The sequence below is a fragment of a genome, unplaced genomic scaffold (genome assembly GCF_019419815.1).
Source record: "Pyrus x bretschneideri cultivar Hongxiangsu unplaced genomic scaffold, Pyrus_bretschneideri_v1 Contig1, whole genome shotgun sequence".
NCBI lineage: Eukaryota > Viridiplantae > Streptophyta > Magnoliopsida > Rosales > Rosaceae > Pyrus > Pyrus x bretschneideri.
In genome coordinates this window covers 17,009,905-17,141,436 of record NW_025999390.1, presented here as the reverse complement: position 1 = coordinate 17,141,436, position 131,532 = coordinate 17,009,905, and the positions used below count along the sequence as shown (strand labels likewise).

The 131,532-nt window shown below is 37.4% G+C and overlaps 13 protein-coding genes, 2 long non-coding RNA genes and 1 pseudogene across 19 annotated transcripts; 11 read left to right on the top strand and 5 right to left on the bottom strand.

Annotated features, from left to right (window-relative positions):
• Nucleotides 1-4,892: 4,892 nt before the first annotated feature.
• Nucleotides 4,893-10,266, top strand: LOC103963188 (serine/threonine-protein kinase STY13-like). Its single transcript, XM_048589512.1, has 6 exons — nucleotides 4,893-5,531; nucleotides 7,731-7,863; nucleotides 8,373-8,568; nucleotides 8,888-9,009; nucleotides 9,146-9,301; nucleotides 9,616-10,266. The coding sequence occupies exons 1-6, from the start codon at nucleotides 5,287-5,289 to the stop codon at nucleotides 9,943-9,945; spliced, it is 1,182 nt and encodes a 393-aa protein (XP_048445469.1). The 5' UTR covers nucleotides 4,893-5,286; the 3' UTR covers nucleotides 9,946-10,266.
• Nucleotides 10,267-16,566: 6,300 nt separating this feature from the next.
• Nucleotides 16,567-20,489, top strand: LOC103963183 (G-box-binding factor 1). Of its 3 annotated transcripts, XM_009375960.3 has the most exons (12): nucleotides 16,567-16,851; nucleotides 17,356-17,495; nucleotides 17,581-17,628; nucleotides 17,742-17,831; nucleotides 17,959-18,048; nucleotides 18,168-18,343; nucleotides 18,476-18,533; nucleotides 18,759-18,807; nucleotides 18,886-19,079; nucleotides 19,511-19,588; nucleotides 19,761-19,886; nucleotides 20,087-20,489. In XM_009375960.3, exons 2-12 carry the CDS (start codon nucleotides 17,436-17,438, stop codon nucleotides 20,165-20,167), a joined length of 1,050 nt encoding a protein of 349 aa, XP_009374235.1. In that variant the 5' UTR covers nucleotides 16,567-16,851; nucleotides 17,356-17,435; the 3' UTR covers nucleotides 20,168-20,489. The 3 variants fall into 3 exon arrangements, with proteins under 3 accessions (XP_009374235.1, XP_018506909.1, XP_018506911.1); XM_018651393.2 differs by lacking the exon at nucleotides 16,567-16,851 and having other exon boundaries at nucleotides 16,888-17,495; XM_018651395.2 differs by lacking the exon at nucleotides 16,567-16,851 and having other exon boundaries at nucleotides 17,447-17,495; nucleotides 17,581-17,660.
• A 1,657-nt stretch (nucleotides 20,490-22,146) lies between these two features.
• LOC103963184 (scarecrow-like protein 15) lies at nucleotides 22,147-24,435 on the bottom strand. The gene is given in 3 exon segments (XM_048589496.1): nucleotides 22,147-22,666; nucleotides 22,669-23,944; nucleotides 23,947-24,435. Coding segments are annotated over 3 exon segments (1,641 nt in total). The 5' UTR covers nucleotides 24,133-24,435; the 3' UTR covers nucleotides 22,147-22,487.
• A 13,581-nt stretch (nucleotides 24,436-38,016) lies between these two features.
• LOC103963189 (vicilin-like seed storage protein At2g18540) lies at nucleotides 38,017-41,815 on the top strand. The gene is given in 5 exon segments (XM_009375964.3): nucleotides 38,017-38,308; nucleotides 38,927-39,105; nucleotides 39,224-39,304; nucleotides 39,425-39,721; nucleotides 39,810-41,815. Coding segments are annotated over 5 exon segments (1,893 nt in total). The 3' UTR covers nucleotides 40,854-41,815.
• On the bottom strand, nucleotides 41,807-43,653 carry LOC125476476 (probable protein phosphatase 2C 80). The gene is made up of 3 exons (XM_048582677.1): nucleotides 43,647-43,653; nucleotides 42,978-43,164; nucleotides 41,807-42,651 (listed from the first exon to the last, which is right to left on the bottom strand). Exons 1-3 carry the CDS (start codon nucleotides 43,651-43,653, stop codon nucleotides 42,294-42,296), a joined length of 552 nt encoding a protein of 183 aa, XP_048438634.1. The 3' UTR covers nucleotides 41,807-42,293.
• A 6,610-nt stretch (nucleotides 43,654-50,263) lies between these two features.
• Nucleotides 50,264-53,658, bottom strand: LOC125479737 (zinc finger protein GAI-ASSOCIATED FACTOR 1-like). Its single transcript, XM_048589488.1, has 4 exons — nucleotides 52,938-53,658; nucleotides 52,432-52,828; nucleotides 52,041-52,321; nucleotides 50,264-51,568 (listed from the first exon to the last, which is right to left on the bottom strand). The coding sequence occupies exons 1-4, from the start codon at nucleotides 53,059-53,061 to the stop codon at nucleotides 50,784-50,786; spliced, it is 1,587 nt and encodes a 528-aa protein (XP_048445445.1). The 5' UTR covers nucleotides 53,062-53,658; the 3' UTR covers nucleotides 50,264-50,783.
• Nucleotides 53,659-62,975: 9,317 nt separating this feature from the next.
• LOC125472223 lies at nucleotides 62,976-63,661 on the top strand. Of its 2 annotated transcripts, none has more exons than XR_007254179.1 (2): nucleotides 62,976-63,214; nucleotides 63,316-63,661. It is a non-coding gene; the product is annotated as an uncharacterized LOC125472223 (long non-coding RNA). The 2 variants fall into 2 exon arrangements; XR_007254181.1 differs by having other exon boundaries at nucleotides 63,124-63,214; nucleotides 63,343-63,661.
• A 2,331-nt stretch (nucleotides 63,662-65,992) lies between these two features.
• Nucleotides 65,993-66,675, bottom strand: LOC125479736 (annotated as a pseudogene).
• Nucleotides 66,676-66,678: 3 nt separating this feature from the next.
• LOC125476442 (DNA-directed RNA polymerase III subunit RPC5-like) lies at nucleotides 66,679-73,434 on the top strand. The gene is made up of 12 exons (XM_048582632.1): nucleotides 66,679-67,359; nucleotides 67,448-67,624; nucleotides 67,749-67,817; nucleotides 68,874-69,101; nucleotides 69,218-69,265; nucleotides 70,427-70,533; nucleotides 70,633-70,686; nucleotides 71,003-71,054; nucleotides 71,237-71,881; nucleotides 72,209-72,315; nucleotides 72,527-72,647; nucleotides 73,040-73,434. The coding sequence occupies exons 1-12, from the start codon at nucleotides 66,994-66,996 to the stop codon at nucleotides 73,133-73,135; spliced, it is 2,070 nt and encodes a 689-aa protein (XP_048438589.1). The 5' UTR covers nucleotides 66,679-66,993; the 3' UTR covers nucleotides 73,136-73,434.
• A 3,315-nt stretch (nucleotides 73,435-76,749) lies between these two features.
• LOC103960802 (splicing factor U2af large subunit B) lies at nucleotides 76,750-82,432 on the top strand. The gene is given in 15 exon segments (XM_048589465.1): nucleotides 76,750-77,024; nucleotides 77,835-78,172; nucleotides 78,414-78,533; nucleotides 79,107-79,180; nucleotides 79,820-79,839; nucleotides 79,841-79,891; nucleotides 80,237-80,284; nucleotides 80,390-80,449; nucleotides 80,582-80,642; nucleotides 80,731-80,843; nucleotides 80,975-81,379; nucleotides 81,381-81,422; nucleotides 81,566-81,707; nucleotides 81,962-82,029; nucleotides 82,132-82,432. Coding segments are annotated over 15 exon segments (1,815 nt in total). The 5' UTR covers nucleotides 76,750-76,889; the 3' UTR covers nucleotides 82,270-82,432.
• A 446-nt stretch (nucleotides 82,433-82,878) lies between these two features.
• LOC103960803 (pentatricopeptide repeat-containing protein At4g36680, mitochondrial) lies at nucleotides 82,879-84,134 on the top strand. The gene has a single exon (XM_009373291.3). It carries the CDS (start codon nucleotides 82,879-82,881, stop codon nucleotides 84,094-84,096), a length of 1,218 nt encoding a protein of 405 aa, XP_009371566.2. The 3' UTR covers nucleotides 84,097-84,134.
• A 30-nt stretch (nucleotides 84,135-84,164) lies between these two features.
• Nucleotides 84,165-87,153, top strand: LOC125479735. 2 transcript variants are annotated; one of them, XR_007260213.1, is made up of 4 exons: nucleotides 84,165-85,573; nucleotides 85,758-85,886; nucleotides 85,980-86,051; nucleotides 86,610-87,153. It is a non-coding gene; the product is annotated as an uncharacterized LOC125479735 (long non-coding RNA). The 2 variants fall into 2 exon arrangements; XR_007260211.1 differs by having other exon boundaries at nucleotides 84,165-85,886.
• Nucleotides 87,154-91,213: 4,060 nt separating this feature from the next.
• Nucleotides 91,214-92,358, bottom strand: LOC103960804 (transcription repressor OFP7-like). The gene has a single exon (XM_009373292.2). It carries the CDS (start codon nucleotides 92,272-92,274, stop codon nucleotides 91,273-91,275), a length of 1,002 nt encoding a protein of 333 aa, XP_009371567.2. The 5' UTR covers nucleotides 92,275-92,358; the 3' UTR covers nucleotides 91,214-91,272.
• Nucleotides 92,359-104,955: 12,597 nt separating this feature from the next.
• On the top strand, nucleotides 104,956-107,018 carry LOC103960805 (probable polyol transporter 6). Its single transcript, XM_009373293.3, has 2 exons — nucleotides 104,956-105,367; nucleotides 105,553-107,018. The coding sequence occupies exons 1-2, from the start codon at nucleotides 105,232-105,234 to the stop codon at nucleotides 106,929-106,931; spliced, it is 1,515 nt and encodes a 504-aa protein (XP_009371568.2). The 5' UTR covers nucleotides 104,956-105,231; the 3' UTR covers nucleotides 106,932-107,018.
• A 2,264-nt stretch (nucleotides 107,019-109,282) lies between these two features.
• On the top strand, nucleotides 109,283-111,371 carry LOC103960862. Its single transcript, XM_009373357.3, has 3 exons — nucleotides 109,283-109,646; nucleotides 109,969-110,310; nucleotides 110,779-111,371. The coding sequence occupies exons 1-3, from the start codon at nucleotides 109,359-109,361 to the stop codon at nucleotides 111,259-111,261; spliced, it is 1,113 nt and encodes a 370-aa protein (XP_009371632.1). The 5' UTR covers nucleotides 109,283-109,358; the 3' UTR covers nucleotides 111,262-111,371.
• Nucleotides 111,372-117,065: 5,694 nt separating this feature from the next.
• On the top strand, nucleotides 117,066-118,120 carry LOC125479731. Its single transcript, XM_048589459.1, has 3 exons — nucleotides 117,066-117,313; nucleotides 117,619-117,681; nucleotides 117,788-118,120. The coding sequence occupies exons 1-3, from the start codon at nucleotides 117,188-117,190 to the stop codon at nucleotides 117,923-117,925; spliced, it is 327 nt and encodes a 108-aa protein (XP_048445416.1). The 5' UTR covers nucleotides 117,066-117,187; the 3' UTR covers nucleotides 117,926-118,120.
• Nucleotides 118,121-131,532: the final 13,412 nt, after the last annotated feature.

Sequence of the window (131,532 nt, the reverse complement as noted above, 5' to 3'; positions counted from 1 at the left end):
AATCGCTCTGCAGAAACAATCGAAAGCTGATCGAGATCACGGGGTACGTTTTTTAAAAATAATTTCCGGTTTGTTGCTTTTCTTAAATAATTTAGTTGATGCATTTGAGGGCTTGGAATTCTGCCTTCACGTTGATTTATCAATGTCTTCTGATCGTGTTGCTGCCGATGCTGCTGAACTACTCTTGCGCCTTTAAATTTTTGGATTCAGCCAACTATCTTGTAGTGATCAGCTACAGAAGATGGAAGAAGTGCTCAATAAACTAGTTTATCAAGGTGTTCCAGTGCTCGAGCTACTCCCCGAAGAAAGCGAGGAGGACTTGAGAGTTAGATCATTTACAGAGCTATTCAAGAAACTTCCCTTCCATGAGCATGATCTTTTCCTTTCCAAAGTTGTAAAGAAATTCAAGCGCGAAAGGCAATTTGGTGAGCTGATTTCTTGGTCCTGTACTCAACTAGATTCCAATGAACAACACGAAGTGATTGGTAAAATTGTTAACGTCACAGCTGATTATGACGAAACCAATGATGAAGATGCCATAGTCGATCGGAAGCTTTTCACAGCTGTCGAGAGATTATACCGACTATGTTCATAAGGTTCTTGCCCCCTGCATGGAAGAACATAGAAAGAAACGAAAAGATAAACAGAAGATAGCCGAAGAGAAAACTAGTTAGGATTGGCAATCCCATTTTGCTGAGTTTTACTTGGGTTTCTCAATTGTTTGGTTCAAGGGACAAAGCGTGGATAATCAGAGATGGTTGATAGAACATCCAAACTCTAGTAGATCAGTTAAAGGAACTGTTAGTAGAATAATTGATCAGATACTCCGCGGCGATAGTGAGGAGGATTTCAGACTCAGAAAATTCTCAGAGCTTCTGTGTACTAAAGCACTTCCCTTTGGTATTCAAGCGCGTTTGGTTGACACTGTCGAAAAGGAACTGCATGAACGAACATCTCTTCCTTGTGGGACAAACCTTAGAACAGAAGTTTCTGGCCATGCTGCTAGTGAACTAATATCTCATCTCTTAACTTTTGGATTTAACCTACCATCCGCCACTGATCAACAACAGAAAATTGAAGAAATCTCCCGTAAAGCTGGTGGAAAGGTTGAGATTATCGAAAGACTTGCGGAAGAAAGTGAGAAGGATTTCAGAATTAGAACGTTCACAAGCCAAGTTCACAAAGTTACGTTCTTTACTCTAGCTGATTTGCTCTTCGAAGTTTCAAACAAATATTTCTGTGAAAGAAAGTTGCATGACTTGACTCTTTTGTTCGAGCAACTAGGCTCCAACGATCGGAAAAATCTGATAGAACAACTGTTTGATTGGTTAATGGAAACTTACTATTCAAGCAAATATATCAAAGGTGTCATAATGGAGAAATTCTCCAACGGAAGTGAGGAGGATTTCAGACTCAGAAGATTTATAAAGTTCTGTATTACGCATCCTTCCCTTTGGGATCGCAACGAAGTTGCGAAGTGGGATCTCACAAGTATGCTGCAAACATCCTGTAATAGAGAGAGGAAGCAAATAAAACATGACGGTATGTCAGTATCACACAATAATTTCTCCTCACGATATGCTGAATTTTACCTTGGTTTGTCGATTATTTGGTTCAAGACACGGTGCATCAACGAACAAAGAAACCCCATTCAAGTACTTCTCGGAGAAGCTGAAGAAGGTGACACAATACAGAAACTTCGCGGTGAGAATGAGGAGGATTTCAGACTCCGAAGATTCATCAAGTCGTTTAAACAACTTCACGTCAGCTCCCAAGAGTATATCGTTAAATATATTCTGAAAACGTTACTGGATAATATCCTTGAATATTGCAAATTCGTTCCAAGTGCTGAGGCGGCATACAAGTCTACCTACCTGGTTTGAAGAAGCTCTTCCCTTTGTTCATGAATTCATGAAGGTCAAAACTCCAAATCTATGGGGAGGAGGAGGAGGAGCAACCGCTCAAGGAGGCGGAGCAACCGCAATTACACAAGGAAGTCAGGGGACAAGTCAACAGTCGGGTCGATGATTTGCAACAATGCACGAGTAAAGAAATCTTCAAACCATAGAACTACATAAAAATTAAGGCAAACTTTACTACTGCACCAAATTCCAACACATGCAGTTGCTTCAAGCTGATTTTACAATTTACATGTACCTTGGCTTTGTATCTGTTTACTGCTCTAATGAAATTAGTTTCACTATAAAAATGGTTCCTCCTTAGCAAAGTCCTAATTGCTTAATTAATGTTTTTATTAATATGATTAAAAAAAATCTTAGTAAAGCTTGCAGTATAACCCCAGTATATTACCTCTTTTCTTCACTCACATCGAACCCTTCCTCCTTGTCCTAAACATGGATTTATGAGGTACTACTAGGCCCAAACCCCATTACCAACTAATTAATTATAGGGTAAATTACACTTTCATACTTCATGTTTGGGGTCTATTTCAATTCCTTACAACATCTTTAAAACATTTCACTTTCATACCTTAAGTACTATTTTATTTCAAAATAATACCTCCGTTACATTTTCCATCCATTGATCTGTTAAATGCTGACGTGGTTGCCACATATATGCCACGTGGCTGCCAAATGTCTGCCACGTGGCAAATAATTTTTTTTAAAATTTTTGTTAAAAAACCTGAATTTTCTCAAAAAAAGAAAAAGAAAAAAAATAAATAAATGAAACCCACTTACCCCCCCCCCCCAAGCGACCCACATCCCTATCCCTAACCCAAAACCCAAAAAACCTGCTGCAACAAGAAGAAGAAGAAGAAGAGGGAGGAAGAAGAAGGGAAAAAAAAAAAAAAAAACTTGCAGTAGCAGCAACAGGAGGAAGAAGAAGAAGGAAAAAAAAAAACCCCAAACCCAGTTCGTCCCCGCTCTCCCCCCGCCCCCCTCCCCTCCAGCCGCCCTCGACGCCGTGCGACCTTCCTCCCTTCCTCGCCCCCCTCGGGTCAGGATCTTGTGATTTTCAGTATGGGTGGGTTTTGAAAATACTTTAAGTTTGAGACGATTTTTGGACTGGTTTTGTGGTAGATCCACCTAATCTTGGGTGGAATTTTTGTGGGTGATGGGGGATGGGAGAAAGGGGTGGCTCGGGTGGGACGAACTGGGGCTTTTTTTTTTTTTTTTTCTTCCTCCTCCTCTTCTTCTTCTTCTTCTTGCAGGTTTTTGGGTTCTGGGTTAGGGTCGTTGGGGAAGGGGGCGGGGGAAGGCACTGGTTTCAATTTTTTTTACTTTTTTTGAGAAAATTCAAGTTTAAAAAAAAAATTGTAATATTTTATTTGCCACGTGATAGACATTTGGCAACCATGTGTCGTATATTTGGCAGCCACATTAGCATTTAACAGATCAATGGATGAAAATGTAACGGAGATATTATTTTGAAATAAAATAGTAATTAAGTATGAAAGTGAAATGTTTTAAAGATGTTGTAAAGAATTGAAATAGACTCCAAATCTGAGGTATGAAACTGTAATTTACCCTTAATTATACAACACTTGCTACTTAAAGCAAAAATATAATAGGTAAGACCTGATACAAGTAATAATGTCATCGAGTTGCAACTCCAAAGACCCAAATTAGACAGCAAAAGTTATTGAAGAGAGTCATGTTAGCAACAGTCTCGTGTAGTCATGTGTGAGTGCGTGACGAAATGTCAACTACAAATGTGCTTACATGATTCAATAGTTGGCAGTTAGCACCGAAGCTTAATGAACCACTAAAGTAAGCATGTTTTAATTGCGTCATGCAAAAATTACGCGTCCACACAAGACTAACACTAGCAGTATACTGTCACCAGTCACACCATGTTTTATTTACAAGAAAAACAAAGAAGAACAATTTACCTACAGACTTAATTTGATCTTATCCGTACATCCAAATGTAGGTGGAATCATACCATGCAGTGGTTAAACTAATCAATATGTATTACTGTGTAAACATATCACCAACTGCACAAAATTTAAAAGAAAGGTAAATTGGCAGCTATATCATCCCATATTATTATTTTGAGTAATGAGTAACATCCAATTTCCTCTCATAGATACCAGCCACGACATGGCCCAACATGCTTCCCATTACATTATTGTTCATCTCAAATTGATTAATTTGGAACGAAAATTTAATGTCTTTTTCACAATATTCAGTCATTCACACAAATTTCTTTAGAAAAAATGCGACCTACTTTAGCAACAACGTAAGCTACATATGTTTTATTTTTTATTTTGGTTTCCTGCTAAACATTATAATGTTGACCTATACTGCCTTGGTTAGTAAATTAGTTATTTGAAAATAGAACTTATTTCTGTACCAAACATACAAGATCTGTTCTCGAAACATCCAACCATTCACAAACAACGTACTTGTGGAAAAAAAATTAGTATGACACCAGGGCGCATACATTTTCGTTCACATACTACGTATATTTGATTCAAAATTGGTATAATAACCAGCATATACATAATTTTCATTAACGTACGACATATTTGTGACCCAAAATTAGAATACTAATTAGCATATGCAAAGCTGTCATTCAAGTACGACGTATGTATGAACTAGTATTAGTATACTAATCAGCGCATACTAACTTTCATTCACGATCGACGTACGTATGAACCAAAATTAATATAATAATTGACAAGTACAATGCTTTCATTAATATAAACCATGTGTACAAACTATAACTAATAACAAATCGCACATACAAAACTTTTATTAACGTTCGTGGTACATACAATCATCAATTAGAATAATCACAGCACATACAAAGCTTTCGTTCACGTACAACGTACCCAAAAACCAAAATGGTATGCCAGTATATAATTATTTCTGAAATTTACATTATGGCAGGCGCACACCCCTAAACTTCCATTTTTCCTCGAAATTTCCATGAGTAAAACACCGGCCCCAAGTCTTATCCAACGAAACCGAAAACAGAAAGAAACGGGGCTGGACCCACAAAAAATCGCCTCCTTGTCGACGCGGCAACCTGAAACCCAACCCCACGCGACGGCCCCGCAGCGAATCGAAGCTCCCGAAATTTAATTATTTAATTTTTTTTCCCAAAAATGCGGGAGAGGTTTGCTAAGTTTTCCCTCGCATTTCTCGCACAGCATTTAAATTGACACATAATTTTTCCATTTATATGATTTTCGGGTGTTAATTTTTCGACTATATAATTTGGTTTTTAATTCTCCCAAAAACCCACTTTCTTGGACTCTGTCTTTATCGCTTCCTTTCTCTCTCTCTAGCTTTCTCTCTCTAACTATCTTTGAGCAAAATGCAAATAGCAGCAGAAGTAGTACTGGGGGTGTCACCAATGGAGGGAGAGGAAAGCGTGTTCATCGACCTGTACACGAAAGACCCTGCTGAAAACACAGGAAGCGGCGGCGAGGGGAAGGGAGCTGCGGCGGGGAAGGCCAGCTCCGCCTTCAAATTCGACCCCAGCATTCTGATTGACCCGAGCTGCATCAAGATTGGTTCTGTGCTCGGAGAAGGGCGTGGAGCTATTGTTTATGAGGGATTGTGGGTCCCGTTAACACTTTTCTTCTCTGTATCTGTTTGCTTTGTGTTATTTTTATCCTTGGGTTTTGCTTCTTGATTTAGGTTGCTCACATTGTTTGTATGTTCTTGAATTGTGGTGCTTTTTTCAGGTGCTGGTTTGTTTGAGTTGGTGTTTTTGCTTTGCTTTGGTGTTTGAGTTGTGTTAGTCTTCAAAATCGGGGTTTATTTTTCCGTTAAACCCTTTTGAGGGTTTATGGCGGCAAGTGTTGATTTTTATTCCACTGAACACTATCTATATCAGGATTTCTTTTTCCATCCATGGCAAAGGATCAAACTTGGAAAATTTTCCGGCTTAGTGAGTGTGGGAAGAGCCCTTTAAAAAAAATTCATTTTTGCAGGTGAGCCAGATGCCGAGTACTACCTCTGCCAAGTTCCTCTTTCTAGGCGATCTTGGAGTTGTGGTTCTCATAATTGATAAACCCTTTTCAGGTGGAAAGTGAATCTAGGTTTTGGAGTTGAAGTCTCTGCCATTGGTACATTTGTCGTATAATGTTAATGTGGAATCATTTTGAATCTTCATTAAATTTTGAACTGGAGGGTTACTTCAGGGAGTAATCTGATATCAATGTTTGTTAGATTTTGATTACGGTCTTTACTAGGAGAACACATATAAAGTATAGCATTGATGATAATCGTTACTGAGAGAGATCATCGGCTTTAACTGCTTTCGATAAATGCTCCAAAGTTGATCTGATCACTCTGGATTTGGAAGTACATTTATTATTAAGCTTAGAAGGGATAAATTTTCGTAAATGTAGATTCAACTGATCGCGATTGTGAATGCTTCAAAATGGGATGTTGACATTCTGCATTTGGAGTCTATTCATTTGTTAGCTTAAGAGGGTTTACGGTTTAGGATGAATAGAAAATTTCATTATGATAGGTTCGGTTTAGTTGTAATTGCAATAGCAGGCGAGTCCTCCCATATTTGTCTGCAAGACATCAGGCTGTCGCGACTAGTGGTCTCATGTAAGATGAGTTCTTTAATGAATTACTCTAGCGATAGTACATTAGATAGGGAGATACGTAATTATGTGTGGTAGGTTGCAAATGGGAAATCATTGGTTATATATGGCAGGTATTCTCCCATTTTTAATTTGGAGGCACTGCCCTCTTTTTGTTTCAGTAGCCTGGGGATTGGGAGATGGGGTGGTGAGGGGGGTCCTAGAAGCCATTGGTTCGATTGTCCCTTCAATCATTTAGATCATCCACATTGTTCCTTTACTCCTCTGGATCGTATAACTTTTTTTCATTTAATTCTTTGGATCACCTGATTACTAGGGTACACCTAAGCATATACAGTGGAACTGTTTAAGCATAGATCCTTTTTTGTATTTTTCTTTCTCACATTTGAACTCCTCTCAGGATAAAAACGTTTTCTTACCCCTTCACGAGCTATCATCGTTAATAATCAGTTAAGGAGACCAGATTACTGTTGGATTTTTAAGTTTAGATATAAAAATTAGTAAAGAAATCGACAGTTTTAGGCAGGTCAAGGACAGATAGAATTATAGTCTGATATTTGGACTTTGGTGATGTGATATCAGTTGAGACCAGATTATTCTTTACAGTATCAGATTTAGATATAAAGACATGTTAGAGAATCAACAGGTTTAGGGAAAGTCTTCTGAACAGGTGGAAAATGAGAGATGGTCGAAGAGAATTGGGATGTGTAGTGTTTGCAAGGTTAGTGTAATTTATGCACGAAAAGACAATTTATAAATATAGCCTGTCAGGGTAATTATTTTGAATCATAGAAGTGAAGTTGCCCTGCGTTGATCGGAATGTAAAAGTTCTTGGCCAGGCCTTTTCAAAGATTCATTGACATAGTTTGTTTCCTAGTTATCCTATTTATTATACCTGAAGGTTAATTCCTGGGCAAGCAAGCAGTCCGGCGTAGATGTCATTTACAGAAACTTTATCCCTTTGTTGCCATGCATGAAAAGCATTAATGATCAATGGCAACATTAGATGTTTGTGGCGGGGTTAATTTTGTGAAATCTATTAATATGAGATGACATCTTACTTGTATGCTAAATGTAATAAATCGATCATATGTTCTTTTTGTGTATGTAAGTCATAATCTATGTGTTGTTCTATGCTGAGGAATTTTATGTCCTGGATTTTAGACTGCTGAAGCTTTCAAAATTATGTTTCTAGGTACCAATCCAAGCCTGTTGCTGTAAAAATTATACGGCCACCCAAAACAAAATATGTTAGTCTTGATCGTCAAGAAAAGTTTCACCGGGAAGTATCAATGCTTTCGAAGGTGAAACATGACAATATTGTCAAGGTATGGTGCCCATTCCTCTTATTTCTTCTTAGGCCTGCATTGTTTATTAATATATTATCTACCCTCGTCATTTCTGGGAAATCATTCTCCCTTTGCAAGGGACTTTTCTTTTGTATGGTATGAGTTCTATACTATTCTTAGCTTTGGTTTCAAGAAATATATTTCTTCAATATTTATATCCAGGTCAGATGAAATTGTGGCCTGAGGAAATGAAATCACTGCGTTTCTGTTCCTAAATTAGCATTCAATTTACGATCCTGTTAACTTCAGCAAGCTGGTTGCACAAGTAATTTAAACTATGATGGATGTAGCTCCATTTAATGAATAAGATTTTAAGTTTTTGGTTTTTATATCTTTCAGTTTTACTATCCTTCACCCTCTAAATATATCTAGATTTGTATCAGCGTAACGTATTCAATCAGTTTACAATACTCATTTTTCTGATGTGTGTATTTTCATGGTCAATGCCCCTAGTGCATATACTCATAAAAATCAATGCTCTGAAATAGTTCGTAGGCGCATGCTTTGAACCTTCGATGATAATTCTTACTGAGCTTCTGAGAGGAGGTAACCTCCAGAAGTACCTATGGGAACGGCGCCCCAGAACACCTGATCTCAAGTGTTCAATAAGTTTTGCAATGGATGTCTGTCGAGCTATGGAATACTTGCATGCAAATGGCATCATCCACCGTGACCTGAAACCAGGTTATTTTTCATTTTCCTTGTACTTCCCTTTTGTTCTAGTTGTTTTAGTTTACTTTGAAAAGAGGACCAACTGATCAGGCGTTTCGCTTGGCTACATGTCCCACTTATAAGTTATAACTGTAAATGAGTTCATTTGTTGATCCACAAAAACATTTACTCATTTTTAGTTTTGAACATTTGCTAGAAATGCATTGGTAAATTCGTCGTGCTTTCTTTTGCTTTTGCATACTCATCTCAGTTCTAATTCTTGAACGTTAGGGTTGAAACATCATTTACCAGAGGAATTTAGTTCTAACTGATACTCTTCTTCTTTCCCCAGCCAACCTGCTTCTTACAGAAGACCTGAACATGATAAAGGTGGCTGACTTCGGCCACGCTAGAGAAGAAATATCCGGGGCCATGACCTCGGAGGCGGGCACTTACAGATGGATGGCTCCCGAGGTGCACTTTTTTTTGTTGTTCTTCCTTCATTATTCATGCATATACTGCAAAATATATTTACACACACACACGTAGTCGCACACACATACGTATATTCATAATATGGCTAATTTTATTTTTCTTATTATCTGAATAGCTATTCAGCACAGAGCCAGTTCCGAAAGGATCAAAGAAGGAATACAATCACAAGGCTGACGTGTACAGCTTCTCGATAGTTCTATGGGAACTGATCATAAACCAAACTCCTTTCTCCGGACGGACTAATATAATAGTTGCATATGCAGCAGCGAACGTAAGTCCTACGAATGACATTCAAACAGAAACGGATAGAACAGAAACCCGAAAATCTATCGAATAGCTATTGAAAGTCCTTGAATGCTTCATATCTATTATCTTTTAAATTTTTGTTGACTTCTATTTTATGGTGCTTGATTGTTTTGAGCTGCCTTGAGATGACTAACAACATTGTATGCTAGCTGACGTTTTGGATTGAAATTTTTTTGAGTTTGAGTTTGATTTTGCTGGGGATGGACTGAGTGTAACATGAAAAAACTATTTTCTGAAGTTAAATGACTGTTGGTGGATGACTTCCCTTCGTGCTTTCAGAAAATACGGCCAGAGCTGGACGACATTCCTCAAGATCTTATTCCACTCCTGGAGTCCTGTTGGGCCGACGACCCAAAGATCCGACCTGAGTTCATGGAGATCACAAGCCATCTTTCCAACTACCACAAACAACTGTGTGCGGCTGAGTTGGAACCTCCAGCAGTCAATGTGCCGGAATCTGAACCTCAAGACAGCAACTTGAAGGAAGAAGAGCCTCCCAGAGTCCATGCGAATGACAAGTCCGAAGAGAAAAAGAAAGTTAAAAGGCGAAAGACGTGCAGATCAAGTTTCTTCTTCTTTTGCTGTCGACCTGTAGCAGTGCATGAGTAATCGGTTATTTGCTAAAGTTTTGTAGGATACACAGTAGAACCACAGGTATATTGATTAGGGTAGACACAGCCAGGGATTCTGAGCTGAACTGTTGTTCTGTAACTTGTGTTACAAGCAACTGTACAGATACATCGTGGTAGGAACCCCGTAGAATATTATTAGATAGAGAGTAGGATACAAAGCTTTGAAAGAAACAAAAAAGAAGTTTGTAGTTGTTTTGGCAGTCGGATATTTCTCCAAAGCTGGCTTGCTTCTCAAGCAATCTCAGATTTTGGTAATGAATTGTTAATGTGATCAGTCACAGTGACTCTTTTTTTCTGATGGTTGAATTGCTGGTTCTGATGAAATTACTTCACTTTCTTGTCGGTGTACAAATTTTGGGTGGAAAGTAGGGTTTCAGATAAGGATTTTGCTGCCCTTTTTCTTGTGGGCGGCTTAGTGGTGTTATCTTATATGTTGACTAACTCATCACAGATTCACATCATTGCGAATTTTGTAAAGACCTATTTTGGGTGTCCAAATGACTTAAGAGTTCAAAATGTTTTCAGAAGTAGACTTTATACGGTAAAGAAGATACACAAGCGTTTGCACGTATTTAGTGTTTGTGCATGATACGAACATGGTAGATAAAATATCATGTATGGTATGAAAATAGAAAGATAGAGTATCGTGCATGGTATGTATTGTATGGAAGTAGAAATATAGAGTATCGTGAATGGTACGAAAAAAAAAAAAGAAAAAAAGAAAGTGTCAAATTCGTAATTAGAATGTTATCCTAATAGGCTAATACACACCGTGTGGCATGCTAAAATGTTGAGGATGGATTAAATTGCAAGTTACTGCTCTTAACCCTAGTTCCAGACCCAGAAGTGGCTTTGAATTCAAGAATCCAACTCAAAATCCAAACTGGGGGGCCATTTTGAAACCGACCCAACAATTGAATTCAGAAAACGTGTGCGTTGGAAGTAGAAAGTCCTAACACTTGTTATAATTTGATTGAATTCAATACAATACAATACATCGTTATATTATATGCTATGCGTAGGAATAAATATCGATCATTTTTATGTTTACGCATTTATAATTGTGTCATGTTCATATATGAACACGAGTTGATCAACACATATTTCAATCCAACAATACGATAATCATATTTTACACAAAAAAATTGAGAAGTTATTAGTCAAACAATTGTAATCAAGTTATGACAGCTCTTAGATCTTATATTCGTGAAGTTTTGAGTCATATAAGATGTCAATTACTGTTTGAAATACAAAAATGCGCCAACAATTTTTCAAAAAAAAAAAAAAAAAAAAAAGGAATTTCCTAACATCCTCTACTCTTTGAAATTTTTGGCCTCACATGTAAGTTTTATTTATGTGAACAACTGGCTTCTTAAGATCGAGCATGAGTTTCTTCTCAAGATACTTCATGAGCAATTCATCAAATTTGATACTTATGATCAAATTGTTCATATTTTAAAATTACTATGTAAAGATAAGCTCTGCAAAAAGTTAATAAAATATGAGATCTTTGAGTCATCAAATTGTATAAAAATAGAGAGAATAATTCGGTAAAAGAATTACGAACCGTGTATCTATTTTCTGCAGTTGATTGACTAAACCGTCTTATTTTCAATTAATTTTTTGCAGAAATGATATTTACATAATGATTTATCATAAGAACGGTTTTGATCATAAGTTCTGTGAACCAGTCACAAAAAATCTTGAGAAAAAAGCCAAGTTTTATTTATCCAGTACATCATGTAATAATAATTTTTTGGCAAGTAAAGAGAGGAAAATAAAATTGAGAAAGTGCGTCATAAGTATTTGGTCTTATTATTTCACACTTTTTAAGTTTGAGGTGATTTTCAAAACAGGTCATGAGATTCTAAATTTTGTCAATTTAATAAATTAACAAAAAATCAATTCATATGAAAACATGAATTGAAATCATTCCAACATGTTGCAGTCATATTTAGAATATGAATGTGATTATGTAAATCCTAGTGTATCTAGGGATATCTTGGAATATTCCTTTAGTAGTTATTATTCTATTAGAGTTGTAATCATGTTAGGATAAGGATTTAACGTATCATACTACTATAAATAAAGGCACAATGGGGTGATACAACACACATCTCACAATTAAATCTCTCTCTTCTCTTTCTTGCCTCCAGCCTCTTTCCTTCTTTAGTCCTAAAAATAGTTCAATCAAATAGGCTTATGACACGTTATCAGCATGATCTTACCAGAAGTTAAGGAACTGAAGGATCGTAGGAGGAGGCTTTCTTCTACAAAATTTAAAGGTTTTTACTTGTTTTTTGCTAATCAGGTACGCTTAAAATAAAGTAAGATATTTGAAACGTCCACGAAGCATGAGAGCATTCCCCATGATGCATAAACCCCTATATTTATATTTTCATTCCGATATATAAATAAATTAGAAGCAATTTAGTGTTCTTAAAACCCTGGAAAAGTCAAAAAAAAAAACTGGGAATTATACGGCATGGTTGTGGCTCGATGCCATGCCACCGTAGGCACCATTGTCGACCACTGCAGCTGGCCTGTAGCCCATCCATATAAAGCAAAAATGGGAATGGCGTCATTTGACATCTTGGACCACACGGCAGCAGCCCTTTAGGCTTTACTGCCCACATAAGACAACCCAAGGCAAGGGTACTCACGGGTCTGCAGCCCCAGCCCAACTCGAGAAGGCCTAAAGCTTTCTTGGACCTATCTTATGCATCCTTGGCCTAACATCAGTAGCCCAGAGCTGCTGGACCTTTTATCCCGTGCCTAGGCCTGCCGGCAACAAACCTGTTCTTGTTGGGCTTCGCCTATGCCTTGGCCCAACTCGCCAGCAACCTTTGCGCTGCTGGGCTTGACTTGCCCCAGCCTAAAAACCCAAAACCCAGCCTCGGTTGGGCTTCCATGCACCAACATGTAGGCTAGCACACGCTCGGCCTGCACATGTGCCTTGTTTTTTGCCCAAACTAGCAGCACTTGCTGCTAAGCTCACCCATACCACACGACCCAGAGGCCTGCAGCCCTCCCGAGGCCCAATAACCTACAGCCGAACTACACGGCTTGTCCTCGCGTCCCTATTTTTTGGCTGGGCCGAGTCCTTTCTTTCGATTCAATGCCAATTTTTGCATGCCCACATTATAACTCATACCCAAATATTTTTTTTTTTTGGGTACTTTGGGTTGCACCAATTAATTCTAATTTAATTATCACTTGGTTTATCACTAACCGAAGTTAATATGACATGTCTGTCATTATTTTGCTTCCACAATCGACCCTGTTTGGTCTCGATCTATTGAATTAATTAAAAATGACATGCAGTCTATTAATTTGATAATTAATCCAAAATTATTGACCTGAAGATCACTTTTGGACATTAACGATTCAATAATTTATTTTTCTACTTTGAACCATTGACATCCTTTCATAGTCCCAAAGCTCTCACACTTGAGTTTCGAAGTAACTCAAATCCACTACACTTAAATCAGCATGTTGCATTCTATGTTCTTGCAGGAACCTCTACTTTATGAACTAATTGTTCATAAAACTAAATTGAGTCTGTAGTTTCATATTTAGTGCCTTTGAAACCCGAAGTTTTCATTTAAAACTGACCACATGAAACCTGTAGCTTTCATGTTTAAATTAAACCAATACATGTCTATAGAACCCCAATGTTCTACGATGTATTTCTATAGAAACTGCCAGAAGTGGGTTCACTCTGGAACAAGCTCGATTTATTGTACCCTACCTAGAAGTGGGTTCACTCTGCCAGAAGTGTATTTCTAACCACGTTTTATTGTACCCTTTGTTTTAGGGATATGTTGAACTTGAACAAGCTCGATTTCAATACTCTGGAAGTATCTGGAAGAAACTGCCAGAAGTGGGTTCAAGACGTGAAGCTCAATCTTACTGCAAAGGGTATTAGAGCCACCATCGAGGAACCTACTGACGCCAACCCCGTTGATAAAGCTCAGAAAGCTACTACAATGATCTTCATTCAAAGACATATCTATGATGCACTGCAGATTGAGTACCTCACTGAGGAGGACCCATACACCCTCTGACTAATCGTTTTAATCACCAGAAGACATTTACTTGCTTGAAGCAAGACACGACTGGCAGCATTTACACTTCTAAGACTTTAAATATGTGAATGAATACAACTCTGAAGTTTGTAGAATTCGATCATTGTTTAAGTTCTGTAAAGTGGACTTAACAGGTGCATATCTCCTGGAAAAGACCTATTCGACCTTCCATGGCACCAATATTGTTTTGCAGTAATAATATAAGGCACAAAAGTTCACCAAATTTTCATATTAAATCTCTATTTTACTTCTCACTGAAAAGCAGAACCAGCTTTTGATGAAAAATCATCAAGCTCAACCCATTGGCTTGAACGCTTCACCTGAAGCGCATGCGACCAATTATAGCATCCACAAATGACGAAAAAATCACCGTGGCTGTAGTAATAGGCGGCAAGCCCACCTATGGGCCCAAAGTTAATAGAGCCAAGGCCTACCAAAGGAAGGAAATTTGACCCAGAAGCACCAATCTCTTGCACTTAAGGCCCTAAACTTTAAGAACAAGGGAAAAATTACCGTTTAATCGGCTTTCACTGAAATGGATATGTGCTATCGATGTGGATCAAAGGATTATTGGTCACGCGTATGGTCGTTCAGACTCCAGATGCTAAACTAGATCCTTTCTATCCTAAGGAGGATGAGGAAGAGATTTTGGAGCCTAAAGTTCCATAACTAAGTGTAATTTGTGCTTTATTGTACTTGACTTAATGCACTAGACCTGACATCTCCTTTGCTATTAATCTTTTGGCAAGATATAGCAATGCACCTACACGCAGACACTAAAATGGTGTTAAAGACATTTTTCGTTACCTTAAGGGTATGACAGATATGGGTTTGTTCTACACCTAAGAATCCTCGAGAGGAGCCGCTGCCCCCTCGGTCATCGAGTTGATTCCCACCTTGTTGGTTACACAGATGCTAGTTATCTGTTTGACCTATATAGGGTACGTTCTCAAACGAGCTATGTCTTTACCATTGGAGACACCGCTATATCTTAGAGGTCTACCAAGCAAACGCTAGTTGCGACTCTTTCGAACCATGGTGAGATCCTCGCCCTGCATGAAGCATCGCGTGAGTGCTATTGGTTGAGAGCAGTCATGAAACATATTCGAAGCACTAGTGGTCTTACTACTGTCATTGACCTAGCTACGACGATCTTTGAAGACAATGCAGCATGTATCGAGCAAGGGATATAACGCTGAAGTTCTTTTATTCTCAATAGCAACAACAACATTAGAACATTGAAGTCAAGCAAATCCGTTCCCAGGACAACCTGGCCGATCTCTTTACTAAGTCATTGCCCAAGTCTACTTTTCAGAAGCTCGTCCAAGGAATTGGTATGCGTAAATTATTTGAGTTGAATTGCTTGTAGTTCTCTTATTTGGAAGTTATGTATAACTCAGGGGGAGTATCTTGAAGCATACTCAATTGAACTTTATGTACTATTTTTCCTAAGATTAGGAGCATTTTTCCTACTGGGTTTTTGCTACCTAACGAGGTTTTGATGAGGCACCCATCCTGGGATGATCATACTCCGTTGAGTTCACTACTTTTGTCCTGGTTGACGTTTGTTTTAGACATTATGCATACTTCTCACTTTTCTCTTTAGTCTATGAGTTTTCACTTGCCTTAGGTTTTCCATAATGAAGTTTTGTGAGTTTTACTACCGATGCATACTTTCTTTATATTAGAGACTCGCATTTGCCTGTTGTGCCGACGACTTCATTAACTGTTCTACCTTAACTGCTAAAGATCTAATACGATGTTTTGACTTCATTAACTGTTCTACCTTAACTGCTAAAGATCTAATACGATGTTTTGTTTGAGTTTTTCCACACCCAAGAGGGAATGTTGCAGTTATATTTAGAATAGGAATGTGATTGTGTAAATCCTAGTGTATCTAGAGATTTCTTGAAATATTCTCTCTAGTAGTTATTATCCTATTAGAGTATGGCTACAACGCGTATTTGCTATTAGCTTATTTATTTATTAAATCTCTCTCTTCACTCTCTTGCCACCGGTCTTTCTCTCTCATATTCAGTCAAATAAACTTGCAACACAACATTTATAGTACAAAATAAAAAAAATGAAAATTCATGATCTATTTTTAAAATTACACTCTGAAATGCAGTTAATTCGGAAGTATTGTTCACCTAAAAATAAATAAATAAATAATAAATTTTCAATTTTAAGCTGACGTGGTCGCCAATCAAGGAGAGTTAGTAGAAGAAACCGGATGGAAGGAGAGGAGATTAGAGATAAGAAGAAGATAAATTAATAAAATATAAGTAACAAAATAAAATAATAATTAAGATTAAAATAATAAAAAACGTAGTTGTCAGGATGAGTCATCGTGGCTTCTGCACCGTCACGATCTAATCCCGTGAAACGTGGACAGCTGGACGCCTCTTCCTCGCAGCGTGTCTCCCCCGCCAAACCCTAACCCCCTCTTCGGTACACCTCCACCACACTGGATCTCGCACCCACACAACATATCATGTCACTCCCCCAGACCAAAACTCAACTCACCGTCCCAACTAAACAACGACAAACTGAAAGCCCAGGAGGCAGCAGCCAACGGACACGCACACACAGCTCCCTCTCTCTCCTCTCTCCACTCTCTCTCTCTCTCTCTCTCTCTCTCTGTGTGGACGCACTTGCACTTGTCTTTTCAGAGTTTTGGGGTGTAAATTCCAAATCCAAAACCCTAGATTCCTAATTTCATAGCCGTTGATCTTAAATAAAGTGCAGTTCCACCTGGACTTCCACCTCACTCTCTCTAAACGCCATGAAAGCAGGTCTCTCTCTCTCTCTCTCTCTCTCTCTCTCTCTCAAGCTCCTTTCTCTCTTCTTATATAATTCTCTCGCATCACGCGTCTCCTGGCCTGATTTATCTTTAATTGCCTTTGGATTTCGTGTTTGTATTCCACAATTTGTGCCAAAAATCTCAGCTTTATTTGAATTCTGTGTTGTTTGCATGAGCCAATCTGTTGCTGCTGCTAATTTATTACTGTCAGCCTTTAATTGTAATTGAAATTTTGAATTTTGAGCTTTGAGGTAGGAAAATTAGTTAAATTTGGATAAAGGGTAGGTTTAATTTAATCCACTGTCGGGTAAATTTTGTAGCTTTGGGTTTCAAATCTGTGTGTTTGAATAGTAAATACTTGAGAATTTGAATGTGATTCTTCAACAATTGAGCAAGTAATTTTGTTTTTGATTAATTGAATTAGTAATTTTGTTGCTGCTAAATTTTAAGCATGTAATTAGTGAATCTGAGGACTGTTAATTTTGGTGTCCTTCAGGTTCTTCATAGATTATTTTGAAGAATTAAACGTGATCTGGTAAAATTAGAACTAAAAGGGGTATTTGCTGAGCAATAGAAATGGGGACAGGGGAAGAGGGTACTCCTTCTAAGCCTTCCAAACAAGCTTCGACACCTCAGGTACTTCCCCTCCCTTCCATCCTCCGTTCTCGTCCTCACTCCTTTTCCAGCTCGAGTTTTTATTATGTTTATGATGATTGTGCAGGAATTACCAACAACACCTTCATATCCCGATTGGTCCAGCTCTATGCAGGTTCATGACGAAAATACATTCTGGATCAATATGTAATTTTTTTTTTAAGTAAGCATATAGATATCATTCATATCCTGATAGACAATAAGCTTACAGCAAACTTTCTTGTTTAGGCTTATTATGGTCCTGGAGGTACTCCGCCTCCCTTTTTCGCCTCCACTGTTGCTTCCTCAACTCCACACCCCTATATGTGGGGAGCCCAGGTACATGTCTTTTACTTTTGAATGATATACTGGCATACATGTTCCTTAGGAGCGGTTGCTTTTTGTTTGTGTCTTCTATATTTTGGAAATAGGTGGACTTTAATTTTTGTTGTTTACAATTTTTCAGCATCCTATGATGCCGCCATATGGAACTCCAGTTCCATATCCGGCCATGTATCCTCCAGGTGGAGTTTATGCTCATCCCAGTATGGTGATGGTATGATGCTATTCCTCTTGCATACATATGCGTGTCATCTTCATAGATAAAAATGGACTCTGTTATTTAGGAAGATCTCAACCTGATCAGCTGATTTCTTTTATTTAATTATTCTGTAGACCCCAGGCGCACCACAACCAACCCCGGAGTTGGAAGGGAAGGGTCCTGACGGGAAAGAGCGGGCTTCAACCAAAAAACCCAAGGGAACTGCAGGAACTGCATGTTTGGCTGGTGGCAAGGTTGTGGAGAGTGGAAAAGCAACTTCAGGTTCAGGAAATGATGGCGCTTCGCAAAGGTGTGCTGATCTTTGCTTTGGATTCTTGCTTTTGACAATTTTTAGATTTTTCTCTTCTTTTTACATTTGTTCCAAAGAAGAATTTCTACCGACACTGCCTTGTTATTTGAATGTAAATTTTCTGCTTTATAGTGGTGAAAGTGGTAGTGAGGGTTCATCGGATGGAAGCGATGATAATGCTAACAATCAGGTGTGTATGTGCATTACGGCTAATTATTTATAGGTGATCTTTGTAACTATTTCAAATGGCTAACAGAGTTTGGAATCTTTCAAAACCCATCTAGAAAACTAGCATTGGCCAGTTTAAGCTTGCCAACATCTGAACATAGATAACATCTTTAGACTTTTAAACCTAACAAAATTCTTAAGATGCATTCTCTTTCTTCTAATGAAAACATACCTAATTGCTCTTTAGGAGTATGGTGCAAACAAGAAGGGAAGCTTTGACAAGATGCTTGCGGATGGTATATTAATCGTGTTCGCTCTACTGTCTGCTTATGTTCTATTTTCTAAAATGGTTTTCTCACAGTTAATCTTTTTAGGGGCAAATGCACAAAATAGCACTGGGACACTTGTTCAGGCTTCAGTGCCTGGGAAGCCAGTCTCTATGCCTGGAACTAATCTGAATATCGGAATGGACTTATGGAATGCATCCTCTGCGGGTGCTGGAGCTGCAAAAGTGAGAGGAAATCCGTCAGGTCCTCCATCAGCTGGTGGTGCTGAGCATTGGATTCAAGTAGGGATCTTTCTGTTATATTCTAAATTGTTATTTTGTACTCATTATCCATGCAAAACTGTATTGGTCTAGACTTTTGGCATGTTATGTTGGGCGTTTTTAGTTTGGTCCCGGACTGCCAATCTGGAAGCACCAATGAAGCAATCGAGTAAACTAACATGCTAGATTGTCTCTGCCAAGAGAAACCTGACTACTTGTGTGTGTGTGTGCTTGTGCGTATAAGAATGAATTTCTTTTTTTTTTCTTTGCAACTTTTATGGTTTTGTTAGTAAAACTATTACGCTTAAATTTTATTGTTCATTCAACTTTTAAATTGGATTCCATTGACATTTTGCAGGGGTGCAAGTCTCATGAATTCATTTCTTAAAAACCCTTTTGTAATAGTTTTAGCTCCTCGTAATGTTTTTTTTTTATTTTCATGATTTTGACAGGACGAACGTGAACTGAAAAGGCAGAAAAGAAAGCAATCAAATAGGGAGTCAGCTAGGAGGTCAAGATTACGGAAGCAGGTACAGATGTACTTCTCCACACTTGTTGGCAGGCATTTCGTGTTCTATATGCCTTTCTTGATATGCATCCTGTGCTACAGGAGGATGATATGTTTTAAAGAAGGATGTGCTAAGACCTGAACAAAAACAATTCATATGCCTAAATTGCTCCTCCGTTTCTTATGTTTTTCAGGCAGAGTGTGAAGAGCTACAAGCAAGGGTAGAGGCTTTGAGCAATGAGAATCATAGCCTCAGAGAAGAGCTGCACAGGCTTTCTGAGGAATGCGAGAAACTTACATCTGAGAATGCTAATATAAAGGTTTGTTTTCATACGCTTGCATTTTGTTCATTCTATACTTGTATGCCATCCATTACCCGGTTCCAGGAGAGAATCCTTGCTGATTAGAGTCCTAGCTTGATGCGTTAAAAGCAATCCAAGTTGCGCGAAAAGTTTCACTAGTCTGTTGCACGAGTGTAGTCCATCTTTTGATGAAGTATGTCTTTTTTGCTGCTATACAGGAAGAACTGACACAAGTGTGCGGACCCGATTTGGTAGCAAACCTTGAGCAGCAGCCTGGTGGTGGTGAGGGCAACAGCTGAGATGGAGTATTAGTCTTGCTTTGTAGTAACAGAGATTGATTGAGCTCGGGAAGCCACACGACCCTTCCTCGGATTGAGCTCGGGAAGCCATGACCCTTCCTCGGATTGAGCGTAGAGAAATTGTTTTCCTTACTAATTTATACACTTTAAACCCTTTTCCCTGTAACGGTAACGTTTATTGTGAAGTATGTAGCTGATGAGTTGGAACCCCGGGAGCCATGCAGATTATTGTATCATCGGGAAAAGAGTGTATAGTAGATTTACTTCCATTTGCTATTTCGAGTTTTTGAATCGAAGTGTGGCTTCGGATTCTTGTGCCCCATTTTCTCTCTTTCTATACATGCCTTGGGCTCGAGCTCGTAGGCCTTATTCTCTCTCCAATACCCAAATTTTTTTTCAAGATATTTTGCAACTCTTTTTTAACTTTAAGAGTGCTTCTATTTGGACCACATTACAAACCATCCTGACTACAACCTCTAATACAAGTAGTTCTTCGGTTCTCACCTTTAGACGCATAAAACTGATGGTTGCCTACGCTTGTTAATAGAAGTAGGACGTACTATTGTATAAGAAATTCACTCGTTTTACGGTTTTATAGAGTTTGTTAGTATGCATGACCGATTTTAGTGTGTGTAATAACGTCACTCTTATTGTTTACATTAAAAGGTCACAGTGCTACAGTTTGGATATTTTTATTTTTTCTTCTTAGTAATCTGTTGTGCTACTTCAGAGATTTCACTAATTAAAAGACAAACAAAAGATTTAGACTACCTAATTCAAGGGGTGTATTTCTCTCTCTTTCTTCCGCCGGAAAAAGAAGAATTTCAAAACTATACATGCGAAAAGCAATAACAGTTCTCCTTTTAGTAATAACACTAATCCTCGTGATCAGACTCCGAAACTGGTACTGCTCTAATCTGTTCTGATCTTCAATCGCGTTCTGCCCTGGTATATCTCAATTAGGCGCCTGGTCTGTTAAAAACAAGAAAGGGCAAACAACTGTAATCAGCAAAAATGAACTGGCGAGTTTAATGCCTCCGGAGGAGAATTTGACTTCAAGCTTGTGTGATCGATAGTAATCATTCTCACCTGAACCCAACGTCTTCGTGACCATAGCCCTAGCGTACTCAATCTCGGCTTCGTGTGCACTAAGGAGTGTGTGCTGCAATATAGAAACCAAAATACCTCAATGAGTGTACATTTCAGTATTTTAGCCACAAAGTGTAAAACAACAAACAGCACTTCCATAGCAATTCGTTTTGATCCAAACCAACAAAGTGTAAACAACTCATTAAATGGGCAGGACACACAAATGTTCCCACACGCAGTTCAGTCTGCGACACCATCAAGCTCATTTGCCCATGACATGGAAAAGTCAAATGCAATAAAGATATGATTAATCACCAAACCCTATCTTTAATACATTTTTGACTGAAGAACAACTTAAAGAAGTGAGGAATCCTAATCACCATGAATCAAGGATACTTACTTGATAATTCTAAGATATTCTCTTAATTAATATCTTAGAATTATTCCTTCCTCATCCATCTGAATGACTCACCTTGGTCAATCTGATGCCTTCATGGGTAGGGCAAACCCTAACCCTAGGTCTCCTATAAATATCTTATCTCCACCAATTTCTGGTAAGCTTTTACCATGCATTTAAGCCCTAAACACTCACTCTTTCTAGAGTTACTTAGGCACCGGAGATCCATTGGCCAACCTCCGTATCTTGTGGGCACGTGTGCACGTGTGGTTTTGCCCTTGATCAAATGTGTTGATTATTTTTGTAGGTACAATTTCATTAAGACTGAAGACGACAATTTTTTACTACCACATTTTCCTCTCTTTTGATAATAATAATTTTTTTTAGAACACATAGGTTGAGATTGATTTAGTGTTTTGGTGACTTTTTGAGATCAAAACTTCGGGCCATTTAACACTTTCTCATTTGTAAAAATAAACTCGAAATGTAAAAATGGGCAATTAACTTCTACGTGAAAGGAACTAAAAGAACTTAATTATGTACAAGGAAATGTGATCCATGGGACAATTTCAAATAATTTACGTAGCTTCACTTTTATGTTTCTTCCCAAAAAAAAAAAAAAAAAACGAGTTACAAAACGAAAACCAACGAGAACCAAACATACACCAAAACAGCAAAACTACTCCCAAACCCAACAAAACAAATTGGTCGGCCGGGATCATTACCTTAACACTTAACACATAATTACACCCCAAACCCCAATGGTTAAGAGTATAGGCTACTTAATAGATATTAGCTAGTTTTCTAGCTCGCTGCTGATGTTAATTAGCTCCTCTAATTACACCTCCATGCGGACGTGGCAACCAGGGCCCTATCGTGCCAGCAAAGCACCAACTCGGCCTGCCGTTTCGCCACGTGGAATCCCCTGACCTGGACCTTCCCCAACAAGCACTGGGCCTGAAAGTCCGCAAACTGGCTCAGCTCCACCGCCCTCATCCCCGCCCCCTGAAATACTTCCTCCACGGCGGAATCCGCCTCCCTGCCGCCTCCACTGTCGCCTGAATCTTCGGCCGCAGCAAATACGTCTCAATCTTCTTCACCACGTCGCTGGAAGCCGCCACCGACGCGTCTAGCGACTCCAGCATGATTGAGAAGAACTCGAGGCCAGAGATGAAGTTCCTCCGGAATGAAGTTGTTCCGGCATCCCCCATCCCCTCCCCGTCGACGAACACAACGACGCTTGGCGACACGCGGCGCATGTTGCCGAGAAAACCGGAGATGTTGTTCTGGGAGCTGAGACGGCGGAGGATGTATGGAGACAGAAGAACCGCCGTCTTCTCTCCGTCCATGAACTTGACGGCCTTGAACGACATCATATCGAACGTACGGAGGGGGACGAACTCGACCTGGAACCTAATCTTGAGTTCCTGAGCGAACTGGGACAGGTTCTCCCGAATCAGCCGGGTCTCGACAGCGTACTCCTCGGGCACGACGGCGGTTATGCGAAGCACCGGTGGGACCGGATTGCCATTATTTCGGCTTGCCACGTCAGCTTTCTCAGCGAGCTCTTTCATTAGGGAAGCGTACTGGCCGCCCAGGCCGATGTCGAAGTCGATGACGTGGATGAAGGCGGAGCCGTTGAGGGCTTCGAGTAGGGCCTGGTTTGTCGTGAAGTGAGAGAACATCGGGACGGGCGAAATTCCTGAAAAGCCCTTGTGGGCGCGGATCGTCTGGACGATGTCGGCCCAGGAAGTGAACTCGCGCGCCGCGGTGTCTGAGCCGTTGAGGAGGGACTGAAGAGCGTCCTTGAAATAAACTGCGGCGCGCTGGAGTGGCTTCCCAACGGGTTTCGACGGGGAGGAGGATCGCAGCCTGTGGTTCAAACGGTCTAGGATCACCTGGGCGAGTTGCAACTCTTCCGTGTCGAAACAGTCAGCGGCGCGGATTAACTCCTCGATGAAATCAAGCCCTACGTTCCAGTTGCCCGATGGATGGAAGTCGTTCGTCACATGGTCGTAACAATTCTGGGAGGAATACACTTCGGAGAGATTGATGTCGTAATCGGAGTGGACGAGCTGGGTGGGATCGAACTGCTGAGGATGCGGGTACTCCGAAATCTGAGGATCGTTTGCATTCAATTGTGGGATTGAAGTCTTGAGATTTGGGACGTTGTCGTCGTGCAATCCGAAGTCCCTCATAATTGAGTCCCAGTCCAAGTTGTGCAGGACTTGCTCGTCCTCCCACTCGAGAGGATCATGGTTCGAGTGGGACAGCACGTTGGAGATGCCCGAAATTTTGAGGGTTTTTCGGCGGAGACGGGGCTGGGGCTTTGACGGAGGTCGAGAACCGAGGTGGGCTCGTAGCCCCCTAGGCTCGAAATACCGAGGTGAAAGTTGACACTTGGGTTATTACTCTGGGGGTTGTGCTTGGGAGATTGGTTGTCGTTGTTGCTGAGTGGAGAAGAAACGGGCACTCTCATGGCGTATTTAGAAGGCCTTTTTTTTTTCTTTTTTGTGACTGGCTTATTTAGAAAGCTGTGATTTTGGTTGAGGGGAAGAGGGAATGGGAAGGGATCGAGGGGTAAGGGGGGCTTTTGGTGGTGATGATTGAAGGCTTTTTATCTTTGCGTGTGTGCATGGTGGTGGTAGTGGGATGGCAATGGCGCGCAATGGCATAATATAAGGTAAAGTTGTGTGGAAATGTCATACATGACAGACAGGGATGACGAGTGGTCAGAGGGAGGCTTTTAATCTCTTTGAAGCTTCTTGCTCAAGTCTTTGCATACAATTGCTTTTTTGAGTTTCCTGTACATGTCTTTGTTTGATTCCCAGCCTAATCATGCTTTTTGTAATTAGCTCACTTCTGGACTCTCTCCAGGCCATGCCAAAGCACTCAAACCATGCTAGGTGGATTTTTTGAAGGATCCCATAACAGTGAAGTGTGCGGTTGGCTAGCTGGTTGAAAGGGACCCGGCTTTTCTGTCTTCTCACTTCTCATACACTTTCATCCCCTCTTATTTTATGCGGTCACGGTTAAACCACGTCAACATTTTATATTGATTTTTTTATAAAGATAATAAGACAAAAAGTAATAGTAAAATAAAATGTTGACGTGGCTTAACCGTAACCGTACAAATAGGAGGGGATGGGAGTGTATGCGAAGTGGGAGGGTAGAGAAGCCAGGTCCGATTGAAAGTTTAGGTTATGGTGGTTAACTTATTTTTATGCTTGATTGTGGATCTCACTTAGGGTTTAGAGTAAAAGGATAGAGAAGACCTAGGAAAATTTAGAAGGTGACTCTAAGAAAAGACATGGAGTATATTTGGAGCTAATAGAAGACTTGGCACAAAACTAAGCGAAGTAGCGTTCTAAGGTTCATATAACCAACCCCACTTAGTGAGATAAATTTTTTTTTGTTTTTGTTGTTGTTGTTGTCGTCGTCGTCGTCGTCATTATATTGTGGAACTTGCTTGTGATAAACAATGTGGTTAATATGTATTTATAGTTTTATAAGTTTATAATTTAAGTGATAAAGAGTGTTTCAATTTCGGCTCTGGGTCTGCTGTCCCGGATTCCATGTCTCCTTGGTGTCTCTTTGTTTAGGTTGATGACACGTGTTTTACAATTTAAACCCACAAAACACTGTTACTTTTTATAAAATAAATTATAACAAATTCAAAGAAATAAGAAAACTCCCGATACCCAGAATTTTTGCGGTTGAACTTTTCACTGGTGAGGTGCATCTCTCTCTACTGAGAATTGTTCTGTTGGACGGTGATTTAGAGGTCACCGTACCGTTTCTCTCCCAGGTGCATCTCGCCCTCTTGAAAATTGCACAACATTGCTATCATGATTTGATCAGATCTGGAAAAAAAACAAACTAAAAAATAAAAGCACCGGCCGTTTAGCTCCCAATTGCAGAAACGCGTGGGCTCCGGCCACCGATCTCGCCGGTCTCTTTATTCACCAACACATCGTCATCTTCTTCTTCAGCTTGATTTTCGAATTTTTCTCCTTTGCTCTTTGCTGGGTTTGCGATGGCGAGGCGGACGAGCACAGGAGTCAAATGGCTCTCTCCATGCCTGGGATTTAGTTTTTATTTGTTTATTAATTAGTTTTATTAAAACTTAACAGTGTTAGATGTTGACATCAAGTAAGAGACACGTGTCAAAAAATTAAAAAAAAAAGACGAGACGTAGAATCCGGGACAGCAGACTTGGAGCCTTTGATTTCATATTCGGTTTAACCGATGAAATTAATAACGATATAATTCTTGAGCAACTAAGGTATCGCTTTTTAAATGAATAATGCACATCTACACAAAAAGAATGGATGTGTGATACTAATGATTCGTCTATATAATGAATTTCACTTATATTAGTATTGTTGTCTTGTAATGCATTCACATTATCTATGTTGAAAGTCAACTTAATTACTTTAAGTTAAGATTTCATTTTAAAAACAATTTGCAATAGGAGAAGTAACTAGCTCAACTCCTATAAACTCTAGTAAGTTTCCTCAAATTTTCGATGTGGTAATCTTTATAAGGAAAACAAATAAAAATGGTTTGAAAACTTTGAGTTTTAACAACAAAGCACAAAATAAAGGATAAAGTAAATAGTATTAGGATTGACCTTTTTAATGTAAAATTGTGGATTTTCATTAAAATGAACAGTACCAGGAACTTTTCGTTAAAGTTCTCATATTTATATCCTCATACGTCCTTTAAATATGATGAATTTTAAGCTTAACACATAGTCTAGAGACTAAGCGATACAATACTTACGAAGCTTGTGGCACAATGTATTTTATTAATTTCATCATGTTTCTGGCAAAGATTCATTCATGCGTGTTCCAAATACAGTTTTAATACCAGTTCTAGTCTAAATTCAGAGAGTGTCAAGTCTAGTCCGTTTTACCTTTCAATAAAGTAATTAATCAAACATCTTTTTCAAAAGCATCTTCGGTTTAAAGTTAAAAGTTAACCTATTGTAGATACAATCCCCTCAAGTCGCCTATAATGCCTCCAGTTGATTATTTCTACTCAGTTACTTATTAGACGTTTACTATCTTGTATTAGTCATATCATATAGGAATTAGAGGGACTTAAAGTCAAACTGTTGGCGTGAAAGCTCCAAAGTATTGTCCCCCCCACTCCCCACTCCCCACTCCCCACTCCCCACAACTCTTTCGAGGACGCATAAAAGCTCGTAAAAACACCACCACCCACCTTTACTTGTCTCACTTTGAAAAAGCTTAGAGAAAGAAGCCATGATTAAATCTTTGAGGGCTAACAGCCTCCAATAATGTAAGCTGCTAAACGTATCTTCCTTGACCATGCAAAGCACTTAGCAAAAGCTAATTACTATTAAAAATGCTACTTTTATCATATATTTGTACTATGTTGATGGTCCATATCTCTATTAGAGAGATGATACAAATATATGGTAAGTGTAGCATGTACTAAATATGAGTGAACTGTGAACAATGTAATTGGTATGCCTCATTTCTAAAGTGATAATACATGTCTTATAATTTAAGTAGAATAATAATATCACATAATAAAGACAGGTTCATGTAGGGATTAAGGTGGTTCCAAGACCACCTGGAGGTTGTAAAACAACCTATGAAAACCTCCAAGGACTTTTAGAATGTTTGACACAAGACTTTTTCAAGCCTACCAAGCATTTGATGTAACGCATACTAGGAATATCTCGACAACACTCAATATGTTGCATCGATATAACTCGACAGAAACTCTCAGGAGCACTCAACAGATTGCTTCGATAAATGTCAATATATGATGAAATATGTGCATAATGATTTGTCTGACTACAACATGCTCACCACATGTTCGATGCACTAAACAAATTGAAATCACACTTCGTGATCTTTTTTCGTTTAAACAATTTGAATATTCAACATTGAGATCCCTTAAAATTCAAACTCTAAATGCTCCAGTACACATAACGGTATTTCGGTAAAACGAGACACTTCTCCATGTTTAATTTCCTAAAGTAACGTTTGTACTCCGTAATTAGCTTGATTAAAGGCAACTGTAGACGTAATCTAGAAGCGCGAAGCAATGTTCACACCAGATATTGGAGAAAAAAGCTAATGGAAATCTCGTTGACGTTGGACGAGGGACCCAATAGCCAAAGGGGTCGGTCCTACAAGCAAGCACTCTAGGGTAAGTTGATTGGCCACAGGGAGGGACCCACTACTAGGGTTAGCTTTTTGTCGGGCATGCATGGCAATAATGACCATGCAACACACTGCGTAGAAACAAGGCCCACGTAGGATTGCTTTGCCAAATTGCCATTGGCGGCGACCAGAAAGAGAGAATATGTTCCTTCCAAAATTTTGCAATTGGTGGTGAATTGCACCCAACGATTGATGAAAATCCTTCCGTCCATTTACGTACCAAATAGGCAAAGAGAAAATGAAACACAAGATCTAGCGATCTACATTCTTCACTTTTTATTTGTATAATGGGGTGGTGAAATTGATAGGTGGGGTGGGACTTTATTTACAGAAAAGTTTTGGCCACCACAAAAAGATGGTTTTAGGTCTTTTTGCTACCTATAATACAAGGTATATTTCAAAGTTGATTTATAATTAACTGAATGAAGCATTTAAGTCCTAATCAACCTGATTAACACGTGTTTCTTTCCAGCCAAAAATGAAAGGGCCTGTGTTTAATTACAAAATGTTTGAGCCAATTTTTGTATTATTTTTGGCAATTAATTATAATTATGGAATGGTTTGGTGTAAACACTTACGAGGGATCCAATGCAGCAAACATTATAAATTCTTTGAATGTATGTCTGAATTTAAATGACGGATTCGAATTTTATTTTTTTAATCATACTTTATATATAAGACTTTAGAAATATGATTAAATTCACCCTCTAATCACTTGTACATTAAGGTTTTCTTATTAGTTTATAACAAAAGGTACCGAAAGTCTCTTTAACCAATTCAAATTATGAAGAAGAAAAAAGATTGAATTATAGAGTCAAATCTAAATTCTTCATTCAAAAACAAGGTCAAATGAACTTGTTTATATGGCTTTGTAGCTAAGTTACAACATTGCAAAACCCAGAAAAATAAATGGCCAAGGAAGAACACGTACGTAGCATGAGAATAACAAAAATAAAAGGAAGAGAAAACGGGATTTTTAATTGAGTAAGACAAACCAAGATGTGATTGTAGTATGTATTAACCTCTTCTTGCTGAATATTTAATTGCTTTTTATAAATTTTAAACAAGCAGAGATGTTGCAGATTGATTTGAGCTTAGATGATTTTGTTTGAGCTGTAAATAAAAATATAGCTTGTTACGGGGATCAATCTATTTTTATATACACAAAATCGCACGATTTAATTCCACTAATTTTGGAGCCAATTTAGGGTCGTATATCCTTGGGCTCAGACGACCTCTTCAAATTACTCCAACCAATTTGAGCGGTTGGACAGGTTCCTTCCCAAAACGCGTTTGCCACGCGGGCGCCCTAATTCGGGAATTCTTGCCTTCTTTAGTGTCGCTAAACGCGTTATCCAACACGCCGATGTCATCATAGTGATCGTGCGAAACACTACAAGATACAGTTAAAGGTCACCAACTAGGAATTACAGTCACTGTCATCTACTCATGCTCCAACTCAACGATAAGATCGAGGTTGCTCATTCTCCACTGCCTATAAATAAAGTCAAAGGCTTTCAAGCTCAGAACCTTCGTCAAATTCAATATCTACGATTATACAAAACCTTGAGTGATTCTTCAATCAACCCAACTATTTTCAGCACAAACCCAATTGCTCTTCAACAAAACTTCTAGCTTTTCATCTACAATCTCAAAGCCTTCCTTGAAGCAAACACTACCTACGATTCCTGATATCTAAAATTTTTACTACTCTGCCACGCCATGGTATGATTTGGTTGACATGCAATTCCAATCACCATGATTTCCTCTCAATGGCAAAGGAAAAATACGTATGCAGCATGAGAATAACAAAAAAAAAAAAACAAAAACAAAAAACAAAAAGGAAAAAAACAGGAAGAGGGGTGGGTTTAGCCTCACAATGGCGTAGCAATAATATGGTTCAAATTTACCTTTGTCGAAAATCGAACCTAAGACCTCTCACTTATAAGTGAAGAGGAATATCAGTAGACCGTAATATTAATGGCTAGCATCTTTAAGTTTAGGAAAAAAAAAAAAAAAAAAGCTCACATTTTCTCTTACTCACTCTCACATTTCTTTCCAATTTCTCTCTTTGTCACATCTCTTCTTTTTTTTTTTTTAGAATTTTTATATTTACACACACATTGTGTGTGGGGCTTCATCTAGTTAATAATTAAGTAAGACAAACCCAATTGTAATTGTAGTTTATAATTAACTTCTTGTTGAATATTTAATTGATTTGAGCTTGGATGATTTTGTTTGGGTTATAAATAGAAATATAGTCTGTTATGGGGATAATCTATTTTCATTAACATAAAGTCACATAACTTTGGTCCACCAATTTTAGAGACGAATGTAGGATCATATCCTTGGGCTTAAACGACCTCTCCAAATCACTTCAACCTTGTCCGCGGTCTTGGACGGGTTCCTCCCCAAAATGCGTCTACCACGCGGATGACCAAATCTGGAAATATCTCGCCATATTAAATGTTGATGAATGCGTCATCTGGCATGCTAATGTCACCACAGTTATCATGCAAAACGCTATAAGACACAGTCAAAGGTGACCAACCATGAATTAGTCACTGTCAGCACCAAATAATTGATCTACCCATTCTTTAGGTCATGATAAGATCAAGGTTGATCACTCTCCACTGCCTATAAATAGAGTTAGAGGCCTTCAAGCTTAGAACCTTCATCAAATTCAATTACAATTATACAAAACCTTGAGTGATTTGTCAATTAACCCAACTATTGTTTAGCACAAACCCAATTGCTATTCAATAAAACCTCTTGCTCTTCAGCTACAATCTCAAAGCCTTCCTTCGAAGCAAAACACTCACTACGATTACTGAGATCTAAAACTTTTACAACTCTACTATCCTAGTGGTATGATTTGGTTGACATGCAATTCCAACCATTCTGATTTCCTCTAAGAGGTATATGTTTTGTACTAAGTTCAATCCAATATTAGTGATCTTGGTGGACTCCTCTAGCATTATCTCATCCTTCATGGCCTAAATCTTGCTAGAGTTTCACTGCTTTCTTTACATTTCCAGTCAATTTACATTTCAAGCCATCAACCTATGTTTTACTTTTACAAACATTTGTAATCTTGACTTCATAATGGAATGATTGCATTATGTTTCTCGCTTTAGTTTTCATTTCTCTTTTATTTACGTTTTAAGCTAAAACACACAAAGTTATATTGAATTTTAAGTTCTCATCCACTCGAGGCAAAGGAAAGAACTTAACAGTACCAGTGTCCTACTCATTGCACAATCATTTGGTTAAAAGCTCAGATTTACGTGCAACATTTCACACATACTCAAACACGAACATTGTTTGTTGACAAGCCTTCAACAATGGAACTCTTATTCTCTATTTCTCTCGAATCATCCCGTAACACTGAGATTGAAAACAACACTCGAAACAAATAAGTGTTGAACATAATCCAAACTCTGTCTGAGTTTTGACACCAACAAGTTTAATACCGCTAACGATTAAGGCGTCCTCGTCCTTCTATTATAGTACTATAAAAAAAATCCAACAGATGGTATCAAATGAAAACTAACAAGACGACATAATTATCTGTAATTTGGAGATAAGCATATTTCCTAATAATACAAAGGAAACATCAGCAGAAGATTCCACTGTGGGTTATAATTTAAAATAGCCAATGTCTGCTCGACATGATATCTTAATAGCTGAGTCAAAATTCGTTTATTATGATATCAGGAAAACACTTTGGTAAAATTTTCTCACTATTCCAAACAATAAAATTAGTTTGATGCTAACCTTAAATCATCCAAGAGGTAGCAATGATAAAAGAGATACCTAGTCTAAAGTAGCCAGTGCATGTAGATACTGGTTAGCAAGATATAAAAGAGTCATCTTGAATCATCTATAGACAATTATTATTGGAGACAATTTCCTAAAATGTGACTTAAAATTTTTATAATTTATTACAATGTGATAATTGGTTAGAACTATAAGTTTTTTGAGACTATAAGAATGTTATTCCTAAATTCAGTATCATTATATGGCCTTATATCAACTAAAGAGAGATTAACGTTGAGTTGGAAAATGCGTATATATATATAATTAGTGAGATAAAATGTGTCATATTTATCTATTCTTTAGATTGAATGATTCAAAGAAAATTCACAGACAAAAATAAATACAAGTGTGCGAAAGAAGAAAAAAAAAATGTGTCCATATCATGTCCATCCATGTGGACAAGGACTTGTTACTTAAGAATTAAGGTTCCATATATCATATTTAAGCACACGGGACACACGCGGTGGGAGAGGGAAGCTTGAAGCATACAAAGATACAAAAGAGAAGGGGTGATGGGAAGAGAGGGGGGTTTGAGATTCTGATTTAAATCATTCATATAAAGAAGGTCTCACCAGTCCCTTCACCCCACTCTCGAAAAGAAATAAAAAGGCAAAGGTTGATAGAGAGCACTGGCGCATTCAGTAGCAGTGGAGAGTGGTAGTGACCATTTTTAGGCCTCGTAGTGGCCTGAGGATCTTCTATCTTTCATATAACAAGCATTACCCTTACATTTACAGCTGCCACCTCGATCGATCTCCTTTTTATGATATATATGGGATTGCGATCCCTATAGGATATGTTGATTTTGCTTTGAGAAATACCCCTTGATTCATTTTAGTTTTATGTATGACCACATTTCTTTTCTTTTGTTTTTTATCTTTGATTCCTCCACATTTTGTACATGCTCTCTCTCTCTCTCTCTCTCTCTCTCTCTCTCTCAGGGAGTACGTGTGCGCGCGTTGTGTGTTGCATGTGGCATTTTGTAAACTACTCAGATTAAAGTAATTGAAATCAAATAGTATGTGGTCTCTGGTGAAAGGTGCTTAGTATTTTTGCAACTTGAGTTTGGTGACATGATCAAGTCAGATCAACCATTTGATAGACGAATTTTTGCGTTACAGTCAGAAATCAGACTTGGTTGGATTTAATAGTACTGATGCTACAACTTGTTTTGATTTTTGACAAACAAAAGTATTAGTAAGTTAAATTACTAATTGTTAGGAGGGAGAAGAATCATTGGAGATCCAACTTGCATTAGAATGCATAAACATCATTATTTTTCACCACTGCAATAAAGTGTCATCTGCGATATTACAATTCATCCAAAACGTAAAACATGATTTAAATTCTGAAAAAGTAAATGCTTTCATATCCAATCAAAATTCGATTGATGAGCAATTTTTTTTTAATTTTTTTTTTATCAAAGTAAACAAACTTCATTAACTAAATTCCAACACTACAACCAAAGATGCTAGAACACCAATCAAAAGGGCGACAAAAAAAGGAGCTCAAACTCAAAGATGCAAATTAAAGCAGATAATAGTTGATTATACAACTGCAAGCTTATATAGTTATAACAACCAAGATTAAAAATAAAAAAAAAAAAAAAAAAACCTCACCTACTAAAACATGAACTGTTCAATTTTGTGTTTTTTTTATACAACTATATTCTATTTAAGGGTATGTTCACTAAACCTTTGTTGGGCAACATTTTGCACCCTAGGAAACAAAATTGGCATGTATTCTGACACATTTTATCCGACGGAGATAGTTTGTAGGCTAAGTAAATTTGGCTGGACTAAAAAGTTCGTCCGCTAAACCCCAATTCATTAAATACTTTGTTGGTCACTTCTCCTTTTCCTTGGTGACTTAGGGTTTAGGGTTAATATTTCGTCAGGCATAATGTATTATTTCATCGGGCAAAGGTGAGAGATATTTTCACATATTAAATTCCTTTGACAATTTTTGAAATTTGTGAAGTTAATTTAAAAAATCCAGCCGTCAATGTAGTTTGTATACACTTGAAGATGGCATATGCCAAAAATCATTCGAACGAAAGTATGCGGGATTAGGCAACAAGATGAATTCTTCGACGGTTGAAAACATATCATCATGATTTAACGGTTAATTTAGCTCTTATTTTGATGATTTTTAGTAACTACCCTCCTCGACCCTAGAAGAATACAATGAATAGACCCGATCATAAACACTTAGAGTTTATCCTATACCTCCATTAAGTAGAATGTATTAAATTTATGATCGGGTTTGTTCATTGTATTTTTCCTAGGGTTGAGGACTGTAGCTGTAAAAAAAATCATCAAAATCGGAGCTAAAATCACCGTTAAATCGTGATTTTTTGTTTCTAACTGTCGAAGGATTTTGTCCCGTTACCTAATCCTTGAAAGTTTGTTTTGGTGATTTTTCGCGTATGAGATTTTGAAGTAATACTGACACGCCCCAATCCTAGTGTCCGAACGACAATGGGATGGCCACGTGCTGGCCGACACCCAAGGGTGACACAAGCCATTTATAAATGCATATGCTAAGAACATGTAAAACATAAAAATTTCGCTCATAACTACACAATATAATATTCAAATACAACATTTACAAAATAATATATAATATTCAATTGCCAACAAAATAATGGTGATGATGCATGACATGTTTAGAGCATACTACTAATTAAGATTACAAAGAAATGGGTCATACACTGAGAGGACTCAAAGATACCGATGTGGGAATGCCTTGACGCCGAGATTGTATGCCTTGATTCTAAGTCCTAAGGGGGCGTAAAATAAAACATGAGTGGACCAAGTTTATATATATGTAATACTAAAACAGTTATTCATCAACGTACTAACCCCCAAAGTTTATAAAAACTCAATAGTATAATATCTAATAGGTTTTCCAAAAACCCTAGCATGCCATAAAACTTCATAAAACATATGTCATATATAATGTGCTTAGTAGTGGTATCAGTATCGCCCAAAGGTATATAGAACTCTTCATTCGCCTGGAGGCATATAAAACACTTCATTCGCCCGTAGGCCCCTACAACACTCGACCGAAGCCATATATAATTTTCAATCGCCCGTAGGCCCCTACAACACCCGACCGAAGCCATATATAGATATCATTTGCCCGTAGGTATATAGTGACCACTAGATAAGCACAAAAATCATTGAACATAATCTTTCCAAAATATATCTCATCGGAGCTCAATAGCTCAAACATTATATCATAAATCATGTTCATAAATATCTCAATGAAAGTAAATCCAGTAACGCATGAAATATCAATAAGTGTAAATCCAATTCACTCATAAACTCATAAAACGTAACCATGACATCATGCTTTTCATGTATGCACTTCTAATAGTAAAATAATGCATTTTGGAAGAGGTTCATTCCCATATACTCCATCATTGAAGAGCCGTTCGAATTAGGGAGGACAAAAACCTACCACTAACAAACGCACCCAAGCACATAAAGGAACCAATTAATAAAACTCTACTCAAACGATTGAATTTGGGAAAGCAGACATCGAAATCAAATTCAGGACGTCGAAATTAGTCTAGGAGGGGTCCAGGCCTGAAACCCAAAAAAGGCAACCCAAAAGTCAATGTTGTCCAGTACGTTGACCGTACCAGTCAACATTGACTAGAAGTTAATGACTAACTCAGCTGAGCCAAGCCGAAGTTTGGACAATTTTCAAAGCTTCGTAACTTCTTCGTTTCTTAAACAAATTCAATCCATAATATATCAAAACAAAGCTAGGAAAGTGTAGAACAAGATTGTACCTATTTGAAAGCCCAATGGTTGTCAGAGATGGTCAGAAAATGGCCTAAAAAGTGACTGATCCGCGAGAAAACTAGAAACTCGAGGAAATTGGGTAAACTTTAAATGTTCATAACTTCTTCAATACTCAACCAAATCGAGTGATTCAAAGCCAAAATGTAGTTAGGAATGTGGAAAAGAGACATACCAATGGGGACCTGAGTGGTGGGTAGAGTTGGCAGGAAAATTGCCTGAAAGATGGCCAAACGACCATAGCCTGGAAATTTCCAAATTTGCACTATGACTTTCCTTGAGCCTTTTTCGTGTTCCTACACCACCAAAACCAGCCAAAAACTTACTATTCGTGAACTTAGATACGACCTACAATGATAAGGACCAATTTCAAGGCTTACCTTCGTCGAAAATGGTGAGAAATCGCTGGAGAAGTTCCTTGAATAGTGCAGCTCGGTGGTGAGTTTTCGAATGGTTTTTCCTTTTATTTTCTTGGTTCAAGAACTCGTAGGGACTATGAGAGAAGGTTGTGGTGTAGTCTAGGTTGTTGTTTGAGTGAAAGCCCTCTAGGAGGGTTGGTTTTTGAGAGAGGAATGAGAGGGCCGAGAGTGAGGGAGAGGCTTTCAGCTTTCAAAATTTGTGAGACAGAGAGAGAGGTTTTCAGAAAATAATAGAGGGAAGAGAGAAGAGGGGGTCACAGGGTAAAAAAAAAGGAGAAAACATGTGGGCCCTAGTGGCTCACAAAACAAGGTCACTAAAGACGAAATACGAAAATATCCGAAAAACTGTTCGACGTTTCGAATCATAAAATCTTCGTTATAACTCCAATTTTGAATACGTTCACGCCTACGAGTTTATGACAATCAGTACGATAAGAATAAATCAAAAAGATTAGTCACAAGCGTTACGTCGAGACAGTCAACGAAAGTCAACGTTCATGCTACAAGGGCAATTTGGTAATTTCATACGCTCGATAATATAAGAATATGACAAATTTAGGACAGGGTATCACAAATACAAACAAGTTTGATGGTTGGATTATTGAAACTAATTTTGCAGACTGCAAAACTAATTGAAGGAATTGGATAGGACGAAATATCCCCTACCTTTGCCTGATAAAATAACATATATTGCCCTATGAAATGTAAACATTAAACCCTAAAACATAAATTAAACTTTTGCGCGACGAATCCGGAATTATTCGTCACGCAAAATATGCCATATCATGCGTCAAATTTTTCCCTTTGCACGTAAACTTCACACAACAAAGGACTCTTGGCCAACGACATTCGTCGAGCAAAAATCTCTGAAGAAACCAAAAGGTTGACCTTTTTTGCCCAACGAACATTTATATTATGTCCGATAAAGTCTTGTCGCCCGACGAATTCCCGTTCGTCAGATAAACGTTAATTTCTGGTAGTGACCGATATTCCTTAATTATTAAGCAGTGTGGAGAGCCTACTTGCTGTCTAAACTTACAGAAGATGTAGTAGTTGTTTTGTAATTCTAGGTAGCATTTAGTTTTTATGTATGTGCAATGCTTTTAAGAATAAAAATAAAAATATATGATAAACTTGTGAACTTGTGAAACTCTTTGCAAGGGTTTTGGTTAATTACGAATATTCATATTTGTAATCAAGTTTCGAGTTCAACTTTCCTCATTCATTCCGATAGAAAAACAAAAATATAGTGAAACTCTTCTTCAAGAGATTACTAGTATGAAATCAATGCAGATGTGAAAAAAAAATGTAATTATACGTATCCTTGAATATATACCAAGCCTGTTAGAACCTCTCTAACTTTCACTCAATGTATTTCCAGTAACTTACTAAATATGGTGCCAGCTTGCATCCTATCAAAACCAAATTATAACACAGTTCAACTTTCCCGCAATACATTTTATCATATACTCCCTAAACCACCCTTAACAAGTTATATTTGCTTTATTTCTCAAATAGGAAAACCAAAGAAATAAAACAACCTGGGACCAAATAAAATCTCACCGGAAATACCAATTTCACAAGTTGATTTCATTTTCTTTTACCATGTTGCAGTTTCTCCTCTATCAGTATTACCTTTAATGATAATTTTCTCATATACAAGTGGAAGGTTTAAGTTTATCTCTTAAATAATGAGTTGAACACCAAATTATTGAAGATGATACAGTGTAAATCAATATGTTATATGTAATAATTAAAAAAAAAAATTATCTTCGATCTTCAAGGATGATGGGCCATTAAGGCCTCCGACTCCAACCCAATTCCCATTTTCTATCAAAAATATGTTTGAATCCCCCGAAATTTCGGTTACGAAAGTCAGTGTTCAAAACTGCATGGTCTCCACGGGCAGACAAAAGACCTGATCACATGCCACGGGCCTCGATCAACAGCCACGTGCCCATGCAAACAGACAACGTTAGCACTTGTTCTTCTCTCTCTTTCCGGATTGAAACGCCGACTCTCTCGTTTATCTGAACCCAATTTCTTCTATTTAGACACCCCCCTTCACTGCAATGCAAATCCATCACTACAATACAAATCCATAAAAAAAATGTTGAAAAAAGCTCACATCTTCTTCTTCTTCCTGTTTTCTGTTGCTGTGTCTTTCCATGCAGCAAATGCACTGAAAAATGCAGGCGGTGGCGGTGGTTCTCCGGCTGGGTCTCTGGTGAATATAAATCAACGGCGGTCGCTGGTTTCAACTGAGTATGGAGAGGTCTGGTCCGTTGATGTGAATGATGGACACAGGAGGCCTTACCATATCCAGTTCATCACTTTGGAACCGGACTCACTCTTCCTTCCGGTGCTTCTCCATGCAGACATGGTTTTCTATGTCAATACAGGTAACATGTATTCCATCACATGGTTATTCGGAGACAGACTGTGGTGATTGATGGTTGGATTCCTTCTTTTAATCATCAAAGAAAGAATCGAATGCTATATCATATAGTCTACACAATATATATATATATATATATATATATGGTTTAAAACCTGGTATCTCATTTTCGTTCCCGTAATTCACCATCTTGAAAAATGTTTGTCTGTCGGATGTAAATCTGAAACATTGATGAATGGTCCAAATCACGGTCTAACAAATGCATACTATGGATACCTGAAACCTCGACAAATGGTCGAAATTCACGATTAAAAATGCTTGTTGTCCAACTTTGAATCTAATGACAGCATCTGAATTCATTCTTAAGTGGGGAGGGAAATTTTCCTTAATTTTGAGCCTATATATTTGTTTCAAGGCTAATGCTATTTGTACGCCCAAAGTTCACATAAAAGTGACACACTATAATATAGATCAGACTCACATATAATAACATAACCGATTTCTATTAGAGAGTGTATCAACAAGTATGTCAATTTTGTGTGTACAAATAGTTTTTATCGTTATTTCAATTACATTTTATTTTTATCTTAGTTGGGGTTTTTGTTGTTTTGTTGGATTTTAGGGAGTGGGAGGTTGAGTTGGACTGATGATGATGAAATTAGAAGGGTGGATATAAAGAGAGGTGATCTCTATAGACTCGACCCAGGCACTGTTTTCTTTGTACAAAGTAACTTAGAGACTGGGAGCCCGAAGCTAAGAATTAATGCAATCTTTGCAAGCAACTCTGATGATGACTTATATGTAAGAAGACCTATTTCTGATCCTTTTTCTTGACTTTCATAGTTTACCATAACTCTTTTGGACATTTTCATCCATTTTTTGTCAAAATTTCTTGTTTCTGTCGACAAAACGTGTGCAGGATCCAGCAGTAGGGGCATACTCCAGCATTAGGGACATAGTCCGAGGGTTTAATCCAAAATTGCTTCGGTCAGCTTTCAAGGTATGAGCCACTCCAACCCAGAATCAAACAATGGGAAGTTCCCACTGTGTCATCAGAAATAATTGTAAATTTTAATTTAATTTTTTTTCAATTTCATGCAAAATGGTGGTTGATTATTAGGTCTCAGAGGAAGTGATAGAATCAATAGTAAATGGAACAGACCAATCTGCCATTGTGCATGCAATTCCAACAAAGAAAGAAACTTTCTGGGATTTGGAGGCTCGATTCCTGAAAACGTTTCTACTAGGCAATGATGGCATTGCATTCAACAGTAAGAAGAAGACAACAACGTATAATATTTTCGACGAGGAACCAGATTTCGAGAATTGCAACGGTTGGAGCCTAACTGTGAACAAAAAAACCTCCAACTTGTTGAAGGGATCAAACATTGGTCTTTTCATGGTGAATTTGACAAAGGTCTGTCTTTGATCTGTTGTTAAATTGAAGTGTGTAGTTAATGAATATTTTAATTTTAATTAATGTGGTTTTTTTTTTTTAATTGAAGGGGTCAATGATGGGACCTCATTGGAATCCAAGGGCAACTGAGATAGCAATAGTACTACAAGGGCAAGGGATGGTTAGGGTGGTTTGTTCAAGCACCGCAGTGAAGAAATCGGAATGCAGAAACATGCGGTTTAGGGTTCATGAAGGAGATGTGTTTGCTGTGCCTAGGTTCCATCCAATGGCTCAGATGTCATTTAATAACAACTCTCTTGTGTTCATGGGGTTCAGCACGACAGAAAAGAAAAACAATCCTCAGTTTTTGGCTGGAAAATACTCGGTTCTGCAGACTTTGGACAAACAGGTCTTGGCAGCATCGTTTAATGTTACCAACACAACGATTGATCAACTTTTGTCTGTGCAGCCCGAGTCGTTTATAATAGATTGTACTTCTTGTGCTGAAGAAGAGGAGAAAGTGATGTTGGAAGAGATTAAAAAGGAGAGGGAGGAAGAGGACGCTAAGAAGAGGGTGGAAGAGGAGGCTCGAAAGAGGGAGCAGGAGGAACAAGTGAGAAAGAGGGAGGACGAGGAAGCTAAGAAGAGGGAGGAAGAGGAGAGAGAGACACAAGAGGAAGAGAGAAAGAGGGAGGAGGAGGAAGCAAGGAAACGAGAAGAAGAGGAAGCCACAAGAGAGAGAGAAGAGCAAGCAGCGAGGGAGAGAGAGGAGCAAGCCGCAAGGGAGCGAGAAGTGCAAGCCGCAAAACAGCAAGAAGAGCAAGCCGCAAAGGAACAAGAAGAGCAAGAGGCGGCAAGGGAGAGAGAAGAACGAGAAGCGGCAAGGGAGCGAGAAGAGGAGGGTAGACAACAAGAAAATGAGGGCAGGCAAGGAGATGATGAAAGAAGACAACAGGATAAAAGAGAGAGGGAGAGGAGGCAACAAGAGGAGTGGAAAAGATGAGAGGAAGACGGGCGGAGGGAGCGGGAAGAGGCTCAGAGACAACAAGAAGAAAGGCAAGGAAGAGGAGAACAAACAGAGGAGAAAGAGGGAGGAGGCGGAGGCTTCGACGTGGAGGAGGGAAGGAGATATCTGAGCGTCTTGAAGATTTAACTGAGATCTAGTTTCTCCAGTTAGCTCGGCTGTTCTGTCTCTTGAGTTTTGGTCTGCTGCATGTTTTGTTCATAGAATAATGTCTTGTGCTGGCTTTTATGTTTGAAGTTTTGCTATGTTTTTATGTAATAAACTTCCATGGCCTAAATCCAAAACAAATTTTGCTGCAAATTACAGAAGAAAAACGAAGATAAGTTATTAACTTGTTTATAAGAAACACAACTTGTTTAAATTGTATACGTTGAATCACCCACAGATGTCAATGCAGACAGATTGGTTAGAACGGATGTGATCCCTCTCTGCAGAGTACCCTCTTAAAGTAGAATATCGTTCTTTCAAAATGTAAAATTGAATCACACTTTAAGATTTCAAAAATGGTACTGTTTTTACGTGAAAAGTGGCTCAGACTTGAAGTCAAGAATTGAGGGGAAGAACGTGCATTTTGTTTGACATTAGTGAAAATCATATCTCAAATAGCGCTAGATAAAAACCAATGGGATTACAGCACTCTCTGGGTTTCATGGAAAAACAGAGTAATGAGCTTCTAAGCTCCACCAGCCACCTTACCCCAAAAAAAAAAAAGATTTACAACCGAAATGGGTTCTCTACACCCGATCACAAGACTCACTCACACCTTAGTAGAGCCAGTTATATATGACATAACAACGGTAATGCCATCAAGCTTGCCTCCATAATAACGGAAACCAGCATCTTGAGCAGCCTGTTGAAATGGTGACTGCCTGTTCTTATCCAGTGCTTGCTGGCATGCCAGAACTGCTATCTTCTGAGCAGTTACCTGTGGTACCAAGCCAGCTCTTGCCGTCATATACTAGAAACTTCAATCATGCATCCTGTCCAAGTTCGTATCACTAGAGCTGGGCATCTGCAGCCTATTTTCTTTATCTCTATCACACTCCGATGCATGTATAGAGTACCACTGATATATAAGTAAAGCTTGCAATCAGCAATTACTATGTATATGGAAGACTGCAGCCCACTACTTCCGGAAGATTATCCATAAATACAATTATGAACCGCATTCAATTATAGAGGGCTGCACTTGCAACAGAATTGCAAAATGCTGGAGGCAAACCGGCCAAACCCTGTAGAACTGCTAAACCAGCCACAGGCAAACAATTATCAAGAAAGTACTCGAGAATCCTAAGGTATGTTCATCTATCTGTTGTTTTGAGGTATGATCTATGACTGTAACAAGACTCTTGAATCGTTCTGTAGCGTATTACAATTAAAGAAAGTATTTATGTTCTTCCTCGACGTATTTCGAACCCTGATTTGCGTATAGTAACGGATATATACTAAACGCCAATATCATCTATGTCCATATATGTCAGCAGTATAATGCAGCCACACATGATTGTCTCCACAAACCAGATCACATCTTTCATAACATGGTCAAAATTGGAAAAGCATCCCGACAAATTATAGAGGTCTGCAGGAAAGGTTAGTCAAAATGAAAAAACAAACCTTTTCCTTAAGGCCAATAATGCAAGCTGTTGAGGAACCCTTTGATTTGGTGCATGAGTGCGCCTTCTTTAACACCCTGACGGGGTTAAAGCAGCCCTCAGGTTCCTCTTGAATTGCCCTTACAGAATGAGACATAAGTTCACATGAAAAGAATCCAGCATTGACACCAACATCTGCCCATCCACCCACACCATCTGCTACACCAATTGCTTGTGCATCTTCACAAATGAAATGGGCATCCTCTCCTCCTGTCGCCTCCTTATCAGGATGTGGCAGGTAACATGATCCTGAAGGTAGCATCAGAGCTTTTGGTCTGAATCTGAAATGAAACCAAGGAATATACTGTTCTGTAAATCTTATAGATGTGACTTGCGAAAGTGTCTTCCAATCTAATACATAGCGCTGAGGACATAAATTGCCTACATTGGTTTGAGACAGTGCTATAACCCCAACTCAAATTAAGTAAACACCAATCAATTGCGTTTTCTATTCATATTGTTTTACATACATCAATTAACAAGTAAGCGTGCACAGAAGATAACCCTTAATTCCATTCTAAACAAAAAAAGAAATCTATGAGTACTGAGTAAATGGCTAAACAACGAAATACGCAAAGTAAACAACAGATAGAGCACATACTGGTCAGACAAAATGGTAGAGTTTGCTGGTTGTTCATCATTAGAGTTGCCATCAAATGTCAAATTATGAGCAGCACCAGTAGCGTTGCATAAGGAAGATGAGGTCTGGATATCCCTCAACCAAGGCCCAACATGCACAGAAATCAGACGACTGTTGAATTTGTTTTGGTTAATATTTAAACATTGGGCTTGAATGAGAGAAAGCCCAAAGATGCCAATTAAAGGGGGACTTGCCCAAAGCCTAGCATTAAGCCCAAAAACAAGTTAAGGCCTTCTCAGCCAAGGGACACAAGCCACATGTCTATAATTAAAGTGACAAGTGATGAAGACTAACTTACTACCAGCCAAACAACACTTTTTAAGTGGCATTACAAGTAAAAAAGTTGATGACTCATTATCCTCCAAGTGCTTTCGGGCAAGAGCAAAAGTTACAGCAGTCGAGCTAATTTGTCTATAAAATGAAGTAGAGACCCCAGAGACAAAGACAATCAACCAATCAAACAAATATACAAACTCTGCTTTTAAGCCAGATTTGAATCCAAAGCTGAAATCAGCCCAGATTCAGTCCTTTTAAGGATAGTTCCCTACAAAAGACATTTTTGTCTAGTTTAAAAGCTCTGCTACCTCTCTTAGTGGTGTAGTATCGATTTCCTTGTGTAAACTTGTTTACCATCCATCCCTTTTTAGCATACAACCCCTGTAAATTCAAAGAGAAGTGACTGCAAGAAGTTCAACCTTACCAGGCAAGGTAAAATCTTGCTCAAAGCTCTTTGTTTGTTTTCTAAATTAGTAGATTTATTACTTAATGCATTCTCCAGTATGTATTCAAGTTATTTTCACCTGTTTTTCTATTTTAAGAAGTCCATTTGCATCTGGATCTGGTTAACTTGATCAATATGTTTTCATTAATTGTGATTTGAAATCAAACAAATGACTTAAGGGGTTCTGGACTCCCTTCATTCAAACATCAAGACCATGAACTAAAAGTCCTTGTTTACAAGGCAAGAAAAAGAACTTAATGTGGACTTAACCCATCCAAGACAATCCTTTGATAACAAGAAGTTTAAAGTAACTCGGGGCGCAAGTAATCAATTTAAAACACACTTGTTCTACATATACTATACTGAGATAGCAGTGGCACGCCTAGCACTAAGTTAGTTTTGATTGCGAGCCTCAGGGCCTTAGGTGTAAGCACCTTTCAGAACTGACTTTGTCTTCTTCTTGTAGCATATCAGCAAGTAAGAGCTTGACTACACATCCAAAGTGACAATCCCTTAGGGAGCTGTGCTAAGGTCCCAGGAACATTCTCCAGATAAATCTTCCTTTGCTCGAACACTCGTAACTTGAAATTAATCCATCAACATAAACGTCTCCAAAGACAAGTGTCAAACTTGAAGCAGCCATAGATTTTCCCACGACAACCCTGAACTCCGTGACAACAATTTCCCACGACAAGGTAGTAAAGTTTTTAAATGTCCTAACCCGCTCCCGCTTCTCACTTTCTAAATACTAGAACATACAGTAGGGTTCACCTTGGGAAGTATCCCGGACCACATTTTAGCTCCTTATGTAAAACACCCTTGATTCAATTACCCTCCCAAAGTAAACCGGACCCAAATTTTGGTATCGAAGATAATGTCTCATCACTGACAGTCACAGAACATCTAATTTACCACAGTAACCTAAAACCTAATGCTTCTAAGACTGTTCAACTTCCGGGCCGAGGCGTATGGCTCTTAAACCTGAAAAAACGGTAACAAAAATTTGAATTTCATCACAAAAGATGTGAGCTTTTAGCTACATGCACAATAACAATGCTTAAATATTCACTTAAATTTTATTATTTTACCAGAATTATGCAATTTTTCCAAATCACTTCTACAAATTAAGTTACCACCAAACAATATTATCTCAAAAATTGATTTCTGAGCAATAACACAAGGTACCTATATCAAAACCAATCGAAAATTCAAACTTTGAAGCATGCGAACATTGTTGCTATGGAATGTAAAAGCAGTTGACAGGATAACCAGAAAAAGGCACCCTTTTCGAGCTAGGCAAAACCAATGCTGGAACTGAATCCGACCAAGAAGAGAAGTTGATAGATGAAGCTTTGAAGGTGTTATTTTGGTCAATTTGGATTGTATCCTTGGAGCTTCGTTATCCACAAATTTGTGTCTTTGGGTTGTATGTTGGTGTTATGCTTTAGGAGAATTCAGGGGGAGGGAGGGAGGGAGGCAGAGGGAGAAGGGGAGAGGGGGAGAGAAGGAGAGGGAAAGAGTTGTGGGTTAGAAGCCAAGCTAGCAGGCGTGTAATGTCAAATTTTACATGTTATTCTCACTTTATTAACCTTATGTTATCTTTAATTTTCTCTTGTCTCATTTTTCTCCCAAAATCATATTTCTCTTAGGCCAACTCCAATCCATGACCTAAAACCTATAATTCCCCTTCTATTCCCTTAATCCATTCCAACCCAAGTTCTAATTGGACCTAAAACCTAAAAAAAGCTAGATTTAGGCCAAGATTAGTGGTGGAGCCCTCACTCACATGGGTGTGTCTCTCACTTGTCTGCCATTAAAATTGAGCCCAACGGGTCTTTTGGTTAATCAACGGCTCATATTCAAATGGGTTGTTGGTTATCCAACGGTTCACATTTAATTTAGTTAATATTTTTGTTTTATATTTATAAATTTATTGAATCCGACGACTAAGATTGAATATGATCAAATCTAACTGTTCAAAAAAAAAAATCTAACGGTTAAAATAATTATTAAAAATTATTTAACTCAAAAGTCACCCAAAAACTCTATAAATACCTATATATTTGTTGAAACATGTACACAAAACTCACTTTTCTCCTACAATTCCTCCAATTTTTCTTTCTACCATCTTCCAAAACCATGTGTTTGCTCATGTGTCTTGTGTTTATACATCTCTATCATGTGTTTCATATTCTTCTATAATGTTTCATGAGTTTCATTGTAACGACATGCCCTCGAAATATTTATTTTCAGGTATTAATTTTGTTGATAGGCCCAAATTAACTTTTTTTTTCTTTTAACTATCTACAATTACAAATCTCTACTTAAGTTTCATGATGCCACACAACTATTTATGCCCAAAAATTTACTCACCAAAACATAAGGGTAAACTCTTATTTTTCAGTATTCCTTACTTAGATCAATCTCTCAAACAAGGATTTTATCTCGATTATTCAATCTCACTTATTTTATGGAAGATCAAATTAAAATATTTATCTAATTCACTACCATTCACCACTAATCCTTATATCAAAGCCTTGATTCCACATATGCTCAATAATCATCATTGACTTAACAACACATGCCATCACACTTTCAATTGATTTCCATTTCTTCTCTTCCATATACCTGCTATTTCCTTTTCTCATAATAAATTCCCAACAAGAGGTCTAAACCCGATTGTTTGACTACTATAAATTTGATTCATTATTTACAAGCCTTAATTCCACCCATGATCCATAATTATAACTCCTTACCAAATGTATGATATTATTTTTCATATTTTATCACCAATTCCTTTTATGGACCTATTCCCATTTTGTAATCTAAATTCTAATTTATTTAACTTCACATATTTTATGGTTGCATCTAACATCTCGTTAGACTACCTACGTACGTTAAATAGGGATCAAGCCATTCGTAGTTCACATTTCCAAAATTCAACCCAAATCCGAGTATTTTCATTTAATCCAACATATACCACAAACATATTAGTATTCAACTCACAGTAGTTAGATCTCAAAAATATAATTAGAATAACGAAATTCGCATAAAAACACAATGTTGTCTCTCTGGCCGTGCGCCGCCGCACCCGCACCCACTCCCGTGGGTGGCGGTCGGCCGCCCAACTTGCCGGAAAATTCAATTATTTCTAAAAACTCTCAAAAATTACAGAAATAAAGATCTCAAAGAGTAGAGAAAACTTTATACCTGCGACCAAGTCCAATTTGTCTGGGAAAGGCTCCAATTTGCCTCGTACCCACCAGAAACCCTATAAATGGGTGGCCTCGAATCGTCACCTCCGGTACTCCGCCGCCCCTACAGTTGTTTGGGCTTTGTTCTAGGCCTCAAGGGAAATCTAGTCATGGTGGTAATTGGAGGAAAACATTTCACAATTGATGGAGTTCGGCCAAGGATACCCGCGGCACCCATAGTGGGTTTTCCACCAAATTTCAACTAAACTTTTCCTAATTTTGGGTGAAAATGGTAGAGGAGATGTTAGGTAGGTATTTCCAAGTGAGGGATGGCGGAATTTCCGTCATGGAAAGCGGCAATTTGGCACCGGGTTGCTGTCACGAATCGAATCGGGATGAACTCTCGTTCCCCCCCCCCCTTTTTTTTTTTTTCTTTTCTCCCTTTCCCTCCTTCCGTCTGATCCCTCTTCTATCTCTCCTTTTTCTTCTTTGTTTCCCATCGCAGCCATACACATGGCTTCATCACAGCCATCCCTACTCTAGAAAAACTAGAACCTTCTAAAATTGAAAGCCAAAATTACAAAAATGTCCCTAAGTTCAAACGTTAATAACTTCTTTGTTATAACTCTGTTTCACGAACGGTTTGCGCCTACGCATTTGTGAGGTTGAGCTCTATTCAAAAATATAAATTGTGACCTCAAAAAGTCTACGGATTTTAAATAATAAATTTCCGAACTTCAAACTTCCCAATTCTATTTTCATAACCATAAATCGATTTATTTTCGATTTCCTCCGCATATTCATAATTATGAATATCTAATTCATATGTTTAAATTTTCAGGGTATTACATTCATGTGTCGGTTTAGTGAGTTTTCAATGTTTATCGGAATTTAAATATTTTTAGGTTAAAATGTTCATAAAATTAATTTAGGATAGTCTACATAATTTTTTTTAAGTTAATTTAAAAACAAAAAAAGGCCTAAATTCATTCTTTAATAATCTGGGGCTAAAATTTTAGGCCATAAAAGTTGGAGCAGAAAAGCTGTTTCTGGATTAAAACCTAAATTTTCTGGGCTAAAAGTTTTAGGTTTTTAGGCTAAGGGTTGGAGATGGCTTTAGTCTAGCGTTAAAAATTTTCTGTTAAAGACGATGATGTAGCAAGCATTTGGCCCATCAAAAAGTTTAAAATCATAAAAAATTATAAAAAAAAAACACTACAAATTGAAAAATCTTTGCTTGCATATTTTTACTATCACTACAATCCCACCCTACTCCTCCTCAATCTTTTCTGGGGGGGTGGGCACAACATCTGTTCTTGGCACTCAAATCGCTAATATCTCCACCATTGAGCTCAACACCTCACTCTATCGCCCACACCATACACCCACCCAGTCAAAGTTGATTCCAAACCGGCTACGACCAAGTCGTGTCACTTCGATTCTTGAATTACACATCATCTGCCTTATGCTTCTTACCAGGCGGAGAATTATCACAAGTAGGTGAAACCACCATTTCACTCCGAATTTCACGATGAGTTGACCATTTCCTATTCCTTACAGAAGTCACTGTCGATTCACTGGTATTAGTCTAACTTCGTTTTCTCTCTTTTCTTTGTGTGTGCATGTTTTCATCAATTCAATCCAAGACAGAAATTTGCTCTCATACATTTCATGTGACCACATCCACCCTAAAAACAGGGAAAGGAGAAGGTGTGTCCAAAAGAAAAGAAAACATAAGAGTGAGCATGTGTAAATAAGATTTTGTTGGACCTTTCAACCCAATCTTATAAATAAAGAGTAAAATTAGAATTACATCAAACATTTCTTCAAATCAAAGCATGTCTTGTTCACACTCGAAACTATATTGAGCTAATATATATTCCACAACACGGTTATTAGCACTGAAAAAATTCATTATTTTTTCTTCATGCACTAAATCAGTAAGAAATGATTTTTTTTTTTTTTTTTTAGAGTGCTCTTAACAACATTCTAAAGACAACTTTTTAATTAAAAAAAAAATCTAAAAGAAGAAAAGGTCAGAATATTGTGTATATTTAGTAAAGCAGGCAATGGTTGACAACCTAGATTATACATATTTTAATCCATCCAAATCTATATTTCTTTATTTTTTGTTTTAAATATTTTAGTGATCTTTTCCTTGCATTGCAGGCAAAAGATGTGGTTGACAAATTATAGGTATGGTATCAACATAAAGTATTGGTAGTTCAAGGTAGAATTTATATATCAATAAATCTTCTTGTTCCTCTTTTTAATTTTATTTTAATAAGAAAATATTTATTATTACCCCATTCTCTCTAAAACAATTCAAAATTTTAAATTCTTGTATTTGCTAATTAAGGAGAAATGCAGGAGGAGGATGACATCGGAGTTTGGACAGTCGCGATCAACTTCTATTCAAACATCAAGATATTGACTCTCTCCCCAACAAAATATATTTATTTATTTACGTGTTCAAATTTGATTTTATACACTTGTGAGGAGTGTAGAATGAGAAATTTGAAGATCAACCCAATGCCTTTGGTGTTGCTGATTGAAAAACTTTATAAACATTGAAGAAAAAAGTGACTGATTTTATGTTCTAAAGTCGAGTGAAATATTTGAGGAATGTCAATCGAAATAGCAATACTCTGTTTCATATGATTTACAAGTGAAACTGAGATTCTGTTGCGACATAAGGATAAATTTTAGGATTCAAAGGTCCAACAGAAATACAGTAGAATCTCTCGAGATAAAGAATTGAAAATATTTATTGGATTACACCTATGAATTGAACTTGAATTTAATATGAAATAGGTAAGGATCCTACTATATACACTGCACAACACAGGACCATTTCAAGACATTAAAGACGCTATTCAATTTTTGTCTTTGGGGACCATGTTAGCCGCGTTCAATCAATTATGTAAAACTGCACACTGGCACAAATTTCTTGTAATTTCTCCAAGTCATTAAAATCCCAAATCTCATCCTGCTGTGCGCTAACGAGAGCTTACAAAGCATGATGACACTGTTGAACGAGAACAACTTACAAAGTATGTTGTCATTGTCAGCGTAACATCTCATACCATGAATTATTGTAACTTCTCGTGATAAACTTTAGAACCCAGCGTGACGCACCACCAGCATCACAAACATTGTTTCAACTTAACCACCTATTACTACGTGTTGACTTTTATTACAGAAAATCTCGGTAATATTAAAAAACGAAAACTCACATATATTAATTGTATATCATTGTCATACGCCCAATGTGAAATTCTACCGTCCAACATCTTTCACCAACAGAAACCAACATGCCAACCAAAAGAAAATTAATTAAATATACAACAAATATAATAATTTAATTTAATTGTACATACGAACTACAAAGTGGAGGAAATTGGAAGTTTGACCAAGTCTAGAAAACCTAAAAAACAGGGTAATCAAACAGTAATTTACAATGTCCCCCATCCCATCTACCTCTACCTGGCCTAGTGCTGTAAACCCAAATTGGTAGGATCCATCCACTTAGCCTTTCATCACCAGGCTTAGCTATACAAACTTGACAAAATTACAGAACGTATGCAGTAGTAGGTACACATACTGATTCACCAAATCCACCTCAAGCTTACAGAAAGTGACATACGTACATAGAAGCCTATGCTAAAACCCCCATTTAAACAGAAGCCGGACGAAACCTGAAACAATCTTCGGACTTAGCTTGCGACAAAGTCTACACCGGCAAGACAAGGTCGTTTTCGCCCTCGTTTTCCATGTACGAGATCAACCTGCACCTTATATACCCCTTCCTCAAGTCAAATGAAAGAAAATGACTTCTTTAGTTGTCCAGTTTCATGAGCTTCTTGCCAAGTCCTTACCGCTATATTCTCCACCTCCATAGGATGCAGCTGCAGCAGCTACATCTAGACCGCCACCAATTGATGTGATTAGGGCTGATAGGCCACTACTGGGGTTATTACCGGCGGCCATTCCCAATCCCAAAAGATCGAGTGTGGTTTGCTTTGGACCGAACACTGGAGGACTTCCCATCATTAGTTCCTTCCATCCCGAACCTCCATCACAAGGAAGACCAAGTCCAAGCCCTGCAGCAACTGAGACATTATCTGGTTCTGCTGGCCTTTGATTCCATTGCATACTCTCTTGTTGCGTGGAAGACGTTGAGGATGACATAATGCCAAACCCACGAAGCAACGATGCATTGGTTGCTGCTGCGCCCATTTGAGCAGCCTTCTGAAGCAGTGCTGTCGCAGACATAGCTGGTTGTGGTGGAGGCGCATACTGCCTACGCTCCTGCCCTGCAGACTCGAAAATTGACGATCCATGGCTGGTTGAGAGGCCAAGAGAAATGGGCTCCATTGAAGAAGATGGAGCTAGGTTGGTTGATTGATCTGGATGCCCCATGGCTCGAATTAAGTCAGTAAATGCAGGCTGTTGAGGAGGTTGCAAGCTCGCCGATGTTGTTGAGGAAGCGAATAAACTTGCGAACACACCACTGCTTGTACTGCCATTGCTGCTTGAGCTGTTGCTGCTGCTGCTGCTGCTACAATTCCCCTTTCTACCCGCCACAGCAGGCACTGCTTCTACAACTTGAGTGGGATTTTCTGGCAACTCTCTCACTACAACAACAAAAGGACAAAAGGATGTAAATTAAAGGGGTCATTTAAAAGTTAAAAATGCAGGCATAGAAAGTTAAGACCTTTCTATATGAAAGAACTTTTGAAGAAAAAGGAGGATCAATAATGGTGTCCTTTCTCTAAACCCACTTCCTCTTCCCCTTTCAGCTTTTGAATCACTAAAGTTTAATACAAAATCTCCAGGAAGCTTAATTTTTAATTAATTTGTTAAATCCCCTCAAATCTTTGATAAATTTACCAATACAGTAATATATTACAAACCCAGCTGAAAACAAATTTCATAACCGACAAAAAAATACTAAACTCCAAGATCCATAGCAAGAGACACACAACATAATAAAACAACGACAATTAAAAACAACATAGATTTTGTTGTTTGTTTTCAGGCTGAAAACACATCCGACAAAACCCAACTGAAAAGATTGAAAATTTTCCAATTTGGGACATGTGTTACCTGGACTTTGTGTAGGCGGGGATGAAGATAACACACCAGCTGACTGGGACGGAACTGATGAAGTTGTAGGCTGGGGTGGAGCTGCGGCCGGCAGAGGCGGTGACGGCAGTGGTTGTGGAGGTGAATTAACAGATTGAGCTCTTGGGTCCGACTCTGAATTCAAATTCACTGCTGCGGCGGCGGCGGCGGTGGTGGCGGTGGCGCTGGTGGTGGTGGGGGCTCTTGCGCTCTCCTCAGCCAAAGCATCACAAAAAGCCCTGTGAGTGATGAAGCTATCCCTCCTTTAAACACAAAAAAGACAACTATAACAACAAATCCAAAAACCTAACAATTTAATCCAAAAAAAACATAAAATCCTAAGACAAAATCGAAAATTTATTAATTAGCAAACCTTGAGAACAAAGTCCCACAATCACATTTGTACTCTCGGGTGCCACAAATCTTGGAATGAGCCTTCCAATCCGACTGAACCGCATACTTCTTTGAGCACTTATCGCATTTCCACTTCTTCTCACCGTGCTTTCTACAAAAGTGCTTTTTGATTCCAGTAAGATCACCCAAAGCTCTAGACGGATCGTGGTGCACACAGGAGGCCTCCGGGCAGACGTAGACTCGCTTCTTCACCTCTTTGCTCGACCTCTGCCGCAGTTTCCACGGCAGATTATGGCCCCGCCGATGAAGCTGCAGATTCTGATCCCTCTGAAACCCTTTGCTGCAAATTTCGCAGACGAATCGGTTCGTCGCCAAAAGGGTCTTCGGCGACAGAGCAATCACTTCTGCATCTGGATCTGCAACAAAACCCAAAAGTCAAATTAACCCAGAAATCCAATCAGTAATCCGAACAAAGTTAAGAAAAATTTGAAGAAAAAAAAAATGGTATTTTGTTTTTTGAGCTACCTGGCATTCCTGGCAAGTTTCTTTTTTTCTTGGTGGCGGGTTTGGGCGGAGCGGTTTGGTTGCCGGAGGAGGAAACGCTAGCTTCACCTGAAGCTGTAGGGGAATTATCTAGGTCGGTCGGCATCAGAGCTGAGATTTTGATTTCTCTCTCTTTCTTTTCTTTTTTTTTTTTTTAATTTCAATCTACAGGACAAAAAGCAAAAATCTAACACTTGGATAGGAACTCTAAGGAACTGAATTTAGATACAAATTGTTCATTTTCTAGGGCTTTGATTTCATCTCTCTCTCGTCTACCAGTCAGCGTCCCCTCTTGTTTTCCTATGCCCACCTACCAGCTCTGTCGTGATGGATCTCTGACCAAAGCTTACATTACCCCAGAAAACACAATCATTTAGAAACCCCAGACTGTAAAATAAAAGTTTCTCGCCCAGCTCAGAGATTTCTATGGACGAAGAAGAAAAAAAAACCCAAATTTTACAAGAGTCAAAATTCGATCCAGGTCTCAAAACTTGACCAAACCCAAAATTTTCAGCCGGTTTCTCAGCTGACTGACCACCGTTTGAAAAAGCCCTATTGAGATTTCAGCTAAATAGAAACCAGAACAAGAACAAAGTTGCAGGGTTTTATAAGACTGCTAAAGAACACAACGAGATTGAGATTCTAGAGAGAGAGAGGGGAGAGAGAGAGTTTAAGGAAAAGTCTTTGCTCACCGATTTTTCAGGAGAGAGAGAGAAAGTGATAAATAAATAAATAAAATTATTGCAACTTTCAAAATTTTTTATACTTCAAACTTTTTATAAAAAGTGACGTTATTACTGTTTAATTGTACTTCTTTTTATTTGTAAGTAAAATACCAAATATGAATATGAATAACATAATGACTCGTCTATTGTAAAGCTTGTTCACTTTCTTATCTATTTTTGTAAATAATATCGATTGTTAAAGAAAACACATGTGGAGCCTAGTGTAAAATAAAATCTCTTGAGTGCCAATAACAGGTTTTATATAAAATAGATGTTTAATCGAGTTTAATTAGTGGAAAGTACGGGATTAATCTGAGTAGGCCATGACTTGTTGTTCAAGTTTCTAATTACAGACACGGAGGCTAATCCGTTCCACGTGTCGGAATTTGGGCGTTCTTAGGCACACTGTCGGACGAGGGATACGATTGGGTTTGTCGTTTAGTCCAGTGTTTGAATGCGTTTTGATCGACGACCGCTGCTTTAATTTCATAAAAGTCAAACAACTTTCGTCTTGATTGGTGCTCTCACCCCCTTCTGATCAGGACACGTGGTTGGGTTTTCTAGGCCGCACCATGTGCAATTACTGCTCTTTTTTCTATTGTTTTATTTTTTTTGGGTTTACTGGTTTACACGTTGGATTTAAAGGATGACACGTGGCTTGTTATTTTTCCCAGAAATTGCAGGACGATATAATATAATCCAACCTCATGCAAACTTTGAATATCATTGCTTCCACCTCCCACACCTCTTTCTACTCTCTGGAGATAAGATTTGATCGCATTGAACAAAGGGAAAAGAAGAAGAAGAGAAAAACGAAACACACAACCATTAGTTTTCATTAGATTTAGGAAATTTTAACGAAACACTTTTAGTACTATTTATTTTTAACGAAAATAATATTTTTACTTTAAAATTTTACTTATGGTACTATTTACTTACAACATATTTTTATCTTTTTTATTAAAACTTAAAGTTTTTAAGCTTTTTTCATTAGTTTTCCTTAAACTTAATATAAAGTTTGTTCATGCAACACAATTTTGACAGCACATCAGTAAAAGTGTATTCACTTACAACACATTTTTATCCTTTTAATTAAAACTTAAAGTTTTCAAACTTTTTTCATTAGTTTTCCTTAAACTTAATATAAAGTTTGTTCACGCGACACAACTTTGACATCACATCAATAAAAGTGTGAGACTCACAGTTGATACATTTTCATTTGATGATTAATTAACTGGTTGTTTAACGGATATAGGACATTGTAATGAATTTGTAAGCTCTCATGCACGACATTACAATGTTAAAAAAAATATATATATAGATGTTATTTGTTGTATGATCCGAATTTGCAAGTGCATAACGTAATTCATGTATAAAACAAGCAAATGGTACTTGGAATACATGCGAGGACAAGGACGACAACAAGAGGACACAAAGCAATCGACTATAAAATGACAAGTTAATTAATTAAGATGGAACAAAAGTCGTTTTGATATCCAACAAAATCACAAGAGTTGTCTTTGATCGATGGAAAATGTTAATGTGTCATGTGAACTAGGTTACAAAATATAAGATGGGTCCAATAAAAGAGAATTATTTCATGGCCCTTTTTTTTTTTTTTGGATACAACATGGATGTCTAATAGCAATTAACACCATCATCTTGTGGTCCAAACTCTAAATAGTGAAAAATTATTGTTGAAATTAAGCTTCATAATTTTAAGCGCAAAAGTAAATGCTTTAACCAACTGAACTACAAACATCTTATTACAATAGTGAGAGTTAAACATACAACTATTACATTGTTCTCCTATGTATGGTTTATATAGTCGATTATCAATAAAATTAGTTTTAAAATGTTTTTATTTAACAAAAATGTATTTGAAAAGGTTTTTGCTTAATGCATAAGTTTTTTTCTATTCAACAAAGGATTAAAGGCCCAAAGAAAAACTCAAAATATAATTTTTAAATTACGCGCATAGGCTTTGTGGAGTTGAATCAATATCCCATGTTGATTTTTGATGGGTTTGCAACGTGGCTGGTTGGGCATGAGAGTGGGGAGAAGGGAGCTAGGGTGGAAGGGGAGGAGAAATTTTTTAATGTATCAGACTGTGTCATAACATAATTGGGAAGAAGTTTAATTTTTCAAATGTTCAACTACTTTTGCTATGATAATTATTTGACCCTAACTCAACCACAAAAAAAAAAAAAAAAAAAAAAAAATAATAATTAACCCATTATCTTTTGAATTTGATCATTTTTTTATATTAGAGCATCACCAATGAAAATTTGTAAATTTGAGATGTAAAATCATGTTTACATCTCATTTTGCATCTCTGAGATTAGTGGGACCCACCTTCAATAGATGTAAAAAAGATGTAAAGTAGGGCTTTTTTCCATTTTTCGGCGAAGAAGAATGCTTTACATCTCTCTTTTGGAGAGTTTTTCAACCAACTAAAAATGTAAACTACACATTTCAAGGGATTTTGCATCTTCCATTGGAGATGCATGCTCTTAGTCCAAGGGTTAATAGTAATTCATAGCTATCTCAACCAGTGACTTAGAGAAATAAGGTTTTTATTGTTATAATAGCTATATCAACTAGCTAACATATAATGTGGTGTGATCATAAGTTAATTGAGTAACGTTTGCATGATTAATTTTTAGTTAATTGGTTCTTAATTAATTAAGTACTAATCAACTAAGCTTCCAATTATTTTGTTATGTGATGTTGAAACTGCTTTCCAAAAAAGTTAATTTTGTAATATTGGATATTATGTAGTAAATACATAGTAATTAATCAATAAAAGACAAGTATTCATTCATGAGTTTTGGCTTCATATTATAGAGATAATATACTATGAATGAGTCCATATGATTTAAGGTTGGAAGCAATGCCCTAAACGAGATTAGGGCAAAAAGACTTGTATTCCATAGTCACTTGGTCCTTAAACAAAGTTCCTAGCCTTTTGAAAAGTCAATTGGACAATGACCTGGTAAGTGCGATGTATAATGCATTAAGGTTAGCATGGTCTCGTGTTATACATGTTGGTCACGTGTGGATATACAAGTGTTTGTCCATTGAACAAGAAGCTTAAAGGTATGAATGCTTACCACATGTCAAACATTGCAAAGTTCCGGGTTGTAGTATGCAAATAGTTCTTAGGCGTAAGGCATTATCGGATAACTTTGCCTATAGATATGAAATTTGACTTCACCTCAAAGCCTTCACTACTTTGCATGACCGATTGTGTGTTGCTTGGGTTTATGTAGATAAGTATGGGATATATAAATGTGCAATAATTAAGGAATCTATCACCTTCTAGTAATTGTTCAATAGAAAGAGATATCCCTCAAAGCCACTTGAAGATTCATCTCGAAAATCTATCCGCATAATACTTGTCGATCAAGTTATGTTTGCAAAACAACTTCAACTTGAAATGCATCATGGTGATCATAGATGACTACATTTTCGTCATTCTTCTATATATACTTCTTTTTTATCAAAGTATACAAATATTTGCTAAATATATTGCCCGACTTATTTACTTGCAACGAAATTTTATACAAAATGTCTTAGTGCTTTTGGCTTTTTAGGTTTATGCTCTTTACTTTTTTTGACTATTTGCTTGAGGAGTGCGACTACGAGGTATTTTCTAGCTTGTTCCTGATTTAGGTGGCTGCAAAAAGTTATCGCCTTCAGATCAACAAACTAACTCAGTTTAACGTGCACGCATGTGGCTTTGACAAATTATCGATCACTTTTGGTTAAACATAGCACGTGAGGAAATAATTACCATATATTAAGTTAAGTAGGATTATCTTTCTTGTTAAATTTGTTTTAACATAAGCACCCTATTGAGGTGAAAATAAATAAAGATTCACAACTTGTTGATTATATTATTATTTAACACAATAGAAATGTGATGTCATTTAGTTTACAAAATTTTGTCTACATATTTAGTCTATCTAACATTATTCATAAGACCATCTCCAACATTTGGGGATAAAGTTCAAAATTTTAAGCCATAACCCAAAAATTATTTTTCTTCTCCAACCCTTATGGCTTAACATTTTAGCCCGATATTATTAAATAATGATTTTACCCTTTTTTTTTTTTTGTTATGGTATTTTTTTTGAAAATAAAATTTATGTAAATTATTCTAATTTATTTTTATGAGCATTTTAATCTAAAAATATTTAAATTCTGACAAGTAATTAAAAATCATACAAATACATAGATATTTATAAAGTTTTAAGTTAAATTTGATTTAAATAATTTTCTTAAATAATTTTAGTAGTTACATTTAATTTTGGGTCGTCAAATCTTTTTTTTTTTTTATCCTTAGATTTGATCTCATTTGATCATAGCCGTTATATTATAAGTAAAAAACAAAATAAGGCTTGAAATATGACAGTTTTGTGGGTTCAAAATAATTTAAGTCAGGCTTAAATCTTGAAGGGAATCTAGCCCAATGATATATTTTCTTCCCCTAGCTTATTTTAGCCCAGTGGTTGGAGATGGTGTGGGGGGTTTTAAAGCTTATATTTTAAGCTTTATCCCATGGGTCGGACATGGTCTAAGGAGACCTTTAAGGGAAGGCATCCCTATTTTTTTTTAAATGGAAAATAGTTTTGGGACCCACACCACATAGAACTTTAACGATCTGAACCGTCTATTTTTTCATCTTTGCAAAATATTAGCCAAATCGGAAATATTTGATACATCTAATTGAGTTTAGAGCAATAAACAAACACTTCGTTCTATAAGAAATAATGAAATTTTATCGTGATAATTAAATAAGAAAATAGTTTCAAATTGAATTGAAGTTTGAAATGAAGATCCATGAATTAAACCTTGCAAAATAAATGATTCGAATCGTTGAAATTCGAAATAGAGCAAGTCTCACGACTAATTCCTATTTAAAAAATAAAAAAAAATAAAAAAAAAACCCCTTATCTTAAAGAGCCTCTTACCCAAATACATATGCAGAATCCCGTCACTTGCATTGACTTGGATTGCATTTCTTTTTATCCTATGGATGCATGGGGCCCTTTGGATGGATTGCTACTTTGTTTAGAGACGGCAATGACCAATCACCCGTCTTAATTTAGGATCACATTCAGATAAAAAATTTATTAGTACGCAAGAACAATAAATTCACGATACTTGACTACTCACCTTTTAATTTTGTACAATGACATTTTAAAATATGTTTTATTGTTTTAAAATAAACAATATTTTTTTCTCGAGCTTTAAAAGACAAAAAACAAGTTGTACTTTTTAGTTGGGTCGAATTAAAAAGTAAGTACTTAAATATTATCTATAAATTTGTACAGGCTTAGTCAGAATAGCAAATTCCAAATTTAAAAACTCACCACGAGCATGAGACTGAACATCTATCTATATTCTTTGATTTTATTATGTAATATAAGATGATTTTACTAATAAAGTATACAAAACTGATTCTATAGATAGTTAAGCAATTTTTTTCATAAGATATTCTTTTGAATGTATAAAAACTTATTTCTATTAAAAAGTATACAAACTGGTTATGAGCATATAAAACTGATTTAAAGGTAGTTGAAACAGCTTCTGCGAAAATGGTTGAGGTTGGTTGAGTTGGGCTAATGACATGTATGTAATTTTATTAAAAGTGTACAAACTAATTCTATTAAAAAGTATACAAACTGGAACTACTAAAAAAAATCCAAAACTAAATCTACATATACTTGAAAGTTCAAAATGCTTATGCAAAAATAGTCGATAAGGGGTCGGTTGGTGGTATGTACGTAGTTGTGTTGAAAGTATACAAATTGATTTTACTAAAATGTATACAAAATGTTTCTAATAAAAAAAATATATAAAATTGATTCTACATATAGTTGAAACTGCTTTTGCAAAATGGTCCAAGAAGTGTTTGACGGATGACATGGATGTAATTTTGTTAAAGCTGTGTAGGTTGAGGTCTGTTAACTAATGAGCGTGGTCGGGGATATGGATAGAATTTTCAAAAATTGGTTTCCTTGTTTTAGGTTGGGTTTAGTGTGTTTTGGTTTTTTGCATTTCCATAAAATGATTGAACAGCAATGGAGTTTTAGGTAATGTAGGGTGTGTTGTAGCCTCAAGCCTCCCTAAATCAACTAACTTTCGAGAAAATAAATTCATAAACTAGCTAAAGATCACGGAACCAGATTAAACAAATCTCTTGTGATATCTCACATTTTCTAATAGGTTCTTGATGGAACCCATTTCGTAGAAAGGAGGAATTTAAAAAAAAATAAGAAATTAAATATAATATTCTTCATTCATAATTTCTTGAGATGAACATAAGAATTTAAATACATAAACGGATAGTTATAGTTCAGTAGACATAATTGGGTTTACATGCTTAGCAAGTACTAGTAACATATAGTGGCCCAAAGAATGCTAAAAATCCTAACCCTTAAACTAAGGTCCGCCCTTAGACCTTAACAAACAATCCAATATAATGGCAATTAGTCGGATGAACTTTTTTGTTTTGTTGTGTTTTTTTTTTTTTTTTTTTTTAACGAACGATATTATTTACTTTAAGAAAGAGGGGGTGGGCTTAGCTTATAATGGTTTACTAATAATTTGGTTCAAATTCGTTTTTAACGATAATCGAACATAAGCCCTCTCACAATGGTGGAGGCACATGAGGATTAGGGTAGTCCTAGGCCTACCCTGACTCGAAAAAACAAGATTAGTATTATACCTATATCTATTGCTTTGCATCCAATCATTTATCTATCTTTTCATCCAAATCCCATCCAAAAATTAAGTATAATATTTCAAATGGTCATGTATCACAAATCAATGACATTAAATTAAAACCCGACATTCACTTTTAATTAAAAAAATCACCTTTCACTTATGCACCGGCAGAGCTATTCCCTTATTCCTCTTAAATTTCATATATTTAGCCATTCCAAATCCCAAACTTATTGACTAAAGAACAACAAGATTTGTGAAACTCTATTATTCTCTATAAAATATTTGTTTCTATTCTATCCCATCTCTTTCTTGAGTTTTAGGGTTTGCAAAATTTTTAGTAATTCTCGCTATTGTGTTTAATAATAATTTCAATAGTATAGATGAGATTATGCAATGGTTTCAAAATATGAAGTTCGTCGAGAATAATTATGATTACTATAAATGGATAAAATTATTTATGAATATGTTAATTTTGACTACTTAATTATTTGGATATATATTATGTCTTCTTCTATACTTGTGTGAGGCCCCTCCTCACTAGAAATCCTCGCTCTGCCATTGACATCTCACTTACAAGTGAAGAGAAATACCATTAAATTGCAGTACTAATTGGCAATTTTAATCGCCTCCAATGAAAATCTCTCATCCTTTCCTTTGGTTCATGGTGAATGATGTCCATATAGCACAAAACATTTGTTACTGTACCCACTTTCACAGTGGCCAACTGCAGCAAATCGGAAGGCCAAGCAAGCCACACAGAGTGTTTGCGTGAGATTCCAGGTATTTTTGTTCACCAATGGAGAACCTTAATGCACAGCCTCAAACTGTTTTCAAATCGTAGGTTCGTTCTCATTGGACGACATTAATTACCAACAAAACCAGAAGAAAATGGACAATGGTTATGGTGGCAGATAACCGCAGTTATTTGCTCATAACCGTTTACTCATTGGGTAATTTCATAAATGGGTACACACATAACTGTACACAACCCTTGCAGAAAAATGGTTGCCTGCAGAGTGCCCATGTTGTCCAGGACCTCTCCACATACATGCAGAATAATGAAATAATGCCGAAAGTCTGGAGCAACTCGATACGAATCCTCATACATGCATTTAAACAAGCCAAGAAAACTGCTAGGAATTTGTGTTGCACATCATAAAAAAATTTAAAGTGCAGACCCAAGTCAAGTCTGAGGAATTCGTGGCTTTTGCAATCACATTTTCTGCACATTCAACACACTTGAAACCCATTACGCACTGAAGAAATGTTCTCATATATATCAAAGCAAGTCATACCCCGATAGCAACCGCAGCCATATCAGGGAATATAACCAGGTCACAATCTAATTGGAAAAGCTCTTGCGTTGATAAATTCACTTGGCCGAAAGTATCCTAACAGTTCCCATCTTCTTTGGCACCTTCACCATAAAAAGATGATTCCATCTCTTTTACAATTGCGAGAGGGACAACTGACAAGAGTTGGCTGGCTTGCTGGTGGTCACATTTTCAGTCCCGCACCCCACACCAAAACAAACCAATTAACCAAGAAAAAAGAAGAAACCTTACAAAATAGTGTAATAAAGTTGCAGCCCTAGAAAAAGGAAAAACAAAATACAAATGATTGCGTATGTAAATATGAATTTGTCATTCACGAGATTCGAACATCTCACTTACAAAGAGAAATATCATTAGACTACAATGACAATTGTCTCTCAAGGGACAAAAAAATCTATACAAATATTGTTAGTGCCAGTTATGTTTAAGTTGAACAGTAGTAAAACCAAACTTTAAATTCCACTAATCAGATAAAGTAATATGCGTGTTATGACCATACGAGGTTCCCTCAACTCGACAATTATTTGGTGTTTCGCATCGCAATAGAGAATTACAGATTACAGATTACATGTTGAAGTTGAATCCTTATGCATGGATGGTGCAGGGACATTCGTGGACCAAGATCTTCAATGAGAGTCCATGCGTTATATATGCCAGAATCTAAGAACTTCGTGGATAGGCTGTTAAGCCTTAAACTTATTTACTGTTGGACATACAAAGTAAGTTGAGTAACAAGCTGTGATTCTTGCGCAAAACATTTAAGTATTTTTCTAGAATTCATTGGTATTTTTACAAAAGAAACGGTTTCAATTATTTTAAAAACATTTTTAAATACACTTAAATGGCAATGCACTTTTTTATAAATACTTCCAAACACTTCCTAAGTGGCAATGCTAAGTCTTAGAAAAAGTTAGCCATTTAGTACTACGGTCTAGTGATATACATCTTCACTTGTAAGTAATATCTTAGGTTCAAGCCAAAGGTGAATTTGAACTACATTATTATTAGCTCATTGCGAGGTTAAGTCCCACATCTCCCCTTTAGTGTAGATAATATTATTTGTTTCAAAAAAAAAAAATTATTAACCAAGCTACAAGACTTACGTGGCACCTTTGCAACGTTTGCCAAAATTAAAAAGGAAAACTAACTAAAATAGCTAAAAAACTTTATATTTTAACCAAAAATCCCCTAATTACTTTATTTAATGGTTAGGACAAAATCCAATATCAAACCAGCCCAACAAAATTAGCCCAAAAAATGTAATTTATCGAACTTCCAATTTTGCCCTTAACGTCATGGCTTTCCTGTTTGTTTGGTCTGTTTCGCGAGAGAGGAAAGGTATACAGATCTCAAATTTATTTCTCCATGATGTTTGTAATTTTCTCTATGATGTATATAGATCTTCTGCTCCATCAAATCAACGAGCTCCCATTTTACTTGATTCTTTGGTTTTCCAACTGACCAGGTAATTTTCTCTTCCAACTAAATTAAGATTCAACTCCTCTCTGTCTTCCCTCTCCAATTCCAACACACGCATCAACAACCACCAACTTTGAAAAATGGCAGTGGAAACGTGATGCATGTGATGAACAGATGCAGATTGCGCTTCGGAAAGAAGCGGAGATGTCGTTGTACGACCTAGATGACACGCCCTTACCGAATCTACCTTCCGCCGAAGAAACCTAGCGGAGTTGGATCATGGTCGCCGTTCCTAAGGTGCAAGAATTGCAAGGGGGGGCTTCTGGGCAATCGGACGCTTACCTGCGTCTTCTGATTGCAATGACATCCCTCCCGACCCCATCAATTTCCAGGATACTTTTGGGTAGATAGATATGTGACTCGATTTTCTATCTTTTGTTTGATTGATGAGAAAATTGAGATTAATTAAGATGGGAAATAAAAGCTTTCTCTATGTAGCATTCTTCAACTCCCAAGCCTTTTGACACTGCCTTTTACAAACCTTTTAAAATCCCGCAAGTTCGCAACCCTTTGAAATTATAATCCAAAACGTCACTGTTGAAAATAAAAACCACAAATGCAAAAAAAATAAAAAATAAATTTCGTCGTTCTTTTGTTAGATGAGAGAGAGAGCGAGAGACAGTGGCAGGTGCCAAATCTTATTTTCATCAAGTGCTTTCTAGTTTTCTATGCATGTATAAATCTGTGTTTTGTTTCCTTAATTTTAATTTAGAACAGAGGATCAGATCGAACATGTGAGGTATAATACTATTCTTTTATAGCTCTGCAGTTTACTAACAAGTTTATTTTTTCTTTCTTTCTTTTAGTTGAATTAAATATTACATAATGGATTGATCTTGCTTAAAGTTTTGTCTAGCTTGGTAATTACAAATTTTAATTGTTCATGCAGGTACTACTTGTGCTACAATCTTGACCAAGGCTATTTACACCGATTGTCTTTTTTTTTTTTCACCTATATTTTTAATTTCATTCACCATAAAAAAAATTAAAAAATTGAAATGTTATTTCTCCACTCACTATTTTTTTTTATATGGTTATGTCTGAAACTGGACACGAGTACTATTTCTGAAACTAAACATGGATACTACACTATTTATTAAACAGACTATTTCTGAAATTGAACACGGATACTAAACTATTTCTTAAACTGAATACTGACTATTTTTTAATACTAAACACGGGTACTATCACTATTTGTTAAAGTGAACACTGACTATTTCTTAAATTGACCATTTATGAAACTAATACGGGTACTACACTATTTATTAAACTCACTATTTATGAAACTGACATGGGTACTACACTATTTATTAAACTGATCGACTGACTATTTATGAAACTGATACAGGTACTACACTATTTATTAAATTGACTGTCTATTTATAAAATTGACACATGTACTACACTATTTATTAAACTCATTATTTATGAAACTGACACGGGGTACTATACTATTTATTAAACTAACTGACTATTTATGAAACTGACATGAGTACTACACTATTTATTAAACTGACTGACTATTTATGAAATTGACACAAGTACTACACTATTATTAAATTGACTGACTATTTATGAAACTTAATACTGACTATTTCTTAAACTGACTATTTATGAAACTAACATGGGTACTACGCTATTTATTAAACTCACTATTTATAAAACTGACACGGGTACTACACTATTTATTAAACTGACTTACTATTTATGAAACTGACACAGGTACTACATTATTTATTAAACTGACTGACTATTTATGAAACTGACACATGTACTACACTATTTATTAAACTCACTGACTATTTATGAAACTGACATGGGTACTACATTATTTATTAAATTGACTGACTATTTATGAAACTGACGCATGTACTACACTGTTATTAAATTGACTGACTATTTTTATAATTGGAGTTCATGCATGTTTGTGTGCCCTTCTAATTAATAGAGGATAATGCTAAAGAAGATCAAATTTTAAACTAAATTTGCAAACCAAATGATAAGCACATTAATTAATGCTTAATTAATAATTCAATCATCAATATCTACATCATTTGATTTACAAAATTTGGTAAAAATTTGGTCTCTATAGTATTAACAAATAGAAAACGAGTGTGTTAATAATTGATTGGCACATATATAATTAAGCATGCATGGTAAGGAAGGAAGGAAGAAGGTCGACTTGGGGCTCGGGGTACCAATCAGTGACAACCAACAGTACTTAAATCGAAGATAAATATTAGTTGTTGCCTCCAAATTCAACTTCAACTTCAACTTCAAATTCAAGAAGTACATCTAAACAAGCTTAGTTAAAAGAATTTAGTTTTTTATTTTTCTTATTTTGTTTATATTATATTGTTATTTTGCTTATATTATATTGTTATTCAAAAGAAGATTAAGGGAGAGGGATGTGGAACAAGGTACACAGAGATGGTGTCAGTCTCACAGACACGCATCAGCCATGCAGGACACCTGCCAATGTAGAGTTTAATAATTTATTAACTTTTCGATGAACAAATAAAAAGCCCAAATCCCATCTCTCTCTGCTATACTTAATTGACTTTTACATCAATTGGGTTCTTGTTACTTGCATTTTTTTTTTTTGAAGTGCCAAATAGAGAAACTGTCATCAGTTGGAAGAAAGCCAATACCACAATATCAATGCCTGGACCTTTCAAATCACAGCGCAACAGATAATCACATTTTAAGAATAACATTGACAAGGTTACTAATCCTCTTCTTTAGGGGAGGAAGTGTACGAGGATCACATAAAGCTTGGGGAGATTGGACCTTTTGAAAGCCCAAGGCGAACTTGCATTGCATGATGTGTCCACAGGCCGGAAGGTTTCAGATTCCCAGGGGGTCATTTAGGTAATCCTTAAAGCCAAAATCATCCAATCTTCCAGTCATAGCTTCCAAACCCAGCATTGAAGAAGGAATTGGTCTGGCAGGCCTCTAGAATCGAGAAGGGAATCCATCTTTAGTGAAAACGCACTTCCATAAGTGTATCCCAAGATTTTCGTATTTATCTGCTCTTGAGTTAACTTTGTCGATTCCAAAGCAGATTTGAGAGGGTGAGCGCCGACGAGGTCGCTCTTGACGTTGTGAAGTCCGAACCAAAGGGCGTTGTTTTGGATTCCTACGATTTGGTGCTTCGTTGTTTTCGGTGCCTCCATTTTGCTTTCTCTGTTTCTTCATTTCCTCCTTCTTCCTGTGTCTTTCATCTCGATTTGAATACCAAACACATTAATTTTTGTCTAGTGGATTAATGAGGTAGTGGCATACTTGTAAATAAAATGAAGTTTATTTGTAACAGAATCAGATGACAGAATGGGTTCCGTTAGGGGCAAGGCCTGGAAAAAAAATTTATTTCGTTTTGGGCTTTTGATTTAGCCCCTGTATGTTCAATGTTTGTGAGGCTTGGTATAGATTAGTCTTGTCCTTATGATTAAATATGAAGCCCTTTTAGTTAAAGAAAAGTGCATGGTGTTTTTCGGTTAAATTAAAATTAGTCTAAACCTTTTTCATTAAAACTCCCAAATTAAAAGTAGGACGAAAGTGAAAAACAAATCAAATTACTTGGACCAAAAATGTAATTAAAAAACTTATAAGTCCCCACGCAAACTTCACCCCACCAAAACCCCGAAGAAAACCGCGCACAAAAAACGCCACTCTCTCGTTCAAAAAAAAAAAAAAACCCACTCTCACAGCTCCGCTGTCCGCCACCGTTCACCGGAACAAACAGAAACCACAGAGTAGCCGACGATGAACCTCGATGACCTCGACGCGCAGAGCCAGGTCCCTTCCAGGCCCAACCGGTTCGTGCCCCGGTCCTCCAAGGCCAAGCCTAAACCCAAATCCGAACCCGTCGCCAAACAAGAACCGGTTCCGAAGCCCGACCCAGAAAAGCCAGAGCTCAAACCTACGCGAGTAGAACTGGACGCCCTAACTGTGAAAAAGAAAGACGAAGAAGAAAGCGCCCCGAAGGCCGAGGATTCAAATGGCGGTTTGAAAACAGAAAACGACGATGTTTCGAAAGAGGATGATCCAATGGGAGAAGACGAACCGGAAGACGAAGTCGTGCGGGAAATCAACGTCTTCTTCAATCCGAAAATCGTCGACAACTCTAAGGTCTGTCATCCTTGATCTCTCTTGTGCTCTAAATTTTTGTTTTTTGGAAAGGATTTGCCTAAAATGTTGATCTTTTTTTTGTTATCAGCTGTATGTATTGCAATATCCTCTTAGGCCATGGTGGCGACCATACGAGTTGGAGAGCCGGTGCGAGGAGGTGAGGCTGAGTCCCACAACTTCAGAAATGGAGATTGATTGGTCACTTGATCGGGACCTGAAGAATTTCGATGAAGATTGCGCTAGCAGATTGAAAATGACAAAGCAGGTCAACTTTGTGCATAATCATTGTAGCCATAGCTCGAGTATGTTTTGGATGTTGTGACATTGTTGCCTACACTGTTATAAAATGTAATGTGGATTGGTGTTTTTGTGTTTGTGTTTGTTCTCAGACTTTGTCTACAACATGGAAGTCACCCGGCACAAGTGGCTATGCCGTTGGTGTTTTGATGGGCAATAAGGTATGCACTTTAACATCCTCGGTTTTGTTTGAATCATGAATGTGGCTGAATTTACTTTAACAACTGTAGGTTTGTAAATGATTTAGTTTTTTTAGGCAATTTCTTATCTCAAGCATGCGTCTAATAAAGGTTGTTTGTCAAGCATTAAGATCGTTTGACGAGACCACATCCCTTGTTACCCTCAAAATAAAGTTCTAGCAAGTAAAAAGTTATGAAGGGCTCCTCCTGAGCTCGTAGGCCAGTTGACTTTCCAGTCACTTTCAGTGATCTAAACTGGATTTTTTTTAAGAGAGTGCAGTCATTGAACTTGCAAAGCAATAGGGTGCTATTTATATTTGGTCAGTAGTGTTGAAATATGTACCTTGGGAGTGTTTAGTTGTTTACTATGAGTGGTGTTAATTTATTGAAAGCTGGCTAGGTTTACATAGTTACTTGAATGGCCATCAGACCCGAGGAAGTCCAATTCTAAGCTTGCATATAGTTTATTCTTGAAAAGGATTCCTGTGTAAATTTTAGATGCTAAATGCCGCTCCTCCTTATGTTATCTTTCTGGTCCAGACGAAGTTGGTCACAGAGAATGAATTTTGTTGTTTGGGATTAAACCGAACATCTAAGATCACAAATTTAACTCTCTTCTTTTGTTGTCATTGTGAAGTGTCATTTGTGTCACCAAGGCAGTTCATTCAAAAGAGTGGTTGTGAAATCAGGACTATATGGGCTTGCTTGGTAGATATGAATTCTGCATTTGGTTTTCATTGGATGTATGATCAAATTTTTTTTTAATCCTTACTGCGCCATGGCTGCCCACTCATGGAAATTGAGAACGGCTGTTCTTCTCAGAAATGAAATGTTCCAGAGTCTAGACAAGTGCAGAAAAACTTGTCTTTCTGTTTTCTCTTTTTATTGGTGGTTAAAATATTTATTTATTCCAATTAAAGTTACTCACAAATGTTGCGTATAATTAGTAACTTTTTAGTATCTCTTATGAAAGTAATTCAGTTTTATATTTATAGTATCTTACTATGTGAGACTGTTGGTTTTCTCTTCATTTTGCAGTTACACTTGAATCCTGTTCATGCAGTTGTGCAGCTTCGACCCTCATTGGATCATTTGAACTCCAGTGGCTCAAAAAGGAAGAACAGTGTCAAGGGGATGCAGAAGTTACAGTTAAGTTGGAAGACTCTGGACAAGAAAAACCTATGGGTCCATCAAAGATGCAGGTTCTCTCTGTCATTTTGTTATTTTGTTACAGAATTATGGCTCTTTAGTGAAGAACTATTGGAAGTTATCAAATCTACTCAGGATTTACTTTAAGATTTACAATAACCATGCACTTTTTTTATTCATAACTGTTTACACAATAAGACTTGATTCTATGTCATGTGACTATTTTGTTTCAGAACAAGCGGATGGAGTCTTCAACTGAGAAAAAAACTGAAGACGAAGAGGTATGAGAAAGTTACTATTTGTAATCTGCAAACTTATGTGTATAATGAGGATTATATATTGAATGTTGTTTAATATTATGAGTCCATTTATATGTTTAAAATCATGGAAAAACCAGTCATTCTGATCTGGTGGCTATGAACAAATATAAGCTATTTATGAGCAGTTCCAGTGTGGTTTTCTATGCATTTTAGATTCCTTAGGAGAAAATATTACTATTTGTTAGCATAATAATGTTGGTGTCATCAGCCATTACAACGTTCTCTTTTAATTATTGTTTCTTTTTATTGTTCTTGATGTGGATTCCTTATTAGATCTCCTTTTTTGTTTCGGTTTACCTGTCAAAAAGATAATATCTTTTAGGAAACTCAATCAATGGGAAAAATGACTCTTCCCTTCTTGTTTTTCCTTCAGATGAGAATTTGTATTCAGATCATTAAGTTGAGTATGACATTATCAAGCTTTATTTCTAAGTGTAGCTTATAGGTTAGAAGTTTCGTTTATCCTAAAAGACAAGTGTGTACGCGGTAGTCTTTTGTTTTCATCTCTGTTGAATCCTTTGGCTATTTATGGTTATGTTGTGATGGGTCTTTGAGATTTGCGTAGTGCATTGGGTACTCCACGTCCTTTATCTTCTAACACATTAGATGATTCTAGAACAAACAATTAACTCGTCTTTTCTTTTCAAATCTTAATAAACCATGTCAAAGGATATGAATACATTCTTTGGCGTCTAAGTATTCTGGTGGTCATTCTTTATTTGCCTAATTTAGGTACAAATCTTCTTAATGTCGCGAGTGTAAAAAACTGGACATTTTGTTCTCCCTGACATTATCAACATGTCAGGATCATTAAACATGGCACTTTTGCGATTTTCAAACATTGACAACTGAGGTTGACTTTGTTGATTGGTTATTTGACATTTACAGGATATTTTGATCATATTGTTTTTTAATCTTTCTTCTATTCCCTGGAATTAATGCTGTGGATTGTGTTTTTGTTTATACCAGAAGGCAAATATGTGCTTAGTTTTGTGAATGTTTGAGTTTCTGTAATGATCCAGGAGGTGCTACAGTGGTTTATTTTCTTAGATTGGTTGTGATAATTTATATAGGTAATTAAATATATAATGTATGATATCCATTTTCTCCACTGTCTTCCAGAGTTGGCTTCCACTTCGGTATCATAGCTCAAAAAGTGATTTCTCGGCCAGATACTTACGGAAGATGGTGGTGCAAGAAAGTTCACCTATAGAATTGACAATGAGCCCGTACGGTCTTTTCTTCCTTCCTAGTACTTACCTTTACCCTCATTCTTTAGAAGCTCTAGATGTGCTAGTTATAATTTTGAATATTGTTGTTATTTGAAGGCATGACTATGTTGACTCCTTGTGTCCTAAAACATGCAAAGGTTCTTCAAGAAGGTGCGGTCATCTTTACATTATTTAGTTCTTTCATTTGATTTCACTTTAACATTGTGGAAATTATAATGTGTTATTTTCCTTTAATAAGTTCTTCTTTTCAAGACATTACCTTTAATTTTCAAAGAGTTGAGAAGATTATCAATTCCTTCCCACCTCCCCTCACCCACACCACCCCCCCCCCCCCCCCCCCCAAAAAAACAAAAAAAAACAAAAAAAAAAACAACTCCTTTTTTAAAAGAGGACCACCTGGTCGCTGGCCAGATAAACAATGATGGAAGTATATACTATATTAATCCCATTCTGCTTGTCATTTTAGGTCTCTGCTTTCCGTGCCTCTGGAAGAGCGTATCAAGAAGTTAATTGTTGAGGTTTGTTGCAATTACCGAAGCCACAAATTAATGTTTTGATGATTATATAGTTGTAAATTTGAAGCTAATTTTTCAAACTTATCAACATTGTTCCCATCATATGGAAAACAACTAATTTTTTCATTATAGTGTTCAAAATTTTTTTAAGTCATGACAATGAAACCGTAATTGTGCCATAACAGGAACCTGTAGTCCGCTGGTTCGGTGATCTTAAGAAGTACTTTGCTCCCGATCACACCACGGAAGAACTTCTGGATGTCCTTCAGAAGCATTCTCAGTTACTGCTGTCCTCTGGTCTTTGGGTTCCAAAAACCTTATTATTATATCCAAATAAAGATGAGAAAGGCTTGGATATAAATCATATAGCAAATAAAGATCATAAAGATCGACAGACAGCTAGAAGTTACGTTCTGAATTTATCTCGGAAGAACCCTGTAATCAGAAATTCTCATCTAGACCTCCAAGAGGGCATTAAAATTCATGTGTATGATTCCCTCAGAATACTAGCTGTCTCAAGACCTTCCACTCAAGATTTGAAATTCAAAGAGCAACCAGATATGTCATTCATGGAACTCTACCCAGACATTGTTAAAACCCAAGAACAGAACTGGGAGAGGATGGAAGAAAAGTTGAGGATAGCCGTTAAATCTAATACTGACCGTTATTTGAAGTGTGCTAGTATGACTACTACACCTGGCAAATCACTGAATTCTGGTAAAGGTACGACAAAAGGTGCAAGTGAAGTTCACATTGGGGGAAGAACCATGTCAGATGAAACTCGAGCAGCTCTACAAGAGGCTATAAAGGAAGTTTTTCAAGATCACAAGGTTTGCAAGTAAGTTTTTGAAGTTTTCAAGACTATCTTTTCCATCTTTTGTTTTGTTTCAAATTTTTTATTCTGCGTAATATGACTGCATAAAGGCTGTTCTACACACCAAGTGTAGACTTTACATTACTAATGCTCTTTGTTCTTGATGCGATAATGCTATCATGAAATTGATGGAAGTATCTCTCTCATTCTTGTCGTCTTGACTTTTGTCATTTTCATGGCAGCTTTCAGCTGATACGGAGAGGACTAAGTGATCTGGCAGTCAGAACTTCTACTCTTCCAAAGGTTGATCGTAGAAGTAAAAAAGTGACAATATGGAGTTCAGGCTCGTCAACTTGAGCTGCAGAGAGTAATAAGTGAAATTACGATAGACATACATGGTTCGTATGTCTTGAAATCATCACCAGATCACCCAGAGCATGACAAATTGAGGTTTTCTCCCTTTTTCTTCTATTGTTTAATTATTAAGTCCCGAAAGCATATGATGTTGTGCACCTTCACTGGGGATTTGACATATTAGATGATGTTGTTCTGTGCATGTTCCTTGGTGATTTCAGAATGAGCAAGATTCCCTCCATCAAAATTATCGTAATGTAAGAAGTTCTTCTCTTATTTAACTTTAAGTTTGTATTTGTTCTTGCTGGAAGGTTATTATTGATCTTCTATGCGCTAAAGGACCTAATGCTAAGCTCAAAAGGGGTGAGGTTTCTGAAGCAACTAAGATTTCTCTTGGGCAGGAATTCACTTCCAACGAATTCAGCAAGGTCAGTTGTTTTTCATGTTTGTGATTCGACAGAGTTTACATTTGTTGTCAGGTTACCAAACATAAATTCTTTCTCCCATGTGCGACAACATGTTCCTCAACAAATTAATATTTAGAAGACCCTAGGCTCTGAAAACCCTAAAACAGACCATTGTCGTCTTCTTCTTGTTGCCCTACGTTTCCAACTCTGTTCTTGAGCCACTTGATGGTTCTCGTATATCAGCAGCCTGCAAAACACGTCAGTTTCCTTTTAGAATCATGGTTCATGAAGTACTCGAGGTTATTGCGACGTTTAGTGAATGGTGTAGATGGTATATCAGTGCTGAATGGAGCATTGGCCTGTGATACGATTTCTCGTGATAATTTCTTAATAGAAGTTGCTTTCTTGTGCAGGTCATTAATGAGTTCTGCGTGTCCAGCGGTTCTTCATGGGTCTTAAAAAAGGGTCACGGCGGAAACCGATTTTGGAAACCTGATGAAACAGATTGATTTGTTCGTTCTGTTTCCAGGGAATATATTGTCGTAGACTCCTAGTATAATACTAGAATCGTAGAATGATAGTTTTGTGCATACACATACTAAACATGAAATTGTCTTGTCGTAAATCGTCGTCGTTCTATTATGAATGAAAAGAAGTAAAGATTACAATTTAAAGGGACGTTCATCTGCCACTCAAGAAAGAAGTTGATTTGCTGTGCTCTAATTGCTTGCATGAGGGAAGATATGTTTCTGAAAATTGCAAGTACGTGATCTCTCAATAGGAAAAAAAAGAAAAAAAACTAATGGAAATGGTTTGAAAATTTTAGGTTTTAACGATAAGGATAAAATAAATAGTACCATGATTGACATTTCAGTTAATCATGGTACTATTCACTCTACCCTTTATTTTCATTAAACCATATTTTTATACTAAAAAGTTAATCATGGTACTATTCACTCTACCCTTTATTTTGTCCTTATCGTTAAAACTCAAATGCCTCGTTTGGCAGCTCGGACTGTATTAACTATTTCAGTCGGATAGGATAAATAGTCGTCAGATAGTACTGACTAAATTAGTCGAGCGTTTGGTATTGTATCGGATTAATTTATGCATCGGATAATACGTCGGACTGTAATAATTTTTTTTTAATTCATAATAATTGTTGTTAAAATTAAAATAAAAAATAAAAAGGAAAAAAAAATCAAGACTCTTCTCAATCGCATCTTCCTTCTTCACCATCTTCCCCGCACATCAATCCCACCCTCGGCAACCGATTGCAGAGGAGTAATGGCCAGGGTCGAGAACTCCGAGCCTATATTTGAATTCCTGTCCCACTCCTCGTCGGAGCCCAGCTCCCTTCCTCATCAGAGCACAGATCCGAATTGATATACCCCTCCTCGTCGGAGCCTAACTCCCTTCCTCATCGTCCTTCTCGTTGTCGGAGCCCATATTGGAAGAATTTGAATCATCATCTTCCTCGGAAGAATTTGTTTTCAGAAATCAAAGGCAAACAAAGAGGTGGGAGGTGTGTGTGCAAAGAAGGAGGGAGGAAGAGAGAGAGAGAAAAAAAAAAGATGGAGACGAAGACAAACCTGGAAGTAGACGAGAGATAGCAGGCAATGTGAGAGAGTTGAAGGAGAGTGCGTGAGAGAGGGACAGAGTGAGCCAGTGTGAGCAAGAGAGATGCACCTGACTAAATAATACAGAGGTTTGGGACGGGATAAACAAGCGGGTGTGAAGGGGATAAAAAAAGTGGGGCCGGATTAAATAATCCGGTGCTTATTTAATACGAAGCTCACCAAACATCCGCTCCGTATTATTAGCACTATCCGGTGGTCTTATACGGCGTGCCAAATGAGGCCAAAGTTTTCAAGCCATTTTCATTAGTTTTCCTTAAAAAAAAGGACACATAGACCCGTAAGAATCAAACAGTGAATAGTATCATGATTGACATTTTAGTGTAAAAATGTGGTTTTTCGTTAAAGTAAACAGTACCCGAGAGCTTTTCGTTAAAGTTTTTTTTTTTTTGAAACAAAACCAGACGTATGTTGTGCCCACTCCTATGCCACTGTTTTGGAATTTTTTTTATCACAAATGATTCCTTATCATTTTATCAACTGATCAGTTTGGTCCTTATGTTCCAAACTCAACAATTTTGTCCCTCATGTTTTGCTTCAGTCATCAATGTTGTTCTTGTCATCCAACTCTATTAAAAAATTAATTAGTGTGCTTACATGGCTGCCATGTGGAACCCACAAAACCAATTAGAAGATGCCACATGAATTAATAAGATAACAACCTCCTCAACTTAGATATTGATGAAAGAACATGATGTGGTTGGGCTGCAGGGTTTATATGGAGAGGAAAATGATGCTCGCTGAATTCTTTTCTTAAGAATTCTTCGATCGTATTTATTCATCATACATGGTACGATTATTTTTCGTTAGGATCTTCAGGAAAGGGATCCGGTTATGATCCTTTTCCATATGGAGAAATATGAGGAAATCAAAAGATTGGATAAAAAGAAATGGCACTAGGTGGATAGTCGAGAACCTTATATAAAATATGAGTATATACTATTAATGGATAATGAAACGTTGTGCGACGAGAATGGTTGAAAATATCAAAATATCATCGAAAATCTAAAGCGATAATGATACATGGGGATAAGACCAATAAAACATAAAAAAAAAAAAAAAACAAGATATTTGTAGGAAATTGTTATTAGCACTTCAAAAATCTTATTCTACACTCCAAACTTTCTATATTAGGAAAGAAAAATACACTTGTGAGGAGTGTAGAATGAAATTTTTAGAGTACCAATAACACTTTATCCATTTGTAAATTGTAATCACCTTTACCTTTGCCCAACTGTTAAATTGCACAAAAATACCTTCCAGAGTAAATAGTAGGAAAGCGTTGTTCACGTAGCCAATTTTGCCTCTCGCAAAGTCTTATTAATTTTAGTTATCAATTTTTTCAATTTATTTGATTCAAAAGTTGAAAATTGAATAGGACCTAGAAAAAATAAAAATATAAAAATAAAAATAGCACTCCTTAAATGGTAATGTCATTGCCCTCGCCGTCGCTTCGACGTTAGGTAGTTCTCTCTGAATATTACTGCCTACAGCTAGGGGTGGTTCGGTATGGGATCCCATACCGAAACTCTTGTCCCGATTCCCAAACCGAAATTTTCGGGAATCCCAAATTCAATACCAATCCCAAACCAAATTTTCGGGAATTCCAATTTTTGGGAATCCCGAAATAATTTCGGGATTTCGGGACAAATCGGGAATCCCAAAATGCTTTTGGGCTTTTGGACTAAAATTTGACATATTATGCTTTTGGCTAAAATTTGACATATTATGCTTTTTGGCCCAAACTGCCAATTTGTTATTTCTACTAATTTGCCCATGGCCCATTGCACAAATTTGACATAGTTTCATAAATTAAGTTTCAATCTACCCACTGCCCATTTGTGCACAAAGTTTCAATAATAACAAAATTTCAATCTGCCCACTACACATGCATCATGCATGCAATAAAAATAAATTAGGTACCAAACCCAAAAGCAAAAATAATAGTTACAAGCCAAGGTTTTAAAATAAATAAAGTAACAAACTCAAAAGCAAAAATAATAGTTATAAGCCAAGCTGGGTGGTGGCTGGGTGGTGATTCTGGTGAAGGAAGGCTGGTGGCACAGTGGCTGCGCTTCAAGCTCTTGATGGAACGGAAGTGAAAATTGAAATGGGGGATCTAACCTAAAAACAAATGAACAGCACAGATTAAATCTAAAACAATGAACGGTTGAAATAATTCTCTTATAATTAAAAAATAATATATATATATATATAATATTTATTTCGGTTCGGTATGGGAATACCGAAAAAATGGAGATGCAATACCGAATCCCGTACCGAAAATTTCGGTTTGGTTCGGGATGACATACCGAAATTTTCGGGAATTTTGGTTTGGGATCGGGATTTTTTCGGTTTGGTTTGGGATTTTTGGGATTTTTTTCCAGCCCTACCTACAGCATATTGTAAAAAAATTAAAAAAATATAAAAATAAAATTTACCGCCCTCGGTAATCCCTTACCCTCGCTACCATTTAACTTGGAATAAAGGGGAAAAGCCCAATTATCGAGCCCTAGATTTCTCACTGCTCGCTCAGAGTCACTATAATCGCAGACAATTTTCCCGAGAAACAAACATCAAGTAGGTTTGCAACATCGAGACTTCAACTGCGAGGTAGCGGAAACCTATGATGACGGACTACGAAGGAAGGTACGAAGACAACGGAGAGGACGCTGGCAACTACGCCGACGGTGGGTCCTCTCCTCAACCTCGTGCCGCCAACCATGGCGGTGCCGACGATTACAGCGATTCCAAATCTCAGGTACGCCTCGTGTCGCAAAAGTATACGATTGATTCCATAGATTCTTGTTTGCTTTCGATTACTTAATTGAATCTCAGGTACGCCTTGTGTTGCAAAAGTATACGATTGATTCCTTAGATTCTTGTTTGCTTTCGATTACTTAATTGTAAGATCGATGCGAAGATGTTGCGTTTATGAGAGTGTTTTAGGGTTTTGGTTGGGTTAGCCGAATTGGTTGTTAAATTAGGGTTCTTTGAATATATTGACTTCTGCGGGCTTTTTTTTTTTTTTCATCCCAATTTCTGTCTTTGTATGATCTACTCGTTTTCTGCTTTGAATTTGTGTGCTTATATAACTATTTTATGGAATTCTTTTTAGCTGGTGAATTTTGGGGTTTGGGGGTTTCTATGGGGAGGTTTCTTCAGTAGAATTCTCTGTTAGTCAGGGTTTATTAAACTGGTTTATGTTTCTTGCCTCTTTGGTTGTTGATGTTTAATGCTTATAGTTGCGTACGATTTCTTATGCATGTGCACAATTGTCGCAATTATGCATTCTAGGATAGATGTGATGATGTACGTTGTGAAAGATGTTCTGGCTGTGTCGTTATTGTGCTGTAGACAATTCTCTTGTACTTATACGCAAATGTCACAGAATTGCAGTTATGTATTCTATTATAGATGGGATGACACTTTGATATTTAATAACACTAGAATGTACATATTTGTTCTGGTGAAATAATTATATTGAAGTATCTTGTGGAAAGGGGTGTATATTAGCTTGGTTTCATCATTTATTTTACATTATACACTGATTTAATCGTCTCTTTTGCAGCATGAATATCATGATTATGAGAGAGAATCTTCAAAGAGCAGAGAAAAGGATAGAGATAAAGGGCGTGATAAGGAGAAGGACAGAGATAGGGATAGGGACAGGGACAGGGACAGAGACAGTGGGAGAAGCAAGGACAAGGATAGGGAAAGGGATAGGGACAGGGACAGAGATAGGGCTAGGGATAGGGATAGGAATCGGGATAGAGAAAGAGAAAGGGACCGAGATAGGGATCGTGATCGTCATCACAGAGACCGCCACAGGGATCGTGAAAGAAGTGAGCGACGGAGAGATAAGGATGACGACAACAATGATCACTACCGTACCCGGGACTCTGATAGGTATGACCAATTTGATTCCATTGTTTACCTTTAAATGAATTTTCTGTTAGGAGATGAGGAACTTGGTTGTGTAAATATCAACTGATTTTGATGCAATTCGTGCAATGAGGAATTTTTATACTGCTATATAAGTATGCGAATTTATCTGGTGAAGCTTATCCTATAAATTTCTGTATTAGAAACAAATCCTTGAGATTCTTTTTGTCCTATTACTATTATAATTTATGCAATGATTTTACAGGCGGAGGGATCATGACAGAGACAGAGAGGATAGGCACAGGCGCAAGTCGCGGTCTCGTTCAAGGGGTAGATCTGAGCACAAATCCAGATCAAGGTCACGTTCTCGTTCACGCTCAAAAAGGTATTTTTCTTCTTGAGAGGTTGGCAAAGGACTCGTAACTTTTGCACCAAATCCCAAGTATCTTGGAATAAACACTTGGTTGATGAGTTATTTTCATTAAATTTATTTTCCTTATTTAATTTTGGGTGTCTTTGACCAAACTCTTGTTGGTAATTTTGTTTATTTGCTGTCTTTATTCCTAATGATTGACTATGCATTAGCTAGCTAGTGTGGTGGTGAAAGACGTGGTTCTGTTTCATTTGTCTTGGGATGTACATAATCAATTTCGAACCCGCTTTTCACCACCACACCCCTGGATATATGAATGCCTGTCTCACCCCAAATTTATACCTACATATACCATTTTAGGTAGGTAGTGAACTGTCAACTTCTATGAAATTTGTAGTAGTGATTTTTTGTGTGTGAGTTTCATGTAGGTATAAGTTTGGGGTGGGACAGGTAACTTTGCGATATTATTTTTCTGTGCAACTGTGATAACAATGTTTGCAGAATGTAGGTTTTTGGTCTCGTGCCTTTAAGTTGTCTCTTTTATATTGACTCTGTTCTTGGTATCCTAATACTAATGACTTGCAGCAAAAGGATCAGTGGTTTCGACATGGCACCTCCTGCTTCTGCAATGTTGGCTGGTGCTGCCATTGCCGCAGCAGGTACATTTATCCTCCTAGACTTCGGATTGTTATATTCTGTGTAACTGCTTTTTCTCTTTGTTGGACTAGTGTGGAAAGTTCGTATCCAATTGCATGGTGTTATTTTGGTAAGCAATATTTTGTTCCTTCCCTTGTGCACATAGCCTTTATAAAGCTGTGGTCTCTGGAAGGGTTGTAAGTTTTTTATTGTTTACTTGGTGAAATAATTCTGGGACTGAGAGATCTTTTGGTTTTTTCTTGTGTTTGGTGTTTTTGTTTGTTTGTTTCTATGTCTTTTCCTTTGTTGTAAGAAGGCAATGTTGGGCTACTTGCCCCACTGTGATGACAATGGGTGTGAGCCGACTTCTGTAGCTTTTATGTACAAGGAGGAATCAATGCACCGGTTTGATGGATCTTGTTCGTCTTCAACCGGAAACTATTGCCGTTTTTGGTAGTCTTACAAATATTTCTTCCAGAACTTGTAAATGATATATTTCTTTCATCTCCTTAAACTAAATAAATTGAAGGTCTGGATATTGCTTAACCTAACGAGTTTTCATGGAAAATTAAGTGGCGGAGGAGTCATTTGGCATTAACATTTTTATAAGTTTAATGTGGTACTTCTCTTATGACTGCAATCTGATCCAATTTTGTTTGCAGGGCAAATTTCTGGGAATAGTCCCTACCATTCCGGGGATGTTTCCAAACATGTTCCCTTTGTCGACCGGGCAGGTATCTCTTACTCTTTCTCTTGGTCGCTTTCCTTCCCTCTGTTGACCAGCATGCTTGAGTTTCACTAGTACTAGCTTCTTGCGCACTTGTACACATGTGCAATTGGCCTTTTTATATTATAGTTTATTTTTATTTTTTAATTTATATATACTAATTTTATATTTTGAAATTTAAAAATACTAGTGGGTGTTTATTTTAAAAATTCTAGTTTGACTTTTTAACATTTAAAATGTTATATTACTATTTATCTAATTAGGAAGGGGCATTTTAGGTGAATTTGACAGCTTCACCATTTTAAGGTACTGGCATTATTTCACTAATATTATGTTTTATTTGTTCTCGCAGCAGTTTGCACCCCTTCCAGTTATGCCTGTTCAGGCGATGACTCAACAGGTTGGCATGATTGAGATTCTATTTTTAGTTTGTATCAGTACATCCCACTACTCCCTAATCGTAATATGTGCTGACATTAATTGTTCTTTTATTTATAATTATCAGGCTACTAGGCATGCCCGACGGGTGTACGTTGGAGGGCTTCCCCCCACAGCAAATGAACAGGTTTACTCAACTCATCCTTACCATTTATTATTTTTTCTCATCTACCTTTAATTCAACATGAACACTATGTTTTAATGTGTACTTAAGCTTACACTTTCTTGCGTATAATGTGGTTTTTCCTGTCATATGCAGTCAGTTGCTACATTTTTCAGCCAAGTTATGGCTGCAATTGGAGGGAACACTGCTGGCCCAGGTATATTGATTTTTGCACTCAAATTGGTATAATAAAGTCGCTTCCCTTTAGTTGATCGCCTAATTGTTGTTTTACTTGTTCCTTGCAGGAGATGCTGTCGTCAATGTTTACATAAACCATGAAAAGAAATTTGCTTTTGTGGAGATGAGATCCGTTGAAGAGGCTAGCAATGCAATGGCTCTGGATGGAATTATTTTTGAAGTACTCTATTCTTCCCTTTGGTTTAGATCAGTATATGATTAACTTGAGCATTTTGGATTAAGTTGACTTTCTTGGTATTGACTATTCTCTCCTCTTTTTTTTTTTTTTTTTTTTCCGGACAATTGCTACAGGGAGCCCCTGTTAAGGTGCGGAGACCTAGCGATTACAACCCATCTCTGGCTGCAACACTCGGCCCAAGTCAGCCCAATCCCAATCTGAACCTGGCTGCTGTGGGGCTTACACCGGGCTCTGCTGGTGGGCTTGAGGGCCCTGACCGCATATTTGTTGGTGGGCTGCCATATTACTTCACAGAAGCACAGATCAAGGAATTACTTGAATCCTTTGGACCTCTTCGTGGTTTTGATTTAGTGAAAGACAGGGAAACAGGAAACTCAAAAGGCTATGCCTTCTGTGTTTACCAAGATCTTTCAGTTACAGACATAGCTTGTGCAGCGCTGAACGGCATTAAAATGGGGGACAAGACGCTCACAGTTAGGCGTGCTAACCAAGGTGCCAACCAGCCCAAACCTGAGCAAGGAGAGTGTTCTGTTGCATGCACAGCAGCAAATTGCATTGCAGGTAAGAGTGAAATTGCTAATTTTCCTCTAATAGGTGTTAAATTAGATTAAACTATATTTTAAATTGGCTTAAATTAATAATTTTCGGAAAGTTTAGTTTATCTGGGTTGATTTAACGTCTTGAGGTGTTTGTTTCTTGTGCAGAGGTTCATGCTGTTGCAACCCCCTAGTTCTGTTGCCACCAAGGTTGTATGTTTAACTCAGGTAGTAACTGCAGATGAGCTTAGGGACGATACTGAGTATGATGATATCTTGGAAGACATGAGGCTTGAAGGCGAAAAGTTTGGTAAATTACTATCACTCAGTTAACTCCACTACTCCTTTTTTTTTTTTTTAGAAAGTTTATTGCGGTATTGAGTTTCTCATTTCTTTTTGTCGTTATCTTTCTGTTTTACAGCCTTTTTTTGTAGTCCCACATTCTGCTATAAAGAATCAGGCCTAACATTCAGACAGAAGCCTCCATAACCTTCTAACTGAATTCGCATAAGATTTGTGTTGTCGTCTATTTTTAATAGTTATTTGATTATGACTGATGTGCAGGTACATTAGTGAATGTCATCATCCCGCGTCCAAGACCGGATGGTGAACTTGCCCCCGGTGTTGGGAAGGTTAGTGTCTGAAATCTAGTTATTAATACATTTTGTCTGGAAAATCTGAGTTTTTACGGGGTTGGGTGTTTCTACATGCTGAAAATGCCCTTGTATTTGCAGGTGTTTTTGGAGTATGCGGATACTGAGGGTTCTACAAAAGCCCGTACGGGGTTGAATGGCCGGAAATTTGGTGGCAATCAGGTGGTAGCAGTGTTTTATCCCGAGGACAAGTTTGGTGAGGGCGACTACGAGGGCTAGTTGTTTGACTTGAATGTATTATTAAGTCATGTGTTGAGATTTTTTGGAAATTAGAAGTATTGAGGTTGCATATTCATCATTAGAGTGGTATCGTGTAGCCTCGTGGTATGTATAACAAGGAATAAACTGTTATTTCTTATATTTTGTTGTTTTCGTTTGCAAAGTCTACTTTTTCCATCTCTTTTTATTTACTGCAGTATGTGTACATCCGACTGCATTATGTAACATGGGTTCAGGCAGACTAAATCCTTGGTTGAGCTGGGAAAACTGGTCATTATTCTCTCCAGCTACCATGCTAATCTCTTCTAGCCCTGAGGATTTTAAAATTTAAAGGCTAACGTGTACATGTAGTACTAAATTAACAAGTAATAACCTTTGTGACGAAGCTTTTTTCGTGCCTTTCTCGAGTTACATGGTGAAATTCTCAAGTTGACGTGGAGTTATGATCCGGTTAGAAGGTTTCCTGCCGAGTACGGAAAAATCCCGGGAATTGGTTTCCTGTATCTTTTATCTTACGCAGTAACAGGACAAAATTAACCGCTAAACCCTCAACATTCAATACAAAAGAGCTTCCAACCAACACCCCCGAAGCTGCATAAACCCTAAAACATGTCATCTTCGACTTCCCTCCGCCACCTCCGCCACCTCTCCACCACCACCGCCAAGTCTACCCTCTCCATCTCAAAAGCCAAGTCCAAGCTCCGAACCGAGTACGACCCGGACAAAGCCCTCCAGATTTACTCCTCCGTCTCCCAACACTACTCTTCTCCTACCTTGTCTCGCTACGCCCAGGATCTCACCGTCCGCCGCCTCGCCAAGTCCCACCGCTTCGCCGACATCGAATCCTTCATTGAATCCCACAAGAATGACCCCAAAATCACCCAGGAGCCCTTCCTTTCCACCCTCATCCGATCCTACGGCCGCGCCGGTATGTTCGACCAGGCATTGAGGACGTTTGATCAGATGGACCAGCTCGGTACTCCGAGAACCGCTATTTCCTTCAACACTCTGTTGTCTGCCTGCAACGATTCCAAGCATTTCGACAGAGTCCCCCAGCTGTTCGACGAAATTCCCAGCAAGCATGGGGTCTCCCCTGATAAAGTGTCCTATGGTATACTGATCAAGTCGTATTGCGCAGCGGATAAGCCCGACAAGGCAATGGAGACGCTGAGATTGATGGAGGAGAAGGGTATTGAGATCACTGCAGTGACGTTCACCACGATTTTTAATGCTTTGTACAAGAAGGGCAATGGTGAAGAGGCGGAGAAGTTGTGGGATGAGATGGTGAAGAAGGGCGTTGCGGTTGACGCTGCGGCTTATAATGTTAAGATTATGTATGTCCATGGTGGGAGTGCGGACAATGTGCAAGCTTTGATTGAGGAAATGGCGAATGCTGGGCTGAAACCAGATACAATTAGTTACAATTACTTGATGACTTGCTATTGCAGGAATGGGATGATGGAAGAAGCTTTCAAGGTTTATGAGGGGTTGGAGGGAAATGCATGTAATCCGAATGCTGCAACTTTCCGGACTTTGATATTTTATTTGTGTAAGAGTGAGGATTATGACAAGGCGTATGAGGTTTTCAAGAGGAGTGTGGAGGTGCATAAGATCCCTGATTTCAATACGATGAAGTATTTGGTGGAAGGATTGGTGAAGAAGAAGAAGATGAAGGAGACAAAGGGATTGATACGCACGATCAAGAAGAAGTTTCCTCCTAATGTTTTGGTTGCCTGGAAGAAGTTGGAGCAGGGTCTAGGTTTGGCTTCTTCTGATACTGATGCTTCTTCGGTCGCGGATGAGGAGGCTAAAGAGGCTACAACATAAGTATTGATGGGGGTTCTGGTTCGTTGGTCTGAGTTCAATCCGTTGATTACTTCACCTGCGACCGCGGCTGGTGAGCCGATATATGATTAAACTGCGAGCAAGGATGTCAATTGGCCGCAGCGAAGAAGCAAGTTTGAAGCTTTTTGGAATTGTAATACTGTATGAGCTTCAATTTTGATTGTTTTTATGTTAGTTTTCTTTTCGTTGTCTTCTATGTGGCAGTTGGTAAGATTTCTGTGTTCTTGCTCTCTCTGTCTTTTATTCAGAGGCCCATTTTATTGACATACCATTTAGGACCTTAGCATCCTGCATATACCATCGCCAGTGTAGTTTGTAATCTTGTTTTTAGTAACATGTCTTATCTGGTTGAAACTTATCCTACCACATTTGGCCCTGAATTCTGTGTTGTGCTTTGGCTTATGGATGTTTCTGAGTTTAATGGCAAAAATTTCAATATTACAACTCAAACCAGAGTGAGCTTAACAAAAATATCTTGGTTCAAAACCAAAACAATTATTTGAGGGAGTTGCCAGATTGTAGAGGAGAGAGAACCGCCTGACTACTGGGGAGAGAGTCACGAAATTGCATACGAGAGATCGTAGGGAAGAGAGAAACACTCGAATACTTGGGCAAGAGTCACGAAATTGCATATGAGAGTAGTCATATTTTAATGGAGAGAGCACATTACAGAAAGGGAGGGTCACTGAGGGAAGAGTCAAGCAGAGAAGAGAAATAGTCAGTTAAAATAAGTAAAAAAAGGTTTAAGCTTGAGAATCCGAATCTGTCAACTACTTGTGAATTTGTTTTGGTAAAGAAGGTGAGAAGGACAGAATTCTCCTGTAAAAAGAGAAAGAGGCAGAATGAAGACTCCGCTCCTCCAGGAGAAGGAGCACCTTGCCAGCTTATCCCTCGTATTTATTGTTAAGGTTTTTCCAACTGCATAGTCTCTGCAGGAATATGAGAAGTTAAGCAGCTAATGTTTGCCAATGAGTAGTTGAGTTGTTGAATTTATGCAATTCCTTTTTGAAGAATTATTTGTTCAAATTGGCCATGTTGGTTTACCCCTATTTTCATTTGTCTGCAATCAGTTTTAGTTGCCGCTGCATCCACAATAATAGCCTTGTCTGCAGAGAAGATTAAGCCTTTGTTAGGTCTTGATTCGGATGGCTGAAACCGGTGTGTTGAACTCTGATGAAACCACATGAATTTGATTTTTTAAGATATGTTGCAGTATGAGCTCCGTCTTCCTCTTGCAGTTACTGTGTTTGCTCCCAAAGACACGGCACCAGAAGAATGGTCTCTTCAAGAACCATGAATTGAATTATGTTCAAAGAAAGTTTCTGGTGTAAACCTCATGATATCTTTCCCTATTGTGGTTTTGTGATGCTGACTGTTTATTTTTTATTTGGCAGCTGTAGAGGCAGTGAAGGTGCTTCATATGATCAAACTATGTGGGAAGCCAATAGGTGTAAATAAGGTATTGAACTGTCTTTTCCGAAACCTTTATTATTTTTCTAGTTCTGTAAGTTTTGTGCCACATAGAAAGGTAACAATTATGAAATGCCATTTAGTAGGGGAAAAGTATTTCCTTCAGTCTCAACGTAACAAATATCAGATATGTACTGTAATTTTGTTGTATTGTGCTAGTTCTGTGGTTTCAGGCGTTCCAAGACGAATAGAGCTCGGATGTAGGAGGAAATGGATAACTCTAATTTAAACCTGATATCTATTGTAAGATGTGGATGAGAAGCTCCCTTTCAGTGAATTAGGAGTCATAGTTAAGAATAACGGTAATGCCTTGCCTGCGCATGTCTTTTTCATTTCCATAACGTTGTTTGTTCAAAGTTTTCATAACCTAAAAGAACTTATTTCAAGGTTTTCAGTTGCGTTTTACATGTGTACAATGGTATTTCCTCATTGTTTCAACAATTGACAAACATGGCACTCTCAGGCAGGTTAGCTTTCCAGCTGTCGTGTTTGTAATACATGTCTCTTTGCCACATGAAAGCTTCTGGTTTAATAAGTCAGGCTTAGTGTTGAGCTTAGTGAGAAGATGATAGTTGCTAATCCGACTAAAAAAATGAGTGGAGTATATGTTCATGCCTGCGGCATTTGGGTTTATATTGAGCAGGCAGCAGAACTTGAATAGTGTTAACTTTTATCATATCGCTACCTTCAAGTAGTATAGCAGCTTGTGAATCTTGATGAGACCGTTGTCGGATTAGCTTTAGAATTATTTTCGACTGCAGCAGGCAACCAGGACAAACAGCTACCTCTAGTTCTGCAGTTAATAAGTAGTGTGGTTACTCAAATTTAGCACAGCAAACATAATTGAATTGAAGTGATTAGGGTTTTTCCTTTCGTGAATGAGTCGGTCGTTTCATTTCATCTACCATTCTCCTTGCAGCCAGCAATGATCGCAGAAGCGTACATTTTGCTCTAGAGAAGTAATTTTCTTTGTTTGCATGATTAATGGTTTGTTTATGTGCTCCTCTTTCCGTGCTGTTTTGCAGAGAACAACCTTGTAAATAAGTGATTGCTCTCCTGCACAGAAGGGTAGAAAGGTAGGTCAATTTTTGCAAATTCAGACAATTTTCTATACAATTGAAAGACTGTCCAAATCCAATCTCTAGCAATATACCTACTAAATAGGAGGTAGAACCAACCAACCCATAATTTATTAATGGAATTCTCAAATGCGAAGTTTTTATGAAATGATGAATCGAGACATCCTTTTGGGTATGAGCTTCCATGTCATGTAGGGCTAGTCCGGTTTGGGATATCAAACTGAAAGTCGAAGTCTGAAAAACCACACCAAAGGCTACAAAATTGCATTGAAAATTTATGGTCCGATTTAGGATATCAATTTAAGGATGTGACAAGCCCACCTCATGTGCAAATGAGCCCCGTCAAGTAAAATAGTACAATTCGACTCTAGCTTTATCTTCATGTATGCAATTGCGGTGTTATTTGCACTAGCATTGTCAACGATATGGGTAAATACATTGTCTATGCCCCAATCATTTAAGCATACCTCTAGACACAATCCACATCAGGATCATCGTCCTAATAATCTTCATGATAATTGTTCATTTGAGGGAGTTTCTACTTGAGAGGGTGTAAGTGTACTAGTTGGCTTGTTGGTTTTTGTTTACCTAAGACGTAGGTGTACTGGGTTGGCTACTAAACCCGTCTATCCTAACAATGTAGCACATCTCCAATTCAACATATCCAATTCAAAGTAGCACATCTATAATTCAACGTATCTAATTCAATTTAGCACATATCCAAATCAATTCAAACTAAATACCTAATATGCAATCACATATCCAATTCAAACTACATGGCTAATATTCAATAACATATCCAATCTCTAAGCACATATCCAAATTCCAAACCAAAATAGCGCATATCCAATCCAAAATACAACAATTCCAATTTAAATTGGATACCATTCCAATCCAAATTCCAATTCAGAAAGCCACAATCCAATTCACTGACCTTGCTTGTTCCAATTCTCAAAATTCAAGGGCCTTGATTGAACAACACACACAACATATATATGTATCCTAGAGTCGTGTAACCTGTCCACCCGGGACACGGGAGAATGCAAGGGATGCCACTTGTTTGTGTCTTGGACACAGGGGTTCGTAAGTCCCCTACCCAAAAAAATCTCCCGAAAATCAGGTGTATCCTAATCCCTGGGCCTCGTTGGACAAGAAATCTAGAAAGGACTAAACAAGAGTAAGCTAGAAGACTACTGATGCAGTAACCCATAGTATTTTTGTCTGATTTTGTTTTTTTTCTCTTCCTTCAAATACACGCTCCTCAATCCCAAGGCAGGAGTCACTAATAGTCCAAGGATAAGAATCCAAGGGTGGATTGGACAAACAAGTGTAGGACCGTAGGGTTACGAGTCCTGAGCTGCTCCCACAACTGTGACTGACCGATGAGTCTAATGATACTCTTCATTTGCTGCTAACTTGCTACGCTAATCGAAAACAAGATCGGAGATTGAAATCTCTTGGGGCCAAGTGCTGCTGTGGTTGCTGATTTCAGACGTTCGGTTTTTCCACTTTGGCCCTTCAAATTTATTTCGTCCCAATTTCAAGTTGGTTTTTTCAATTTTTGAACCCTAACAAATCTTCTTGTATTACAAAATAGTTTGGAGGGCATTTTGACGACTCGTCTACTTGACTAAAATGTCATTCATCTACTGACACGTAATCACTTAATTTTTAAGAGTACTCATTTGATATGTTCAAAAGGAAACATAACAACCAATCCGAATATTTTTTCACCTTAAATATTGATTTCTTACTTGTGCTTCCATCTGAGTTGTTGTTCTTGCATTGTTCGGGAATGATCTTAACAATGAACGTCTCTCGATCTACTTGTGGTCTATAGAGGCTGTGACGGTTTGGTGTTAGTGCGAAAGGATTTTTTGTTAACATAGTTGGCATTGAGGTTTGTTCGAACCAAAAAACAACTAACCACTAATTCTGTCAACTTTTGTAGCTGATGTCACTATTGTCCTCATTTACCACATTTTAAAAAGTTTATGCACCACTTTAGGGAAAAAAAAGTATATGACCAAAGTAAAATAACCACTTAAGTTCATGGATACATTTGTAAATTAACTCTTTCAACCTTGAGCCAGATAAAATTAAAATTTTAGTTCTGAGGTTGGTAAAGAATCTCTGGTGCCGTGTGTTCCTTCCACCCACCGAAACCTACCCATTTCCAGAACAAGTTCATTCTCTTTGGCCAAGAAATATTAAACTAAGGATGATGCTAGAAAGATTAAATTTTTAAATCAAATTTTCAAACTAAATGATATGTCACCAATAGAAAATAAGCACGTTAATTAACATTTAAGTAATAATTCAATCATCAATGTTTATATTATTTGATTGACAAACTTTGATTTAGAAATTTAATCTCTCTAACCTTAACCTTAAATTAAAGACATGCACTTCCCTGCCCCATCAAAATTTACTACTAACGGTATTAGTGAAGTCTTGCTTTTTACTACAGTGGTGGGTCACAATTGAAGAGAAGGCTCTCACCACCTGACTGATCACGACCGGTTTTCTTTTTTTTTTTTTTTTTTTTTTGTCGAGAGATGGATGGTGGGATTCGATTCCATTGTGTTTGTGGGTACTTTACGTTACGTGAAGTGTGTACAATACATATTGAAGGGGAGTTTTCTTTCTTTCCATTTGTGCGTTAAAAAGAAAAGGTGAAAGGAATAGAAGTAACTGGCAATACCTAAAAAAGACCGAGGTAGTGGAATGAACAAGCACATTGAACATTGGTTTAATGGTGAAGTTTTTTGTTTTAGTCCTTGAGGTAAGTTATATTCAGTTGCTCATGCTTGTGTGAACGATTTTGGATAATTGATGTATGTAGAACTTACGTTGTTTGTAACAGTTAAATTATGCTCACATGTGTATGGACGAGATGTTAACAAAATTCATATAATCCTCATGCAACAAAACAAATGTATTAACTAGTGGGCTGAAAAGGTTTTGGTAATCCCTCTTATATATGGCACAATCAAACAAGGTATTGATTTAACAAACAATTAAAATCCTTATTCATGAACATTTTCTTGCATGTTTTCAAAAAAGTTATGCTAGTGACAATTGTCCCCATTCAGATAGTTAATGATTAGCGCTTGCGAGAATTATTTGCATATTTTAGTGGTGTATATTAAATATAAAAAAACAATCTTAGTAACGAACATTTCAAAAAAAAAAGAAAAAAAAGAAAAAGATTAATGGCAGTCTTCTTTCATTTTTCATATTTAATTAAAGCATACCACTTCCACTAGAAGATCACTATAACCACAAGCTGGTGGCCCAGTGGTAAAGGCTGGATTGTGAGGCTTCCTTCAAATTAAAAACTGGAGGTCTTGGGTTCGAAACCCATTGCTGGTGTGGCCAGGGAGAGGTTGAAATGTCTTTGTGAGTTTTCTCAACCCCCGGAAGGAATAGATAACTGTGGTTTGCCATCAGTTTTCTCCCTTTAATAAATGAAAAAAAAAAAAAAAAAACTAGAAGATCACTATCAATTTTTCCAATTTTATAAATGTTATATACTTCCATTTCCATATGCAGCTAGCGTGCATCGCGGAAAAAAGGATTAGCTTAATTTATTCGTTAATGTTTAAAGTTGCAAGTTACAACATAATCATTATATGCAGTCCAGAAGGCTAGCTTTTAATCGCTAGTCGGTCCAAATGCTTAATTGGTCGTCGTCAATATTATTGATTATGAATCCGCCTGCGTTTACCGATCGATATGAGGCTAGCTCCTCCTCCTCCTCCTCCTCCTGTCAAACGAGCAGGGCATCAATTAGTCTCATGTCTTGTCGACCAAAAGTGCAAACTCGTTTATAGCTGTTGCAACTTTACATCCTCCATAGGTCCATGGGGTTTCCAATGCCTCCGTTGAACACGGCTTTCATGACCTACTATTTGCTTTATTGACTCATTGAGGTGTTAGACAATAATTGAACCTGATTTCTACCATGTGAAGGCCTAAATCAACACTATTCCTAAAAAACTAGGTCACATTATTCTTTTTGAGTGATCAGTGACGGAGCCAAAATATTGTCCTAGTCAAGCGCCACGGTAAGAGAAGCTCCAACCAAATCTCACAAACCCAGTCTTCCCGTTTACTTTTAAATGCAAGCATCTTTAAATCAAATTAATCAATGAGATGAAGATTAATGAAATCATTTGACCACACTTGGCGGAGGTTTTGTCATTCCGAATCCAAAGCCTTCTAGAATCAATAGTCTGATACCATTTTAAGCGTTTCCAAAAGATTAAACTCTAAGAAAATAGATCCATGTTAATGTATGTCAAAATATTTAAAAGAAAAGGACAAAACTAAGATAGTGGAGCATTTTTTTTTTTTTTTTTACCTTCCTTTGATAAGATACAAATTATGTTTTATATTTGGTACTTCCAGTTAATAATTAACATGTGTTTGCTTGCTTCATCATGCATGCCAACTCCCAAGTACTACTACAAAGTGATCATCTAGTTTTACGTAGAGGAAAAATGCATGACAATACCCAATTAACTACATTGTGAAGAAACTAAAGAGAGAGCAATTTTATTTTCCATTTCATTGATTAAAAGTTAAAACACTAGTTAATCATATTTCAAAGAGCCCTAGAAACCCTAGCTCCTGAGGATCTTGCACTACAACAGAACAAACCCTCCCAAATCTCTGTGAAAGCTTCAACAATAACCCTATGATGCTCTCTCGAATTCAACGACAAAAAGCAATGCAGCAGTTGCTCCAGCTCCCTCTCCTCAAACATCTGCTTCTCCAAAACCATCTCCATCATCGACCTCTTAAAATCCTCGTAAGGATCCTCTGACTTCTTCACCACCGCGAAGCTTTCCCTCACTTTTCCCTCCACCCTGCACGGTATCAGCCTCTGAAACATCGACAGCCTTGCCGGCACAGCTTCGCTCTCCCCTGCCGCAGACTTCCTCGAAAAGCTGTGTCTGGCGGCGCTGCTGCTCCGCTTCTTTTTTCTTCGCCTTGGCGGCGGAGAAGAGTCGGTGGAGAAGCTTCTGGAGGATGATCTGGTGGAGACTAGGGTTTCGGTTTCTTCGCCATCGTCGAAGCCGCCGCCTTCGCTGCTGAAAAGTCCGGTTTCGAACGAGGACGCGCTGATCCGGATGCGACTCGTCGTTCTTTTCTTCTTTCTGTTGACTCGTCGCGTTTTCCTCTTTTGTTCCTTCTCTATGGCGGAGGAGGGAGGAGGTGAAGTGCCGTCGTTTGCGTCGGATTCGGGCGAGGCGGAGGAAGTGTAGATTTTGCGTCGGGGGGTGATGTCGTAGACTTTTGCGACAACGTGCCACTTGTCCTCTCGGTCCCACTCGAACTTATGAAGATCGGGCGATGATTTGGTGTGGTCGTCGTCGGAGAGCGTTGGTCTGGGTCTACAGCCGCAAAATAACACGTGGCGTTTGATGGATGAGGAGTGGTGGTGGGTTTTGGACGGTAGAGGTGGTGTCGGGGCCGTGGCTAAGGGGGGTGGACGGAGGAATGAAGGGACAGGATTTGAGGGGAGAGAGGAGGGATCTTTCGAACGGCAGGAATGGAAGGAGGTGATGACTCGGGAGAATCGGAGATTGAAACGTTTCGCCATGTGTCTGTGTTGTAACTTGTAATTGAAGAGAGCTAGGGGTGAAGAGCAGCAGTGTGAACAAAACACTGAACTGTATGTATGCTAAGAGGTGGTGGGGCTAGTATATATATGGAAACAGCAGTGCTAGGTGGAAAACTTTTTAACTATACTCGTAAAATATATGATGCGTCAGAAATAAAAAAATTTTACTGTGCTAGGAATAAAGTCCGTACATTAATTGGCATAATACTATTGGTTGAAATTTTTTGTTTCAAGTTTCTAACCAATTATATTATTAGACGTGGTGTACTCGGTCGTGTTCTCGACATTAAAAAATTTCTTCACTAATAAAAAATAAGTACGTTAACTAACATTTAAGTAATAATTCAATCATCAACAAATAGTCATATGATTTATAAAATTTAATCTAAATAATTAATCTCCCTATAAAAACAGTTGTGTGCCCATTTATCACAACTTCTTTCCAATTCCACCCATAAAGGAAGGACAAAGAAAAAGAGAGTAGTACCATTAATATTGATAAGTTATAACAATACACAGATTCAATGTCACTTATATATTAACTATAACTACTTCCAATTTTTTCTTTTGTAAGTTCTAATATAGTGTTTGAGAAATGCTTTTGCATCAACTGTGTAGTTATATATCTTGTTAGACTCTGTTCTGGTTAATTTTAACTGTATTTTGTCTGGCAACATAAATCTTCATATATAGAGACATAAGAATTATAAAAGACATGATAATTAACAGTTAAAAATATGTTTTTCTTGTTGAGAAACAATAAACTATGTATGTTGTGGGTTGAAAACATGCCAGTTATCTTGACCATTATTAGTCATAGTAGAGAAGGGGAATTACTTGAATACAAAATATTGATCATAAGTAGTACAAATTCAAAGCCCTCCAACATATATAAACATTCCTCTAACAAGAAAACGTTATTTTGTGATGCTATATTTAAGTTATCGAGTAAGGAGCGTAACATATCGTCTTTAGGCAAATATATGTTGAAAACCATGAAAGAAAAAGATACAGTAAAAGAGAATCTATATGGTAGGATATGTTAACAGGGTAACCTATATATTCTGTTTGGCATTATACTCAAACTACAGGGGAGGGTATCCCTCTTTTTCTCAGTGGATTGCTGTGTTGCTGGCATTTCTCTCTTCATGTATTATTTTTGGGAGACGATCATCTGATCTTATATAAAAGGCTGAGGGAGCCGATTTCCAAGATAGTAAGACAGTCATGATTCTATGTGACCAAAGATCTGGATGCATGTAATGTAACCAGTGCAGTATGCATGCAGTAATATCCAGCCATACGACGATGGATTCTTGGAAGATGATCATGGATTACAAAAATGTTGATACATCAACTGGTATTATTATTATTGTTATATTCTTTTTGGTGGGAAGAGTCAATAGAGTCATGACAAAGTTCATATCTAAAGCTGGATTTTGCACCTTGCAGAGCTTGCATACTGTAATTCTGTAGGGTAGATCAATAGATGATGTGCCCCTAGGCCCCTACCCATGCATCATCACCATTGAGTTTTATAATAAGCACATGAGGGATGAGGCCATGCTTCCCTTTTTTTTTTTTTTTTTTTTGGTTGGCAGGCCATGCTTCTAATCATCTGGCTATGTGAATTGAAAAACCTATACCATTTCCCATTTGTACGGGATAAGAAGTTGGGGTGGACTATCTTAGTTCATATTTTAGTTCAATAAAACTATTTAAGCACACAAAATCAATACATTTATACGTTCTTAAATTTGATTAGTTAAAATAAAGATTGAATTAAATTAAAAATAATTTACTTTATTTTCCCATGTTATCGATCACAAGAGAAATTGAGCCTCAGGTCTTGGATTATTCGAAGTTAGTTAGGCCATCTCCAACTGAAGGGTCCGAAGGGCCGAAGGGCCGAAAATAGTCCGAAAATCGTCTCCAATCAAGGGTTAAGCCAGAGGGCCCCACGAAATCTGAAACGGCCAAAGGGCTGGAGGGCTGGCTGCAGCTCGAGGCTGGCCAGAAAAAATATTAATCCTATTGGTTATAACCAATAGGAATACATTTATATTAAATAACCGACAGGAATACATTTATATTACTTAATATAAATGTATTCTTGTTAATTATAACTAACAGGAACTCTTAAGCTAAAATTCAAATGCAAAGGCTAGCTAATGTTAGCTAGCCATTGCATTTGATTTTATACAGTTTTATTATTATTTTTTATTTACAAAACTTTTCCTATAACTTCTATTTTTCATATTTTTTTTCTGACGTCACTTAGCCGTTGGATTTAAATTTAAGTTGTAGTTTTTAAATAATAAATTATGTTTGGCCCTCGGTTGGAAACAGTTTTTTGTGATAGGGCTAAAACCAGCCCTATGGTCCTTTGGCCCTCGGTTGGAGACGGAGGCAAATATGACCTTGTACTGTTCATTAAAATATTAATATCTTGGAAGGCCAAAGGGCTAAAACGAGCTCTCTGGCCAGCCCTCGTTTGGAGATGGCCTTAGGGTTCAAAGTTTGGGGACTAATTAATAAACAAGGTTAGAATCTATGGTAGTGTGTGTCCAACCCTAACTTGGAGCCAAGAACCATGGTTCGGCCGCGGGCCGGGCCTAGGTCTGTTGTTCAAAGCTCGGTGTTAGGATAGCAATATCTCACATGCATAGAAAAACATGAGGTTTTGGAATAGTATATGAGTTCCAAGACATCTTTCCCTCTTACAAGCCGGTATTTTGACTGTAATGTACACAAACCCTAGCTATAAGGGAAGGAGAATCAGGAGCCATCTTAAGAGACAAGCTTCAAATTTTATAACCCAGATGGGTGAAAATTTTCACCTCTAGGCTGCTAGGCCCCAACACTGTAGCACCTGGTGGTGGATTCAAAGTCAAAACGATTAGTAAAAGCAAGCTAGTCTTGTCCCCTTCATGCTACTATTGCCAGCATTGAAATTGAATTTACGTATAACGTTACCAAATCATGAAAAGCAAAGGAGCCTAAGCTTTTTTTATGCTTGAGATTGAATGGGTGGGCACTGGGCCGATTGTATATAAGTCAAAGAAAAGTCAACCAGAAGAGAAGAAGTATTTCATCAAACGTGTGGTGGGGATCCAAGGAAACAAAATCATATTGCATGCAAGTGTCTCTTTTTGTTTTCCTGGTTTTTTCTTTCTGTCCTTTTGGACCATTGCTCTTTGGCAAGCAAAGTTAATGCTCCTTTTTGTATGTACAGTAGTCTCTCAGTATCTCAGATGTCCCCCCACCCCAGCAGCAATCAGCATGGCGCGCTCTGAGCATCCCTGACGTGACTTGTGGAGGTCGATTCATTTTGCTTTGCATGCTTAAGCTAATGTCCTTTGTTTCTCTTTTTCTTCAGCTTGCTTGTACTTATGTTGTCTTCTGAATTTGAAATTTGAATACCCTGCAGTAGTTTTGGTTTCACGTAGTATTATTATTTTAGAAGGAAAGATCAATATGATATTATTTAAGAAATTTAGAACTCCATTTCAAAAGAGAGCAAATTAACGTAGCCTTACGGCCCTTATTCTCATCCCGCATAAGATGATTAGAAACAGATAAGATTTTGAATTTATTGTAGGCTAATTCCTTCGTATTCAGAGCGATTAGAAAGTACAAAACTTTCAATAAAGATTCTGTCCGTCAAACTTATTCAGTCCAAATCATAAATTACATTCTTCAAATAAAATATCAGGAGCTAAATCCACGACTCTTCAAACCAAGTGCTTGTAAAACCATTAAATAGTCCATAACGTGTAGAAAATTTTCTGGGTTCCGGGAACACCATGTGAGCTGGTGTGCAAATCCCATGACCCGCTTCATCAGTTTGACAACAAACAGGGGTGAAACTAACTCCAGTGGTCCCCAATGCCAAAGCCTTTGCATCCTCCACCAGCTGCCCAATCTTAGACGTGTTTGGTGACGAATCCCGCAGTGCAATTATGAGTGAATCACTCTCTACACATATATTGTTAAAACCCCTTCTTGTCACCATTAACAAACCTCGTCGCATCGCGACTGCTTCTGCTTGAAGAGGGAAAGGCAGTATGATTATTCTTCATTGCTGAACCCGCTACAAAGAGACTATTTAAATCACATATTACTTGGTAAGCGTATTAACTATATCAGACACTCATACCAAAACATGTGGATTAATATCATTACATGACAATATGACCCTCATATGCAAAAATTTCTTTAATAATATTAAAGAAAAGAGTAATGCTATTCATACTATGTTTTTACACAACATTTTTATACCACCTTAAGTGACATTTGATGTGAATAACCACATCATTTGAATTAATTAGATTTTTAAATTTAGTTCATTATTTAATAAATTAATAATTAAGAAAAACTAATTAATTAAATGATGATTTTGGTATACGAAGAGTCTTTCTCCTTCATTTCCTTGGGTTTTGCAAATTTTTCAAATACTTTGGCTATCCACGTCAGATGCCACCTAAGGTGGTATGGAAATGTGGTATAAAAACATGGTATGAATAACATTACTCTAAAGAAAAACTAAGCTTAATTGTAGTTGATGTGACATGTTCTAAATCGCTAGGTGTTGTAGCAATATTAAAAAATATGATAAATTACACAAAACTGCCTCAACTATATGTTGAACCACAATCTCATACCTCATGCTTAAAACATTACAATTTCATACCTTAATTTATAAATTCACTGTAATATCAAATCTCCGTTAAATTTTCTGTTAATTTGATTGTTAAATAATGATGTGGCAAGAGCGGAGCCCACTCCTTGGCTAGTTGGAATAAAAAATTAATTAATTATTAATAAATTATTAAACTTAATTTAACAATTAAAATTAGTTAAAAATAATTAAAATTTATTTAACAATTAATTATTTGAACGGGAGAGAGACCCAGACGCCGATGAGGAAATTGGTCTCGGCGCAGAGGAAGGCGGCGAGAAGGAAGGAGGTGAAGGTGGAGAGAAGGGAGGAGTTGAAGAAGGCGATCTGGGAGAAGACTAGGGTGAGCCAGAGGTCGAGGAGGAAGGCGGCGTAAGGAACCCATATTCTGGAAAGCCTGTTTCAAGACGACTTCCGAGGAGACCAAGCCTGATTCAAGGCGGCACAGGGTCTTCCTCCGCTCAGAACCACTGTAGAGTCGTCTTCGCTGCGACGGTGCAACCACTGCAAGGTCCAGAACCAGCTCGTTGTGGATCGACGGTCGCCTTCTATAGATCGATGCCACATCGATGTCAATATTCCCTCTTCTGTTTCTTTTCATTCCACAGAGTAGAGAGCACAAACTCAAATTTTCTTTTCAATTTCCCAATTTTGTTTGGTGTGGTTTTTCTTAACTTGTTAAATTTATGGTTGAGAAAAGAAGAATACTTAGAGACATGGTGAAGATCAAGAATTTGAAGAAATGGCAGTGGGGGCGAGAGCAAGTCGGCGTTCGAATTCGAAGAGAGAAAGGGCAAAAGATAAGGGAGAGAAGGGAGAGGGAGATTTTTTTTTTCATTAATTTTAATTTTTGTTCAAACAAAAATAAAATCATTAATTTTTTAATTTTTTAATTCAGTGGGCAAAAGAGTGGGTTCTACACATGCTGTGATAACAGACAAATTGACAGATTTTTTAATGGAGGTGTGCTATTGTAACAAATTCTTAAGTTGATGTATGACATTGCAATGTTCAAAAGATGAGGTCTGAATTTGTTATGCAACCTCAAGTTGAGGTAGAAAAATGTAATTTACCCTAAAAAATACAAAAATAACACAAAAATTCTAATAATAATAATAATCCTAAAGAAATTCACATAATCAATTTTGTATGAAATTAATATAAACAACTATAGAGAAAAAGTTAGAAAAACTGATAAACTTGGAGATTGAGGCTTGCATAAATGCAATGTCTAATTTCGTCTCTACCCTTGTGCTTGTAGTTCAGTAGGCTTCTGTCTCCCAGGATTCAACATTCTATAATCCGACGTTGAAGCACTTCAATCTTTAGACTCTAGTGAACTTTATATATTCCGTACTCTCAAGACACGAATCAGAATTTGACAAATGAAGAATGAGAGAAACAAAGTAATGGGGAAACCATATTTCTCAAGAGTAAAAATTAACTCTAATTTTCTACATGCACGTCTTAGTGTCTTTGGGCTTATGTAGAACCCATTGCACTGTTTGATGAGAAGATGTAACCTATCAGAAAATATGCAATATTTCAAACCAAAAACCGTTGGTTCTTCACTACTTGGCATTATGTTTGCATGTGGAACAATGCAACCATTCATACATATTTTCATTCACATAATAAAATTAAATATTATAATATAATTATAATATGTAATTCCAACAATCCCCCGCATGAATGAAAATTGGAAAGAATTTGAGAGTACAGGCGGGCAAGAGATGCATCAAGAGAGGTGTCTTTTGAACTTGAACCTACCCTAGTGAATACTTATCGGATTTACTTGGTGACGCAGTGGATGTAGAAGATCTTGAACTGTTCATCGCAATAGTAAACCAAGATAGTAAGCAACACACATCACTAATCCTAATATATTATGATTCATATGGTTGTGTTCATTTTGGTCGTGAACAATTCCTGAATTCATAAGAATTTTAGAGAATTTAGCCATCTCATTCTCATAGAAGCGACTCACTTCTACTCTCACATAGGTGACCATTGATTAAGAATAGTCTGTTCTATTCCTCTTATTTATAAGATATCATTGTCATTAAGTATATACACCCTAAAACTTTTGCAGACAACACAAATCTATTCGATTGGATTATGTTGGAGAATTCACATCTAAAACTTTTGATGACTATTGCATGTCAGTTGGTGTTGAAGTTGAACATCCTATACCCTATGTTCACACCCAGAACGGCCTGGTAGAGGCATTCATTAAACGTCGTTGGTCATATGTACCACACTCTCGATCGCTACTTGAGGCCATGTAATAATGCATGCAGCCATGTTGGTCTGCCTGAGGCCTGTTGCGAAGGATGAGAATCTATGTCGGATATGATTCTCTTTCAATGATTCGTCACGTAGAACCTTTGACAGGTGATCTTTTTACCACTCGTTTCATGAATTGTCACTTCTATAAGATAGTTTTCCCATCATTAGGGGAAGATAAGAACGTCAAAGTTCCTGAAGAACAACACGAATTATCGTGGACGACTCCCACTTTGTCTCATTTAAATCCTTGCACCGCTCAGTTTGAAACTGAAGTGCAGCAGATATTAGATCTTCAGATCATAGCTCAGAGCATGCTAAATGCTTTTACCGATCTAGCGCGAGTGACAAGATCACATATTCCAGCTGTGAATACGCTTGCAAAGATGGATGTACCAAATATATGATGGACTTCCCTCATGGAAGCCTGGGATGCCACTTTGGCTAATCCACGTACATTAGCGGCTAGCCAAGCATCTGCCCCTACACATAAGCATGGCAGACCTCTTGGTTCAAAGGATTCACACCCCCGAAAGAGGAAACCCACGACACAGGCACCTGAAAAGCTTACTGCGAATCCGACCGTCGCTTACTCATTCTATCCAACTTATGAGGAAATTCTAGATGACGGAAGTGTCTTTGAAGAGATGAATCATCCTCTTGAGAATCGTGAGATTTCAGTCTATTATGCTAGCTTAGATGATGTATGGTGTAGAAATGAGATGATCGTAGACGATGCATTAGCATATGCAGTAACTACTAAGAGTATGTTGAGGGATGACATTGAACCCCGTTCCGTTGATGAATGTCGACGTAGAACTGATTGGTCAAACTGGAAACAAGCAATTCAAGTCGAACTTTATTCTCTTGTGAAACATAAGGTTTTTGGACCTATAGCTCATACCTCTCCACAAGTGAAGCTCGTTGGCTACAAGTGGGTTTTCGTTCAGAAGTGTAATGAGAAGAACAAAATTGTGCATTACAAAGCTTGTCTTGTTGTACAAGGCTTCTCACAATGCCTCGGGATTGATTATGACGAAACTTAATCACCCGTTATGAATGTGATTACTTTTAGCTCCCTTATCAGTTTGGTCGTTTTTGAAAAACTGAGTATGCAGCTAATGGACGTAGTAACTGCGTATCTCTATGGGCATATTGATACGAAAATTTATATGAAAGTTCCCGAAGAACTTACATTGACTGGATCAAATATTTCCAAACCCCAAAACACGTTCTCAATTCGGCTGAAGCGTTCACTTTATAGTTTGAAGCAATCCAGAAAAATGTGGTATAACCGTCTGAGTGAGTATTTGACTAGTCAGGGATAAGTGAACAACAAACTATGCCCTTATGTGTTCATTAAGAAGTCACATTCCGGTTTTGCAATAGTTGCAGTATATGTTGATGACATAAATCTCATCGGAACTCCTGAAGAGCTCGCGAGAACTACCGCGCACCTGAAGTCGGAATTTGAGATGAAAGATCTAGGAAAGGCTCGATATTGTCTCGGTCTTGAGATAGAGCATCGTTTGGATGGAATCTTAGTTCATCAATTGAACTACACCCAGAAGGTGTTACATCTCTTTAATGAGGATAAAGCAAAGCTTTCGAGTACTCCTATGATTGTTGGATCACTAGATGCAAAACAAGATCCCTTCCAACCAAAGAAAGATAATGAAGATATTTTGGAGCCTGAAGTTCCTTATCTAAGTGCGATAGGCGCTTTATTGTACTTAGCTCAATGCACTAGACTCGACATCTCCTTCCCTGTTAATCTTTTGATAAGATATAGTAATGCACTAACACGCAGACACTAGACTAGTGTTAAAGATATCTTTCGTTACCTTAAGGGTACTATGGATTTTGGTTTATTTTATCCCTACAAATCCTCGAGTGATGCCTCACACCCTACCCCGGGCGTGCTTCTCGAGTCAATTTTTGCCTTGTTAGTTATGCCGACGCATGATACTTATCTGATCCGTACAAGGTGCGTTGTCAAACGGGTTATGTCTTTACCATTGAAAGCATCGCAATATCTTAGAGTCAACTAAATAGACCTTAGTTGCCACTTCGTCTAACCATGCTGAAATTCTCGCCTTACATGAAACAACTTGAGAATACTTTTGGTTGAGAGCAGTTGTGGGCCATATTTGAAGCTTCTGCGATCTTTATCCCGTCATTGATGTCCCTACGACGGTTTATGAAGATAATGCAGCATGCATCGAACAGCTCAAAAAGGGTTACATCAAAGGAGACAACACCAAGCACATTGCGCCGAAGTTCTTCTTCTCACATCAACAACAAGAGCATCAGAAGATTGAAGTCACGCAAATCCGTTCACAAGACAATATGGTCGACCTCTTCACCAAATCACTGTCAAAGACGACGTTTCAGAAGCTTGTTCAAGGAATAGGTATGCGTAAACTTTCTGAGTTGTAACATAGCTAGTTCTCTTTGGAATTGTGTCAAACTTATGGGGAGTATCCTGAAGTATACTTGCTTGATCTTAATGTACTCTTTTTCCCTACGATTAGGATCATTTTCCCACTGGGTTTTTACTATCTAACTAGGTTTTAACAAGGCACCCACCTTGGGTTGATCATATACCTGATGATGTCTCGTAGACGTTTCTTTGGACTTTGCATTACTCACGCATTTTTCCTTAGACTATGGATTTTGTCTCTACTCAGGTTTTTGCCTTAGCCTTAAGGTTTTTTGTTAGACTTACTTCCTTATGCAAGTTCCTACCTTATTGAGAATAACGTGTTCCTTAGAATCAGTTTTGACGAGTCGACTTTCTCAACTTCTACATGATGCTGAATCTACCTTGAGTATTTATACACTCAAGGGGGAGTGTTGTAAACTTCCTATTAAAGTGTGATTGTGTAAATCCTAGATTAGATTTGATTCTAGTTATCCTTTCCTATTATGACTTCTATTCCTTGGGGATGAAGGATTTCTTCTCTCCCTTATTACTATAAATAAAGGCACTACGTAGGAGGAATAAAACCACATTCCCCTACATTCCTACAAACACATCTCTATACAATCACTTTCTCTGCCGCTAACCCTCTCTCTCCCTGCTAGATAAAATAAACAACAACAATATACGGATAATATTACGTGATTGCACAATATTCACACTGGAAAACTTCCCCTCGTAAAAAGTTTGAGCTTACTTTAATTTTTGTCTCTTCTACATTTGGGCTAATATACATGACAGACCATATCTTAAGACATGTTGTCTGTGGGCCCAAATCTCAACTCATATCAATTTTAAGCTATTCTCGTTTATATTGCACATCGTTTGCTCGGTCGGAAACTTTGAACAAAATACAGAACGTTATTGCCTTATTGGTCAAGTTTATTGGTGCTACATAAAACTGGAACAAGATTATTGGTCAAGTTTGCAACTAATTTCCTGGTTTGATCAGTCAAATGACATCTTACCTAATTACCATATATCTTTTGTCGTGCTTTTTGACACATGATATATATTACTGTCACATTGTTCAATAGGTTTGATTTGCGGGATTAAAAAACTAGTTCAACAGATTTGATCAAGCTCTAAATACCTTGTTTTTTTTTTCCTCTCTCTGTTCTACAAAATTATGGTATAGTTTATGGGTAAGTCTTCATTAATCATTATAATAAAAACTTGGGTGAGTGTTGTTCGATTCTCACCTTCCTGTTTATGAGGAAGTATAAACTCTTGTAGAAAATTTTTGAAAGGCTACAATTTAGAAAAAATAGGAGCTAAGTGCATCAGCTACCACATTCGCACGACCAGGGTGATAATCAATCGTGCAATCATAATCACTAAGCAGTTCCAACCATCTCCGTTGACGAAGATTAAGATCCCTCTGCATCAAAACAAGAGTTTTTTTTTTTGTTGAACATGAAAATGTTAAATGAGATAAGCTTAAAGAAAAGCTGCTAGTAGGCCAAGTGGACAAAGAAGCCCAAGCAAAGCACATGATGACTCAATTAGGTTCCGTCGGTTGACGGAAGTTGTCCTCGCCACAACCACTATGTACCTCACAAATTCGTCGTTCAGGTCATGTTGATACACGATCAGTACCAACAAAACACAAAGGCCATAAATTAATACCACAATTGCAAATAAGTCTCAAATGAAGAACAAATGTAATCCCTATTTTCACAACAACAAAGATGCACAAATAATACACAAATTTACCTCTAAGATACACAACAAATGAAATGAGCAGCCAATACCACCAACCATATCCACCACCTGAGGAACAACAAGAGAAAACTTCTGATGCCAACAAGGCAAGAAATTAAACACCATCAAAACCATAGGAGGCAGCGCAGAGACCCAACCAGCTCAAATTGATCGGTTTTGCACACCTTCATTAGAGTGAGTGATGACTCGCTCTCGAGGTGGGTAGCAAATACAAGGGCCAGAAGAGACTTCTCAATTGAAAGCAAACATCTAGCAAACAAATGGAGGATTTGTGGACTGGGAGGGTAGAGGAGAGCACTTGTGTCATGCATAAAGGAAGGAGATCTAAACAGTTGTTAGGGTTAGGAATTAGAGATAATTTTAAGGCTAAATTGAACCTGGTGCAACAAACTAAAAATCTCTAAGAGGTGAGTGAAAAACCAAATAGATGGAGACGAATCACAAGAGTTACAAGATCACATCCAAAAGAGTTACACGATGACATATTATTCAAAATTAGCAACCTTAGATGGAAACTGAAAATACTTGAAAACTAAGGTAAATTGAATCAAAATTTTATTTTACAATTAATTCGTCTTCAATTTAAATGTCTTATAAAAAAAACATTTTAACTCTTATCCAGACAAAAAAAATAGGTTGCTTCATCCGCTGAAAACGGAAAATTGTTAAATTGGAAAGAAAGTTAGACCTAAATGGAATATAGCAAATCCGGATTATTCCTAAATAATAATCCTAGAATTATATCCGATTTTCTGTTCTTTTTGCATGTGTATAAACAAAATTTGATAATGCGTGACACAACAAAAAACACTATAGCCTAGCTATTTCACCGCCCAACCCACTTGATAAGTTAGTACCACAGCTGGTACTCTATAGTATATTATTGTATGCCATAAGTGAAAGCGGTTCTAATTTCCCACGTTACTCGCAATAATGCATGGATGGTGCTAATCTTCCAGGTACTTTTCTGTTACACTTTTTACATATTAAACAATTCAATCCTTAGTACCACAAATTTGAAATACCAACTTATTCGATCCTACCAAGAGTTCTTATCCAAATTTATAACTAAGATCTTGTGTTTTTCTCTTTTTCCAAATGTCCGTATTAGAATCTAAAGCTGCCTTGGTCAATGGCACATCAAGCCGGTGGATTTGGCCGACTAAACAAGTGACCTATCAATGCGCTGTAAGTATTTTTGTTCAACTAGGCATTTTCCTCGTCGTGGTTTAATGATCATGCTTCTGAAAGTGAAAACTACTAGCAAAAGCGGCCTAACTTTGAACATATTTGGTTTTAATTTAAAGCGTGCTTTTATCACACTAACTGAGAGAAATACATACCAGTTTATCAATTCAAGTTTGTCACGATTTTGCTGGCATACTGAAGGCTATCCATTTCCCACATGGTGTTTCCAATATTGTTCCTACCTTTAAAATACTCTTTATTGCATGAATTCCAAACTTGGCCTATTATATTCCTATATAAAGCTAATCTGTGTAGCCAGAGTGACACATAAGTTTCTCCTGTCCATCCTTCCTAAAATTTCTTTGTGTGTTCATGCATCCGAGATTTTATATCCAATTGACGATATTATATTATCCAGGGAAAGTTTCATACACGGTATCCCAATCTTATTCATGAATGATTCCTAGTGAAGAATAATTGTTATAGAAGAGAGACATAATATTGGTTAGTGGTACCTAGATATAGATTGTGACGAACACACACTACAAGCTAGAATACTCAGACGAGCGCAGCTATGCCGAAGAATACTACTACATCCCCGATGGAGGTGGAGGGCAGTGGTGAAAGCTGCGAAACACCGGAAAGGATCAACAAGATTGCTTGTGCTTGTGCTGTGGTAGCCTCCATTATATCCATTATATTTGGCTATGGTATGCTACATTTCACAATTTTCTTTTAATCTGTTATGTTTGTAGTTCAATACCCCCCTTAATTAGATCAATTGGCTTGTAAACAATTTGGTTTTCCCTTAATTATATTTTAATTAAACAAGAACGCATGATCCAACAATTTATGAATGTGGTAATCATGAAAACCAATTTCTTTCTCAATCTAGATACTGGTGTGATGAGTGGAGCCATGATCTTCATCAAGGAAGACCTCAAAATCAACGATGTACAAGTTGAAGTACTTGCAGGAATACTAAACATTTGTGCTCTAGTGGGATCCCTAGCCGCTGGAAGAACATCTGATTACATCGGTCGGCGTTACACTATTGTTCTAGCCTCCATTATTTTCTTAATAGGTGCAGTGCTAATGGGGTATGGTCCAAACTATGCAGTCCTAATGACTGGGAGGTGCACTGCTGGCGTCGGTGTAGGTTTTGCACTAATGATTGCTCCAGTTTACTCTGCAGAAATTTCATCTGCCAAATCAAGAGGCCGTCTAACCGCGCTCCCAGAGCTTTGCATAAGTCTTGGAATCTTACTAGGGTATGTATCAAATTATTTGTTTGGAAAATTCACTTTGAAACTCGGATGGAGATTGATGCTAGGAGTTGCTGGACTTCCTTCAATTGTCTTAGCTTTTGGGATTCTCAAAATGCCCGAGTCCCCAAGATGGTTGGTGATGCAAGGTAGGCTAGCAGAAGCCAAGAAAACTTTGTTACTAGTTTCTAATTCCAAACAAGAAGCTGAGCACCGTTTTCGCGATATCTTGGTTGCTGCTGGAATCAACAAAAATTGCAACGAAGATGTGGTGAAGGTCAGTAACACCACTAGGGGTGAAGGGGTTTGGAAAGAACTATTTTTGAGGCCAACGCCCGCCGTCCGCCGGATTTTAATTGCAGCGATTGGAATCCACTTTTTTGAGCATGCGACGGGGATAGAAGCTGTTGTGTTATATAGTCCAAGAATATTCAAAAAAGCTGGGATCATTGGCAAAGACAAGTTATTGCTTGCCACAGTTGGAGTTGGACTCACAAAAACTGTGTTTATATGTGTAGCCACACTGTTCCTTGACAAAGCTGGGAGAAGGCGCCTACTGTTGACCAGCACTGGTGGCATGATTATAGCCCTAACAGGTTTAGGGTTTGGTTTGACCATGGCTGAGCACTCCAAAGAGAAGCTGACTTGGGCTCTAAGCTTCAGTATTGTGGCAGTATATGTGTTTGTGGCATTCTTCTCAATTGGGCTGGGGCCCATAACATGGGTTTACAGTACTGAGATTTTTCCTTTGAAGCTTAGGGCACAAGGTTCCAGTATTGGGGTGGCTGTGAATAGGCTTATGAATGCAACAGTTTCTATGAGCTTCATTTCAATTTACAAGGCAATTACAATTGGAGGGGCCTTCTTTATGTTTGCAGGCATAGCTGTTTTAGCCTGGATATTTTTCTTTTTCTTCTTGCCAGAGACCAAGGGAAGATCCTTGGAAGAGATGGAAATGGTTTTCAGCAAAACTAGTGATGCTAGTAGGTCTAGAAATGATACTGTATGAATGTGTTCAAGAAGTAATGTGTAGAACATGACTAGTTTGGGGATAAAATTAGTGGAACTTGGAATTTGGAATGTGTGTGTGTCAATACATTATCAAGATCTATAATTGTCGGGTTTTTTTTATTACAAGCAATATTATTATGTTACTAGACTAAAGCGACGGAGAGAACTTCAACCCAGAGCACAGTGAATTGAAAAAAAAAAAGCCCCTATACACTAAGTCAATCCACCACTTACCTACAGTTATTCATTAATTAGTATATTTAATGTATTGATTATGTTATGCTTTTACCAATTGCAATGATGTAGTGAAAGAGATTTTATTTATGTTGTATTCAAAAGCTTAATTATGAGGTGATTACAATCTTTGCTTATATAGCAAAAGATTCCAATTCGCACTACTAGATTAAAGGCCAAATTCCGTAATTCACCTTGCTTTATTTTTTGGGATGACAATTCAAACAAAATAAATTAACTACTGTATATAGGAGAGAGATATTATTGGTATGTGTTGAGAGAAATCCTGCATTGAGAAAAAAAAATCTTACATGTGTTTATAAATAGTTGAGTTTCTCATAGTATTGTCAATTAGTTTTATGGTGGAACCTCAACTTTCTTCATGGTCTCAGAACATGTTGTTCCATGTATGAAACCCAATGGCTACACATACTCCACATCATCCGATTAGTATTGTCTATGTGGTCAGCTTGAAAATTTGACATGAAAGTGTTAGAGAAAAATCCACGTCAAAAGAGAATGGATCTTACATTGCTTATAGCCTTATAAGTAGTTGTTTACTTTTCATATTTTCAATGAATTTTACGGCGAAGAAATCTCAATTTCCTTCATTATGTTTGCAGGCATTTTTCTGGTCGCTTGGGCCTTCGGTTTTTTTTTTTTCTCTTTCTATTTTTGCATGTCAGGGAAGAGACCAAACGAAGATCTGTTTTTTGGTCAACTAAAATAAAAAACCTTTATTAAACAAATAACACAAACTTACAAATCCCTGGCCCACAGACAAAATATACAAACCAAAAAGGACTAGCCCAAAAAGCAGAAAAAGCCCAACCAAAGGTTGAGCCCAAACCAGAAAAAACCGAGAACAACCTACAACTTTGCTACAGTTGTTTCCACACCAAAAAATCTAGTCTAGCCCGATTCCATGCTTCCGACAAAGCATCCCCACCCCAATCGCCTCCAGCGGCCAAGAACATCTCTTCAATCGTAACCACAAGCAGGAAAAAAACCAGCCATGAAGCCTATGGAGATCCACATGCAACGCTACCAAAGGCGCAGAGAGAGAAGGTGATGGTGTAGATGACATCCGAATCAGTGAAAAACACCGAAATTTGACACACCGACTCGATAAATAGCAACGAATTGAGATGAAGAGTGGCTACAAATCAAATTGAAAATGACTCGGAAAAAGGGATGCCAAAGGATTGTAGAGAATAGACTAAACATGATTGATAGAAAAAAGGGAAAACACAGTAGAAAAAGTACAAAGGAAAAAGCATAACGAAAAGAGAAGAAACTGCCACAATCCTTCCCTGTAGAAACACTTGTGATGATGGAAATGCTTTTCTGTAGAAACACTTGTGATGATGATTCTAAATTTGACGTTGCAAATGGTGTTGGAATGCAGTAAAAAAAGCAATGGATAGCAATTTGCCATATAAATTTGGCTTTTTAGCCAAAATAATTTTTGAGATTGTTCTATGTCAATCGGTCATTTTGTGAACAATCTTCATTAAATTGAAAAAATCATCATTTCAAAGGGAAGTGTTAATTTGACAAAAATATCCTTAATTTAACGAAAATTTTTCACAAAAAGATCAAAATGAGTGACGGTGAATAATCTCAGGGATCACCTCTATTGATTTAAAATCGCAGGAGTCACTGTGATGAGTCATGGTAGTTTCAGGAATCATTTTGGATAAATTTTTTTATAATTTGAACAGAAAATTAGGTGAAGCTTTGTATGTATGTCAATAATTTATTGTCACCTCATAATTATTTACTTCTATTAAAATGAGACGAGAATGGTTTTGTAATTTGAAGGATTTAAAGACACAGATATACAATTGTTCAAGTGAACATGTTAGACTATAGCAATGCGAATTTTCTGACTAGTAAGAATACAATTATTTGTTATTCAATTTAGCTTAACTATGCACCTAAAATAGAAAGTTAACAAATCAAATCCATCTAATCTTGCCCACATGACACCTACAAGCAAGGAGAACCTCTGGCAAATTCACATCCACTCCCATCCTCTCACCATCTCCACTCTCTCCACTTAGTTCCCTCTTTTCCCTCATCAGGTTTGAGGAAGGAGAGCAAGGCGTTTTAATTAAGCCCTTTGACTCTAAGTCTCTCTCTTTTTTTCTTCCTTTTCCCTTCTCTCTTTTATGAGATCGTAATACACATGAGGAAGCTTTGTCCAAATATTGATAAAGAAGATGGCCTCGAGACGGTTCTTGAGGTCCCCATACCAGAAGAGATGTTCACGAGTATGGGAAGCAATGTGCATTTGCGATGGCAGAACATGTTAACGTGGATGAAGGCTCAAACTTCCGACAAATGGTCTGCGCCGGTCATCGCTGGACGCTTAAACGAGCTGCGGTTCTTGCTTTACCTTGTTGGCTCTCCTCTCATCCCTCTTCAAGTTCAATTGGGACATTCCGTCCATCGTCCAGTTAGAGATTCTTCCATCGTAAGAATCATCGATCCTTTTCATAGTCATTAATTTCTTATACTTTGTTACGGATTTCTATTGTTGTTGCTGAAAATGCATGGTTATAAGGCATCCACCACCTTTACTTATTACATTAATATTATTGACAAATTCTCTAACTAATACGAGTTGAGACAATTCGTTCGAATGAATACCTAAAGAGAATATACGTATTGTAAATAAATAAAGAAAGAATCAACATTCAAATACATCGTGCAATAGTTCCAACACAATAATAAGAATCTGAAGATCACTTCCTATGCTTGAAATAATCACAATAATTCTACTCAATATGTTACAGCAAGCTTCAACAGCCAAATACATCGTGCAACAGTACACAGCAGCAACCGGAGGGCAACCAGCACTGAACTCGGTGACCAGCATGTGTGTGACTGGCGAGGTAAAGATCAGTGCATCGGATTTTCACCAAGGGGACGTGAGCGTTGAGGTGAAAAGGAGCTCAGCCGAGAGGGGTGGTTTCGTGCTGTGGCAAAAGGATCCGGACTTGTGGTGCTTAGAGCTTGTTGTGTCTGGCTGCAAGGTTATCTGTGGAAGCAATGGCAAGCTTTCATGGAGGCATTCCTCTAACCAACAAACAGCCGTCTCTCAAGGCCCACCTAGACCTTTGCGCCGTTTTCTACAGGTACATATACATATATTCTTCAACATATTCTGATTTCTTGTAGGAACGAGAACAAAACTATTTGCACCACATTTACGGAAATTCGTCTCAAACAGACATGCCACTCGCGTATGTGAATCCGCCACAGAATCTCAATTAAAGTGCATAAAACTATTCTTGAATCCGTACCTCAAAATTTGTATTATATAAGCAAATGGAATTAGCCTAGTGACGTGGTATAAGCAGGCTAGCTAGGTTTAGGATTCAAATTCTATAATGTAACAAAACAAAATCTATACTAAATAGATCCACATATCTGATAGAATTAATTTGTCAATACAAGTGGGATCCCATTGACAGACGTAGTGGTGAGTAAATGTGTGAAGATTTTCTTCTTAAATATTTGTTTTTGCTACATTTCTTAAAAACTGTTCAGTAGGGTAACTAATTTCATCGCATTGAGAACTGATTCGACGTGAACATATGCAGGGTTTAGACCCAAGGGCCACGGCCAATCTATTCGCAGATGCAATGTGCATCGGTGAGAAGATCATCCACGACGACGATTGCTTCATCCTCAAGCTAGAAACGAGTCCAGCAATTCGTGAGGCACAGAGTGGTCCAAACTATGAGATAATTCACCACACAATATGGGGATATTTTAGCCAGCGATCGGGTCTACTGGTGAAATTTGAGGACTCAAGGCTACTTAGCATGAAAAACAAAGGGGACGACACGGATGTGTTTTGGGAGACGAGCACCGAGTCGGTCATACAAGATTACAAGTACGTCGACGGCATCAACATTGCTCATAGTGGGAGGACTAGGGTTAAGGTGTTCAGATATGGTGAGCAATCTGCAAACCACAAGAGGGAGATGGAGGAAACGTGGAAGATTGATGAGGTGGATTTTAATATATGGGGTTTGACAATGGAGAGCTTTATGCCCCCTGCTGAAATGAAGCAAGGATAGTTGATTTGATATGAGAAATTTTGTTTCTGTTTTTAATTTACAAAGAGATAGCTGAAAGAAAAATTAAAAAATGTGTAAATACTAGTGAGCGTGGAAGTGATACACGTATGGCAAGTGATGAAAAGATTTTGTAAAAACAATTTTTTTAAGCTGCATAATTGAATTGAAATTTTGTTTGTACGTTAATTGGCTTTGCATATAAAAGGGTGTGGTTATAATTTCCCGTAGTATTGAATGGTTCAATTTATAACCGTAAAATATCTATTTTGCAATAGTGTTCTTTTTTTATGAACAAATGATATTATCTACATTGAAGGAAAAATGTCGACTTAGCTAGACAATGAGTTAGCAATAATGCAGTTTAAATTCGCCTGAGAATCAAACCTAAGGTCTCTCACTTACAAGTGAAGAAGAATGTTATTAGACCATAGTACTAAGTAACACTTGCAGTAGCTTTAAATCTCAATGTTTAAGAGCTCGTTTGGAAGTGCTTTTAAAATAACTGAAAGTTTTTTTTTTTTTTTTTTTTTTTTTTTTTTTGAAAATGTTTTTGGGATCAATATCTAGTAAAATACAAGTAAAACCTAGAAAAACACTTGAAGTACTTTTAGAATAAAAAAAAAAAAAAAAACATTTTCTTCAAAAACCAGCCCTAAATCTGATTGTTCATTTTGTGAGCATTTAATGGTTGCATTGTAAAAAGATTGATACAGTGAGCATTTTGTGTAATTTTCTCTATTTTTAATGAAAAATTTATTTTCCGACCAAAGAAATAAAAAAGAAAAGTTGCTGGTCTCATAAATTCCGCTAGCTTATTCTTTAAAGCCTGTATAAAACTCCCAAAGCTACATACTGTTTAGAAGCTTCTTAAATTTTAGCGCCTCAAAATTCAGAGAGTTTAGCTATTCAACCATTAACGCTTTCACTACCAGCCATGCAAGTGGTGGAGGAAGATCTTCATTGTAGGGTCCCGTTATTAACTGTGCTGGGAGAAATTTTGGGCCCCGACAACCTTACAATACTTCTGATATGTCATGCTAATCTTGACTCACTCTTTGATTTCACTTTCCTCACGCACCAACTACAATTCGGGTGCCATGTCAAAGACCATCTCTTGTGCTAGAGGCCTTCTTCAAAGTTTATTAATTGAATCATGATCATAGAGAAGCAATCATGTCACCATGAGTTAGCTAGATACGGAATTAGCGAAGAATGGGACACTATTTCGTACGAGTTTCCCAACTTGATTTGTGACTTGTTTTTAGAGGATAAAAATTAGTTTGTAATTATAGTATGGGGCGCTCTTTTCTTTGAATTGAGTTGAAATCACTTTTAAAATTTTATCGATGTCTGAATAAAATGCAAGTCCATCGTTTGTTGTATTTATCCATTGTCACAGTACTATTAGTGTATAGGATCCTTAAAAAAAATAAAATAAAATAAAAACTATTCAACTAATACCACATGAAATACGAGTTCCTGTTCACCAAATTTTAGAGGGCAGCTTTGTATCTAGAGTTTGAGGATGTGAATTTACACAATATCTACCATCAACATAGATGGTTGATCTGTTGTATAAACTCGAATTTTTATCAAGTTAGTCATATGTTTTATTTTTGTCTCATCCATTAAGGTTACTCTGAAAAAAAAAAAAAAACTTATTTTTAGTTATGACACATATATTATCCACCAAATCTCACTTTATTTTTTTATATTTATATTGACTCACTTAACCACGTGCACTCTTCTTTTGTGTTTCACTTTACCTCCTATACTCTATATTGTCATACTTTAACATCTGCATTTTTCCTTAATGTCCCATTTACATTATTCCGTCAAATAAGTTTAAAGAGTTGTTAATTGTACTGATGTGGCATAGAAAATTTAGTCTTTTCAAATACGTTGGTTGTCTAGAATGTTAGGTGGGTTAAACTCAAACTAGGTCTTAATTATTCAGATTAAGAGATAATATAAGAGAATGTTCAATTTCAAGATTCGTGAATTAAATTAATGTTTTTGGACCTTTTTACAAAGATTCGAAGAGTTCTATCATGAGAATCTCTACTCCTATCGCTATCCTCTTTCTTATTTTATTTTATTTTAATCTGGAGAAATCAAACCTATTTCAATTTACCCCACATCCTTACACTCCAGGATCTTACCAACATAGTTGAAAAGACTAAATTGTTCATGCCATTGTTAGCACAATTGATGGCTAATTTTAACTTATTTGACGAAATCGGGTAAATAAGAAATTGAGGAAGAGTGCAAGTAAGACCATACATAATGTAGGGGTAAAGTGGACATGAAGAAAACTGTAGGTCGTAAAGTAAGTCAATATGCAGTGTAGAAGCTAAAGTGAGATTTGGTAAAGAGCAAGTACAACAACAACAACAACAAAGCCTTATCCACTAAGTGGGGTCAACTGTATGAATCCTACAACGTTATTGTGCTCAGTTATGCGCCAAGTCTTCTGTAAGGTCTAAATACTCCATGTCTTTTCTTAACGTCTATTTCCAAGTCTTCCTAGGTTTTCCTTTAACCTTATTGCCCTAAGCCTCTGTCTCATAATCACATTTCCTAACCAGAATATTTGTAGGTCTTCTGCTCACATGTTTAAACCACATTTTCGACCCTCAAAATAGTACACGTTGGAAAACAGACCACGAAAGCCCAATAAAAGTCAAAGGCCAAAGAAGAATAGGAAGACCAAGACCCAGTAGAATCAAAATGAGGCATGTCCAAGTGCTATAACCAACCACTCACCAGCCTCATCCGACGAACGACATAAAGTACTTTCTCACCGCCAAGGACACGTGGGGGAGATCGACAACTTAATGGCACAAAACTTTAGGAGCAGGCCTACTCAGACACCAGTCAAGCCACATGTCAACCACCAAACAAAAGCAGGAGTCCATGATGGTACGTAAAGGCAATCAGGTCATTGCTTGGGAATGGCATCGTTGATTTATCAAGGCCAAGCAGGTTGCTCGTCACACATTGAGCTAGAAGGATATGCAATTTCGACCGAGTGAATGTCACTTCATCGGCGAATATCGACCAATAGTGGAAAATGTTATTAGCAAGCAAGCCTATTTCAATGGCTCATTAAATGCCAGAAAAGTAAAGGTAGGTGAGCCCAAGCTTTTTTGGGTTCACTAAGGGCGTATATAAAGGGGTGTGAAACTCTTGTAATGGGGTCGGACAACTGAAAGAAGAGATTTATTGTCTTTACCCTAGCACTACTTGTAATCTTTGAAATCAATATATTATAAGCAATAAAATGGACGTAGCCTATTTTTAAGGGTGAGTTCATTATAACTTCAATTCCACACCCACCAATGACTAATTATTTTAGTTTTTTAACCTACAAGTTTTGAGCGTGACACACATTAATTAACTGATTTTCTCTCATCTTATCTTCAATGAGCCATTCATAATTTCTCTAAGATATCCTCGTGTTTAATCCTGTCTTTTGTTGTATACCTAAATATCCAATAAAGCCTTTTCATTTCCGCGATATTTATTTTGGAAGTATTATTGACACTCCAAAAATCTCATTCTACAATCCTCACAAGTGTAGTTTTCTTTCCAAATATAGAAAGTTTGGAGTGTAGAATGAGATTTTTGGAGTGCCAATAACAATTCCCTTTATTTTTTACATGTATTAATGTATGACCATTCAATATTCTGTGCTATAAAGCATTCTATAAAAAATTTAGGGTAAGGTACAAAAAACTACCTCAACTATTGGTCTCACGACATTTTCATACCTCATCTTTTAAAATTGACAATATCATACCTCATCTTACAAAATTGTGCCAATGTTATACCTTCCGTTAGCCTGCCGTTAATTTGTCAGTTAAATGTTGACGTGGCTTGATCCAAACCCCACTTTCTATTAAAAAAATTAAAAAAACTGAAAAAAAAAATCATTTAATATTTTTAAATATTAAAATAATAAAGAAAGGTTAAAAAAACAAAAAAAAAAAAACAAAAACAAAAACAAAAACCTTTCATCCCTTCCACCCCCCTCCCCCCATCTCTCTCTCCCCGTCTTCATCTTCTTCCCTGCTTAATCTTCAACCAAAAAAAAAAAAATTTTGAAAACCCATCAACCCCCAACCCCCCCAAAGAAGAAGAAGAAGAAGAAGAATGAGGAAGAAGAAGAAGAAGAAGAAGAAAAAAAAAAGCCCCAACCCAGTTCATTCCCCCCCCCCCCCAAAAAAAAAAATCCAACCCCCTACAACCTAGAAAGAACAAGGAGGACGAAGAAAAAGAAAAAGAAAAAAAAAACAAAACAAATCTCGTTCGCTAGGCCGATTCTGTAGGTGGAGAACCTGGGCACGAAGAAAATGAGGGGAATGAGTGTGGATATAAGGAGTGGGGTGTGTAGAGGAGGGAAGATGGTGGGTGCAAGGGAAGACAATTGGTTTTTTTTTTTTTTTCTTTTCTTTTTTCTGGGTTGCAGTAGATAGGGGGAAGAAAAGGAAAGAAGATGAAGATGGGGGAGAAGAGGGAGGGTGCGGGGAGGGGGGGAAGGGACAAAGTTTTATGTATTAAGTTTTGTTTGTTTGTTTGTTTTTTTTTTTTTTTTTTTTTTTCCAGGTTGCAACAGATAGAGGGAAGAAGAGGAAAGAAGATGAAGATGGGGAAGAAGAGAGGGCAGGGGGAAGGGACAAAGTTTTTTTTATTTTTATTTTTTTCTGGGTTGCAGCAGGTAGGAATAAGAAGATGAAGATGGGGGAGAAGAGAGAGGGTGCCCGGGGGGGCGGGGGGGGGGGAAGGGACAAAGTTTTGTTTTGTTTTGTATTTTTTTTTTCTTTTTTCTGGGTTGAAGCAGGTAGGAAGAAGAGGAATAGAGATGAGGATGAGGGAGAAGAGAGAGGGCGCACAGAGGGGAAGTTTTGTTTGGTTTTTTTTTTTAACTTTTCTTTATCATTTTAATATTTAAAAAATATTAAATGATTTTTATTAGTTTTTAATAATATTTTATTACTTTTTTAATAGAAAGTGGATCCTGAATCAAGCCACATCAGTATTTAACTGAGAAATTAACAGAAAAACTGATAGAGGTTTGACATTGGCACAAATTCGTAAGATAAGATATAACATTATCATTTTAAAAAAATGAGATATGAAAATGTCGTGAGACCAATAATTAAAGTCGTTTTTTACACTTTACCCAAAAATTTATTTGATAGTTATTGACAACAACGATATCACAACACACGTGTTATAATTGAAAATAAGTCGAATAAAAATTTTAAAAATAAAGTGGCTATAACTTTTGAGGCAAACGAAACGCCTTCGTGGTCCTTCCTGGTTGGCCACTGTAGGGTGCAGCACCACGTTGAGAAATTTTAAGTTGTGACAGAAATATGAATAGTACATCATATACGTGGTGAAAAATTTTATTTTTTAAGTTATTAACTTTTTAACACACATATCCTACCATTTATATAATTATACGTGATATACTACACATGTGACGATTACATTAAAAAAATCTCTCCACGCCGACATGTGTCCCCAAGAAAACCGCCATAAGTTACCCCATTTGGAAAAAAAATGTGGGGATCACGGCCATCCCAGAGTTTCAGCATAAGGACGACGTAACCAACAACTGCCACGTGGGGCAACCTCATGCTCCCAATGCCACGTACTCGAATTTCGCGGTGTATTACTGGCCACGTAACGTTACGTGGTGATCTTGCTCATCTGTGCATTGGCTCACTAGGGTCAACCAGTCAATGAGTCACGACCTACCAAATGAAAATGCAGAGTTTTTATAAACACTTCCCTTCACAATACTTCGTTTTCTTCATCAGATATCAATCGCTACGCTTCTGTTTCTGTCTCCCAGCTCCCAGAAAGCAAAAGAAAATTTCTGTTTCTCTCTCTAAATCTTTCTGTTTCTCTCTCTATGTCTTTCGGTCTTGTCTCTCTCACTATTAAGAAAATGGAGGCTGCACCAATTCGGATTGATAGGAAATCATCCATAGAAACCGAGCCAAAAACGTTGGGAATGGACCAAATTGAATTTGCAAGGGTACTTATGTTAATTCTTCTCTGGGTTTTTGAGACATGCGTATATGCTCCTCCTTGGCAAGAATAGTTCATTTCGTGATGGCAAAAACGGGACGATTTACTATTTACCGTGTAAGACTCTTGTATTAAGCAGAAGGAAGAGAGTAAAGTACACGAGGCTTTATATGGCGAATACAAGATCATTTCTTTATCCCTTTTTGCTACAGTATATGGAATGAAAATTGGAATTATGAGTTTGAATTTTTTTTTTTAAATTATCTTACTTTTTATGGGTTTGTAATTTATAAGTGCGGTGATATCGTGCAGGAGGCAGCTAAGTATGTGGTGAATACAAAGAATATAGAAGAAGCAATGTGCATTTTCACAGAGGTTTGTTGTGGTTGAAAAAACCCTTTCAATAATTTTTTGAATAAATATTTTATAACAATATTAGAGACCAAGATTTAAATTAACTAAATTATTATTAATTATGCAGGGTTTGGAGCCAGTAGTTAGTTCGATCCAGCAAAGTGGTGATGAATTGATGATGGCTTCAGTTGAGGAGCCTGAGTACTCGGAATATTATTACAGAAGACCACGAGGACCCAGGGAGATTGTCTCAGCACCTTTTTAGCTGGTGATTAAATACTTTTGTAATTTAATTACTGCTGGTGTTTTGAATGTAAAATATTGTACAGGATATGGATTGCTTGTTTTTGTTTTTCCTTCAGTCGGTTTTTTTGTAACTTGTCCTTCTTACGATGCCGAGAAAGTTTTGAATTGATTGAGATTTTCCTGAGTATAGCAAACTCGGACTTTTTCTTCTTCAGATTGTTTTTCTTTTCTTTTTAAAAAGGACCAAACGTTGACATCGCCACCGCAGTTCACTTTTTCGGAGGTCAAGAAAGCTCACAGGGCATTTCAACCTCATCCTGATCACTATTTTGTGATTTACAACGTCAGGAATAAAACTGAGGACGTGTCATGTGAAACAAGAGTCTAGAATTCATTTTCAAGTACCGACCACCGTGGTAGTTTCTTGTAGACTGTTTGTTTATTCTTTTCCGGCTCGTGCATAACAGTGGATAGACTTTTCAATGTTTTAAGAGCATGGTTCACTCGAAGTATAATAATATAATTAATTAAAAACTTAAAAAAATAATATAACCAATTATGTCATGACATTTAGTGTTTTGTAATGTATTCTCAGGCATCCTAAAAAAGTCCACGTGATAGTAATCCCTAACTAATTAATACTGATTCTAATCTAACAACTAGTGACAGTGACTCCACTAATACTGATTCTAATCTAACAACCAATACACTTAGTAGGGATGAGATATTCTATGAAAGGTTTATTCTCTTTCATAATTCAATCATTCGACTGAAGTATTTACTGCGATCAGGTTTAACATGATGACTATCATAGTAGGTGCATGTGGAATGTCCTCTTTTATTTTGAATTTTAGGGATTTGATTTGCGTATCTTAACTTAGAGCTTCAGAGTGTTTTTTTATCTCTTTTTCCAATTCGAGTTGAAAGAAGGATCGTCGTGATATCATGTTAATGTTTCAAAGACCTTGAAAATTCACTACTAATTATATCGATATTGTCATTAATTTATTTATTTTGAACTTCAAAATTTAGTTCGAGTGTTTTAACTCAGGATGTAGATTTTTAGTTCATTGTCACATTTCGGCTCAATCGAACCCAGAGGATCAATTGCTTTAATACTATGTCAAGGGTTTAGATACTCTAGTGGCCAACTAATTAATATAAATATTTTTCTTAGCTTAACCACCTATGAAATTAGATGCACGTAGATATTTTAAACGACTAGTAATGGAACCTCAATATGAATTTTTGTGATGTCTAACGTTTATGGGCTTCATTTTTTATTTTCTGTTTCCGGTTTTGTTGTGATTTAGGCCTCATCTCTTTCGCAATTTTTTTAACAAACGATATTATCTACATTAAAGGGAGGAGAAGGAATGGACTTAACCTCACTTTAGTAGCCCATTAATGTGGTTCAAATTTACCTTTGACGAGAATCAAACCTAAGACCTTTCACTTCTCACTTCCAAGTAAAGATGAATACAACTAGACCCTAATACTAGGGGAGTGTAGTCAATTTGGATTTCATAGGATTTTAAAAGACTTTTTTAAGTGACAAATTTCAAAGGATTGTATAATCCTTACAACTTTCAAATGGATTTTTAAGGATTCTTATGGATTTTGATTAAAGATTTGAAAGAATTCTTATGGACTTTAACTAAAGATTTGAATGGATTTTGAGAGACTCTCTTGCCATTTTAAAATTTATTTTTAAATAAAAAATTAAGATCAAACTTGAAAGTAAATGAAGAACTGTGCCCAGTTCTCCCAAGTAACCCCCCTATCCTCCATGTCCATGGTCCCCCACGGCAGAAACCTTCCACCATAATCATTCATTCATGAAAGCGCTTTCGGCTTTTGACTTTTTCTGAGAAGTGATTCCTTTTATGAGAGAGAGAGAGAGAGAGAGAGAGAGAGAGAGATGAATGGATGATGCAAATGTAGGAAAAATGAAGGAGTCCATCAGCAAATACGAGAGAAGAATGGATGCTGCAAAGGTAGGGAAAATGAAAGAGTCCATCAACAAATGCAACTCAAACCCTTCAATTATCCACACCCCCTCTCTTGCCTTCTTCAAGTCCTATCTTCAAAGGTATGATCAACTTTGCTATCTTTGTATACGATCGTATACAATGGTATATTGATTGTATATTGAGAGGATGGGGTGGGTGGTCGAGATGTTAGAAGGAAGGAATGATGGGTTTCTTGGAGAAAATAAAGAGTGAGAAAGAAACCTCGAGTTGCAGTGTGAGGAGAGAGAAAAAGAAGTGAGGGGTTGGAAAGAAATCTTAGGCTTGGAGGTAGAATTTTGTTATGCTTACCATTCATTCTCAAATCCTATAAAATCTCTTATTTAAGGAAATCCTTCAAAATCTATGATTTTTTTGAGTACCTATAGATTTGCATGGACTCTATAAAAACCCTTTAAAATCCTAGTTGACTACACAAGGATTCCAAAGTCTTTCGAAATCCTTTAATTGACTACCCCTATATTTAAATAGAATCTTTTAAAAATCTTAATTGACTTCACCAAGATTCTAAAGTCTTTTAAAATCCTTATTTGACTACACCCCCTTAAGGGGTGTAGTCAAACTAAGATTTTAAATGATTTTAAATGATTTTAAAGGATTTTAAAAGTGATAGATTTTATAGGATTTAAGAGGATTAAAGACTCCTACAAAATTTATATGGATTTTAAAGAATTTGAATGGATTGTGGTGGAAGGATTTGAAATCCTAGGGGGTGAGGTTGGATTCTTTTTAGTCTTGGTTATATATATTTTTTGCTCTCAAATTCCACAAAATCCACAACTTATTGAAATCCTCCAAAATCTTAATTTTTTTAATACACTTAGATTTGTATGGATTTTAAAATCCTTTAAAATCTTTAAATTGACTACATTTAGATTTGAATGGATTCTAAAATCCTTTAAAATCTTTTAATTGACTACATTTAAGGTCTTTTAAAATCCTCTTAAATCTGAGTTTGACTACACCCCATAACAGAGGAGTCTCGAGAGCCGTGTGGTCACTGGTCACTGGCCATTGTGGTGGGTACGCATGTGTGTGTGTGGTGCCACCGTATAATTCGAAGACGGAGAATAGGAAAGAGGACATAGATCTAGAGAATCATAGATAAAAGGGCCGAGGGTCGAGAGCAAAGTGAGGTGAGGTCGAGATAGATGGGTTGGTTTGGATTCAACAGTTGAGATTAAATTTCAACCAAATCCGACAACTATATTAACTCCAGATCTTATATATTTATATTATATATATATATATATATATATATTATTTCGGTCTGGTACGCTTTCAACAGACAAATCAACATTTCATAACGCTGTCCATACCGAATTTTTTCGATTTTGGGGTACCCAATTTTTGGTATTTTTAGTTCGTACTGTAGATGCAAATTTCCGCATTCTTGATATTGGACAAAATTGCACCTACAAAACAATTAACACCTTAGGTCAATGCCAAGAGTCTCACGCGCCCACGATGAATGGAGGGCTTTGGCCAAAGAACCTCCAATGCCAAAGTTAGAATTTAGAGAGAAAAAGTGTTTGGAGTTACAAGAGTGTGGACCTCCCCTTTCAAAGAAAATGGAGTCCTATTTATAGAGCATGGCCGCCCCTCTTTGGAAGGGAGAGTGGCCAGCCCTTGGATGTTTTTCGGGGTGTAATGGTGATTAATTTGGTGATTAATAGATTAATTAGGAATTAATCCATTAATTAGCCTGATTAATTTAATTTATAGAGAATGTTTTGACGGTTATGGAATGATTTCCTTGTAGAGGATATGGAGTAAAGATGGATGAAATAAATTTGAACTTGTTACCTATTTTGGGCACTTTTGACTCGGTTGATGGATGATTATCCATTGCTCGCATGTAGGAAATCCGGTGTATCTCAAGGGTAATTTTGTCCTTTTTCACCTAAAAATCCACGTGTCGGCTCTTAATTATTTTTGGCTCCAAAAATGCTCCTACACCTGCTAGGCTGCTTGTAGGAAAGGGTAGCAGATGTAGAGATCTTCTTGCTCTAGAAAACTTAAGACTGCTTCCTATTTTGATGTAGATTCCCTCTTTAATATGAAATTAGATCATTCTAGGAAAAGGGTTCCCTCTTTAATATGAAAGTAGATTCCCTCTTTAATATGAAAGTAGATTCCCTCTCAAAGCCTATTTAAGTCCACCTTAAGTGGGTTCTTAAATCAACTTTGGAGAGCGATTTATTCTACCTTACAAGAGAGAGAAAGCTTAGAAGATATTTGTTCCCCCTACCCTAGCAATCTTCTACACTTGCCCGTGCAAATGACCATCTTTTGTTGCTTTCTTCACCTTCTCCACGCCGCATCGATGTAAGGAAAACTTAATTCTCCTTGTCTTCTTCTTGGGAGATGTTGCCACGGGGCAGCCGTCGAGGTGGTGTGGCACGTCGGTTGGCAGGGGCTAGGAGTCGACTTGTCATGGGCCAAGAAGATGGTGTGGCAGGGGCCATTGCTTATGCTGTTTGGCTTGATTGAAGCCAAAGATTGGCTCGGCATGGGCCGAGGAAGTGGCATGGCATGGGCAATGGTTTGGGCTGCCATGTTCGGGCTACTTGCCAAAAATAAGGAAACTGCTTGAGTTAGATTTCTCAGTTCCTATAGATGGAGCAGTCAAGGATACAGCTGCCAAGATCGGAGTTGCTAAAGATGAAGTGTCGAATGAGTGAACTGTTAAGTGCAAAAGTGGTTGCTGCCCCCTGACCATTTGCTGCCTAGTTGATCTTTAAGCATTCGATCTTTTAAGCTATGTGGCATTCTCGCACTGAAGAGTTTACCCAAATGGGTGTCGGGGAATTAGTTTAACCTCTCACACTGGAGAGCAGTAAGTTTACCCTTTCACATAGAGAGCAATTATTCTCGCACACGAAGATGCTAGGATCAGTTATTCTCCCATAATCAGTTTTCCGAATAAAGAATGTTTGGTGGGAAGCCCATTTCTGAATGTTGCCGTTGTTATGTCTTCGTTGCAACCAACAATCTTAACCTTCTTTGCTTTGAACCTCTTGACGTAGTTGCGAATTGTCTCCCAAGGGTCTTTTACGATGCTAAAGAAATGGTCAGATGCCCTTTTGATTGAGCGGTTAAACGAATACTCCTTAGGGAAAATAAAGGAAAGTTCGTTGAAACTCCCGATCGATTGCGGCGATAGAGTGTGAAACCAGTTTTGCGCCTCGCTTTGTAGAGTTGTGGCAAAAATTTTGCACATAAGCACATTGTTGTTCCTGTAGAGGATCATGGTACGACGATAGTGCTTGAGATGTTGATCTGGATCTTTGTCTCCCTTGTACTGAATGAAGTAAGGCATAGTAAACCCGTGAGGTGGATCTGTCTACTCAATCTCATTCGTGAATGGTGACATGCTTATGTTGGTCATGTCTCGTTAAAACGCATCGTCAGCAGCCTTGTTACGTTGGAAATTGCACAATCGTTCATTTGGGAGCCTCTCAACTTCTTCTTGAATTTGCCTCTGTTGGGGCAGTGGAACGTTCGGCTACCCTCAGTTGTGACCTATGGGTTTGGGCCACTTTTCCCTATGCTCGACTGGTCTATGTTGCGACTGCGGTGCATGTGTCATGTTCCTGGCAGGCAAATGAGCTGCTCGCAGGCCGCCGGTTAAACTTGAGTCGGATTGAGTGACTGCTTCTCTCCGTTTGCCATGTTGCCTACTCCAATATGAGGTGGAGAATACTCCTTGCAAGCCTAGTTGTGAATAAACACTTCGCCTGGAAGGTTGTCCATGTTGATAATTGGAGTGTGACCTCAATCGTGAACGTATGCTTGTCCATAGGCTTCATCGGGAATATACGATCATCTGCGCGCTAAGATGAGAATATACGCTATCCCAAGAACCCAAGCGGGAGCGTAAACTGCCAAAACGCTCGGATAGTGGCTGGTTGATGGGTTGCTTGCCTGGACGCTGGTGGAGAGGTTCATCTGCCCTTGTCCTACTTCAGGACACCTCGTCCAGGGCACGTTGAATCTCGGTGCATTGCAAGAGTTGATTCACCAAGGTTGTCTGTTGTGCAAGTGCACTCGTCAACTCTATGACTTATCGAGACGAGTGTTGTTTGCCATTTGGATTGGAAGAGTTTGGAAGGAATGTGCCTCTTTGAGCAATGGAAGTGTGGTAGGCTTCGGGCGCGAGATTTGAGTTGGGAAATGTTAAATCCGTGAAGAAATATGGTGAAAATGCCCCCGGCTTGATGGTAGGTACGGATGGTTGAGATAGTTTTGGGTCGACTTGGGCTGCTTGGGAGGCCACGGGGGCAGGCTGGGCCATAGGAGTAGGCTGTCCGGCAGGAGCAGGCTGGGCCGCAGGAGTAGGGCCACGACAGTTGGCTATTCGCCAAGAGCAGGCTGGGCCACGAGAGTGGGTTGCTAGGCGGGAGCAGGATGAACTGCAAGAGTGGGCTGCTCGATGCGTGATGCACGTGAGTGCTTGGCAACGCATTGGGCTGGCATTGGGCTTGCTTTGGTGGCACGGCTCGGGTCGTGATGGTGGTGACACCATGGACTTCGCCACAGGTGGCTATCGTGGTAGCCACCGCGGTGGTTCCTATGGTGGAAACTCGCGGTGGTGGTGTCACATCTCGACTCGGGACGGATCACTTCCAGGACCCGCTCCACCACCGTAGCACGATATTGTCTGTTTTGGGCTTACCATTCCGTCACAGTTTTGTTTTTGGGAACTCACGAGCAACTTCCCAGTGGGTCACCCATCATGGGATTGCTCAAGCCTCTTTCTCACTTAACTTTGGAGTTCCTAAGGAACCCGAAGCCAGTGAGCTCCCAAAAGGCCTCGTGCTAGATAGGGATGGGAATATACATTTAAGGATTACTCCCCTGGGCGATGTGGGATGTCACAATCCACCCCCCTTAGGGGCCCGACGTCCTCGTCGGCACACCACGGCCAGGGTTAGGCTCTGATACCATATTGTCACAATCCAAGCCGGGGCGGAGCACTTCCAGGGCCCGCTCCACCACCGTAGCACGATATTGTCTGTTTTAGGCTTACCATTCCCTCACGGTTTTGTTTTTGGGAACTCACGAGCAACTTCCCAGTGGGTCACCCATCATGGGATTGCTCAAACCCCCTTCTCGCTTAACTTTGGAGTTCCTAAAGAACCCGAAACCAGTGAGCTCCCAAAAGGCCTCGTGCTAGATAGGGATGAGAATATACATTTAAGGATTACTCCCCTGGGCGATGTGGGATGTCACAGGTGGTGCTGCTGCTGCTCCACCTATTGTCATATTTAGCCTCGTGGATCATCATGGTCCCATCTCTTGGATGTTGGAATTTTCATTTGTTGAATTTTCTAAATTTCTAGCTGTTGTACTTCTCTTTTATGTTATATCAAAGAATCTTTGCAAATAAAAAATTTTAATAATAAGAACGTACAAAAATATACAAGTGGACCTTTAGAAAATAGAGAAGAAAAACCTTTTATCTGAGAGTTTTCTACGAGTGTGTATTTCTCCTCTCAATGAAAGCACCAATTTGTGGATGCAAATTTCCATCTTCTTGATCTTGGACAAAATTGCACCTACAAAACAATTAACACCTTAGGTCAAGGACAAAAGCCTCACGCGCCCAAGATGAATGGGGAGGGGGGACTTTGGGCAGAGAACCTATGATGCCAAAGTTAGAATTTAGAGAGAAAAAGTGTTAGGAGAGTTTTTGGAGTTTTACAAGAGTGTGGACCTCCCCTTTCAAATAAAATGGAGTCCTATTTATAGAGCATGGACGACCCTCTTTGGAAGAGAGAGTGGCCGGCCCTTGGATGTTTTTTGGGGTGTAATGGTGATTAATGGATTAATTAGGAATTAATCCATTAATTAGCCTAATTAATTTAATTTATAGGGAAGGTTTTGAAGGTTATGGAATGATTTCCTTGTAGAGGATATGAAGTAAAGATGGATGAGATAAATTTGAACTTGTTACCTATTTTGGGCACTCTTGACTCAGTTGATGGATGACTCTCCACTGCTCGCGTGTAGGAAACCAGTGTGTCTCGAGGGTAATTTTGTCCTTTTCACCTAAAAATCCACGTGTCGCCTCTTGATTATTTTTTACTCCACACGTACGATTTTGGTTTTTTGAGTATTTCTTACCACCCTTAATCATAACTATCACCACAAATAGAAGTTGTGTCATCATTGAATCCACCCACATCTAGCCATTAAGAACCTGCAGAACAAAGAAAGGATTTAGGGAAGAGTCAATCTCTACTGATCCAACTGTGCATAATAGCGGAAAAGAATCGCATATTAGTGATTAAGAGTTGTCACTTGGCAAAATTGATCAAGAATAAATGGGCAAATCGCACCAAAGTCCTTCAAATCAGCAATAGAAATAAGATTAAAGAAAGTGAAAGAATTCAAGAAGGCGTCTTGGAGAAGGATTGGAATGAGAAACGAGAAAAATGAGTATAGCTCACTCACCACATGAGACTTGTTACTTATTATTGCGAATTGAGACTAGATACATCTTAATGTAGACTTTGATTCCATTTCAATTCTTCTTTTCCTTGGTCAACTTATGAATTTTCCATTTTTTATACAAATGAAAATTTTCATTTCAAGGAAATAAATATATAACATAGTACTGGAGAAAATATGTCCTTTTTAGTTTGGAAAATTGGGAAAAAATAACCAAAATTTGGACCACAAATAGAAGTATAACCATCCTTTTAAATTTACAATAATTATAACCAAAATTTAATACAAAAGTACTAATATAACCTTAAATTGAGGTTTTCCAAAAAGAACCCAAAGGCAAAATTAAGATGAAGATCAGGTGAGGTGTCTAGAACTTAGTGATACTTATAAGCTTCTTGTTGTTAGTAAAGGAAAGCATTTGTGAAGATTTGAAGGTCTTGTTGCAGAACTTAGTGGTTGCAGAAAAATGGGAAAGACTCTTCAAAAGTTAGTGAAGATTTGAAGGTCTTGTTGTCACAGTTGTTTGCCACTTGAGGGCTTGAGCAATCAACAAGCACTTTGTATAAGGAGTTGGAGGAAGAAAGCAAGGCTTCTGCAATCTTTTCAGATCAAGCAATGGCCATGATCACAAGACTGCAAAAGGAAAGGGCAGCACTCCATATGGAAGCACTCCAGCAACTAAGAGTGATGGAAGAGCAATTCGAGTACGATAAGCACTGCAAAAGACAAACAACCTTCTTGTCGAGAAGGAGAAGGAAATACAAGATTTAGAAGTTAAGGTTGAAGGCACTCAGAGGCAGACCGAGACTTTCTTGTACACACGATTAACCCGATTCTTATTTTAATTTTACTTTGGTTCTTCTAAAGAAAGAAGAAAATAAACCTCATTTCAATGATATATTGGAGCATCTCCACGCATTGGTGGAGAGCAATGATAATTGGAGGGCAAGGTCAATGAAATTGCTCTCATTATTCACTATACACAGTAATTATCTTTGTGCACTTGCTCTCATTATTCACTCTACATAGTAATTATCTTTGTGCAAGTTTATCTGTCTGAATGGCAAAGTCTACTGCGCTTCACGTGGGGATGTCCCACACCTTATCTGATGGGCTTTCACTCAAGCGCAAGCCCTGCAATTGTTGAAGGGACACCTGCCTTCATTCCAATTGCCTCCCATTTTTCCTATTGATGGAGCAAACACTTTTTGGGCAGATGGAAATTGAACCAGATTTTAAGGGCAATTGCAAGCACGCTGAAGATGCTCTTAAGTAGACCTGGCATTCGTGTCGTGTTTCTCGTGTTCGTGTCATTTTCGTGTCATACCCGATAGCTTAACTGGTCGTGTCGTGTAATACCTGTTAAAGTAAACGGGTAATATGACCCGACCCGAAATCAACCCGTTAATATTTTCAGATAATATGACCCGACCCATTACCCGTTAAGAAAAATATATTTTAAATCAATAAAATGAAAATGAAAAACATAATTTGACCCCAAAAAAATGTAAAACGTAATACTAAATTAGTATATACATACTAAATTTCGGAGTTGACCCCTTAATGAAACTTATAAAGCTTTTCATTACGAGTGATTACATTTTTCACACTTCCACAATAATTATTATTAATTTTATTAATTTTTCACTCAAATAAATAACATTGTTCATGAGATTTGGAGGGTTGTAAAAATCTAAACGACCATGTAACCTTACCAATGGAACTCAAAGCTTACATGTTATTCGTTTTACAAAATCCTCAATTTTCATAGATCATCATGATATAAGATTTTGTGGTATCCACTTCTGTAAATATTTTAAATTGACGATCAAATTAGTTCATTGTATTCATATAGGATCAAGGAGTGTAGCTGTAAAAAAATCATCAAAATCAGAGTTAAAATAACCGTTAAATCATGATTTTTCGTTTATAACCGTCGAAAAGTTTTGTCTCGTTACTTGATCTCTAAATGTTTGTTTTTGCAATTTTTGGCGTATGCGATCTCAAAGCATATATAAACAAGTTTGACGGTTGGATCATTGAAATTAGTTTCATAGGATGCGTATCCCATCAAAATGATACATTAACTAACACTTGTTTGTTTATACTTTCATTAAGTATAACATAAGATTTTGTAGTATCCACTAGTGTAAATATTTTAACTTAAAGATCGAATTCATTCATTGTATTCATATAAGGTCAATGAGTGTAGCTGTAAAAAATAATCAAAATCAGAGTTAAAATAACCGTTAAATCGTGATTTTTCGTTTATAACCGTCAAAAAGTTTTGTCTCATTACTTGATCTCTGAATGTTTGTTTTTTGCAATTTTTGGTGTATGTGATCTCGAAGTATATATAAACAAGTTTGATGGTTGGATCGTTGAAATTAGTTTCGTAGGATGCGTATCCCATCAAAACGATAGATTCACTAACACTTAAGAGTTTATTTATACTTTCATCAAGTATAACATAAGATTTTGTGGTATCCACTAGTGTAAATATTTTAAATTGAAGATCGAATTCATTCATTGTATTCATATAGGGTCAAGGAGTATAGCTGTAAAAAATCATCAAAATCGGAGTTAAAATAATCGTTAAATCGTGATTTTTCGTTTATAACCGTCGAAAAGTTTTGTCTCGTTACTTGATCTTTGAATGTTTGTTTTTTGCAATTTTTAGCGTATGCGATCTCGAAGCATATATAAACAAGTTTGACGGTTGGATCGTTGAATTTAGTTTCGTAGGATGCGTATCCCATTAAAACGATAGATTCACTAACACTTAAGAGTTTATTTATACTTTCATCAAGTATAACATAAGATTTTGTGGTATTCACTAGTGTAAATATTTTAAATTGAAGATCAAATTCATTCATTGTATTGATATAAGGTCAAGGAGTGTAGCTGTAAAAAATCATCAAAATCGGAGTTAAAATAACCGTTAAATCATGATTTTTCGTTTATAACTGTCGAAAAGTTTTGTCTCATTACTTGATCTCTGAACGTTTGTTTTTTGCAATTTTTGGTGTATGTGATCTCGAAGCATATATAAACAAGTTTGATGGTTGGATCGTTGAAATTAGTTTCGTAGGATGCGTATCCCATCAAAACGATAGATTCACTAACACTTAAGAGTTTATTTATACTTTCATCAATATAACATAAGATTTTGTGGTATTCACTAGTGTAAATATTTTAAATTGAAGATCGAATTCATTCATTGTATTCGTATAAGGTCAAGGAGTGTAGCTGTAAAAAATCATCAAAATCGGAGTTAAAATAACCGTTAAATCGTGATTTTTCGTTTATAACCGTCGAAAAGTTTTGTCTCATTACTTGATCTTTGAATGTTTGTTTTTTGCAATTTTTGGTGTATGTGATCTCGAAGTATATATAAACAAGTTTGATGGTTGGATCGTTGAAATTAGTTTCGTAGGATGCCTATCCCATCCAAACGATAGATTTACTAACACTTAAAGAGTTTATTTATACTTTCATCAAGTATAACATAAGATTTTGTGGTATCCACTAGTGTAAATATTTTAAATTGAAGATCGAATTCATTCATTGTATTCATACAGGGTCAAGGAGTGTAGCTGTAAAAAATCATCAAAATCAGAGTTAAAATAACCGTTAAATCGTGATTTTTCGTTTATAGCCATCGAAAAGTTTTGTCTCGTTACTTGATCTTTGAATGTTTGTTTTTTTGCAATTTTTAGTGTATGCGATCTCGAAGCATATATAAACAAATTTGACAGTTGGATCGTTGAAATTAGTTTCGTAGGATGCCTATCCCATCAAAACGATAGATTCACTAATACTTAAGGAGTTTATTTATACTTTCATCAAGTATAACATAAGATTTTGTGGTATCCACTAGTATAAATATTTTAAATTGAAGATCAAATTCATTCATTGTATTCATATAGGGTCAAGGAGTGTAGTTGTAAAAAATCATCAAAATCGGAGTTAAAATAACCGTTAAATCGTGATTTTTCGTTTATAACCGTCGAAAAGTTTTGTCTCGTTACTTGATCTTTGAATGTTTGTTTTTTTTGCAATTTTTAACGTATGCGAACTCGAAGCATATATAAATAAGTTTGACGGTTAGATCGTTGAAATTAGTTTCATAGGATGCTTATCCCATCAAAATGATAGATTCACTAACACTTAAGAATTTATTTATACTTTCATCAAGAATAACATAAGATTTTGTGGCATCCACTAGTGTAAATATTTTAAATTGAAGATCGAATTCATTCATTGTATTGATATAGGGTCAAGGAGTGTAACTGTAAAAAATCTTCAAAATTAGAGTTAAAATAACCGTTAAATCGTGATTTTTCGTTTATAACCGTCGAAAAGTTTTGTCTCGTTACTTGATCTCTGAATGTTTGTTTTTTGCAAATTTTGGCGTATGCAATCTTGAAGCATATATAAACAAGTTTGACGGTTGGATCATTGAAATTAGATTCACAGGATGAGTATCCCATCAAAACGATACATTAACTAACACTTAGAGTTTCTTTGGGTTAAATATTAGGCGGGAAATGGATGGATATAGGCTGCAAAATTTCCCAAACATTAGGCTGGAAGTGGATGAAACTCTTGAAATATTAGGCGGGAAATTAATTATTATAATTTTTTTTATGTGTTTGGTATTTTAAAATTACTTGATATTTTTATTTTTAATATGTTTTATGATTTTTATTCTCAATCTTTACCTATAATATACTATAAAAATAAATAAATAAATAAATAAAACTTAAATTTTAAAATTTATATAGGATAATAATAGAATATTAATTAATAAACAATATATACATATTCATTATATCTATATTGCATTTTATAGTAAGTTTTTTTTAGTAGTTTAAAAAATTAAAATCATCAAAATAGCATTTTTCTTATCGTGTCGAAACAGGTTATCCGCGTGTCACTCTCGTGTAAACCTGTTAAGGACCCGTTATTAACGGGTTATTATCGTGTGACCCGATAATGACCCGATTAGTTATCGTGTTGACCCGAAACCCGTTATTTTCGTGTCGTTTACGTGTCGTGTTAACGGGTCGTGTAAGAAATTGCCAGGTCTACTCTTAAGAGTTTCATATCAATTTTTGGTTATATTTATTATGAACTT

Coding starts and splice junctions, on each gene's coding strand:
- LOC103963188 (XM_048589512.1), top strand. CDS start 5,287: ATGCAAATAGCAGCAGAAGTAGTACTGGGGGTGTCACCAATGGAGGGA. Junction 5,532..7,730: donor GCTATTGTTTATGAGGGATT/GTGGGTCCCGTT, acceptor TTATGTTTCTAG/GTACCAATCCAAGCCTGTTG. Junction 9,302..9,615: donor TTGCATATGCAGCAGCGAAC/GTAAGTCCTACG, acceptor TCGTGCTTTCAG/AAAATACGGCCAGAGCTGGA.
- LOC103963183 (XM_009375960.3), top strand. CDS start 17,436: ATGGGGACAGGGGAAGAGGGTACTCCTTCTAAGCCTTCCAAACAAGCT. Junction 18,344..18,475: donor AATGATGGCGCTTCGCAAAG/GTGTGCTGATCT, acceptor TCTGCTTTATAG/TGGTGAAAGTGGTAGTGAGG. Junction 18,808..18,885: donor TGACAAGATGCTTGCGGATG/GTATATTAATCG, acceptor TAATCTTTTTAG/GGGCAAATGCACAAAATAGC.
- LOC125476476 (XM_048582677.1), bottom strand. Junction 42,652..42,977: donor TCTACCATTTTGTCTGACCA/GTATGTGCTCTA, acceptor TTTCAGATTCAG/ACCAAAAGCTCTGATGCTAC.
- LOC125479737 (XM_048589488.1), bottom strand. CDS start 53,061: ATGCCGACCGACCTAGATAATTCCCCTACAGCTTCAGGTGAAGCTAGC. Junction 52,829..52,937: donor AAACTTGCCAGGAATGCCAG/GTAGCTCAAAAA, acceptor GTTTTGTTGCAG/ATCCAGATGCAGAAGTGATT. Junction 51,569..52,040: donor CCCGCCTACACAAAGTCCAG/GTAACACATGTC, acceptor TTGTTGTTGTAG/TGAGAGAGTTGCCAGAAAAT.
- LOC125476442 (XM_048582632.1), top strand. CDS start 66,994: ATGAACCTCGATGACCTCGACGCGCAGAGCCAGGTCCCTTCCAGGCCC. Junction 69,102..69,217: donor TTAGTGAAGAACTATTGGAA/GTTATCAAATCT, acceptor ATTTTGTTTCAG/AACAAGCGGATGGAGTCTTC. Junction 70,687..71,002: donor TGCAAAGGTTCTTCAAGAAG/GTGCGGTCATCT, acceptor TTGTCATTTTAG/GTCTCTGCTTTCCGTGCCTC.
- LOC103960803 (XM_009373291.3), top strand. CDS start 82,879: ATGTCATCTTCGACTTCCCTCCGCCACCTCCGCCACCTCTCCACCACC.
- LOC103960804 (XM_009373292.2), bottom strand. CDS start 92,274: ATGGCGAAACGTTTCAATCTCCGATTCTCCCGAGTCATCACCTCCTTC.
- LOC103960805 (XM_009373293.3), top strand. CDS start 105,232: ATGCCGAAGAATACTACTACATCCCCGATGGAGGTGGAGGGCAGTGGT. Junction 105,368..105,552: donor ATCCATTATATTTGGCTATG/GTATGCTACATT, acceptor TTCTCAATCTAG/ATACTGGTGTGATGAGTGGA.
- LOC103960862 (XM_009373357.3), top strand. CDS start 109,359: ATGAGGAAGCTTTGTCCAAATATTGATAAAGAAGATGGCCTCGAGACG. Junction 109,647..109,968: donor CAGTTAGAGATTCTTCCATC/GTAAGAATCATC, acceptor AATATGTTACAG/CAAGCTTCAACAGCCAAATA. Junction 110,311..110,778: donor CTTTGCGCCGTTTTCTACAG/GTACATATACAT, acceptor GAACATATGCAG/GGTTTAGACCCAAGGGCCAC.
- LOC125479731 (XM_048589459.1), top strand. CDS start 117,188: ATGTCTTTCGGTCTTGTCTCTCTCACTATTAAGAAAATGGAGGCTGCA. Junction 117,314..117,618: donor ACCAAATTGAATTTGCAAGG/GTACTTATGTTA, acceptor GATATCGTGCAG/GAGGCAGCTAAGTATGTGGT. Junction 117,682..117,787: donor CAATGTGCATTTTCACAGAG/GTTTGTTGTGGT, acceptor TTAATTATGCAG/GGTTTGGAGCCAGTAGTTAG.